Here is a 121,896-nt window from a genome sequence, read left to right as displayed (position 1 = left end):
TGAACTCTGGGCCTGGGCACTGTCCTTCAAGGCTAGTGCTCTACCATTTGAGCCACAGCGCCACTTCCGGCTTTTTCTGCTTATGTGGTGCTGAGGAATAGAACCCACGTCTCATGCATGCAAGGCAAGCATTCTACCACTGAGCCACCTTCCCAGCCCGATAAATATATTTTTAATTTGTTCATTTAGTAAAGCTTAATGTGCAATGGGTTTTAATGTTTTGTTTTGTTTTTTTGCCAGTCCTGGGACTTCAATTCAGGTCCTGGGCACTGTCCCCGTGCTTCTTTTGCTCAAGGCTAGCACTCTACTACTAGAGCCACAGTGCTGCTTCTGGCTTTTTCTGTGTATGTTGTACTAAGGAATCGAATGTAGGGCTTCATGCATAGTAGGCAAGCACTCTACCACTAAGCCACATTTCTAGCCCTTAATGTGGTATTTTGTACATGTTGTTAATATTTTTTTTGCTCATATTCATCACTTTCTTGATTTCACAACAGTATTTTTCCTTATCTTTGTTAGAAATTTCCCTTCCCCTTCTGTAGTACTGTAGATTGAGCTCCAGGTTTCATAAAACCTTTATAATTATTTGGTGTTTCTTTGAGGTCATTCCATACATGCATATTACGTTCTTTGATCATACTATGCCCCTCTATTTCTATTTTTTATCCTGTTTCATAATCTTGTACTGAAGGTTGAACTGGGTTGAACCTGGTGCCTATATTTACAATTTGAATTATTTCATTAAAATTCATTAATTGTATGTGGGATTTTCATTGTGGAATTATGATACTTATATATGATATTCTCTGATCGTATTTACCTTTTCTTTTACTCTTTGTAATTTCCTTCTTTGCTTTTTAATTATTGCATTTTTTCTTTTTGCACTACTGGGAATTGAACTCAGGTCCTCATATATATATATATATATTCATATACACACATGTATATATGTTACTTTTAGTACATATTAATTGCATAGTATGGGGGTTTCATTATAGTATTTCCATATGTGCATATGATATTGTTTGCTCATATTCACCTCTTTTATTCTGTTACTTCTCCTCCCCCTTTTCCGATTATCCTTTTTGTATTTTTTCGGCATTTTTTGGGGATTGGAACTCACTTATTTATTAGTGAATGTTAATTGTATCATGTTGTATTTTCATGTATGCATATACTATACTTAATCATATTTATCCCTCTAATACTCTTTCTTATACCTCCTCTAGCCCCAATTTTCTTCTGGCCCATACTAGTTATTGAAGTTAGGGCTTCACCCTTTGATATATGTACATTTTCATATTTTTTAACACTTACTAATTGTATAATGTGGGGTTTTGATTGTGGTATTTCCATACATATTCTATTCCTTGCTCATGTTAACCTTTTCTGTTAATTTTCGTTATTCTCCTAGATTCTCTTTTTTTAAAATGTTTTTTATTGTAAAAATACTGTACAGAGGGGTTACATGAGCAAGATAATGAGTATATTTCCTAACAAGCATTGTTGCCTCCTCCTTTGTTTTTCCCCTACCATCCCTTCCCTCCCACCTCCACAACTATACTTCCCCCCCCCCAAATTGTAAATTCGTTTTTCAACATAGTGTCTTGTACATCTCATTGTTACAATGGGTCAAACTGTATCCTTATTTAAGTATTTTGTTTTTTCCCTTCCCCTCCCCGAATTAGAGAAGTTCTTTTTTACAATCCGTTTATACTGGGGCTAGAACTCAGGGTGTACACTTGCTTGTCTTTCTTGTTCATGGCTGGTATTGTAACACATGCACACATTTATTAACACATGGTAATTGTACAGTGTGGGAGTTTGTCATATATCTATCAAACTAATGCTCATATTAATTCCTCCATTACTTTCTTATTCCTCTCCCTCCTCTGCCCCCATATACACATACATATTACAATTTTTGGACAGTATTTGGGTTGAACTTACATATATACATACTTTATTATATTTATCGTACAATGTGAGGGTCATTTTATGGTATTTCTGTATATTTATGTAGAATTTTTTGATCATATTCACTTCCTGTATTACTTTTTCTCATTCTTCTTACACTTCTTTAAAAATCTTTATCCAGATTTTTTTGGGCAGTACTGATGTTTATATTCAAACATGTTAAATGTGCAAAAACCCAAGATTTTGATTGACTTATACTTAAATCTGAAAAAGGAATAGATGCCTTTCGTTGGTTGTTTTCTGTATTTTGTGCAAAGATTCGTGGCCCATTTAAAGGCAGTTTTTTTTGCCTCCTCCTTCTTGGTGCCTTGATATGACCAACTCCTACCTTATAGATATTCCCGGAGATTAGATAGAGGGGACTTCAAAGCACAGCCTTTGTAAGGCGGCTGTGCGTCGTCGAGTATGTGAGGAAATGATCGCCGCTCTCTGGGTTTACTTAGTGTCTGTTAACTCTAGCCAAAGTTGCGAGAAATGAAGTAGATCTGCAAGGGGATTGCTAGCAAATACTTATGGCAGGGGAGGGAGGGAAGCAGTTTCAGGGAATATGCTGTAATCCTTCAGGTGGTGATTTTGCTCAAGCTGTCTTCACGGAGCGTTTCCCTTGATGCTCGGGTTTATTGTAGATTCTAAAGCGCCTGGTTTGAGAATCCGTGGTCAGGGTGAATGCTGGCCATGAGTTGAAGGCGGTGGTGCGGACCTCAGGGGGCTTGGGTACTTGTGCTGAGACTGTTTGGGGGTCATTTTGGCGGGGAGGAATGAGGAAAAATTGGTAAGGGCTTTCCCAGCGTGCAGTGTCTCAATATTGTCTATCGCTCAGTCTTTGTAGGAAAGCGAATGTCCCCGATTTGGGCCTCGTAAGAGAGGCAGTCGCGGTCTTTGGGAAGTAAGTGCTTGCAGTAACCGCAGGGCTGGGGGCCGGCGGCTGGGGTTGGGGTAGGAGTGGGAGGAGAAAGTAAAGGGGGGGGGGAGGTTTAACAGGGCATGCGCGGCTCCTCGCGCGCGGCTCCTCAAAAATGGCGGCGGCGGCGTGAAGTCCGGTGCCTGCTGTCGGGACTAGAGTGCTAGAATTTCGTTGCTCTTGCTGACTAGATGCAAGGTGCGTGGTGCCCCTGGGCCCTGTGAGTTGCAGAGAGACGGAGAAGTGCTGCGCGAGCCCTGGCTGGCGGCGGGGAATCTTAAGCGGCGTGTTGCATGTGAGGAACGCCCCCCTCCGCGGGCGTTCCTCCTCCGCTCGGCCCCGCACTCGGGTGCATCACTCCCGGCCGCCCTGCCGCCGTGCGGCTCCAGCTTCCTCTATCCCACGTAGCGCCCTCGGCAGACCACCTTAGCTGCTCTCGAGATGCCCCTCACAACCCATTGGAGCCCTTGCACCGACCACACGCCCGCTGTTGTCCGTGGCGTTCGGGCGCTGCACCGCCCCTGCCGCGGTCCCCTGGCCCGCAGCTGGGACAGCGCCTTCCTTTCAGCCTACACGGGATGGGAGGGGCCGGGCTGGGGCCCGGAGCTTTGCAGGTAGTTGGCGGGGTGGAAGGGCCTGGTGACTTCCAGGGGGACGTGGGAAGTTACTTTTTGGATTGTTTTTGGGGGGAGGGGGGAGGGAAAGTCGGCCTGTGGCCGAGAGTGAACATGGGGCTCAGTTCCAGGTGGGAGCCTTGGGGCTCCTGGTAGGGACGAGGGCGGTGGTGACTGACCCTAGTGGCCAAGCTGGACAGCAAGACAAGGCACGGGACTCCAGGTTTTGCTTTGGACCCCAAGACAGCAGCAGTCGTCTTGTCGCGGGGCTTAGAAACAGGGCGCGATAGTTTCTTTTCTTTTTCTTCTCACTTGGGTAGTGTTTATGCTGTATCTGGATGTGAAGAGCCAGACGGAAACGGAGGCATTGGGGAATTTGAGCAATTTTTGTGCCTTGAGCTGTACGTTCAAGGGCTGAGCGTAATCGTCTTTTTCCAATGTTTACACAGCTCACATGTTTACTTCCAGGTTCCCATTTAAAAGTATTGGTTTTTTTTTTTAAGGGTGTTAACATTTCAAAGTGTGATTGCAATTTGAAGTGCCTGTTTTGGAGAGACTTACCCGAGGCCAATGTAGAACACCTCTAGGATGCAAAGTGTTTTGTACCGGGAAACAGGCAAAGTAACTTGCTTATGACTTACGCTTTTCAAACTTGCTGAAGCTGCTTCTTCTCCACCCCCCCCCCCCGAAATCAGCTTCAATTATGCTGCATTTTAATACCTCCACAGCTATTAGTATTTAAAAGGGAAGATTAGTTTATGGAGTACAACATCCTATGACTATTATAACAATAGTTCTAGAGCCATTTTTATTTTAAGTAATTTCTTGTGGCTGGTGTTCTCTGAAGAACTACTTCCAATGGTAGATATTCTTCCAGGTTGTTTGTGAGTTCATATTTTTAATGAGAGGAATGTGAAAATAAGCTTCTGGGAATGAGTCCAAACAGGATTTTCAGAAAGGGCTGAGTTTGTGAGCACTCACCTGATGCCTGGTATTCATTTTTCTACAGCTTTATAACCTTTATTTTTTCATTTTTCCTCTTTTTTGGTGTGTTTTCTTTTTGAGTTATTTGTAATATGAGGTTGGTTTCATTGTGATATTTTCATACATGTAAATACATCCATAATCTTTAGAAGTCTAAATTTTAAAAAATGAGTTTGTCAAACAGTATTTAAATGGCTCTGAAGTTTTTGGATAAGCTTCATAAACATCAGACATCCTAATATATTTCTTAAGGGTGTATACTTGTTAACCTCAGAGAAGTTGATTTATTTTGGAACTGATAGATGGGGAAAAAAGATCAATGTATGAGTACTGCATTATTTGTAAGGATACCTTAAAACTGATGATGCCCTAAATGTACAAAGAATATTGGAATTGTTCTTAAAGATGTGCCATCAGTATTTCTCATGGGGCAGTTCGTTAGGCCTTTTTTTTTTTTTTTCCCAGTCATGGGGCTTAAACTCTGGGCCCAGGCCCTGTCTTTGAGCCCTTCAGGTGAAGGCGAGTACCACTTGAGCCACAGTGCCACTTCCCGTTTTCTGTTGGTTTATTGGAGATAAGAGTCTTCTGGAGCCTGGCGCTGGTGGCTCATGCTTGTAATCCTAGCTACTCAGGAGGCTGAGATCTGAGGATCATGGTTCAAAGCCAGCCTGAGCAGGAAACTCCGTGAGACTCTTATCTCCAATGAACCACTAGAAAATTGGAAGTGGCGCTATGGCTCAAGTGGTAGAGCTCTGGCCTTGAGATGAAGAGCGCAGGGACAGCGCCCAAGCCCAGAGTTAAAGCTCCATGACCGTCCAAAAAAAAGAAAAAGAAAAAAAGAATCTCACAGACTTTCCTGCCTGGGCTGGCTTTGAACTGCAATCCTCAGATCTCAACCTCCTGAGTAGCTAGGATTACAGGCGTGAGCCACCGTTGCTGGCTTCCTTGGGCCTTTTATGGTTCAATTAACACATCCTTATTAAACCTTGGTGCTGACTTCCATATGGAGTTCATTCAGCTCAAGGTACATTTATTTAGAGTAGCCTACCATGAGTAGTGGTTCCTGGGTATTTACAGCTTTTCACCAGTAGTTTATTCTTGGATATTTCAAGGTTTTAGCTAAGAAAATAAGTAGAGCAAATATTCCTTTTATTTAACAGGCATAATTTTCCAAGCAAAATTCTGATTGTAACTATGAATTATTTTTGATTTGTACCATCTTTGTGCCTTTTTGTTGTAATTTTATAAAGCTGTACATCTTTTTGAGAGATAATTTTCTGAGCTAAATAAATAACATTGGTTAGACTTGAGGGAAAAATTAGTTGCTAGTGTAAATGGAAATCAGTATGTGTGCTAGAGATTGGTATTAATTACGTTTCTATGACTAAGTAGTTGAGGCTATAATTAGTCTTAAACTTACTAATATTTTAAAGCAGTTTCCTTTTTTAAAAGCATTTCAGAAATTTCTGTCTTCAAAAATAAGACTTTTGATATTAGTCGCAAACCAGATGAGGCTCTCATTTTCTTTTGCATTTTGTTCCTTTTTAGCTGTCTGCCTGTTCCTCCCAGATGCTTCCTTTTACCCCTCTTCCTGCCTCTGTTTTCTTCTGTTCATGTTTGTTTTGGAATGGTCAGGCTAATCAATCCCTTTGCTGTCTCATTAAGAAATAATCAGGGAGGTCGGGAGGGAAGGGATGGTAGGGGAAAAACAAAGGAGGACGTAACAGTGCTTTATAGGAAATGTAGTCATTACCTTACTCATGTAACTGTAACCCCTCTGTACAGTATTTTTACAATAAAAAACATAAAAATGAAATAATCAGATGGTGCCTTGAATAGGCTGAATAAATAACCAAGTATTTTGGATGAAAATGATGTATTCCCTTGTTCCATATAAGGAACATCCTAATTCCAATTTCAGATCTCAGTTTTAGTTTCAATTTTTAGGGGGTGGGAGAAGAAACTTTCATTAGAATATTTTTTGCCCTCTTTTTGGGTTTAGTAGAATACTGGTGATGGGTGCAAGGGATTTTTTGTTTTTGTTTTTTGGTCGGTCATGGGGCTTGAACTCTGGGCTTGGGCGCTGTCCCTGCGCTCTTCAGCTCAAGGCGAGTGCTCTACCACTTGAGCTACAAGGCCACTTCCAATTTTCTAGTGGTTTATTGGAGATAAGAGTCTCACCCTGCCCGGGCTGGCTTTGAACCTCAATCCTCAGATCTCACCTCCTGAGTAGCTAGGATTACAGGCGTGAGCCACTGGCACCCAGCTGGATTTTTATTATTTATTTTTATTATTATTTTTATTTTGATCAGGTTACTTCCCTTTTCCCTTTATGCTAGTTCATTTCTCATTAAAGTTGTAAATGGAAATCTGAGCTCATTGTCTCTGTTAGTTCCCCTCTGTGAATTTCACTATCTCCTCAGAGTCATACTTCTGGTTTTTAGGATACATAAAATAAGAACAAAATGAACTCTGACACCTATCAAGAAAAGAGCTGTAGATTGTGTTAAGAATATTGGTCTCACCTTTCCAGATATTTTGTGATTTGAAGTGAGAAAATAAGCCCCCTTAAAAAGTTTGGAACCAGGGGCTGGGAAGGTGGCTCAGTGGTAAAGCGCTTGCCTTGCACGCATGAGGCCCTGGGTTCGATTCCTCAGCACCACATAAGCAAAAAGAAAAAAGCTGGAAGTGATGCTGTGGCTCAAGTGGTAGAGCGCTAGCCTTGAGCTGAAGAGCTGAGGGACAGCGCCCAGGCCCAGAGTTCAGGCCCACGACTGGACCCCCCCCCAAAAAAAAGTTTAGAACCATTATGAATGTCTGAAAATTAGTATACATTATCTTAGAATTGGAAGTGATTGCTAATAGCAGAAACTAAAACCTGGAAATGGTAAGAAAGGCCAGAGTTGAATGATTTTTAAAAGTTTTCCTTCTCTGGTTTGGAGTCTTAATCTCTCAATTCCTTTTATATTGGAGAAATGGATGAAAGAAAGCAATTCTATTTATCTTATTAAAAATGGTATAGGCCAGGCTCACACTCGTAATCATTGCTACTCAGGAGGCTGAGATCTGAGAATTGCAGTTCAAAAGCAACCCAGGCAGGCAAGTTTGTGATACATACATACATACATACATATATATATATATATATATATATATATATATATACACACACATATATATATATGCATATATATATGTGTGTGTGTCTATAGTCTATATAAATCTTTATATATTTATGTATAGAGATATATCTCAAAACTTAAGAAAATGTCAGAAACTAAGATCCACTTGATTTAAAATGAGCTTATATTCTTTAGCTTTCATGGATAAGGCATCTGTGGATAGTTTATGTTTATGTTGTCAAATATATCTCCAAAACCATAGAAATAATTCTGGTGGTTGTTATGTTGTAATTTTTGTTCAACATATCCTAAACCTTTTTCAGGCATGTGATAGAAAAGTTTTAACTTAAGAAATGGGAGCTAGAGACTTGGAACAAATTATTTTAAGTGAAGTAAGCCAGGCCCAAAGAAACATAGGTCCCATGGTTTCCCTAATTTGCAATAACTAGTATATGTCTGGGACAAGCAGAAAAGGTCAAAAGCTATGTACATATGACCAGATAAGATGATAAGTGAAATGAACCACACAAGTGGTTTTTTCTTTCTCGCTATTGTTCCTAACATACTTATAATGTACCATATGATTTTTTTTGTTTCTTTTTATGTTCCTCCCCCATGGTATTTGATGTGGGTGCCCTGCACCTTGTATATACACTTCTCTAGCTTGGGGAGGGGAAGGGAAGCAACAAACTGATTATATAGGGATACAGGTTGACCCATTGTAACAATAGATGAACAAGACACTATGTTGAAAAACGAATTTTACAATTTAGGGGGGGAGTGTAGTTGTGGAAGTGGGAGGGAAGGGAGGGTAGGGGAAAAACAAAGGAGGAGGCAACAATACTTGATAGGAAATGTACTCTTTACCTTGCTCCTGTAACTGTAACCCCTCTGTACAGTATTTTCACAATAAAAATGTATTAAAAAAAAGAAATTAAAAAATTAAAAAAAGTATTAAAAAAGCAACAAAGAAATAATCTTATAAATGCGTTAGAAACAAATGCATGAAAGAAAAAAAATTTAAATACATATCTTAGGGTTCATTTTGCTAACATCACCTTTTGTGGAGGGGAAGGGGAAAAACAAGTCGTTTAAATAAGGATACAGGTGGACCTGTTGCAACAATGAGAAGTACAAGTTGTCATGTCGAAAACGAACTTTACAACTTTGGTGGGGGGGGAGGATTGGGTGGGGGGCTGGAGGATTGGGTGGGGGGCCGGGGGGAGCCTGGGAAGGGATGGGAAGGGGAAACAAAGGAGGAGGCTACAATGCTTGATAAGAAATGTACTCATTATCTTGCCCATGTAATTGTAACCCCTCTGTACAGTATTTTCACAATAAAAAAAAAAAAAAAGAAATGGGAACCAGACACTGGTGGCTCACATATGTAGTCCTAGCTGCTCAGGAAAATCAGATATGAGAATAACAGTTCAAAGCCAGCCTGGGCAGGAAAATCCACGAGAATCTTAATTCCAATTACCCACAAAAAGCTGAAAGTGTATGTGTGGCCCAAATGATAGAGTGCTAGCCTTGAGCAAAAAAAATCCTTAAGGGACAAGCTCAGCTTTTCTTTCAAGCCCAATACTGGCACAGAAAATGAAGGGGAAGAGGAAGGAGGAGACTATCATATTGTATAAAAAGTAAAAAGACTTTCAGCTTGGTGAAATTTATATGTTGATATTCTTCTAATTTTATTATTCTAATTATCTAATTTAGACTAGATTAATTTTTTTTCTGGTCATGGGGCCTGAACTCTGGGCCTGAGCGCTGTCCCTTAGCTCTTAAGCTCAAGGCTAGCACTCTACCACTTGAGCCTCAGTCCCACTTCCGGCTTTTTCTGCTTATGTGGTGCTGAGGAATCAAACCCAGGGCCTCATGCATGCAAGGCAAGCCCTCTACCACTGAGCAACCTTCTCAGACCTAGACTAGATTAATTCTTTAGAGCTAAAATGAATAGAATAAGCTTGTTGAATCTTTTAGTGAGTAAAGAGCTGAGAATCATTTGGAGATGGAGAGTATTTAATTACATTCTACTTGTGACTTGTGTTTATGGCTATGGCTTTGCCTCTTCCTAAGTTTATAGGTTTGGAAAGAGTGTCCACCTTTTATAATGTGCATTGTGAACTTCCCAAAGGACAGCTAGCTATATTGCAATTCCAAGGCATACCTTGAAGATATTTTAGTTTTACTTTGTTTTCAGGGAGCAGTTTGTGAATCTGTTTCTTTTGAGAATTTCTTTTTTTTTAAAATACTTTTTATTGTAAAAATACTGTACAGAGGGGTTACCGTTACATGAGCAAGGTGAAGAGTACATTTCCTATCAAGTATTGTTACCTCCTCTGTTTTTCCTCTACCCTTCCTTCCCTCCCACTTCCACAACTACACTCCCCCGCCTCCTGGCCTAAATTGTAAAGTTCAGTTTTCAACATAGTGTCTTGTTGATCTCATTGTTACAATGGGTCAACATGTATCCCTATTTAATCAGTTTGTGTTTCCCTTCCCATCCCCAAGCTAGAGAAGTGTATATACAAGATTCAGGGCACCCACATCAAATATAGTGAAAACAGCGGTTATACCTAGGGGAGAAACATACAAAGAAACAAAAAAATCATATGGTACATTATAAGTATGTTAGGAACAATAACAAGAAAGAAAAAACCACTTGTGTCCCTATCATGGGGCTCATTTCACTTAACATCATCTTTTTTTTTTGTCGGTCATGGGGCTTGAACTCTGAGCCTGGGTGCTGTCCCTCAGCTCTTCAGCTCAAGGCTAGAGCTCTACCACTTGAGCCATAGCACCACTTCTGGCTTTTTCTGCCTATGTTGTGCTGAGGAATCGAACCCAGGGTCTCAGGCATGAGAGGCAAGCACTCTACCACTGAGCCACCTTCCCAGCCCTTAACATCATTTTACCTGGTCATATGTACGTAGCTTTTGACCTTTTCTGCTTGTCCCAGACATATACTAGTTATTGCAAATTAGGGAAACCATGGGACCTATGTTTCTTTGGGCCTGGCTTACTTCCTTTTTTTTAAAAGTCTGTTTCTCAGACAAGGTTAAATAGTGCAGAATTCCAGACATAAACAGCTCTTTTTTGTTTGGTATATACCTTATAGCCTTGACAAAGTTATTTAAGCACTTGTATTGGCAGAGGTTTGTTTTTTTGTTTTTTTTTTTTAACATTTGGTTACTTTCCCCACCTTTTGTCACTTTCAGCTGGTGTAAGATTTTCATTATATATTTTGAACTTAAACACTGAATCAAATGTGTTTAAGTTCTCTTGCCTCTGAATATAGTTGAAAACATGCTTTTTTGCTATGAAACCATTATTTTTTTCTTTAAAAAGAATTTAAACTTTTTTATTTATTTTTTGCTCAAGGCTAGCATTCTACCACTTGAGTCACAGCTCTAATTCTGGTTGTTTGTGGTTCCTAATTGTAGATAAGAGTCTCACAGGATGCCAGGTGCTGCTGGCTCAGGCCTATAATCCTAGCTACTCAGGACTGAGGATTGCTGGTTGAAGTCAGCACAGGCAGAAACGTCCCCGTGAGACTGTTAGGTCCAACTAACCACTCAAAACCGGCAAGTGGAGCTGTGGTTCAACGTGGTAGAGCACTAGCCTTTGAGCAAAAAGCTCAGGAACAGAGCACAAGCCCTGAGTTCAAGCCCCACAACTGAACAAAAAAAAGCACAATTAAGTCTATAGTGCTTAATTTCTAAGTACCTCGGTGGAGTTTTTTTTGTTGTTGTTGTTGTTTGTGTATGTGTGTGAGTGTGTGTGCACACATACAACACACTAATGTCAATCCAACTCAGGGCCTGTATACTCACTGAGCTTTTATGTGCAAGGCTAGTATTCTACCATTTGAACTACAGTTCCACTTCCAGCTTCTTTGGTAGTAAATCAGACATAAGAATATCACAACTGCTTAGGCTTGCTTCCAACCATGATCCTCAGATTTCAGCCTTCTGAGAAGCTAGGATTACAGATGTGTTGGCAGTACCTATGTTGGCAGAATTTATGCATTTGTGATTTAGGATTTTTAAAATTTAGGATGGGTTTATCAGAACAGAACTCCATTTTAAGTCAAGGAGTCTTTATGTCATATAGTTAATAATCTATTAATAAAAATACAGATATTGCTAGGTGTGGTGTTACACATTTGTATGGTGGAATACTCTCCTATAATCCAAGCCCTGGGGAAGTTGAGGCAGGAAGATTGAAATTACCTGATTCTGTAACTGCTTCCTAAATATTAGTACCTTTCAGAAATGTATCATGTTAAAAAGGGGCTTTTATTTTTCCTTACAGGAAACACCAGAAAAGGATACCATGGGACAAACGGCGAATGAAGGTAAGATGATAATGTTTTTAGTTATTTGGGATGAATAATTTATATGAACTTTTTAATAATTTTAATAATTTAATGAACTTTTAAAACACGACCTTAAAGAAATAGGAGATATTAGCTGGGCACTAGTGTCTCATGCCTATAATCCTAGCTATTCAAGAAGCTGAAATCTGTGGATTATGGTTTGAAGCCTGCCTGGGCAAGAGACTTTTTTTTGTCAGTTGTGGGACTTGAACTCAGGATATGGACACTGTCCCTGAGCTTTTTTGCTCTAGGTTAGCACTCTACCACTTTGAGCCACAGCTCCACTTACGGTTTTCGGATGGTTAATTGGTAATAAGAGTCTCACAGACTTTGCTGAACCGTGATCCTCTGATCTCAGGCTCCTGAGTAGCGAGTAGTACAGGTGTGAGCTACTGGCACCTGGCCTCCCTGAGACTCTTCTCTCCAGCTATGCACCAAATAACCAGAATTGGAGCTGTAACTCAAGTTGGTAGAGAGCTAGCCTTGGGCAAAAAATAAAATAAAATGTTCAGGGACAGTGCCCAGGCCCTGAGTTCAAGCCCCAATACCAGCACAAAAAAATAAGAGCTAGTAGGTGTTTAGAATAGGAAGTTTTTGAATGGAATTGCTGTTATAGGAATCATATCTTTCTCTCCTACTTCTATAAATAAAAAAAGCTTGAAACTCAGGGAAGATAAGTGAACAGGTATTAAAATAATCTATGAAAAGCCAAAGTTAGAATTCACATCGTCTAGGTTTGGGGGTAGTTCAGTACTATTTTCTTGGCATGTGCAAGGCCCTGGGTTTAGCCCCCAGCATTACCAAAACAATAAACACAATCACATACTCACTCTTCCTCTGGCTAAATGTAACTAATTTTGTTTAATTTCTTTGTTTAATTACTTAGTTTAATGTAGTTTTAACACTAGTATTTTTATTTCTCTAGAACAGGAGCCATACTTTTACATTTTCACATTACTCACTTCCTAAATGTAAATGTGTAGGTTTTTCAGCCAAATAATTTAAACAGAAAGCAGCTCACATATCTTTTTCAAGTATTCATTTATCTTGAAGGGTCCTTCAGTCAAAACAAGTAGGTAGATAGATTACCTTGAAATACAACATTTAAAAGGCTTTCAAGAGGGGCTGGGAAGGTGGCTCAGTGGTAGAGTGCTTGCTTTGTATGCATGAGGCCCTGGGTTTGATTTCTCAGCACCACATAAGCAGAAAAAAAAAGCCGGAAGTGGCACTGTGGCTCAAGTGGTAGAGTGCTAGCCTTGAGCTGAGGGACAGCGCCCAGGCCCAGAGTTCAGGCCCACGACTGGACCCCCCCACCCAAAAAAAAAAGAAGCTTATGACTTGACAGAGCATATATAAGTTTAAAACAGTGAGAAATAAATCAAGAATGTTTAAATCCATGAGTTCATGATACTAACAAATCACCTACTAGTGATTTGTGGAGAGTGTTAAGAGGTCCTACAGGCTGGGCACCAATGGCTCACACTTATAATCCTAGCTACTTAAGGAGCTGAGATCTAAGGATCACAATAAACAATTCAAAACCAGCCCAAGCAAGAAAGCCCGTGAACCTTTTACCTCCAATTACTGCCAAAAAAAGGCAGAAGTGGAACTGTGGCCTAAGTGGTAGAGTGCTAGCCTTGAGCAAAAAAGCTCAAGAATAGTGCTCATGCCCTGAGTTCAAGCTCTAGTATCAGTACCAAAAAAAGGTCTCACTTGTCATTTTGAAAATTGGAGAATAAAGGAAATAATGTATTAGTAGTACATAGTTGAAGACAAGTTTCATAGAAGTTGTCTAGATTATTTAGAAAGGACGATAGTCCTTCCATTTTGCTGCCATTAATAAACTAATGGATCTAGGTAGTCAATTCCAGACTGGAAAACTGAAAGAACAATTAACTTTATTGTCAGTGAAAAATTTATAACGACAAAAAAGAAAAAAAAGGAGAAGGAACTACTATAGAGTAAAAGTGAACTAAGAGATATCAACCACTGCTGTATGGGAACCTGGCATCTGAATTGGAGCATATACTTTTAAGATAATGGTACATTGTATGTATATATGGACATATTAAAATCCAACCCCCTTATGTAACTGATAGTAATGAATTTAAAACAGAATGAAGCAATGAGAGAAATAAAAATACTGACTGATTATTTGATGATATTAAGGAATCATGATTAATTGTTTAGTATTATGCTTAAGTTTTAAAAACAAGTCTGGCTGGGTGCTGGTGGCTCATGCCTGTAATCCTAGCTACTCAGGAGGCTGAGATCTGAGGATCACAGTTCAAAGCCAGCCCGGGCAGGAAACTCCATGAGACTCTTATCTCCAATATACCACTAGAAAACCAGAAGTGGTGCTGTGGCTCAAGTGGTAGAGTGCTTGCTTTGAGCTGAAGAGCGCATGGACAGCGCCCAAGCCCAGAGTTCAAGCCCCACGACTGACAAAAAAAAAAAACACCACCACCCAAAAACCAAGTCTGTCCTTTCAGAGATACATACTATGATATATGTGGATGAAATGAAGAGGTGAAGTATCAAGGGTTCAATGTTATTTGAATTCTTTGCCTACTCAGTTGAATTGTGTCATATTCTAGTTTTCACATTATATTTTTTACACTCAAAACCCTTTTAAATTCACTTCTTGAGCATGTTATTTTAAAGATCAACTCATTTTGATTTATTAATGCATTCATGTAACAAACACTTGAGTTTTTTGTGCTAGGTCCTATTCTGGACACTGTGAATACAGCAGTGAGCAAGATGGAAAAAAAAATCAGTTCCTGATGTTATGGATTTTTCATTTGAGTAGAGTGAGACGTATAGTAAGTGAAATTAAGGAGTAAGTTATAAAATACATGGTATATTATAGAAGTGATTAGACCTATGTAGAAAATAAAAATACTAATCATAAAATTAAAATTGGTCCCTAATAGTTTATATTTTGTAGTTGCTCTTTCAGGTTGTTGGTATAGCCTTGTGGTATTGTTATTTTTTTTTTTTTGTTAGAGTCGATGGCTGTCAAGAAGGTTGATGAAGAGAAACCCTCTGATTCAAGCAGATCATCTGTGCAAAGTGGTAAGTTTTAAAGTAGTTTAATACAATGTCAGTTTCTTTCTCCTTCAGTGTTAAAAATGGAACCTTTTATTATTGCTTTTGGTATAGTCTGTATATAGTAAGCTCCTGTAAATACCAAATCTAAGCAATAGCAAAAGTAAAACAATTGATTCAGGTGTTGAATGGCTCATCCTTGTAACCCTAGCTAATTGGGAGGCTGAGATCCAAAGAATCAAAGTTATATCTCTGCCGGCCTATCTTGGGACTTAAACTCAGAGCCTAGGCACTGGCCTTGAGAGATTTTTTGCTCAAGGCTAGCACTCTACCACTTTAGCTATAGATCCACTTCTAGATCTTTTGGTAGTTAATCGGAAATAAGATTCTTACCGGCTTTTTGCCCAAGCTGGCTTCAAACTGCAATCTTCAGATCGCAGACTCCTGAGTAGGTAGGATTACAGGTATGCACCACCAATGCCCAGCAAAGAAACAAAGTTTTAAACCAGTTTGTGAAGAAAGTTGTAGAGACTCCCACCCTAAAATAAAACAACACAAAGCTGGACTGGAGGTATGGCTCAAATGGTAGAGTGCCAACTAACCAATCAAGCAGACTGGGAAAATGTGAAATTATGAGTTTAAACCTCAATACTGACAAAATATTATACTTTAAAATTCTATTGTTTTAGCTGGGCATTGGCAGCTCATGCCTGTGATCCTAACTACTCAAGAAGCTGAGATCTTAGGATCATGGTTCAAAGCCAGCCTGGGCAGGAAAGTCCCTGAGATACTTATGTCCAATAAACTACCCAGTAAAAGCTGGAAGTGGTATTGTGTCTCAAGTGGTAGAGTGCTAGCCTTGAGTAGAAAGAGGCTCAGGGACAGTGCCCAGGCCCTAAGTTCAAGCCCCAGGACTGGCAAAAAAAATTTCGTTGTACTTGAGATAAGTTGATATAGATGAAGTGAAATAAGAGCAGTACAAACACATTTATGCAAACACATTTACTGAATAAATGTGTATTGGAATCAGGTAAATAAACTGCTGTTACTCTATCAAAATTCCTTTATTTGTTTCTAGTGTTCACCTCTTTTTTAAGTGTTGGTCATCAAATCCAGAACCTCATGAATGCTAAGCAAGCACTCTGCTACTGAGTCACATTTTGAGACCGTATTTTGAGAATCACTTCGAATTGTTGTACTTTAGTGCTCAATTCATTGAGAGGATCTGGGTTGAAATTTATACAGAGACATTATTATCAGAAAAGTTTTTTATTTTAAATGTCATGGTGATAATCAAATATAGACCAAGAATTGAATCTTCTCTTTAGAAAGTATTTTTGAAAGAGGCATGGAACAAAAACCCATTTTATTCTGAAAGTTAGTATAGATAATATATACCCCAAACCCATTTCGTGTATATATATATTTTTTCAGATTATTTTAATTGGGATGAATATTTGAAAGAAACTGGATCCATAAGTGCTCCTTCAGAATGCTTCAGACAGGTATGCCAAAATTCTGTAGATGTTGTATGTATTAATGGAAACCATTAACTTGTTGAAGGGTTCTGTGTGATTATGAGGCTCTGGAGTTTGAGGAGAAAGTAGATTGTGGTAGTACCACATAGAAGTCAAATGGTCTCTGCATTCACTCATGAATTTACTCTATGTTAAGTATATATGCTTGCTTATCTGGAGGAATATACAGGTATATACATAATTATAAGAAATGTGATAACTTTATATGGGAGACTTCATAGAAAAGATGCTGTTCGGGATGGTTGGAGTGGAGGGAAAGATTTTTTTTTTTTTGTCGGTCGTGGGGCTTGAACTCTGAGCCTGGGCGCTGTCCCTCAGCTCTTCAGCTCAAGGCGAGCGCTCTACCACTTGAGCTACAGCGCCACTTCCGGTTTTCTGGTGGTTTATTGGAGATAGGAGTCTCACTGTCTTTCCTGCCCGGGCTGGCTTTGAACCGCGATCCTCAGATCTAGCCTCCTGAATAGCTAGGATTACAGGCGTGAGCCACCAGCGCCCGGCGGGAAAGATGTTTTATGAAGAGGAAACACTTGAAGCTAAAGCACAGGAGTGTGAAGGAATCTTGACTGTTGGAACATGCTATAGGATAGCTAGAGCACAGAGTAGATAGAAGTAATAGTGTGGGATTAGGGTTAAAGGTGTGAGGGTGTTTAACTGTGCAGAGATTTTGGACTTTATCATAAGCAGTGATGAACTACTAGTTGGCTTATTTTTAGGCAGAAGAGCCTGGTCAGATTCTTCTTTTGGAAAGGCACTCGAGGTGCATTTTAGAGGTCCTATTTGGGCTACCTGAATGTGGTCAGGTGAGAGAGACTAGTATGGGCAGTGTTTTTATTCTTCATGTCAAGCCAAGAAGGAAGCTGGGAGCAGTTCTTTTTCCATAGCCCTTGGAGTGTTAACCTCATTTACACTTTGCTGATTACTGTGTGATGTTTTTCTTAGAGTTCATGCATTTTAACATACTTATATTTATATATAGTCTGAGATTCCACCAACTAATGACTTCAAAATTGGCATGAAATTGGAAGCCCGTGACCCTCGGAATATGACTTCAATATGTGTCGCCACCGTCATTGAATGTATTGGGGCCAGAGTACATTTACGGCTGGATGGTAGTGATGATAAGAATGACTTTTGGAGACTTGTTGATTCCTCAGACATTCAACCCGTTGGAACATGTGAAAGGAAAGGACAGTTTCTTCAGCCTCCATTAGGTAAGGATTAGCAATATTTCTTTAAAAAATAATTTACTTTATTGTTATTATAGAGATGATATATTAGAGAATTATAATTGCATGTCAGGTAAAATAAGTACATTTCCTTTCAAACAGTGTCTTCTGATCCCTCATTCTCTCCTAGTCCCTTCCTCCTGTCTCTCACTTTCACCAGTGTCCAGTGCCCTCCACTGTTGCACTTTTCCCCCCCTTCCCCCTCAAGTTCTGTGCCCTCCCTGAAGATATACATATGAATCCATCATGCATAAGGTAAAGAAGACAGAATCACCAAATCTAAAAACTAAAGTCTATTGTTTTCATGTCTTGGAGTTTGTTTCAGTATGTATATTATTTTATATAAATATGAAGAGGCACTTAGGCATTGTGCCTCTTGTGATTCTTGCCTATGAGTAGGATAAACAGTTTTTGGCTTTTTTGGTTGGTCATGGGGCTTGAACTCTGGAGCTCTTCAGCTTAAGGTAAATGCTCTGTCAATTGAGTCACAGCACCAGTTTCAGCCTTCTGGTGATTAATTGGAGATAAGAGTCCAAAGGACTTTTGGCTTTGAACCATACTCCTAAGATCTCAACTTCCCAATCCTCAGTTCTCAGCCTCCTGAGTAGGTAGGATTACAGGCGTGAGCCACCAGCGCCCAGCAGGACAGTTTTAAAATAACATTATTATTGTTATTTTTGTTTGTCAGTTGTGGGGCCTGAACTCGGCTTTTTTCTGCTTATGTGGTACTGAGAAATAGAACCTAGGGCCTCATGCATGCAAGGCAAGCACTCTACCACTGAGCCACCTTCCCGGCCCTGTACTTTATCTTTTTGTTATTTTAATTTATGTCTGACTTTAGGCAATTATAGAATTAAGAAAAATGTTATACTTAGAAAAATCTTGAATAATAGCACAGGATAAAATGGGAGTTAAGAGAAGCTGTGTCAAGTAGACTCTGGGTTTCAATTATTTATTTTACTGTGCTTACTGGATTTTTAAAAATCACCTTTCTATTGATTTATCAATTCATCTTTAGTTATTGATGTTATTGACATTAGTAAACTTCTCTTAAATACTTCAGCATGTGTATCAGTAACCAGAATAAATATTTATAGTTTTTTTAAATTGGTGGCCCTAAGGTTTGAACCTCAGGCCTTACAATTGTTGGCAAGCACTTTGCTACTTCAGTCATGCCCCTAACTCTCCTTTTTACATTCATTATTTAAAAAATAGGGTCTTGTTTTTTGCCTGGTCTGGCCTGGCTGCAGTTCTCCTATTTATGTCTCTCATGAAGCTAAGATAATAGGTGCACACCACTGTGCCCAGCTTTTTGGTGGTTGAGATGGTGCTTTCTAGGCTTTTTGCCCAGGTTGGACTCAAATTGTGATCCTCCCATTTTCAGTCTCCTGGGTTGCTAGGATTTATAGGCATGAGCCACCTCACCTGGCTATAGGGTTTTTATTATTTTGCAATAACACATACAATTAAATGCATTGCTATATGTATAGTTTTAAGTTTAACTATATGTATAGTTCTAAGGAGTCATTTGCAACCTTTGCCTGTGCCTTTTTGGTTGTTAATGGTAGAATGGAATCTCTTTCTGGGGTCTGACTTTACTGTTATGACCCATCTCTAAACGTGTACATGTTTGTTGGTGAACTGTAGCCAGTAGCTCTCTGAAATGAAAGTTTCTAAAAGTAACAAAAAGAGAATGGATCTGTTCTTTTTGTCTATGTCCTTAAGTCCATAAAAAAGAAACAAGAGGAAAAAACTGGGAGAGAGCCAGCTAAGGGGAGACAGGGTTAAAAAAGAATTATACTCATTACCTGATTTATGTAACTATAACTCCTATCAACCTTACAATAGCAATACAAATACAAATAAATTTAAAAAGTCATTCTCGTAAGAGGAATGGTGAATGAAATCTATTTTTTTTTAATATTTAACCTGCTAGCATCACTGGGAAGTTTCTTCATGATACCTAATTTATTTTTTGAAATAGGATACCAGATGAGTGTGTCATCTTGGCCTATGTTTCTCCTGAAGACATTAAATGAAGCTGAGATGGCATCTGCTACATTATTCAAGATGGTGAGGAAGGTGTTATAATACTTCTTAAATTATTAGATTAGTAAGGTTATTAGTTTGTTAGGGTCACTATAAAAAGTACCACAGGCTGGGTGGCGTAAAATTTTATTTTCTCACAGTTCTGAAAGTCTTAAGATTAAAGTGCCTTCAAGGTTGTTTCTAGTAAGGCCAATCATTGGCATATAGGTAGCTGTCTTCTTGAGTTTTTGAATGGCATCTTTGTGTGCACATCTTACAGGTTTTATCCTTGTTTTATTATACCTGTCATGCTAGATTAAAGCCCTGTCTCTGAATACTAGTGCTTTGGTTGTTAGTGCTTAAACATAGGAATTTGGTGGTGGGATGCATATGTCATAATTCAGCTCTTAGTATTAGCTTAGATAATTGAAATTTATTTTGTCATAGTTCTGGAGGCTCAGAGTCTGAGTCAAGGTATACGCTAGCTTGGTTACGTTGCAGCCTCTTTGTAGATGCTATGTTCTGTGTATTTGTACATGGGCTATGTGTCTGTGTTCTACTTTCCTTGTATAATCTTGCATATTAAAATCCACCCTAATTAGACCTTATCTTAACATATTTCATTGAAGACCCCATTCCAAAATAAACAGCCCACTCTTTTTGAGGATTTTTTTTCTTTGTGGGCCTGTAGTTTGACATCAGGCTCCTAATATTTTCTTGGCATATGTTCTGCCATTTGAGCCAAGGCTCCAATCCTTTGTGGCTTTAGTTATTTTGGTAGAGCCTCATGTTTTTTGTCCTGGGCCAGCGTCAGGTGTCAGTTCTAGCTGTGAGCCTCCCATTTAACTGGAACCACAGGCATTCAGCATCATACCTGTATTATTGAGATAGGAGTCTTGTCAACTTCTTTGTTTTTTCTAGACTAATCTTGAAAAGTGGTCTTCCCTATTTCTGCTTCCTGAGTAGCTGGGATTACAGGGGAACTTTATTTGTGGATTTATTACAAATGGTATTGACCAAGTGCAGTCAAAAATAATAAGTTAAAAAAATAAAAATTTTGCTGGATGCTGGTGGCTAATCCCTGTAATCCTAGCTACTCAGGAGGCTGAGATCTGAGGATCACGGTTCAAAGCCAGCCTGAGCAGGAAAGTCTGTGAGACTCTTATGTCCAATAAACCACTCAGTAAAAGTCAGAAGTGGAGGTGTGGCTCAAGGGGTAGAGCGCTAGTCTTAAGCACAAAAAGACTCAGGGACAGCACCCATGCACAAATTTCAAGCCACAGTACCAGCAAAAAAATTAAAAAATTTGAAAACAAAAAATTTTAATTCCTGCATGTTCATTACACAGTTCATTTGATGTGGAGAAACTCTCAGTGCTGCATTATTGTCAGTTGTGTTTAATTGTTACATAACCTGCTAAGTGGTTTTTTTTGCCCTTAATTTTGTGCAAGAGTTTTCTGTTGAATTTCTTTTCTTATTAGTTTGTGTGTACCCTTTTCAGCCAAGCTTGAAACTTGACCCTGGCATCTAGATAGCCAATTAATCAGGAAGCTCTACCATGTAGCTTCCTAATTATTTCTTTGTTCTTTCTTTCTTTTTTTTTTTTATTGTGAAAATACCGTACAGAGGGGTTACAATTACATGGGCAAGGTAATGAGTACATTTCTTATCAAGCATTGTTGCCTCTTCCTTTGTTTCACCCCTTACCATCCCTTCCCATCTCTCTCTCCCCTCCTTCCCCCCGCCGCCGCCACCCCCCCTCCTGCACGTCAAAGTTGTAAAGTTCATTTTTGACATAACGTCTTGTACATCTCATTGGTGCCATGGGTCCACCTGTATCCCTATTTAAACAATTTGTTTTTTCCCTTCCCCTCCACAAATTATACCAACATCAAATACAGTGAAAACAGGTTATACCGTAGGGGAGGGACATACAAAGCAACAAAGAAATATCTTATAAATATGTTAGAAACAATAGCAAGAAAAAAACATTTGAGTCCTTAATTTGGGGTTCATTACTTAACATCAACTTATCTGACCATTTATGCTTGTCTCAGATATATACTAGTTATTGCAAATAAGGGAAACCATGGGACCTATGTTTCTTTGGGCCTGGCTTACTTCACTTAATATAATTTTTTCCAAGTCCTTCCATTTCCTAACAAATGGGGCAATGTCATTCTTTCTGATGGAGGCATAGAATTCCATTGTGTATATATACCACATTTTCTTGATCCATTCATCTACTGAGGGGCATCTGGGTTGGTTCCATATCTTAGCTATGGTAAATAATGCTGCAGTAAACATAGTTGTGCTGGTAGCTTTAGTGTGGTCTTGTTTGTGATCATTTGGGTAAATGCCCAAAAGTGGGATTGCTGGGTCATAGGGGAGCTCTATGTGGAGTCTTTTGAGGAACCTCCATACTGCTTTCCATGTTCCTTTTCTAAAAGTACCACCACTGTCTCTCATGCAGACTTCACTTGACTGTTAAATTAACCATTTAACTCTTCCTAATCTTCAACTGTTCCACACAACTGCTGGAAATGTGTTTCTGACACAAAAATTTTAACCATAACATTCATTCCTGTGCTTTGAAACCCAGTGACAACTAAGATCAAATGCAAATTTCTCGGTATACCTTTTACGTCCTGTTTTATCTGGTTTGCAGTTGCCAGGTTTCTTTTTAAAGCTGTCTTACCTCATGATGATTTTTCCTGGCTGACTTCTTAAAACAATTAGATCCCCTTCTTAATTCATTTTTTTTAAAGTATCTTTTTTTTCCTGGTTTTTTATTTATTTATTTATTTATTGTGAAAATACCATACAGAGGGGTTACGATTACATGGGCAAGATAGTGAGTACATTTCTTTCTTTCTTTTTTTTTTTGGGGGGGGGGTCCGGTCATGGGGCCTGAACTCTGGGCCTGGGCGCTGTCCCTCAGCTCTTCAGCTCAAGGCTAGCGCTGTACCACTTGAGCCACAGCACCACTTCCAGCTTTTTTCTTTTTGCTTATATGGTGCTGAGGAATCAAACCCAGGCCTCATGCATGCAAGGCAAGTGCTCTACCACTGAACTACCTTCACAGCCCCATGAGTACATTTCTTATCAAGCATTGTTTCCTCCTCCTTTGTTTCCCCATACCATCCCTTCCCTTTCTCCACTCCCCACTCCCACTCTTTTTTTTTTTTTTTGTCTGTCATGGGGCCTGAACTCTGGGCCTGGGCACTGTCCCTCAGCTCTTCAGCTCAAGGCTAGTGGTCTGCTACTTGAGCCACAGCGCCACTTCCAGCTTTTTCTGCATATGTGGTGCTGAGGAATGGAACCCAGGGCCTCATGCATTCATACATAAGTTGAATGTCTACTATGCAGCAAGCTTACTCTCTGGTTAGGAAGAAAGTCAGTCAAATTAAATAATAAAATAATGAGAATATATAATTAACCTTGAGAACAGTAAAGGTTTGGAATAGTTACTATATGGAATTGAAGGGGAGAAAAATCTAGGGACACATGCCATTATTTTGGATGGCTCAGCTGAAAAAGCATGAAAATACATCGCACTACAGGTAATAAGCATTTGAGACTTTTCTCCAGCAGTGCTTAGCAGCTAAATATAAATAATTGAGTGAAGCAGATGCTGGTAATGAACTAATAAGTTTTTGAGATAATAGGGCAAGAATAAGGAAATACCTTGGTTTAGGGTACTAAGAAGAGAGTAATGACATGATGCTCTGTACTCTTGTTTTGAGGGGAATGATGGAATGTTTGGATCTTTGGTCCTCTTCTGTATCAGTGGTTCTCAGTTGAGAAGAGGAGATAATTCAGTTCCCATTAGGGATATCTTACAGTTTTGCACTGTGAGAGGGTTGGTAGTATTACTGACATCTAGTGAAGAGACCAAGAATGCTGCTAAACTCCTAAGCACATAGAAAGGCTCCCACATCAAAGGACATTCTTTCCCCAAATGTCAGTAGTGCCAAGACTGAGAAACCTTTAATCTGCATTCTTTGGAATATATTATATTTCCTAGATTTAAATATAGATAATACGCAGATGACTTTCAAATTTATATTTCGTATCCAGACCTTTTGCTTCTAACTTAAACTTCTCTATCGAGCTACTTACCTATTGAGAGCATCTCCATTTGGATATCTAATAGAAATTTTAGACTTGTACCTGCAATCTCCCCAGCTCAGGACAGCCATCTTTCCAGGTGATCAGGACATAAGCCTTGGTGAACACTTCTTTCTAACAGTCTAAGGAAATCCTGTTGGCTCTACTTTAAAAATATATCCCAAATATTTTTGGGATTTATATTTGACCATTTCTCCTTGTCTGTGTTCAAGTTTCTTGTTGATTACTTTCCCTTGTCCCCAGTCAGGCCTTACTAGTACTACTAGAATGTACAGTTTACCAGAGGAATGATATTTGCTATTGTTTTTCACCAATGAATCTTAATATTCCTGGTACATACCTAAAAGAATGTATTTCTTGAATGTGAATGGATTAGTCTGATTTTATTTCTTTCCAGGTTCTTAGCTCTGTAGGGAAAAAAGTGAGATGTTGGAGAGCAGAGTTTCTAATCTGAGAAATTCTTTCTTCCTGTATTAATTGATAAATATGGAATTTAGTTTTTGGTTGCTAAGGTTTATAAAAGCACATTTGAGATAATGTTTATTAATATATTTACACAGTAAAAAGCATTTTTTCCCTAAAAATGTCTTGGTAGGAACCACCAAAGCCACCCCTAAATAATTTTAAAGTGGGGATGAAACTGGAGGCGGTTGACAGAAAGAATCCTTTCTTTATCTGCCCGGCAACCATTGGAGATGTTAAAGGAGATAAAGTCTATGTTCAGTTTGATGGTTGGAGTGGAACATTTGATTATTGGTGCAAGTATGACTCCAGAGATCTCTTCCCAGTTGGGTGGTGTTGCCTGACAGGAGATGTATTACAGCCAATTGGAAAAAAGGGTAAGCTAATAAGTAATGATACGGGTTTTTAAATTTTTACTGAAATTAAATCCAATGACATTATGTTAGCATTAGTAGTGTTAGTATTTCATTGCCCAACTAGATTGTAGAAAGGTTAGCAAGATCACTGTCTAGTTTGGAGAACCAGAGATCAAGTGAGGGTATGATTAGAATTCTTGAAGACCTCATCATCATCTAAGTTCCAGTTCCCTACTGGAGATTATGGACAAAAGCTAATGATCACATTTGAACCTATGAAGTCTTTTTGCTATAGTAATTGAATGGAGAGATGGGAGATAAGCTACTCTTGTAATTATTCAATTAAAAATTGCATATGGAGTCTGGGAATAACTAAATGGTAGAGTGTATGAATAGCATTCATAAGACCTAAGTTGTATCTTCAGCACCCAAAAATATTTTTACACCTGTTATTCCATTGTTCTTTTTGTTTTTGGTGGTGGTGGTAGGCCTTGAACTCAAGGCTTAGATGCTGTCCCTGAGCTCTTTTTGCTCAAGGCTGGTACTCTAAGCACTTAGAGCCACAGCTCAACTTTCAGTTTTCTGGTGGTTAATTGGAGAAAAGAGTCTCATGGACTGTCCTTCCTGGGCTGGCTTTGCACTGTAAGCCTTAGGTCTCAGCCTCCTGAGTAGCTACATTACAGGCATGAGCCACCAGCACCTGGCCCATTCTTCATATCTTTTTTTTTCTGTTCATGGGGCTTGAACTCTGGACCTGGGCACTATCCCTCAGCTCTTCAGCTCAAGGCTAGCACTCTACCTACCACATGAGCCACAGTGCCACTTCTGGCTTTTTCTGCTTATGTGGTGCTGAGGAATTGAACCAAGGGTCTCAAGCATGTGAGGCAAGCACTCTACCACTGAGCCACCTTCCCAGCCACTGTTCTTATATCTTAAACATAAATTTTGGGCACTCCTGGGATTAAACTTAGGGCTTCATGCTTGATGGGCAAGTGCTTTAGGACTGAGATATGCCTCCATTTTTTTGCACTGGTTATTTGGAAATAGGGTTTTGTTTTTGCTCAGACTTGTACCTAAAGTTTGATCTTTTTTTTTTCAAATTAAATTTTATGCCAGTCCTGGGGCTTGAACTCAGGGCTTACACTGTCCATGACCTTCTTTTACTCAAGGCTAGCCCTCTACCACTTGAGTCACAGCTTTACTTCTGGCTTTTTTTCCCCTTAGTTGTGGGACTTGACCTCTCACCCTGAGTGCTGTCCCTGAACTCTTTTGCTCAAGGTTAGTGCTTACAACTTTGAGCCACATTGCCACTTTCATTTTTTTTTGGTAGTTTATTTGAGATAAAAGTCCCATGGACTTTCCTGCTTGGGCTCGTTTCAAACCGTGATCCCATTTCAGCGTCCTGAATAGCTAGGATTACAGGTGTGAGCTGCTGGCACATGGCTAGATCCTCTTATTTTATGCTCCTGCTATAGCTTAGATGACAAGTGCACCACACTCTGCTTTTTCTGTTAAGATGGAGTTTCATGAGCTTTTTTGCTTGAGCTGAATTACAGTTGTGATCCTACTGAACTCAGCCCTCCAAAGAAACTAGATTGATAAGCATGTACCCCTATACCAAGTACTTAGTTGAGAAAGAGGTCTCATGAACTTTGCAAAGCTAGCCTTGAACCATGGTCCTTCTGATTTTAGCCTTCCGAGTGGCTAGCATTGTAGGCATGAGCCATGGAGCCTGGCTGTTAATTTTTAAATGTTGAGTTTAACAACTATTGAAAGCGGGGTTTATAAGATTTTTGTCCTACTTTCAATTTACATCAATAAGTAGATAATCTTAAGTAGAATCTACATGTGAGTGAAAATTTTTAATTCTCTAGAAGCCATTTTAGATTTCTATGTTATTTTAGCTTTGGTAATGTTTGTCACTTGTAATGTTAGGTTTCCTAAGTTGAATATTATGATTATATTTTCTTTCAGAGAAAAGTCATCAAAATATTGAAGTTCCTTGGAGCTTCCAAGGGCTGAGACATGTCTAACATGGTCTTCAGTGATAGAATTAACTCCTGACATTTAAATCAGGTCTAAGCATAGAACCAAGTCATTGGCCTAAGTTTAATATAATCAATTTTAGACAAAATTTACCTTGCTAAATTATCAGAAAAAGGTAAATATAGAAAATGAGTAGGTGAGGTATGCAGAAGAGGGTAGACTTTATTATATGCTATTATACTACAGTACTATATATCATGATTTTTTTTTGCCAGTCCTGGAGCTTGAACTCAGGACCTGGACTCTGTCCCTAAACTTCTTTTGCTAAAGGCTAGCACTCTACCACTTGAGCCACCATGCCACTTCTGGCTTTTTCTGTGTATGTGGTACTGAGGAATTGAACCCAGGGATGCTAGGCAAGCACTCTACCACTAAGCCACATTGCCAGGCCATCATGTTTTTTTTTTTTACTCTAAAACTTTTTTTGTGCCAGTACTGGGGCTTGGACTCAGGAATACATGTTCTTGCTTGTATTTTTTGCTCAAGGCAAGAGCTCTACCACTCTAGTTTTTATGATGTTCTTTTTATTAGGAACCTTACCAGTTTCTTGCTGCCAAAACTCTAGGAAGTAGTAACTAGTGGCTGATTTTGTAAAATTTTATATGATACAGATCTAGGTGCATATGATGCTAAGATAAAGCATACTCTCTGTTCTCAAGAAGTTTACATTCCAGTTGAAGAGAGATGGAAGGATACATATGTAAAATACAATGAAGAATTAAAAAATAAAGATGTGCTATTGATACAGAGGCAATCAAAAACTTCTAATCTGAGCTAGAATGAAAAGTAATTGGGTAAAGGAAAAAATGACGGGGCTGGGAAGGTGGCTCAGTGGTGGAGCGCTTGCCTTGCATGCCTGAGGCCCTGGGTTCGATTCCTCAGCACCACATAAGAAAAATGCCGGAAGTGGTGCTGTGGCTCAAGTAGTAGAATGCTAGCCTTGAGCTGAAGAGCTGAGGGACAGCGCCCAGGCCCAGAGTTCAGGCCCCACGACTGGACCCCCCCCCAAAAAAAGAAAGAAAGTAAGAAAAAATGACAGGTGATATGACTATTAAGAGAGATGTTAGTGTTAGACTGAATGGAAATGCAGGTAAGGTGAACCTATCACAAAGGTATAAATTTTCACTTTATCATGAAAACAGGTGAGTTTTTTGGGGGACACAAATGGAATGTGAGATTGAGAATGTTGTTGTCCTCCAGTAAAAGTTCCTACCTTTTTTTCCCTTCATGATACAGTTTATATGCCTCGCGTAATGTCTATATTTCCTGCCCCTAGCAGTATGGTACACCTATGAGTCTTAAGTACACACAGTGTGTTCCACTTCTAGGAAGTATATTATAGAGAATTGAACTGTGTCCTCCTTTATTCCTTTTTCCTGCTTCTATCCTGGTACTAGAAGTGTGGTTTTGGCTGTGAGTTACTTTCCTAGACCATGTGATAGGGACTCATAGGTAATACAGAGTGGAAAGCAGGAAGGAGTTGTAGTTCCTTGTAGGGAAGAACTTCATATTAGTCTATATAGTTCATTTCCAGACTGTTCTTTGAGAGAGATAAACTGAAATAAACTAAGTATTTAGCTATACTATTTTAGCCTTTTCTCTTACTTTTAGGTGAATTTAATTCTAACTGATACAGCGTAACTGGGGCATCCAAGTACATAAGTCCATTGGATAGTAGCATATATGGATGTGAACCCTAGAACAAAGACAGTGGCTAGTTAAGCAGATTTTAGAGTTGTTACATTCACTATAATACTCTGTGATAGGTGGGAATGTAGATGCTGGGAGGTTAGTGGGTATAGCTTACACAGTGTGTTAATAGTAACAAATAGTAAAAGTTTTGAGTCTGTTTTTTTTTGTTTTTTGTTTTTGTTTTTTTGCTGTTGTTGTTGGTCATGGGTCTTGAACTCTGGGCCTGGGTGCTGTCCCTCAGCTCTTCAGCTCAAGGCCAGCACTCGACCACTTGAGCTACATGCCACTTCTGGTTTTCTGGTGGTTCATTGGAGAAAAGAGTCTCATGGACTTTTCTGCCCAGGCTGGCTTTGAACCACGATCCTCATATCTCAGTCTCCTGAATAGCTAGGTTACATGCGTGAGCCGCCAGCACCCAGCTTGAGTCTGTTTTTAATTATGTGTATGTAATAGGAAGAGATAGGACAGACTAAGACAGAACTTTGTGAGCTAAAATTTTGAATATTAATTCTTGGATTTCAATCACCTGGAGGCCTGGATTGGCCTCCATCTGTGAACCTTTCTGTTTCAGCCTCCCAAGTAGCCAGGATTATAGGTATGAGCCACTGGCACCTGGCTAGGTGTTCATATAATTTTTTTTTAAATTAAAGGTGAGTAGCATATTCCCTGCTTATATATCACACACCTTTAGCAAAAAGATGTTTTGTGCCCTGAGCCTTTTTTGCTCAAGGCTAGTACTCTACCACTTGAGCCACAGCTCTACTTCTGGCATTTTTGGTGATTAATTGGAGATAAAAGTCTCAAGGATTTATCTGTCAGGGCTGGCCTGGCTTCCAACTATTTGTAAAACCAATGGTTGCAGTTAAGTGTTCCTTTGCCCTAGCAAGTGAGGGGGTGTGTTACTCTTTTTTCTTGGATTGCTAAGTGTTAGAATGTGGATAAAAAGGTTGCAAAATGTAATGTTTTCTGTCACAGGTGAAATTTACCACATACTAGTCTTTGAATATGTCAGCAACAAAACAATAGACTGTTTGAAATTGTAAAATGAAGATCTTTAAAAAAAGTAGTTGGAGACCAGGTCTAGTGGCTCACACCTCTAATCCTAGTTACACAGACTGAGATCTGAGAATTGTGGTTCGAAGTTGGAAGTCAGCCCAGGTAAGGGAATCCGTGACTCTTATCTCCAACTAACCACCAGAAAACCAGAGGTGGAGCTGTGGCTCAAAGTGGTAGAGCCCTAGCCTTGAGCAAAGAAATTTGCTCATGGATAGTTCCCAGGGTCTTAGTTCAAACCCCATGACTGACCAAAAAAAAAAAAATGTAGTTGGCTTTATTTTTTTCCTGGGTCTTGAACTCTGGGGCCTGGATGCTGTCCCTGGGCTCTTCAGCTCAAGGCTAGCACTCTACCACTTGAGCCACAGTGCCACTTCTGATTTTCTGGTGGTTTATTGGAGATAAGAGTCTCATGGACTTTCCTGCCCGGGCTGGGTTTGAACCTCGATCCTCAGATCTCAGCCTCCTGAGTAGCTAGGATTATAGGCATGAGCCACCAGCGCCCAGCAAGTAGTTGGCTTTTGATCAGGTAAGTAAATAGTTTCATAGCTCTTTCTATAAAGAATTTTTATTTGGCACAAGTATGTAAAATTTAATTTTAAGTGCTAATACAATTGTTGAGAGATATGTGTGTACACACACATACACACACACACACATACACGTTTGCCTTCAAACAAGTATGTAAAATTTAATTTTAAGTGCTAATACAGTTGTTGAGAGATACGTGTGTACACACACACACACACACACACACACACACACACACACACACACACACACACACACACACGTTTGCCTTCAAACATGGACAAAAGTAATCCTGGCAGGTAATCTCTGTTCAAGATAATAAAATTGACTAGATTAGGCTACCAGATAACTAGTAGCTACAGATCATTTGGGCATGATAGTAGCCTTTCCATGATAACATTATGTATTAATTGTAGTATATGAAACATTATTTGATATACATATAGGAATATAATGTATTATAGCTTTAAATATGTATAATTTTTATTTTTCAATTATACCTCAATAAAGCTAAAAAAAAAACACCCAAGAGCAGAGGAGTGACCAGACCTCTGAAAGATGAAGAAGAAGCCATAGGTAGTTGCTTTGCTTTGTTTTTTCTATATTGATTTGAAAGATTATTACTATATATGGCAAAAATTGTTTAGCATCTGAAAGATTTCTGAGTTAAGAAAAAAATGAAAGTTGTCAAAACTGCTAGAAATTTTCAATGTTTCAAAGCTAACTTTTTATAAAAGCTTCTTCCTGCAATCCTAACTACTCAGGAGGCTGAGATTTGAGGATCGCAGTTGGAAACCAGTCTGGGCAGAAAAGTCTGTGAGACTCTTATCTCCAATTAACTACCAAAAAAGCCAGAAGTAGAGCTGTGTCTCAAGTGGTAGAGTGCTAGTCTTGAGCAAAAAAGCTCAGGGACAGCACCCAAGCCCTGAGTTCAAACCCTAGTACTGGCTCACACACAAAAAGGTCTCTTTAAATTTTCAGATAATGTGAAATCTTAATATACATTAAACATTTTAAATAGTACCTTTGTTTTATTTTGATGAATAAGCTTTGGGAATGAAGATTAAGTTAAACACTTAAGTATTCATAACAAGATAATGCCTTAATTATGTTATTTTGTTTTATTGTTATTTTTTGCCGTGTTGTTCTCTCAGTTCCTGATACAAAGGCTGTAGCTGAAGCACAATCTTCTGCTTCTGGAGAGACCCAGCGGCTGGTGCAAACTCCGAAGAAAACCATGGCAACACCAGCAACAGGGTCAACAAGGAAATCTGGTAGAATTAAAAAACCTAAATCTATTCCAGTTCCTAAGAAGGGGAGCTCTGTTAAAACTACCACTTCAAAGAAAACCAAGGTTAGTCATATACCTTGCTAATTTATATTTCTCTGCCATGCTTTATTATTTATTACATAGAGTTTAGAAATTTATTAAGAATATACTGAGGTCTTTTTTGCAATACACTTTTATTGTAAAGGTGTTAAACTAAAGCCACACACATATTTTTTATTAATAATTTTGAGTACTTGGAATCTTTTTTTTTTTTTTTTGTCATTCGTGGGCTTCTGAACTCTGGGCCTGGGCGCTGTCCCTCAGCTCTTCAGCTCAAGGCTAGCGCTCTACCACTTGAGCACAGCACTACTTCTGGCTTTTTCTGCTCATGTGGTGCTGAGGAATCGAACCCAGGGTCTCATACATGCAAGGCAAGCACTCTACCACTGAGCAACCTTCCCAGCCCCAAAAGGTTTAATTCTCATGTAATTGGTGGAAAAGAGAGTAACTGGCAAAAAAGAAAATACTGAAGAAATAATTTATCAAAATTGCCCATATTTCATAAGTGATAGAAATATAATAACAAAATATTCAACTAGGCCTGGGAAGGTGGCTCAGTGGTAGAGCTCTTGCCTTGCATGCCTGAGGCCCTGGATTTGATTCCTCAGCACCACATAAGCAAAAAGAAAAAAGCCGGAAGTGGTGCTGTGGCTGAAGTGGTAGAGCGCTAGCCTTGAGCTGAAGAGCTGAGGGACAGCGCCCAGGCCCAGAGTTCAGGCCCCACGACCGGACCCAAAAAAAAAAGAAAAAAGAAATTTATAGACTTTTCTTTAGCAGTGTGAAAAAAATTTATTGCATGGAAGGAACCTCAGAAAACTAAGTTCTATATAGTGAACTATTTTGACTAAGGCGTAATGAGTTGAACTAGATCAGAGAATCTTGGCTTCTTGATCGCTTCCTGCACATTTGAGGAACTCTGAAAAGTACTGCAGTTCATGATACACAGAAGATTTCCAACCTGAGGACTTCTGATAACTAGTTTTGTGAACCAGTGTTGGCTATAATTTTGAGCATAATGTAAACTCATGTTCTTTGTTTTTAACAGGAAAAATTTATTCCTGTATTATGTTCCACATCTTCAGCTTCTCTGCGTTCTCTGACCAGAGGCCGTGGCAGTTCTAAGGATGCTAGTTCTGGACCATCTAAAATAGTGATGTCTACAGGTAATTTAGTATTTTTACAGGTTGTAAAATTCCCTTATATTCTGTATTGTTTTCAGTATCTGGAAATAATTCTTGGGAATAAGAGGTAAAAAGGTGATAATAGTGAATATTTCCTTAAGCGTTTTCACATTAAAGCATTTTATAAGTCATCATGACTGTTCAATTTGATAATAAGGAAAAATGTATGTTTAAATATGTAAAGTCAGTTGAAAATTCAGTGTCTTAAAATATGTTAAGATCTATAACATTTATGTTGTTAGTGAATTGATTCTCAATTTCTTTTTATTTTGCCACTGTATAGTGTGTATTTTTTGTTGTTGTTTTGCTGGTCCTGAGGCTAGAATTCAGGGCCTGGACTCTGTCCTTGGACATTTTTGCTCAAGGCTAGTGCTCTGCCACTTGAGCCACAGTTTCACTTCTGTATTTTTGATGCTTAATTGGAAATAGGAGTCTCATGAAATTTCATGCCTGGGCTAGTTTTGAGCCACGATCCTTAGATTTCAGCTTCCTGTGTAGCTAGGATTACAGACTATGAGCCACAGGCGCCTGGCTATTGTCTGTATTTCTACAGCTACTTCAAAGTTTTAAAATTTTCATTTGAGCCGGGCACCAGTGGCTCATACCTGTAATCCTGGCTACTCAGGAAGCTGAGATCTGAGGATCGAGGTTCAAAGCCAACCCGGACAGGAAAAGTCCATGAGACTCTCACCTCCAATAAAACACCAGAAAACTGGAAGTGGCACTGTGGTTCAAGTGGTAGAGTGTTAGCCTTAAGCTGAAGAGCTCAGGGACAGTGCCCAGGCCTTGAGATCAAGCCACACAACTGACCCCCACAAAAAATTCATTTGAAAATACTTTCTCTTGACAGATCCTTTCCTTGCCTGTCAGGTGTTGTGACTTTGACTGTTCTTTGCTATGTAAAGAATGTGAAAGAAGACAGACCCAGTCAAGTCAATTCCTCTTATCTCCTATGCATATTTCCTTATTCCTTTCCTGTTTTTAAAGAACATGTTCTAGGGCTTCCTGTCCTAGGTCCTTAATTATTTTCCCTCTACTCTTCTAATTCCTTGGACTTTTCCTTTTTTTGGTCTTTCATGGGATTTGAACTCTGGGCTTGGGCGCTGTCCCTGAGTCTTCAGTTCCAGGCTAGCACTCTACCAATTGAACCACAGCACCAACCACTTCTGGTTTTCAGGTGGTTAATTGAAAATAAGAATCTCATGGACTTTCCTGCCTGGACTGGCTTTGAACTGCGATCCTCAGATCTCAGCCTTCTGAGTAGCTAGGATTACAGGCGTGAGCCACCAGTGCCCACATTTCCTTGGACTTTTTTCTTCAACATTTTTCTTTCTTGACTAAAATATAATTACATTGTTTATTTTTTTTAAAGAGAGATCACCTTAAAAAGTATTACTTTAGCATACCTTAGTTTACAGTTTATTTCTGACTTTCAGTCCATTATTAGGAGAGATTAGTTAAATAAATACAGGCTGACCATATGTAAACTGAAAATCTGAAATCTGAAATGGCTTAAAATTTAAAACTTCTTGAGCGCTTAGTGTGATACCACAAGTGACAAACCCTTGACTTCATGTGGTGGGTTGCAGTCAAAACACAGGTGCCAAAAACATCGTAAAAATAGTGTCTGTACATAATTTATTTCTCACATATGAGATATAAAAGAGTTTTGTGTGTAATTTATTTCCCATATATGAAATATAAGAGTTTGTGTTTAGACCTAACTCTTATCCCCAAGATATTCTCATTGTGTAATCTGAAGCACTTCTAGTCCCAGGCATTTCAGATAAGACATAATCAATCTATATAAGAGAGAAGAGATAAAACATTGGAATTCTTAGCAGGCATTGTGTGGCTCACACCTGTAATCCTAACTACTCTGAAGGCTGGAGTTGTGAGGATCATGGTATGAAGTCAGCCCAGCCCAGGGAGGAAAGTCAAAGAGATTCTTATCTCCAATTCAGCACCAAAACAGGAGAAAGTTGAGCTGTGGCTCAAATGGTAGAATGCTAACCTTGAGTTAAAAAGCTCAGGGGCAGTACCTTGGCAACGAGTTTAAGCCCTAGGATGGGCACAGACAAAACATTGAAATTCTTATTCAGCTTTGCTTGTGTTTGAGAGGATGTATCTGTGACGTCAGTAACTCTGGTTTGAGTTTTAATCACCACTGCATTTCTATTTCCTATATTGCTACAAAGTTGCATTACCATGTGTTTCAATGTAGTAAAACAGATTAATGGGTTTTTACAATAATAAATACAGTCTATGTATGAAAGTTTGCAGTCAAAATTAATGAGGTAAAAATAATGTGCCTCTTGATTTAGTTTTGATAATGGTTGGTATACCTGCATGTTTTTTTGTTTGTTTTTTGGCCACATAGGGCTTGAACTCAGGGCCTTAGCACTGTCCCTGAACTTTTTCAATCAAGGCTAGCACTCTACCAATTTGAGCCACACCACTTCTAGTTTTCTGGTGGTTAATTGGAGATAAGAGCCTCTTGGACTTTCCTGCCCGAGGCTGACTTTGAACTATGATTCTCGGATCTCAGCCTCCTGAGTAGCTAGAATTACAAATGTGAGCCACTAGTGCATAGCTTACCTGCATGTTTTTACAGTGTATATTGATGTATATTTATTGATTCTGATAAATAAAAATGATTAATTTGAGATTATAATTGAATTCTGTATTAGACTTTTATTAAGGAATTTTAGTTTTCCAGTGAACCTTGCCGTATATAGAATGGATATTTTTATAGTCTTTTGTTGTTATTGTTGTTGTTTGTGGTGCCAGAATTCAGGGCCTGAGTGCTGTCCCTGAGGATTTTTGCTCCAGGCTAGTGCTTTGCCACTTTGAGCCACAGCTCCACTTCTGGTTTTCTGGTTGCTAATTGGAGATAAAGAGTCTTATGGACCTTCTTGCCTTGGCTGGCTTTGAACCAGATCTCGGCCCTCTGAGTAGCTAGGATTACAGGTGTGAGCTGCTGGCACCAGGCTTTATTTTTATATTCTTAATAAATATGCATGATTAGAACTTAGTATGGAATATACTTTAAATATTTGGTTATTTTAGAAAATACAACTGAAGTACAATATGGTGATTTAAAAGAAATTGTCTGAAAAAGGAATATATCAAGATGACCAGTTTCACAAGGAAATTAATGTTGTTTACAATTAAATAAGAAATATATTCATCTCTCTTTGTACCATGTTACATAGTATAAAAATATATGAAGAATATTCCTAAACCTTATATGCTACAGTTTTTATATAATTTGAACAAAACTCTAAAATATTGAAGACATATTTTGACTTTTTCATTGAATATTTAATATATGTATTCAAATATGCTGATAAATTTGCCTACATATTTTTAGGTAGCAGAAGAAACACTACTATTAACCATACTTAGTTTTTCCTTAAATGGAGTGACAAATGGGATATAGTAATTGTGTACTATGTTCGCAAAGCTTCTTTTAATTAATCTCATTTATTGTTGTTGTGTCGATGAACACATTTTTCCTCAAGTCTGTGTCTATATAAACAAACATGGAAACACTGGCCCTCACCTGGATCCAAAGAAAATCCAGAATCTTCCTGATCACTTTGGCCCAGGCCCTGTGAATGTGATACTTCGTAGGACTGTGCAGTCCTTCGTGGATTGTGCCTTTGAGGCAAAGACTGTTTTTGGATTTCTCAAGCCAGATAATCGTGGAGGAGAAGTGATAACTGGTATAGTAATCTAATCCTTTACTTAATTTTGTTTCCAAAGTTGATTTTCAAATTAGGCAAGGTAGGATTTTATGACATGTAGACTATAATATTTATATTCTATTAATGTGCTATAATCTTTATTACACTTTTGTAATGAGATATGTACAATAGTTACAGAATGTTTATAGACCTAGCACTGTTTTGGGAACTTTACTTGCCAAATAGACAAATGATGTTAGAGTGATTATTAATATCACTCTAATGAGGTATGGAATTTTCTTTTTATGTATTTGTACCTCAGTAATTGTACATTTTACATTTATATAGCAAACAGATTGCTCTATAAGAAGTTTTAAATATAAATATAACTCAAGAACTCATTGAAAGATAAGATGCAACTTGTGATTTCTGTGATTCTGTTATTAGACACTACAACATTTGTGCCAGTAGAATGTTTGGAATAGAAGAAAATGTTTTTATCAAAGGATTTCTATTCTGTTTACTTTCTAAATATTTTAAAGTAAGACTTTTTTTAACCAGAGCAAGCTCTGGTTAAAAATGTGTTTGAATGAGAGAAACATTTTAGTGTAAGATTATTCCTTTATTAATTATAAAAAACATGAATTATACATTTCCTAATATGAGGCAATTTTTGTTACTATGTTTTATTTCTCTCTCTGTGAGATATTGACATCTCTTCTGCCCCAACAGCCTCCTTTGATGGAGAAAATCATGCCATCCAGCTCCCTCCAGTAAATAGTGCATCATTTGCTCTTCGCTTTCTTGAGACTTTGTGTCACAGCCTGGAGTGTGATAACCTTTTGAGTAGCCAGCCTTTTAGCTCTTTTAAGGGTAATATTCATAGCCCTATAAAGCAAGATAAACCAGGTGAGACAAAAATAAAGATTTTTATGCTATGCTTCTATTTTATATTTTATACGTGAGGATCTTATACAGCAGAGTTTCTCTTTCTATCCTTTTCTAAAGTAAGCATTTTTGCCAAATGTGTAATATGTAGTTAGAAAGTAATTTCTTGATGTGTTAATGGACTTGAGAATTAAAGCATAGGGTTATTTTGGCTTTTTTAAAATGATTATTCACAGTTACACATTTTCTATTATATTGAAGTATGGCTTTAAAGATATTAGCCTTATACCTGTTTTCTCTTACATGTGGAAGCTTGATCTAAAATACAAACATGCATGATAACATATACATGGCTCTCTGCACATACACAAAACTGACTAAAGGATGGTATATTTAGGGGAGGAGTCCAAGGTGTAACTCCTCTGAACACCTAATGTACTGTTTATCAATTTTGACAGAGACACAGAGGGGGAGCACATGAATGAAGGGAAGAAGGATGAGCTAGTACAGTCATTATATTCAATGTACGTTTTGTAGAAAATGAGAGTACGGATTTTTAGGATAAAACACTCAGCTTAGGTGGCTCATACCTGTAATTCTACCTATTGAGGAGGCTGAGATCTGAGGATCACTTTCCTAGCCCAGGCAGGAAAAACTGTGAGACACTTCTCTCCAATTGAACAACCAGAAAACCAGAAGTGGTGCTATGGCTCAAAGTGGTAGAGTGCTAGCCTTGAGGGAAAATGGTCAGGCCCTCAGTTCAAGCCCTATGACCAACAAAACCACCTCAGGAACTTTTGTCAAATGCCTTGTTTGCATATTTTAGCAATTGTCAATTTTAGGACATGTCAGTGAAGTAGAAAATATATAGAGAAAATTCATTGTTTACAAAGTAAGCACAGCTGAACAGTGAAATCTTGGTTGAAAAAATTAGCCATTACTATTACTCTAGAAAAACCCCTAATGTGTCAGTGCCACTTTCTATCTGCTATTCCCCTTAGATCCTTGTGAGGATAACTCCTGTCCTGACTTCTAGTATCATCTTTGTTTTGCCTGTTTATGAGCTTAGTGCAAATGGAATCATCACAGTATTTCTTTGTGGCTAGCCCTCTTCACTTATGTTAAGATTTGTTATGTATTACGTATTAAGATTTGTTATGTAATAGAACATTTCATTTTCACTGTTGTATAATATTCTATTATGTAAATATGCCTTTATTATTGTTTGTATACATTTAGGTACTTTCTGTTTGGTGTGATTATGAATAGCATTATGGTGAACTTTTTAGTACATGTGTCTTGATGAAATATGTATGTCTTTGTATCATGTTTCTATTTAGGAGTAGAATTACTAAGTCCTAGGAAATGCATAGGTTCAGCATTAGTAGTTACCATTAAAGCAGTTTTTCTCAGTGGTTGCTTCAGTTTACTGTCCAGCTGACTGGTTTGCTACCAAGAATAGGTTCTCTGGTGACATTTTTTTATTGTGCAAAATTATAATGCTTGCCTACTGATGCCAGTGTTCTTTGCGTATCTGTTTTTTTTTTCAGTATATTGAATATTATGTATAAAATATCCATAGATGTTCTAGATTTCTACCTGTTTCTTTTCCCTTTTAGACAGAAAGATACAGGGGCTAACTCCAGTCAGAGACTCAGCTTGTTTGGGACTGAAGCTTGTTTGATGGTAGTTTATTGGTAGAGTGATTGGATAGCATATACAAGGCCCAAGCTTGGTTCTTGGCATTGTCAAAAAGAAAGAAAAATAAGGAAAAGGGAAGAAAATAATTCTGTTTGGTTCTTCTCCAGGAAAACCTAGCAATTCTGTAGTTCCTAAGCCCTGAAAGACTATAGGACATTATGCCTTTATTTTTAGAGATTTGCAACTCAGATTGTCAGCCTTCTTCTTCATTCACAAAATTGAGACAGGCATGGTGATATGTACCTATGATCTCAGTACTCAGGAGGCTGAGGCAGGAGGATCATGAGGTCAAGGACAATCTGAGCTATATAATGTGTTCAGGCCAACTCAAGCCACATAGTGGGATAGCGAGACTGTCTCAAAACAACAAAAAAGGGCTAGAGGTTGCACAGTACAGCATCTTCCTAGCAATGCAAAGCCCTGAGTTCAAACTCCAGAAGAACTTAGAAAATAGGGGTGAGGATATGATTCAGGTGGTAGAAAGCTTTCCTAGCAAGCTCAAAGCTCTGAATTTAAACTTCATTACTACCAAAAAAAAGTTCATGTTGAGTCATAAACTATTGAGTATTTGAGTTAGTCCTTTTCCTTGGGTGAGTCTTTATTTCCTGAGCTACAGGAGAGTTTTGGAGATTCCAGTTCTTTTTAAGAGCTTTCAGCCTTACTCATTTTTGCATATAGTCCTAGAACCAGCAAAGGTCCCATAGGGGAAAGCCCCTCAAGATTTTTATTTTCAATTTGTCACTACCTGTGTGACTCAGCTAAATCTATTCTTTTCTTTTTTTGGTTGGTTGTAGGGCTTGAACTCAGGGTCTGGGCACTGTCCCTGAACCACTTTGGGCTCAAGGTTAACACTTTACTACTTGAGCTACAATGCCACTTCGATTTTTTTTTTTGTCAGTTATGGGGTTTGAACTCTGGGCCTGGGCACTGTCCCTCAGCTCTCCAGCTCAAGGCAAGCAGTCTACCACTTGAGCCACAGTGCTACTTCTAGTTTTCTGGTGGTTTATTGGAAATGAGAGTCTCACAGACTTTCCTACCGGGCTGGCTTTGAACAGATCTCAGCCTCCTGAGTAGCTAGGATTACAGGTATGAGCCACTGGCACCTGGCTTCCTTTTTTTTTTTTTTTTTTTTTTTTTTGAGTGGTTAATTGGAGATAAAGAGTTTCATGGGGACTTTTCTGCCCTGTCTGACTTTGAACTGCAATCCTTAGATCTCAACCTCCTGAGTTGTTAGGATTACAGGCATGAGCCACCAGTGCCTGGCTAAATCATTTCCTGATTTATTTTTGCCTCCACAGAACCCTCTGTTTGGGTCAAATCCTATTTTTAGCTCACTAACATGGATCAGGAATATAATTCATGGGAAAAAGTGATGGAAATACTTAAGTTTAGCCTAGAATAGTTCTTCCCTTTCTGGAATTTAATTTTATTAATTTATTTAGAAGTACATTTGATTGATAAGTAAGCAGTAGACTCATTGTAAGAGTAGCCTTAGATGGAATCACCTAGAAAATAGAGTATCTACTTTTCCATATCTCATATTAACTCCTCTTGATCTTGGGAGCAGTTTTTTCAGGTCTTTTTTTTTTCTTTTTTCTTTTTTTTGTCAGTTGTGGGGCTTGAATTTAGGGCCTGGGCGTTGTCCATGAGCCTCTTTGTGCTCAAGGCTAGCTAGCACTCTACCACTTGAGCCACAGCACCACTTCCAGTTTTTGAGTGCTTAATTGGAGATGAGAGTCTTACAGAGACTTTTCTGCCTGGGCTGGCTTTGAGTCATGATCTTCAGATCTCAGCCTCCTGAGTAGCTAGGATTATAGGCTTGAGCCACCGGTGACCAGCTTGTCAGGTCTTTTTATGAGTTACCTCACTATCATCTTCCTTAGGTATTTAGAGAGATCAGATGAACCCAGAATAAATAAAGTGTAGGCATATTCCTCTTGGAAATACATTGAATTATTTCAGTAGAAATATGTAATAGGATGCTGTAAACACATGCTTATGAATAATTGAATTACTGCCATTGTTGATAAAGTTATAGTATGCAAACAGTTGAGAAACATTTCATACTGATACAAAAATGTTTGAATATAGTAATATAGTAATTACCATATATAGAATATAGTAATTAGAACACATTTTTTAAAAACAGTGACCGAGGAACCAAGTGAAACTCAGAGAATGAAACGACCTCAGGAACCAATACATTTTGAAGCTGCCCCTCATAAGCTGCCCAAATTAATGATACATCCCTCTAAAGGTAAATAGCATCTACATGCTCCAGGATTGGGAGAGGAAGTTCTTTTGCTACCACTTATGAATGCTTTGAGATGATGTTCTTGGAGGTAAGGAAGTATATTTTCCCAAGTGAGTTTGGCAGTTAGGCTGTAACTTTTACAGCTCAAGTACTGCCCTACCTTTAGAAGTATATACCATCATTTCTCCCAAGATAAAAAGAAATGTAATAACCTTTTTCCATTCAGCCTTACTTGCTAAAAACTGATAATGGAGTTTTATCATTACTTTTATTCAGTGAAACTGTTCATTGCTCCAGTAGTAAGCAAGTGTTAGGAACCAACATTATGATCATGTTATAATAAGTAGTTTTGAAGAATTAAACTCCTAAGTACCAGTGCTTCTGTACCCCATTTGGTACTGGGGATTAGACTGAGTTTTGTGCATGCTAGGAAAGTGCTTCACCACCTGAACCATGCCCTTAGCCCAGAAAAAATGCTTTTATGGGATATTAACATCGTTGGTGACAAGACTGGCAAGAACTTTGAAATTAACATGAGAAATTCAGGTGATAACATGAATCGATTTGGGTTTCAAAACAGAATCCATTACTATATGATGAAGATGGGATGGTTATGTGCTTTGTGCTAGAAGTTTGTGGTTCAGGAGTTGGAGGCATGGCTTATGTGGTATAGTGCCTGCCTGCCAAGCACAAGGTCAAACCCCAGCCCAACAAAAAAACAATAGTTCATAGTTGATTCCGTATAGCATGGATTAAGTAAATCATTTCTAGAAACGAGATTTTTTTTGTCTGTTTAATAGTATTTGAGCAGTAGTTGTGTTGAAAATAGCCTCCTTTTATCTATTTCTCTATAGAAAAATTGTTGCTTGAAGGACCTGATATGCTCCTAGAGGAAAAAACTCTTGAAGATCCCAAGAATCCACCACTAAGTGTAGGAGATTGTTTGAGTTCTGTCTGTGAAATTCTGCCAGCTACCTCAAGTTTACCTTCAGAGGAGAAGAAATCACCTACCAAGAGCAGTTACTTTGACTCTCCATTTCAAATGCAGAGCAAAAGTGAAGGTATATTCAAATATAGTGATCATCAGGCAATGTATTTTTTCTCGAAGTTTCTACATTCAGTAGCATCTCCTGAGAATGTATTATATTGGAGAAAGTGCCAAAATTATGGAGGCCAAATTCTTCCATTCACAACATTGCCAGAGCTAAGCCATTATGGCTATTGAAATACTCATGTCATCACAGTTATCTCTGGAGATTTGAATCATCAACTATATTTCTGATAGAGATTTCTCAGATTAGTAATTTTCTAGCAATTGCAGTTTGTCATTTGTTTGAGTACTGTTAGATCTTTGAAACCACTAGTGACTCCAAAGCCTAGAAAGACATATTCTCTTTCCTTTTTTTGTTTTCTTGATACCTTTCCTATCTATAGCCTGTATACCTCCTGTGCCAGAACAGAGCTCTGGCATCCTGTTTCTGAAGCTGGATCTTTTTCCCATTCTCCAGATTCTCTGCCATTCACTGTCAGACACCGGTGCCCAGTAGCCTGGGTAAACAAAGCAGCATCTTGTTGACATTTGGAAAAATCTGAAACAACCATCATGTTCAAAGATGATTATTCCTCTTGCCCTTTTAAAGGTTAAGTGTATAGGAAAGAGAGGGTAGAAATAAGTGGGCTTTTTTCTTTCTAGCATCTAAGCTAGATTGAGTAATGAATGAAGTAGAAACCAAGTAACTCTCTTCTTTTTATTATTGATGCTATCTCTGGACAACCTCACTGTGAGCATACTGTGACACATTTATTATTGTCACTTCTGTCTTTCTTATTCCTTTAAAGATTGTCTCTGACTTTAGTTATTCTATATGTGGTGGACCAGTAGTCTTTTTTTCAATTGTTGTTATAGAGTTGAAATACAGAGGGGTTATAGTTACATGAATCAGGTAATGAGAATGCATACAATTTTTTAGTTTTAATATTTTCAAAATATTTGAAGAAAGGCCTTAATAAAAAAATTCTGAAAGATTTTTTTTTGGTCAGTCATGGGGCTTGAAATCTGAGCCAGGGCGCTGTTCCTGAACTCTTCAGCTCAAGGCAAGCCCTCTACCACTTGAGCCACAGCGCCACTTCTGGTTTTCTGGTGTTTATTGGAGATAAGACTTTCCTGCTGGGCTGGCAGATCTCAGCCTCCTGAGTAGCTAGGATTATAGGCATGAGCCACTGGTGCCCAGCTAAAAGATTATTTTTAATGTTGAATATCTTATTTCCAAATGTATGGTTAATTTTATCATGTTAAAGTATCCTATATTTGAGTTTAAAAATGTTGCTTCTGATCTTCTTAGGACTGGAAACTTAATAGTAACAACATTATTAGTAATTCACTTAGTGGTTATAGAATTTATCATCATCTTCATTACTGTATGACATTATATGCCAGTCATATAGTATTTTATATAGCCTCATTTATATAACATTCTAAGAATTCCATGAGATGAAGGTTGCTGATAAACATTTTTAGGTTAAAAAAATCCCAGAAGTCATTTGGGTAAGGTTTCCAAACTAGAAATCAACTGGGCCAATCCTTGAATCCACTCTGGCTCCAAGACCATACTCTTTTATATACATACATTATATACATACATATACACACACACATATATCAATGAGATGTACAAAGTGTTATGTCGAAAAATGAACTTTACAACTTTGGTGGGGTGGGAGGTGGGGGTGGTGGTGGTAGGGGGGTGTGGGGATGGGGGGATGGAGAGGGGAAGGGATGGTATGGAGAAACAAAGGAGGAGCAACAATGCTTGATAAGAAATGTCCTCACTATCTTGCCCATGTAATTGTAACCCCTCTGCACGGTATGTTCACAATTTAAAAAAAAAGTTATTTCCAAAAAAAAATTGTAAAGATACTGTACAGAAGGGTTAGAGTACATGAGTAAGGTAATGAGTACATTTCCTATCAAACATTGTTACCCCCTCCTTTCTTTCAAGGCCATACTCTTAACTACTATGCTACTACATTTCTAGAGAACAAGGGAACATTTCATTTTGAAATTGTCTAGCAATGTCACTATTGTTATTTTCTTTAAGGTACTACAACTGTTATTTAAAACTGAGTTTTCTTCTGGTAACTAGTGATGCTCATACAACTTCCTGTTGTACTTTGCCCCATTATTTGAATGACAAAAATTTCTAACCTTTATTGCAGCTTTCTCTGATTTTTTTTTTTTTTTTTTTTTTTTTTTTGTCGGTTGTGGGGCTTGAATTCTGGGCCTGAGCGCTGTCCCTCAGCTCTTCAGCTCAAGGTGAGCGCTCTACGGCTTGAGCCACAGCACCACTTCCAGTTTTCTGGTGGTTTATTGGAGATAAGAGTTTCATGGACTTTCCTGCCCAGGCTGGCTTTGAACCCGATCCTCAGATCTCAGCCTCCTGAGTAGCTAGGATTACAGGCATGAGCCACTGGTGCCCTGCTTCTCTGATTTTTTTGAAGATACAGACCTACCTAAATTATTTTTCCATATAGGCTAAAACAAGAAATACTTGTTTTATTTTTTAATATAACAGTCTTATTCAAGAAATCAGACCTTTTCATGTATTTTATCTGTAGTAATCTAAAAACTAGTTACATGTTAGTCAAAACATGAGTATACCAGATTCTGCTGACAGAAACTACAAACACCACATAAATAAAAGGTAATCTAGCCAGGCACCAGTGGGTTATACCTGAATTCCTAAGCTACTTTAGGAGGCTGACATCTGAGGACTGGGGCTTAAAGCTTGCATGGGTAGGAACGTCTGTAAAGCTCTTTTCTCCAAGTAAGTAACAAAAATCCATAAGTGGAAGCCGAGTGGTTGTTCACACCTGTAATTCTAGCTACTCAGGAGGCTGAGATCTGAGGATCGTGTTTCAAAGCCAGCCCTGGCAGGAAAGTCTGTGAGACTCTTATCTCCAATAAACCACTAGAAAACCAGAATACTGTAGCTCAAGTGGTAGAGCTTTCACCTTGAGCTGAAGAGCACAGGGACAGTGCCCAAGCCCAGAGTTCAAGCCCCACGACTGACAATAAACAACAACAACAAAACAAAAACAAAAACAATCCATAAGTGGAATTGTAGCTCAAGTGCTAGAGTACTAGCCTTGAGTCTAAAAGCTATGGGGGACTGCATAGGTAACTTAGAAATATGATTAATCTTCCTAATGTCTTTTTTGTTTATACCAGTCCTGGGGCTTGACCTCAGGGCCTGGGCACTGTCCCTGAGCTTCTTTTAAGCTCAAGGCTAGTATTCTACCACTTGAGTCATAGCACCACTTGGATGTTGAATTGAAGGAGATAACTGTTCTGTCTCGACTGCCAAAAGGGCTAGAACATTCATTAAAATAGAGTAATGGATTAGGTTAGTTGACCCTACGTAATTTAATCCATGTAACATCATATGTTATACTTGACTGAGGCCCAAGAGATCTTGTATTCCTGCATCTATTTTATTTATGATCTTAATAGCTTTTTTATTGTCTGTCATGGGGCTTGAATTCTGGGCCTGGGTGCTATCCCTCAGCTCTTCAGCTTAAGTCAAGTGCTCTAACACTTGAGCCACAGCACCACTTCTAGTTTTCTGGTGGTTTATTGGAGACAAGAGTTTCGCAGACTTTCCTGCCCAGGCTGACTTTGAACCATGATCCTCAGATCTCAGCCTCCTGAGTAGCTAGGATTACAGATGTGAGTCACTCGTGCCAGCCTGGCTCTTAAAAGCTTTTTAAGGTGCATTCTGCTGTTTGGGGTAGATCAAATGGGATGTGATGATCATTTTTACCTTAGTTGATACAGTCCAGCAAAATTTGTATGCTATTTTTTTCTCTGATAAGAGGGTAGGATATATTTTAGTATAAAGATTTTATTTCACAATAAGTTGTGATGTTGTAAAGACATGAAATCCAGAGTTACACATAATAAAAATATTTATTTTATCTTCTTTGTTCTTTATATATTCCACAAGTAAATACTCAAAATGCTCCTGAATGTTCATAGCCCAAATTATGGGAAAGAAAATCTAAGTAACACACAAATAGAACAAACTTGTTTTAACTCTTCTTGGTTAGAGAAACTAACCTTTCTCATAAACTATAAAAATCCCTTAAATTATCATCACATATTAACTTTAAGAGTTGAGCACCCTGAGTTTGTTAGAACAAAGAACTTTTAGAACAATTTAGTGAAGAACATAGATAAAACCTTGTGAAGTATGAGCCCCTAAATTGTTTCATGTTTCAGATATTTATTGATTAATGAACTTTTAATCAGAACATCTGTTGGAATTAAACTAAAATAGACATAAAGTGAAATCCCCTTTCTGTAAAAGTAATTTGAGCTAATAAAAACTAAATATTAAATTTACTTCTGATCTAGCTAATAAAAATATAACTTTAAAGTTTAGCTTAAAAAATAAGAAAAATTTAGCCAGACGCCGGTGGCTCACGCCTGTAATCCTAGCTACTCAGGAGGCTGAGATCTGAGGACCATGGTTCAAAGCCAGCCCGGGCAGGAAAGTTCGTGAGACTCTTATCTCCAATAAACCGCTAGAAAACCGGAAGTGGTGCTGTGGCTCAAGCGGTAGAGCGCTCACCTTGAGCTGAAGAGCACAAGGACAGTGCCCAAGCCCAGAGTTCAAGCCCCATGACAAAAAAAATTTAAAAGTTCAGATTAATGTTTAAACCATGAGATATAGTAATCTAAGGAGTAAATATAATGCTAAGAATGTCCATATTGAATACATTGGAGAGATTTGGTAAAAGAAGTAATCAATCCCTTGTTTGCCCAACATGCTCAAGGCTCTGGATTCTATCCCCAGCAAGACCCACAAAAAAGTGATTCAGTTTAGGCAATTATAAACATGTAACTTTGGGAAAATTCCATATATTTAGTAAAATAAAACTAATTTAGATAGAAATTGAGAGTAGGAGAAGCTGGGCACTGGTGGCCCATGCTGTAATCCAAGCTACTCAGGAGGCTGAGATCCGAGGGAGGTTCGAACCCAGTCTGGGCAAGAAAGTCCGTGAGACTCTTTATCTCCAATAAACACTGGAAGTGGCACTGTGGCTCAACTGATAGAGCCTTAGCCTTGAGCTAAAGAGCTGAGAGACAGTGCCCAAGCCCATAGTTCAAGCCCTCGACTGACGAGAGAGAGAGAGAGAGAGAGAGAGAGAGAGACAGAGAGACAGAGAGACAGAGAGACAGAGAGACAGAGAGACAGACAGAGACAGAGAGAGGGGGGGAATTCATTGCAACATTTGGAGTAGGAGATTGCTGAACCAACTTTAATCTAAGTAACAAATCTCTTTCTGTTCTTATCTGTGGCCCAAGAAGCCTTGTGTTGTTGCATCTGTTTTCATGATCTTTAAAGCTTTCAGATGTCCTCTGAAGCTGCTGTTTTGGGAAAGTCCCATGAGGGTATTCTTAGATCGCCAATCATCTTTATTTAAGCTTTCACTAGATTTTATAGTTAGAGTCTTAAATCCTTTCTTGAGTACTTAAGGTTCCAGGAATGAGACCACTACTCACTCCCAACCTTAACATCTCTTCTTTCAGAATAATGATCAGGTTAAGTATGATTTGTTTTTTTTCCCCTCCTCATTGAAGATCCAAGTTATATAGCTGTACCTGACCCCAGTGTCCTGAAACAAGGCTTCTCTAAGGACCCTTCAACCTGGTCTGTGGATGAAGTGATACGGTTTATGAAACATACAGATCCTCACATATCAGGCCCCCTCGCCGACCTCTTCAGGCAACATGTAATGTATCTTTTGATCCAGTTTTCCTGCTGCCTTAATGCCTTTGAATGACCTGTCTTCAAGCCTTTCAGTTGGATACTGACTTGTGTGCTTAGTGAGGTTTTTCCTCAATGGTTTTTCCATTGTCAAGAAAGGTTATTTTGCCAAAGGTCCTTAAATGGTAGGTTAATGGTCTACTCGTTAAATGTATATCCGAGTGCCTGTAATACTAAACAGTGTCAAGTTCTCAAGAGATGTGTTTCAGTCTACCATTGTGAGGCTGCCAGCCCTTTCCTGTTTGCCCCTCCAATATCACCCCTACCTGTTTCCTGCTTGCCCTAGGATCAGTACTTGGAGGAGAAGACCTTGTTGGGCTACCCAGTGAATTTATGTAAGGTTAATTGTAACTTTATTTTAAAACAGGGATTCATAGCCGGGTGCCGGTGGCTCACGCCTGTAATCCTAGCTACTCAGGAGGCTGAGATCTGAGGATCGAGGTTCAAAGCCAGCCCGGGCAGGAAATTCTGTGAAACTCTTATCTCCAATGAATCCCCAGAAAACCAGAAGTGGAGCTGTGGCTCAAGTGGTAGAGCACTTGCCTTGAACTGAAGAGCTCAGGGACAGCGCCCAGGCCCACCAGAGATCAAGCCCCACGACCAACCAAAAAAAAAACCAAAAAACAAAAAACAAAATCCAGGGAATCAAGATTCCAGTAACATAAATTGATTTATAAAAGTAATAGAACTTTAGGAGGATGTCATTAAATAAGTAATATTTCCCTAATGTTTTCTGACATTAGTGATCTATTATATAATATGTCCTTTTTAATATTGTTTGAAAATTAGTAACTAGCTTAGATAACTAATTGTTTCAGCATAAAGATAACCTTGTAGACTATGTTTAGAGTTTGCATTAATGTTGACATATTCTTGGTTGTTCTTAGAAAGTTAATATTATCTGAAATTTACTTCTACCGTTCATAGCATTTGACCCACTGTCATAGATAGTGTAATATTTTATTTAACCCATGGTGTTTAAAATCAGATAATTTGATACATAGGATACTTATTGAAGATAATGGGTTAAACTTCCTTTTTCTTAAGATTTGAAATTTCCAAATTACCAGATGATGCTCCACTATACACGTTATATTTTCATGAAAAAATACATATTCAGAGAATATGTATCTGAAAAGTACAACTTCTCTCTCTTTTACACATTCTTATATATGTAACTTTTGAAGCATAATTAATATGGGAACATTAATTATGATAGTTTTCTTCTCTCTGTAGGAAATTGATGGCGATGCTCTGCTTCTACTGAAGAGTGATATGATGATGAAATATATGGGGTTGAAGCTGGGACCAGCATTAAAACTATGTTACTACATTGAAAAACTTAAAGAAGGAAAATACAACTGAAAAACGCACAAATTTAGTTTAAACATAATTCTCAGGTGTTCTGAAAACATTTTAATTTAGAAACATTTGTCTTCTCTTAGAAGATTTTATTTCATGGAATATTACTATAAAATGTATTATCAGATTTTTAGAACTACATTTTACGTGTTTATAAAATGTTTAAGAGCTTTGGGAGGTTACTCAACCGATACAATGACTTCCTAAGAATTACAAGGCACATAGTTGAAACTCGAATACTTTTAAAAAATAAATACAATAAAAACCATTTAACATGTTAGCACTACAATACTTAAATTGGCAATGCATTTGTCTTTTTACTATTTTTATGGTATAGTTTACAAATATACTTACATGTAGTAAACAGAATAAAAGTCTTTGATTCTAGTTAATCTTTAAAGCCAAAACAGCTAAATCCCAAAGGGGAAAAAAGCTTTTATGAATAATCTGTAAGAGTTTTTATCAGAAGAGAATGTAAAGATGCACCTATTAGCTCTAAAATATTTTTATTTTACAGTGTTCCGCTAGTTTCCTGAAAGAGATAGCCATCTGCATTAGTTTTCTTTCTGTTATTGCGGCCCTTGGGATTTTATTTGCTCATATTTAAAGGAAAAAAACAAGCTTATATGAGCTTTCATAGACTATTCTTAATCAATTTTTGATCATTTTAAAAAATTATACAATAGAATGGTCACTTTGTGAAGAAAAAGTTTACACTACAAGAATGGTTTGAATGGATCTGGATTTAAGTTTTTCAATAAAATACCTACTTAAAACTTCCTATATTTTTGCTAAGCGTGGACATGAGGTATCAGTTTCTCACAGTCTTGGTAACAAGATGCCTGTGTCCAAATATTTTAAAGCTATATATGTTTGATTGTGTTTATTCTTCATATGGATACTTTACCATATCATATTATTCTCTACCTGTATGGATACACACATGAGTGTTTTCTTCTTGAATTTAATATGGCACTTTGCACTGCTACATGATGAACTATCATGTAATTAGAAGCGTTTATTCTGTAAAAAATATATATGTATTACCCATACCTCAGTTTATTCTTCAGGTGATAAGAAACAATCCAATCAGCTTCCTTACAGGGACAGTCTCTTTCCTATGCAATAGTTCTAGTTAATTTGCTTATTTCTGAGCCATTTATTCTTCCATGTTTTGAAAGATACATTAGTTCTGACTTACAGCTCCAGGTTTTATGAATTAGAACTTTTAAGAGGAAATGGTGCTATATGTCTATTGGCATTACTTTATATAACTTTGGTGTAATGTTTATAAGCTATGAGATTTTTCTAAATACCAATAAAATGTTCATTAGGGCAAGAATGTATAGTTTCTTTTCAGAAAACCAAGTAAATTTTAGTCAAGGATGCAATTACTTAAAGCATCACTTCATCTATGTTATTCTTTGTAAGAGTAGATTCTTACTTAAATTTGATCTTCTTTCAAATTGTTTGTATGAAGATGCTGTGCCCAGTTGAACAATCCTCAGGTATTTGTATAAATACTATGTTTTGAAATTTCCATATTTTAAAATATTATAATAAAGTTAACTGCAGCAATTAATGCCAAAGTCTCAGAGTGTGTGTGTGTGTGTGTGTGTGTGTGTGTGTGTGTGTGTGTGTGTGTGTGTGTGTGTGTGTGTGTGTGTGTGTGTGTGTGTGTGTGTGTGTGTGTAGTGGCACTTGGGATTGAAATCAGGGCCTTGAGCTTGCAAGGTAAATACTCTTTTTTACTTGAGCCATACCCTGAGCCACTTTTTGCCTTGGATTATTTTCCAGATGGGGGTCTGGCTTTATTCTCTGACTGGCCTGGGCTGTGATCCTCCTATTTGTGTTTCCCTGAGTCTCTGGGGATGACAGGTATGCTTTTCATGGCCATTGATTAATTGGAGTCTCCTGAATCTTCATGGTTCAAGCTTTTGTGCCTTGAACCATGATTCTCCCAAATCTGGCTCCCATCAGATTTGATTTTTCTTCATTGTGTGAACTTGTTAGACTTGAAAGACTATGACCAATGTACCTAGGAGGAAAAGCACTGGTTTTTCATGCTGTGGAAGAAATTGTACTTTTAGTTGGCTGAATATATGAAGTAAGTTTAATTTTCTGAGACCTTTTCTACAGGCTAATGCTGAGAAATGTTATAAAGTCCCCTGGTACTGATTCAGGCAATGAGGTATTCTTTAGAGTTGGATAGGTTATACGCACAGGAATCCAGCTTTGAAATGCATGCCAGTTTTCTTCTTGAAATGCATGGTATTTCAGTATATCAGGAATAAATCTTTAATTTCGTAGAGGGTTTTTTCTTCATGATGCTGGATCATATCAGGGCTTTGCACATGCTAGCCTATTATCACTAATCAATATTCTCAGCCTTTGTTTTGTTTTACTTTATTTCAGACAGAGTTTTACTATGTAACTCAAAGTGGCCTGAAGCTAGCTGTGTGACACAGGCTAGCCTGGAACTTACTATGTAGCCTAAGATGACCTAACTTGAAATTCTCCTAACTCAAGTCTCCCAAGGGCAGTGATTCAGGCATAGTGATGCCTAGCTTAGAGGTTTCTTAATATTACCAACTGAAGTGTTTAGTATTGACAAATGCCTGTTCTTCCTGATATTTTTTTAAAAAAAGAACATCTATCCATTAGTATGGCTATATTTTTAAATGAAAGTAAACATTGGTGAGGATATAGTGATGTGTAGAACCCTTGTACATTGCTGGTGGGCAAAAAGGACCCAGATACTGTGGAAAACAATGATGTGCCATGTGGTACATCAGTTCCATTGGGTATATGCTTCCAAAAAATTCAAATCAGACTCACCAGTTATTTGTACTGTACACCATTATTCAGTATAATTTTTATCTTGAAAGGTTTGGCAAAAACACAAGGCAAGTGCTTTAAGTAGAAACAGGTCAGTTTGTGTGTTTTGAGCCAGAGTCTTGTTATGCATCCCTGCCTGGCCTTGAACTTACAATCTTCCTGTTGGGATTTATAAGAATGTGCCTTAGTGACTAGCAAAAAAAAAAAAAAAAAACTTAAATTTTTTGGGGGGAGGTAGGTCATGGGGCTTGAACTCAGGGTTTGGGCTCTGAGCCCTTTGTGTTCAAGTCTAGTGTTCTACTACTTTGAGCCACAGTGCCACGTGTGGTTTTCTGGTGGCTAATTGGAGATAAGAGTCACATATTTTTCTGTTTGAGCTGGCTTTGAACTTAGTCCTCAGATCTTAGCTTCCCGAGTAGCTTGGATGATAGGGGTCAGTCACAAGTGCCAAGCTAACCTTAAGTTTTAGTAAAGCTTGATTTTCTGTTATAGCATTATCTAACAGAATTATTTGAGCCATGTAATAGTAAATTTCCCAATAGCCACATTAAAAAGAATGAACAGGTGACATAAATTTAGTAACATTTAAGCTGATATAGCCAGAGTATTTCCTATCCAACATGTAATCAATATAGAATTATTGGGAATATTTTACATTTGTGTGTGTAGGGGGCTTTGAAGCCCAATGTGTAATTTTTGCATTGGGAATTTGCTCATTTTGAGTGCTGCTGTATGCAGCTGGTGACAAATCATGTGAAGGACCAATTCTTTTTTTTTTTTTTTTGCCAGTCCTTGGCTTGAACTCAGCGCCTGGGCACTGTCTCTTGAGTTTTTTTTGCTTAAGACTAGTGCTCTACCACTTGAGCCACAGCACACCTCCCTACCTCTTGGCTAAGTTTCCGCCCAATATCTGTTACCTAGGTAACTGGCACACCTGGAAGCAGTCACCTCCCCCTGGGCTGCCTCTGGTCACATGCCTCCCATCTGGCCATTGGAAGGTTCCAGGCCTGAGGTCACATTCAGATCCAATGTGGCCACACCTTTCCCCACCTGGCCACACCTCTTCCTATCCTTAGCTTAGATAAGTCCTGGCCTGGGGGTAGATCTCGCTTTTTGAACTTGCCTCTCAACTATGCATAGCTGGCTCTGCAGTTTGGTAAATAAACTTCTTTTCCTGTCTGAATAGTGCGTGGTGTTCTCTCCATTGGCTACCTAATGAAATCTACCTACTTCTAATATGCCTTACATGTGGTGCTGTGACTCAGATGAGGTTTTTGAGTTGGAAATGTTAGAATTTCCTAACCACCCCTTTTCTATGAGCCAAACTGCTTTGAGACACCACGTGAGACTTTTCACCAACACCATTGCTGCCCTTCACATCCACATCCACACCACTACTCTGGTGAGTGAAACTACTCTCAATGGTTCTCCGTTGCTCAGTCTCTGTCCAGATGTGGCACCATGACAGAGAGCTCCTACAGCACCTCCGGAGCTGAGGACGCTTGGTTTTGGGGGGTTGGCCATTTCTTTCTAGAGGGCTCTGGGGGAAGTGGGGACGCCTGGTTTTGGGGGGTTGGCCATTTCTTTCTAGAGGGCTCTGGGGGAAGTGGGGACGCCACTTCTGCATGGTCAGCACTCCTTCACTCTCCAGACTGACTCTCCTGCACTTTTAATGGGGTGCAGTGTCACACCTGAGCTGGGAAACCTCTTTGAAATGCCTCCTGCACTCCCTGGAAAGCCAGAGCACCTCATTTTTTTATGCCATTCTCAGATGTAGACAGTTTTTCCCACTGCAATGGTAAATGGTCAGAAGTCTGTTTACTTTCAGGCTCTCTTTGTTCTCTCTCTGCCAATCGTGTCCAACTTTCCCTATCTCTCCCTCTTTCTCTTTTCTCCAACCTTTTGGCTTGTGCCCTAAAGAGTGCGACCCCCCTCTAGGTTCCCTCTCAAAGGCTAGTCAGACTCTAGGTTTAACAATTGTCAGTTTCCATAGGTTCAGGTTTTCTTTGCCTGTCCTCTGGCTCACTAAGCCCTTCACCTCTGCTGCTTCCCAGCCATCTCCTCTAGAAAGGTAATTTTCTTTGTCTTATCATTCATTCAATCTTTGTCTTTCCTTGAGAAGCCCCCACAATCTGTTAGAGGTTACCCTTTCTGCTTCTTTGTTGGCTTGTCGGCTTGTCTGCTTGCCTGCTTACTTATTCAATAAAGCTCCACCAAGTTTTCTCATCATGACATTTTTCAGAAATTCGCCATCTTGGCCACGTGGTGGGTTAAGGGTTTGGCCTCATCTGACCCTTGCCTTTCCATCAAGCTTACTACTCCTCCACCCGTTTATTCAAATGTGCCTTGCTAACAAATTGCTGCCTCTTTTCACAGGCTGTGGAAACTGAGGCCCGACCATCTGATGTGCTTTGCTAGTAAAGATGTCTAAACGTCAAAATTTTGGGGCTTTTGAGTTTTGCCTTTTTTGTTTGGGTTGCCTATTCTAGAACTGACCACCTGGTTCTAAAATATTGGGCAAAATAATGTCATCTTACTGTTGGAATTCCCAGAGTCTACAGCTGTTATTCATGTTTGTGCACTGTAAAACTTAATGTGTACAGTGTGTATATATTTGTGTGTGTGTATGCATGCCTATGTGTGTATATCCATGTCTGTGTAAACTTGTTATCTAGCATTATGATCAAGTTATTTGGCTCACATGGTCTGAGATTGCTGAAGTTTGTTCAGTTTGGATTCGTAGTTCAGAGCCAGCCAGTCTACATGCACTCTAGATCCAGTCCATCTCTTCCAACCTGGAAAACAGGCCTCACTCCTGCCTAGACCATCCTGACTACCTCCACCATGGTAAAAGTAGACTGAACTCCTGTTTGACTCCATCACACACAGCTGATTCCTGGTGAAAGATTGCTTTAGGTTTGCAAAAACTAAGACTGTTGTGTTACATTAGTTTAGTAAATCTTATCCAGCCTGACCTGGAAAAGGCTGGCTATGTGTAGGCCAGGATAGCCTCTTGTGAACTTGAGTTAGCTTAAGCACCGTTAGGGTCACCAGAAATCAATACTATATCTGTGCTAAAACTTTCCTCACATCTACCGAGTTTTATCATCACAGAATATTTGTTGGTCAATTCTTGATAAGGAGCAGATAATCTCTACTTACTTCTATTTGATCTCCTTGTTGCTTTAATTGGGAATAATAAAGGTTTTTTTTGTGGCAAAGGTTGCAGTTTAAAGCCAGCCCGGGCAGAAAAATCCCTAAGACTCCATCTCCCAACTAACCAGCAAAGAGCCAAGCCAGGCTGGAAGCATAAGTCAAGAGACTCTTATCTCTAACCAGCCAAACACTGAAAGTGGTACTATAACTCAAAGTGATAGACCACTAGCCTTGAGCAGAAGTGCTCAGGGACAGTGCCCAGGCTTTGAGTTCAAACCTCCATGAATACCAACTGGGAAGAGCCATCCCAGCAACGAGCACCTAGACTCAGCCAGTCTAGGGAAGAAGGGGGACCATGGAGAGGAGTAAGAGGAGATGTCACATTAGCCACTTTGTGCCTGCCCTTTCAAAATTAACCAGAGCTGGGGAGGTCAATAGAAGTAAGAAGCCTGTCCATACCTGTCTACCTTTCAACTGGACAGGAAATCACATTCTTACCTTTGTTACATAATGCTGTCCCCTACCTAGTCGCCAGATGAAATGCTAGGGACATTTCTACCAAGTCCAGGACAGCCTGGAATGCAAGAGATGAGAACTAGCCATTCTAGCCAAGTCATCTAATTCTTAATTTTCTGCCCCAAACCTTTCTTCCTGCCATTTGTTTGCTCTCTAGTATTTTTTTTTTGCCCAGACCCTCAATGCTTCATGGGATTTATTCCAGACTTCAAGGACTACCACCAAGGGACAGCTGCTGCCTTCTGCCTTCTCATGGAGGGGACCACATCTCAGCCTTTTACCCCTAATGTTGGAGCCCCTTGCCAGCAGGAAGTAGCCAGAGAGAATCTTCATCCTTTTTCATAATTATCAAAAGTCTGGAATGTAAGGTCTGCCCTCGGCCACCCAGGCCCTGTGCGGACACCTTCTTACCTCTTGGCTAATTTCCACCCAGTATCTGTTACCTAGGAAACTGGCACACCTAGAAGCATTCACCTCCCCTTCCTGCTAGGTCACATCCTGGGCCACCTGGTCACGCCTCCCATCTGGCCATAGGAGGGTCCTAGGCTCTGAGGTTTCGTCATACAATGTGGCCAACACCTTTCCCCTACCTGGCCACACCTCTTCCTTCTCAACTACAGAGGGGAGGCAGCAGTTCTGTAAATAAACTTTTCCTACCTGAATAGCATGTGGTGGTCTCTTCATTGGCTACCTAATGAAAACTACCTACTTAATATACCTTTCCCTTCCTTCCTCCCTCCCTCCCTCCCTCCCTCCCTTCCTTCCTTCCTTCCTTCCTTCCTTCCTCTTTTCATGGGGTTTAAACTCTGGGCCTAGGCGCTGTCCCTGAGCTCTTCAGCTCAAGGTGAGCACTCTACCATTTAAGCCATAGTGCCACTTCCAGTTTTCTGGTGGTTCATTGGAGATAAGAGTCACACAGACTTTCCTGTCTGGCCTGGCTTTGAACTATACTCCTCAGATCTCAGCCTCCTGAGTGGCTAGAGATCTAAATGTGAGCCAGAAGCATCAACTATCCTTTAGCATTTTATTAGCATTTCTTTAGATTTCTGGTCTGACCTAGCTGTTTTTTTCTTTTGGGTTACTGGGGTTTGGATTTGGGGCCTAGAACTTACAAGGGAAATGCTTTACCACTTGAACCATATTCTCTGCCCCTTTTTGCCTTATTTTTAAGGCAGGCTCTCACTTTTTTGTCTGTAGCCAGTCTCAGACAGTTAGTACCTTTGTAACTAGGATCACAGGCACACACAGCCATGCCCATGCATGGCTTATTGACTGAGATGTAGTCTGGCTAACTTAAGACTAAGTTCCTCCTCAGCCTTCCAAAGGGCTGGGAGTTCAAACCCTAAGCACCAGCACCTGGCCTTTTCCTTCCAGCACTTAAATGCTAAGTGTGCTTTTGTTAGCAGTATACTGTTTTCTCTTTCTTGTTGGTTGTAGGGCTTGAACACAGGGCCTCACACTGTCCCTGAGCTTTTTTTGCTCAAGGCTAGCACTCTACCACTTTGAGACACAGCTTTACTTCCAGCTTTTTGGTAGTTAGAGATGAGTCTCAGGGGCTTGCCTGCCTGAACTGGCTTTGAACTGCAATCCTCAGATCTCAGCCTCCTGAATAGCTAGGATTACAGGAGTAAGCCACTAGTACCTAGTTTAGCATATTGTTTTTTTTATGTTATAATTCAAAAATATTCTACTTGGGATTTTTTGAGGTTAAATACAATATGTATCCCAAACTGGCCTTGTACTTGTAGTCCTCCTGCCTTAGCATCCTGCATGCGGAGATTGATTACAGGTGTGTGTTGGAAAATGGAGGAGAAAGGGAAACAGGCCAAACTCGATCTTCCACAGGTGAGGACTGTTTTTTGAGATATAGCAATGAGGGGCACAGCCTTCCCACAGGCTTGGAGACTGCAAAAACTGGTACAGGAGTTGCTTTTTTATGGGGTCTGAGCAAGGAGAGAGGGGTTACCTGAGTTTAGTATGGGGCATGACTGCAGATGCAGTCAGAGAATAGGGTAAGTATTCCTTATGCCCAGGTCTCAAGCTTCTTTTTTTTTTTTTTTTAACTTTATTGTCAAGCTGATGTACAGAGAGGTTACAGTTACACATGTAAGATTGTGAATACATTTCTTGTTGAACTTGTTACCCCCTCCCTCATTTCCTCCCATTTTCCCTCCCTGATAATCCCCTCACCCAAATTGTACAGTTCATTTTCAACATATTATCTTGTGAGTATCACTTTACATAGGTTCACCCTTTGTTCTTTGTCTCATTTTGTTGTTCCCCTTCCTTTCCCTAATCCGGATAAACATATATACAATACTGGGCTCTAACAGCTCTGCATCTGTCTTGCCTAGACAGTTTGACCTTCACAAGATACAGTTCTTAGTCTTCCAACCTCTTAACCCTTTCCTGCCCTCACGGCTTGGCCTCTGAGTTTTATAGGCTAGGCCCACAATGGGATGTTTGCACCAGGCTCAGGTTGGATTGCCCTACCTGGGTCAGGCAGTCTGAACATATCTTTGGTGGCTTGCCTGGTATCTGTATGCACCTGGGAAAATAGGGTGGGAGTTAGTCCTTCAGTGTGTACTACCATGCCAGGCTTGCTACTCAGCTTTCTTAATTGTGTGTCTGGGGAATAACTGCTCTTCATGGCCCAGTACATTATTACAGGTTGCAGAACTTCTGGGTGCCATACAATCCTACCTATCTCTCCCTCAAGTTATCTATCTACCTTGCACCTGAGAGTAGGGAGAGGGAATTGTATCCTCATATCTTCCCATTTTTCTTTCTTCTGGGCCATCACTCTTGCATATTGGTTACTATTATTCTACCCTATTTAGTTTAAAGCAGCTTATAAATGGAAAGCTAGCCTTAAGGTAACTGCAAGAAAATTGTTTCCTTCAGTCTATCTCTCTCCTATAGAGAAGACTGGTCAAGCAAATAAATGAATAGGACAGAAATGGAACTGAGGGATTGCTGAGTGTTTAATGACTTCAATTGTACTCCACAAACAAGTTGTATATATTGAGTGCTTGGTGCTAGAAGGAATCCAGGAACAAATGGATTAGTTTGGGCTTTATGGAAAGGAGGAATACAGTAAGTTAAGGAGGAAAGTTTATTTTTTTTATAGTTTTGGAGCCTGGGCACGGTCCCTGAGCCTCTTTTGCTCAAGGTTAGTGCTCAACTCCTTGAGCCACAGCACTACTTCCAGCTTTTTCTGAGTAGTTTATTGAAGGTGAGGGCCTCAGACTTTCCATCTCCAGGCTGACTTCAAACTGCAATCCTCAGATCTCAGTCTCCTGAGTAGCTAGGATTACAGGCATGAGCCACCAGCACTTGACAGGAATGTTTAATATTAAGAGTATTAAGTTGAACAGAAGACTGGAGTTGGGAGAAATTGGCTAGTAAGAAATAAAAAGCCAGGCACTGGGTAGCTATGCCTGTAATCTTAGCTACTCAGTAAGCTGAGATCTGAAGATTGTGGTTTGAAGCCAGCCTAGGCAGGAGATCCCATGAAACTCTTACCTCTAATCACAGAAAAATACAGAAGTAGCACTGTGGCTCAAGTAGTAGAGCATTAGTCCTGAGCAAGAAGGAGCTCAGGGACAGTACGCAGGCCCACAGTTGGAGCCCCAGGACCAGCAAAAAGAGAGAGAGGTGGGGGGAAAGAAAGAAAGGAAGAAAGAAAGATTAGCACAGTGCTGATGGCCCATGCCTGTAATCCTAGCTAATGTGGAGGCCAAGATCTGAGAATCATACTTTGAAGCCAGGACAGGCAGGAAAGTCTGTGAGAATCTTATCCCCAATTAACCATCAAAAAGCTGAAAGTAGGGCTGTGGCTCAAGTGGTAGAGCACTAGCCTTGACCAAAAAAGCTCAGGGACAGTGCCCAGACCCTAGAGTTCAGGTCTGAGCACTGGTGCACACAAGCATATGTGTGTGCACACATACACACACACATGATGATTACAGGAATTATAATTGTAAGGGAAAGGCACTACCCTTAAGTTTAAGATAGAGTTCCAAAAAGAACACAACTATAACACTGAATGATGGTCACTGTGGTGCTGCTGTGGTGGCATTTGCTGTAAACTCTTTCTCAAACTTTATAGGAACATGTTCTTTAGAATTTGCCAGCTATCTATCTGCTTTTTATAGTGCTAGGGAAGCTGCACTCTGCAACAGCCTATCCAGAGAAAGCACATGAGCACCTTGGACCCCAAACCTTTCTCCTACAGTTTCTCTCCAGTACTTGCTTTTAACAAAAGTTTGGATTGTGTCACTTGCAAATGGAAAAGTATTTAACAGACTCATATTCACTCTAACATAATATGTGAAAAAAGGATTAAGCTGGAATTGTAACAACCAGCTACTGTGCCAGCCTAGCTTAGTACTTTATGCAACATCCTACTCATATGAATACAAAAGCAAAACAACTTTGCTTTTTTTCCTATGCTCAGCATCAAACCCAGGACCTTGCATACGCACTGTACCACTGAACTATTTTCTTCTCTCATCTCCTCTGATAACCAGCCTGGGGGCTGGTGATTCTCCTCCTTAATCCTCCCCTGGACCATTGGGTTTGTGGGCATGTGCCACCATACCCACCACAACATCACATTTCTTTTTTTTCCCCCAGGGCTGAGGACCGAACCAAGGGCCTTGGCGCATGCCAGGTGGGCGCCCTTCCACTGGGCTAAATCCCCAGCCCCAACAACATCACATTTCTATCTAGCAAGATATATATTTCTCTTATACCCAGGGATTTTCTTTTTACTCCTCTTGCAAAGGAGGAAACACACAGTCCCACGAGTCATTGCATAACTGACATAATGAGGAAATAGAAGCAACATCCCAGGCATCGTGGTGCTGGGTGTTTATATTTTCTTTCTTTTTTTTTTGTCAGCCATGGGGCATGAACTCTCAGCCTGGGTGCTGTCCCTGAGCTCTTCAGCTCGAGGCAAGCATTCTACCACTTGAGCCACAGCACCCCTTCTGGTTTTCTGGTTGTTTATTGGACATAAGAGTGTCATGGAAGCCGGCACCAGTGGTTCCCGCCTGTAATCCTACATACTCAGGAGGCTGAAATCTTATGGATCACAGTTCAAAGCCAGCCCAGACAGGAAAATCTGTGAGAATCATCTCCAATTAACCACCAGAAAACCAGAAATGGAGCTGTGGCTTAAGTGGTAGAGCGCTAGCCTTGAGCTGAAGAGCTGAGGGACAGCGCCCAGGCCCAGAGTTCAAGCCCCACGGCCAAAAAAAAAAAAAAGAGTGTCATGGACAACTTCCTTCCTGGGCAGGCTTTGAACTATGATCCTCAGATCTCAGCCTCCTCAGTAGCTAGGATTATAGGTGTGAGCCTCCAGTGACCAGCTCTGGGTGTTTATATTTTCTAGTAAATATAAATAAGATGAAATGCTGCTCTTCTGGAACTTCAGAGACAGGCATGTTGGCAAGGATTTCTAGTATCAAAGTAATTCAAATGCTATAAGGATGGCAAAGATAAACTGCTGTGAGATTGTATTGGAATGACTTGTGTGTGTGAGCACTGTGGGTTGAACTCAGAGCCTCAGTACTGTTCCTTGGCTTTCTCACTCAAGACTGGTATTTTGCAACTTGAGCTACAAATGCATTTTTGGCTTTTTGGTGGTTAATTGGAGAGAAGAGTCTCACAGGCTTTCATACTGAGGCTGGCTTTGAACCAAGATCCATAGATCTTAGCCTCCTGAGTAGCTAGGATTACAGGCATGAGCCACTAACACTTGTGTTAGGAGCAATTTATTCTTACCAAGGAAACTACAGGAAAATATCTTGGCAGAGATATGATTAGAAAAGATGAAGGACTTGTAACAGACTTTGAAGGATATGAAGAAATTTCAGATGCAATTGACCTGGAAGTGCTCCCACTAAAGATGAATGGATCAAAACTTGTGGTACCTATATACAATGGAATATTATGCAGCCATTAGAAAGGACAAAATAATGGCATTGACAGGGGAATTGATGGAACTAGAGCAAATCATTTTGAGTGAGATAAGCCAAGAGCAGAGACACAAGTGGCACATGGTCTCCCTGATATGTGGATGTTAAATCCAAAATGCAAGGAGATGTGACAAAGCAAACAGGACTCGAGAAACAAACTTGTATCTTTTCTAAATGACTCCATGTTCTTGATAACGTGTGTGTATGTGTGTGCACGCGAGCACACACACGCACATCTGAGGGAAGCTAGGGGGAGGGCACAGAATCAGAGGAAAACAGAGGAAACATACAGCAGGGGGCCCAACAGCTGCACTGGACATTGATGAAAACTAAGAACTCAAGGGCAGCAATGGAACGGAGGGAATGAGAGGGAAAGAGGGAACAGCTTACACTAAGCAAAAGGAAAGAAATGTACATATCACCCGATGTAGAAGAAATAGTTGTATTGTCAAAGCTCATAGAATTCACAAACATTATAGGCCATGATAATGACAATTTCCCTTGTGAAGGTTAAAGTGTGTTTGTGATTTAACTAAGTATCACTATCTCACAATATTGGGAAATTTGTGAAATTTGCAGAGGGGGGACAAGATGGCGATGGAACAGTAGGGAAACACTACAGCTCTCTGCAGCCAAATAGAGAGTTCAAGTTCCAGTGCTCAGTTTCCCCAAGAGACTGACAACAGCAAAAAGATGAATACCCAGAGAAACACAGGAAGTGAAAAAAGAAAAGGAAAAAAAACTTCAGAGTCTGCACAAAACCGAAAAGTGTAACGACCCTTCCCCCATCCCTTGCTGGCGGTGCAACTCTGCACCAAATGATGGCCCAGCCTGGCCCGGGGCTGCCAGAGACCCCAGAACCCCAGTGGGCCATCCGCAGAACACCAGCGCAGAAGACCTCCAAGGTACTAGTGCCTGACCTGGAGATTGTAAAGAGACAGAAACCTCTGAGCTTAGAACATGCACAAACACCCTTCTCCCACCCCTCACTGGCAGAGCGGCTCCCTGCCATCACCCCAGAGTGGCCTGGCCTGGGGCCACTGGAGTAGGAGGCCAAGGCAAAATATGCCCTTGACATCAACCCAGACAACATAAACAGAGGCAGAGACTGTGTGAAACCCAGACCCGGAGCCCCCACCACTACCCAGCCCAGCCCACGATCATCTCAATGGAACACATAACATGGTGCTGACCAGTGACCTAGAGAACACAGAAACAGCGATCTGCCGCAGCACTGGTGGACAGCTTCCAACCAATTCCAGGATAAGTGATTATGCCATGGGGGATGGCCTCCTCCCACCCCCAGGAGACTAGTACTTATGGTAACCTCCAGAGCTTAACCCAGACTTTTCCCCCTACCACCTGTCCTGCTGGGCCCACTGAAGCTGGGAACTGTGCAAGTGCCCCACCAGCCTGTGGAGCACACCCAGCCCACCCAGCTTGACCAAGAGCACCCCTGGGAGGGAGCATGAACACTCAAGCCAGGAATAGCATCTTCAGGCCACTGCAGCCAGCAGCAGAAGAAATCTGATCGGTGTGCCCTGCGTGGGAGACCCAGCAGCCCAGATTCCACCAGAGCCCCAACCAGTGTGTCCTGGGCTGGGGACCAGGAGCCCAGGCTGGCCTGGGGAGCAGGAGCCCCAACTGCCTAAACCATCTGTCCCAATTGAAGTCAGGAGCTGAGTGAGTGCCTCAGCAGAGAGTGTAGTGTGTGTGCCCACCAGAATCTAGTAAGAGTGAGCAGCTGGAGGTTGGCCCCTCCCCCAGCAGAAACAAGACCAGGTAAAGACTCTCAGCCAACCCAGGGCCAAGAGCGAGCTTCATCAATTGATCCAGGAACCAACCCAGAACCAAGCAGACAACCACCTATTAACCAAAACAGTCAGTCTGAGATTCATCTCTAATAATTCCTCAATCCCTATGCAGAAATCACAGCAAAAAAAATTACAAGATTCAACAGCCAAGACAGCAAACAATCCCCAAAGGCCTGCAGCCACCCAGGGAAGAACTCCAATGAAAGCAAAAAAGAAATGGAAGACAAACACTATATCCAGGAGATGATAGAGCCAATGACTCAAGAATTAAAGCGAGGGCTGGGAAGGTGGCTCAGTGGTAGAGTGCTTGCCTTGCATGCATGAGGCCCTGGGTTTGATTCCTCAGCACCACATAAGCAAAAAGAAAAAAAGCTGGAAGTGGCGCTGTGGCTCAAGTGGTAGAGCGCTAGCCTTGAGCTGAAGAGCTGAGGGACAGTGCCCAGGCCCAGAGTTCAGGCCCCATGACTGGACCCAAAGAAAAAAAGAGCGAGAGGGGGCCAGGAAGGTGGCTCAGTGGTAGAGCACTTGCCATGCATGCATGAGGCCCTGGGTTCAATTCCACATATAGCAGAAGAAGTCAGAAGTGGCAATGGGACTCAAGTGGTAGATTTTTAAACAAGAGATGCATTCAAAAATAGATGCAGTACACACCTAGACAATATTAATACTCTGAGAACTGACATAGAAATCATAAATAGTTCAATTTCCTCCATGCAAACCATAGTTAACTGAGTGAATGAAATAGAAAGTAGAATATAGGTTCTGAAGACAAAATGCAGCAGTTGGAAAAAAAGTTACAGATATGAAAAACCCACCCAAAATACGACAAAGGGAAGTCCAAGAACAAGCAGACTGTGCCAACAAATTTAACCATATAATTGGGGTGGATGAAGCTGAGGAATATCAGAATAAAGGAATGCAACAATTATTCAATAAGATTACCACAGAAAATTTCCCCAATCTTAAAAGAGAAAATCTTACCTAGATAATAAGCATATAGAACATCTAACAAGCAGGATCCCAGGAGGAACACTTCTAGGCACATTAGAGTAAAAATGGTAAATCTGAATAATAATCTCGCACACAGCAAAAGTGAAGAAGGAGCTATACTACAATGGTAAAAAATCAGAATCATGCAGATCTCTCACACAGACACTGAATGCAAGGAAAGCCTGGGAAAGTACCATCTGAGTCCTGAGAACCAATAACTGCCAACCCAGACTGGTATATCCTCTGAAGCTAGCATTCACATTCGACAGAGAAGCTAAACATTTTTTTTATTGTGAAAATACTGTACAGAGGGGTTACAATTACATGGACAAGATAATGAGTACATTTCTTATCAAGCATTGTAGCCTCCTCCTTTGTTTCCCCTTCCCATCCCTTCCCATCCTTCCTCCGTCCCCCCACCCAATCCTCCCTGCCCCCCCCACCAAAGTTGTAAAGTTCGTTTTTGACATAACGACTTGTACATCTCACTCATTGTTGCAATGGGTCCACCTGTATCCCTATTTAAACGATTTGTTTAAAAATTTTAATAGTAAAGAAAAACTAAATTAATTCATAAATAAGCCAGAACTACAAAGAATATTAAGAGGGAGAATATAATCTGAAGAAAACAATCAAGACCAAGGATCCACATCAGATATCACTAAAAGACCAACTTAGTAAGCACAGGAGAGAAGGAAAGAAGAAAAAGTTAAGAAAGCAGGAAAATGACAGGAAACAATGTACCTCTCTACAATAATCATAAATATCAATGGGCTCAATTCACCAATCAAAGGAAAAAGAATTGCAGATTGGATCAGAAAACAAGATCCATCCACTTGTTGTCTTCAAGAGACCCATCTCACTTCCAAAGATTAAAAACAAACTTCGAGTGAAGGGATGAAGATCTACCATGCAAATGCTACCAGCAAGAAGGCAGGAGTACATTAAAATAAAAAGTTTCTGCACAGCTAAAGACATAGCAACCGAACTGGAAGACAGCCAACTAATTAAGAAAATATTTACCAGCAATATCTCACAAAGGCCTAATATTCATTATATACAGGGAACTCAAGAAACCAATCCAGGGCTGGGAAGGTGGCTCAGTGGTAGAGCGCTTGCCTTGCATGCCTGAGGCCCTGGGTTCGATTCCTCAGCACCACATAAGCAAAAAGAAAAAAGCCAGAAGTGGCGCTATGGCTCAAGTGGTAGAGCGCTAGCCTTGAGCTGAAGAGCTGAGGGACAGCGCCCAGGCCCAGAGTTCAGGCCCCATGACCGGACCCAAAAAAAAAACAAAAACAAAAAACCAATCCACCGCAAATCTAACAAACCAATCATTAAATGGGCAAGGGAGCTAAGGAGAGACTTCTCAGAAGAGATAAAATGGCAAAGAAACACATGAGGAAATGTTCACCATCCCTGGCTGTAAAGGAAACGCAAATAAAAAGAACCCTGAGATACCACCTTACCCCAGTCAGAAAGGCCCACATCCAAAATCAGCTAATGATGAATGCTGGAGGGGATGCAGAGAAAAGACCCGTATTACATTGCTGGTGGGAATGTACACTAATACAACTGCTTTGGAAAGCAGTCTGGAGGCACCTCAGAAAGCTACATATAGACCTCCCCTAAGACCCAGCCATACCACTCCTAGCCATCTACCCTGAGCAACAGGAACCAGCATACAAGGACACATTCACCTCCATGTTCACTGCAGCACTGTTCACAATAGTCAAGATATGGAAACAACCCAGCTGCCCCACTACAGATGAATGGATCAAAAAATTGTGGTACCTATATACAATGGAATATTATGCAGCCATTAGAAAGGACAGAATAATGGCATTTGCAGGGAAATGGATGGAACTAAAACAAATCATTTTGAGCAAGGTAAGTCAAGAACAAAGAGACAAATGGCACATGGTCTCCCTTAATATCTGGATGTTAGGTCCAAAATGAAAGGAGATAGGACAACGTAAACAGAACTTGTGAAACAAAGGACCTCCACTCATTTTGTCGTATCATTACTAAATGACTCCATGTTTTTGACCATATATATGGTATATGTGTGTGTGTGTGTGTGTGTGTGTGTGTGTGTGTGCGCACACACATTTGAGGGAAGCTAGGAGGAGGACACAGAATCAGAGGGAAATGGGATCAAATACAACAGAGGGCCCATGAGCTGCACTGGACATTGATGAAAATGAACTAAGCAACTCAAGGGCAGTGATGGGCGGGAGGGAATGAGAGGGAAAGAGGGAACAGCTCACACTAAGAAAATGGAAAGAAATGTACACATCACCAGACATGGAAGAAATAGTTGTATTGTCAAAGCTCATAGAATTCACACACTTTATAGACCATGATAATGTTAATTTGCCTTGTGAGGATTCAAATGTGTCTGTGACTTTAGCTTAACATCACTATCTCACAATATTGTGAAATTTATGTAATCACTTAATCACAACAAAAATAAAAAAATTGGTGAAATTTTTGTAGTCACTTAATCTCAAGAAACAATTATTTATAAAAAGATATGGCGCTGATAAGAGTGTTAGAATTAGAACTCTGCATAAAATGTGGTGATGCATCTGTTGTCCCAGCTACTGAGGAGGTTATAGTAGGAGGATTGCATTAGACTCAAGAGTTCGCTGTCAGCCCAGGCAATATAGTGAGAACCCTTACCCCCCATCTTTATGTGTGCATGAGGACCAGCTATAGTGGAACATAGTGGTTTGTGGTAAGGCACTCAGTAAATCATACTTCATGGAAGAAGGAGGTACAAGGCTACTTGGGCAATGGCAAATAGAACTGGGGAGAGTGGGGATTCAAAAATATCAGTGGTCATTATTTGGTATGTATTTTAAGAGTTGTCATTTTCATTGCTAAAGCTGACCTGAATTTGTGCCCAAAGTCAATGACTGGACATAAATAGGCAAAGGAGCAATATTAGAAAGTTTTATATTGCAGACATGCTATGTTTAGGGCAGTTTGGATGGGTGGCATTGCACAATGGGTATTGTACCTTTCCATATGAATTAAGAGGTACAATTTTTTTTAAAACAACGCCTATCCCTTTAAAAGAAAACGGGAAGTAGCGGGGGTCGGGCACCAAATTTGGCATTGCCCCTTGCCCCCTCGTGCACACAGAGTTCCGTAACTGCGCTGAGCGCTACTGCGCAACCCCAGAAGCCATCTTAGAAGTGGGAGGTTCGTGCCCCTTGGGTCCGGCGCCTCAGTCTCGGGTGCACGGCGTTGGTGGTGCATGTGCAGCCCTGCACGCGTCTCTCAGCCGCTGGCATTGAGACCTGTGCCTTCCCGGGCACTGTTGCCCTAACTTTACTATGTCTGAGCAGCGGGGTAAGCGACCCTCTTTGCCGTCTCATTAGCGTTTGTCCCCGAGGGTGTGAGGGGTCCGACTGCACCCAGTTTTAAATGGCCACACAGGCATGGTTAGGCTTTTCTCCATGCAGACCTCTGGCCTCCAACAGCCCTGCCCCTAGTTCATGGGTGCCCGGGACTATGGGCACCATGGGGTGGGCGAGGTTATCTTGGAGCATTAGTTTCGGGGAGTCCGGGTGCTTGAGGTTGTGAAGGCTCTGGGCGCACCTCAAAAGTTTGCGTCATGGGGTTGGTAGCTCGGCGTCCCGGGGTTGGTGGGGCTGGGACGGTGTTGGGTGCTCCCGGGGTTCTAGGGGTTCAGGTGAAACTCAAGCTGGCAGGGTTTCGGGGGGAGCCTAGGGTTTGCAGCATATAGGGTTTGCAGTTTATCTTGGGTTCATGGCGACTTGGGGTTTCAGGTGGAATGTCGGAGCTGAATCTGGGGTTCGTGGTGCCCTGCGGCACCTCATGGCGCCTCGCGGCTCGCACTGTAGCTAGGACTTATGGTGTCTGGGGACTTGGGAGGCAACTTGGGGGTCGTAGCGCCACCTGGCAGCTCGTGGCGTGAGGTATAGCTAGGGTTATGGCGTCTTGGGACTTGGGGGAAACTTGGGGACTGTGGCGCCTCATGGCGGCTGGCGACACATCACGTGCAGCTGGGGCTTCAGGCATCTCGGGACTTGGGGGAAAGTTGGAGGTCTGGCGCCTCATGGCGGCTCGCGGCACGTGACGTGCAGCTAGGGGCTTAGAGTGTCTTGGGACTTGGGGGTCAGGAAACTTGGGGGTCGGGCTCCTCATGGCTGATCGCAGCGTGTGATGTATAACTAGGGCTTTATGGCGTCTTGGGACTTGAGAAACTTGGTCTGGCGCCTCATGGCGGCTCGCAGCGCATGATGTGTAGTAATGGCTTATGGCGTCTTGGGACTTGGGAGTCTGGCGCCTCATGGCGGCTCGCGGACTGTGGTGTGTCGCTAGGGCTTATAGCAGCTTGGGACCTGGGGGCAACTGGAGGTGGTGGTGCCTCTGTGGGCTCCGGTGAACGGCGTCTCAGAATGTTTGAAGAATCCAGGGTTTACGAAGTAGTCGTAGGGCATGCAGTGAATGTACGTTCTGCAGGGAGCGTCCGTTCTGTGGTGAACCTTGAGTTTGCAGTGTCCTGAGGTGGGAGGTAACTAGGGCTGGTGATTTCCGGATATGGAGGCAGAGCAATACTGCATTACCCAGGAGCCTCTAGGGATGGGTTGGTTCTTCCCGCTTTCATGAGGGCGGGAGGGCGAGAAGCGGGAAGAGCTAGAGAGTGTGAGTGCTGCTGAGAAGACCGGAAGCAGGAAGGCGGGGCTCTGGATTCCATTGCTCCAGCGCTCTAGTCCCTAGCGCTGCTTCGCTCGCGCTCTGGCGGCCGGGCTGTCTGACTACCTTTTTTTTTTTTTCCTTGAGGAGAGAGTCTCATTCACCTCTGGCCACCAACCTTTTTATTCTCCTGCCTCCGCCGTAGTACTGGGATGGCAGGCATTTGTCAACTTTGAACTTTTATTTTTCTGGTTCTGAGGTTTGAATTTTGAGCCTCAGCGCTGTCCCTGAGCTCTTCAGCTCAAGGCTAGCATGCTGCCACTTGAGCCACAAGCCACTTCTGTGCGGCTTTTTCTGTGATTAATTGGAGATAAGTCTAACAAACTTTACTGATGGGCTGGCCTTGAACTACCATCCTTAGATCTCAGTCTCCTGAGTAGCTACGATTACAGGTGTGAGCCACCTGTGCCTAACTGAACAATTCCCCCCCACCTCGTTTTTGAAACAAAAGCTTACCATTTAGCCCAGGTGCCTTAGAAACCCCAATCCTGCCTCAACTGCCCAAAAGTTGAGATTACAGGCTTGTCCAACCCTACAAACTTAATTTTATTTTTCGTGTGTGACTTTTGGGTTTAAAATTAGAGCCTCTGTGTGTGTATATATACATGCACAGATATGTACAAACATGTATATTTGCTAAACTTATTAATTGTATACCACAGTTCCATTTCAGGCTTTTTGGTGGCTAATTGGAGATAATGAAAGATCTGCCTTTCCCCTCTTGGCCCAATCTTTTTTTTTGTCAGTCCTGTGGCCTGAACTCTGGGTCTGGGTGCTGTCCCTCAGCTCTAGGCTAGCACCCTACCACTTAAACCACAGCACAACTTCCGGCTTTTTTCTGCTTATGTAGTGTTGAGGAATCGAACCCAAGGCCTCATGCATGAGAGGCAAGCACTCTACCACTGAGCCACCTTCCCAGTCCATTGGGGCAATCTTTTTATGTATCTAAAGATGGAATAAGAAAAAAAAGATGGAATAGGAAGGATTGATTCCTGCCTTATTCCTCAGGGTCAAGCAAAGCACCAGGTATGTGCTCACATGCTTGCCCACAGGCAGGTCATTCCAACGTTGGCCCCCAGAAGACCATAGCCTCCATCCCAACATTCCACTGTGGGTCTGGCCAAAGACATTGTTCTTGATCCCAAGGAGACCATAACCCATTTTTAAATTCTCTACTTCCTTGTTAAGCCTTATATAAGCCCCCACCCCCCAATCCAGTTCCTTGCATAACCTCCAATCGTACAAGAAGGTCTGTGCCCCTTGCTGTTCCTCAATAAACAGTCCTTGCCTGTTCACCATCTAGTCTGGACCATTCCTTTTCCATTTTCCCTACAGGTAAGTCTCATATACTTTGGTGCCCAGCCTGGGTTTGACTGCAACCCTCCATCCTCAGCCTTCTGAGTAGTTATGAGCCACCAGTGCCTGGGCTCTTTTTTTTTTTTGGTGCATAATTTTTCTTAAATTAGAAGATATTTATTGCTCCAATGAAGAAATTTATTGCTATGTTGGAAATACTAGAAAACAATAGGCTGTGTTTACATGTAATGCATTTATTTTTCAAAGCTTCATCTTAAGTGATTGATTTGTTAGCTGAATTGGAATGCTTATAGATATAAAATTGCTTTGTACAGTTTTTCAGCTAAAATATGTTTTTAAAATAACTCAGAACTTTACAGAAACTGTTTAATGTGGTATCTAATTTAATCATTCTTTTGTCTTATACTTAGATTATATTGTTGTAACTGTTGAGAGTGACAGTGATGATAATAGCAATCATGGCCATAGTGAAGTCATGCTGCTACGGGAGTCTGCATCTGAGGCTTTGTCAGATGGACACACTATGGGCACATCCAATGATGAATCAGCAGTCATACAAGCAGATTTCCAAGACTATAACCATCAGCAACAGTTCCAACTGGCATCTGGTAATTTTGTTAAATTTCCTTCTGTGTGAAATTTTTGTATCTGATCTTCATTTCTAGTAATCAGTTAAATCTTTGTATAACCTTTACAATAGTTTGTTGCAAGAGGATTGAATTTTGTGACAGTATCATAACATTTACTTGTGCTTGAGTTTTCCCTTATTTAAGCTTTGACATATCTCACTTCGCACTTTACTATATGGGGAATAGCCTCAGAAAGCAATGGAGGGAATGTAGTCTTTCTCTGAGAAATCATATTTATATCTGGAAGGTATAGTTATAAAGATTTAGTAGCAAAACGAAAGTGAAAAGTAAAGTTGAACTTTTAGGAAAAACAGGTTGGGTGGAATCCATGGAAGAAGGAGGGAAATGATTACTGATGTAGAAAATCTCAGAGAAGCCACAAAAATATTCTGTATCTAAGAAGTAATTATTTTTTTGTGATATATAAAAATACTTCACTACAAAGGAGCAGTGAACAACTAGAGTTTCAAATTAAAAAAACAGTAGCATTTACAGTAGCAACAAAAAGTATCCACAGGAAGTGAAGTCCCGCAATCTGAACTGCTGTAGCTACTTGACCTTCTAGTTGTTGCTTCTCACCCACAGTAATGAAGGAAATGCATGACCATTTGTGTCCTTTAATTAAGAAGTTGGGTTTTCAGCTGGGCATTCGTGGCTCCTGCCTATGAGATTCTCAGATACTCTGGAGGATGAGACTTGGAGGGATAGCAGTTCTAGGTTAGCCCTAGCAGAGAAGTTTGCTAGACTCCATCTCTATAATAACTAGCAAAAAACAGGGTTGGAGGTATGCCTCAAGTGGTACAGTGTCAGCCTAACAAGCAAGATGCCTTGAGTTCAAAACCTAGTAGTACCAAAATAAAAAAAATAGGTTTCCTGTCTTTAAGTCATTGCTTAGGTGGAGATTTGCAAACTTTTTCTGCAAAGGTTCAGAAAAATTTTAGTCTTAAACTTTTAACTTCCATTACAGTACTAGAAGCTGCTGACATGTAAACACATAGGTGTGACTGTTTCAGTAAACTTTGAATTTCCTGTTTTTCCCATTTTGTGAAACCTCTGCACTCTCTTCTCCCCTTCTCTTTCCTCTCCCCTCTCTTCTTACCACTCCCTTTCCCCTCTTCCTTTTCCCTTCTCCTCTCCTTTCTTTTCTATGTTCTCCCTGTTTGAACTCATGCCTCATGCTCTCTCTGGGCTTGTTTGAACACAATGGTACTCCTGTTTCTCTACCACTTGAGCCATGCCTCTGGCCTGGCGTTAGCTAGTTAATTGGAGATAGAATCTTATAGACTTTCCTTTTTATTATTAATCTTTAAGTTGTTGTACAAAGGGGTTTCAGTTCAACGTGTCAGTTTGAGAGTTCCTTGTATCTTTTTTAAAAAATAAGTTTTTTTGTGTGAAAATACTGTACAGAGGGTTACAGTTACATGAGCAAGGTAATGAATACATTTCTTATCAAGCATTGTTGCCTCCTCCTTTGTTTTTCCCTTACCATCCCTTCCCTCCAACCTCCACAACTACACTACCCCGCCTCAGTACCTTGCATCTTGATTCATGTCAACCCTCTCATGGATTTTTCTGCTTGGGCTAACTTTGAACTGGAATCCCCCAGGTTTAAGTCTTCTGAGTAGCTAGGATGAAAGGAGTGAAACACTAGTGCTTGGCTATGAAAGATTCTTTAAAAAAATTAAAATATGAAGGAAAAGACTCAATATTTTTAGCTTATGGATATATAAAGCAGCAAGATGAATTTGATGTCCAGGCTATGCTTAATGATATCTGATCTAACTAATGCCCAGAAGTCATTTGACACCACTTGTCTATTTTATTTATTTTTATTTTTATTTATTTTTTTATTGTGAAAATACTGTACAGAGAGGTTACAATTACATGAGCAATATAATGAGTACATTTTTTTTTTTGGGTCCGGTCCTGTGGCCTGAACTCTGGGCCTGGGCACTGTCCCTCAGCTCTTCAGCTCAAGGCTAGCACTCTACCGCTTGAGCCACAGCACCATTTCTGGCTTTTTTCTTTTTTGCTTATGTGGTGCTGAGGAATTGAACCCAGGGCCTCAGGCATGCAAGGCAAGCGCTCTACCACTGAGCCACCTTCCCAGCCCCAATGAGTACATTTCTTATCAAGCATTGTAGCCTCCTCCTTTGTTTGTTTTTTTTTTTTTTTTGTCGGTTGTGGAGCCTGAACTCTGGCCTGGGTGCTGTCCCTGAGCTCTTCAGCTCAATTCTAGCACTCTACCACTTGAGCCACAGCGCCACTTCCAGCTTTTTCTTCTTATGTGGTACTGAGGAATCGAACCCAGGGCCTCATGCATGCAAGGCAAGCACTCCACCACTGAGCCATCTTCCCAGCCCGAGCCTCCTCCTTTGTTTCTCTTTCCTATCCTCCCTCCACCCCCCCCACCCAATCCTCCCGCCCCCCCCCCCCCCCCGCACCAAAGTTGTAAAGTTCGTTTTCGACATAACAACTTGTACATCTCATTGTTGCAATGGGTCCACCTGCACTTGTCTAGTTTAGTCTTAAGACTGTGCAGGAGCAGTACGACATTCCCTTTCTGTGTCATAGAACATCTGACTGACTCTAGCAGACCTCTTTATTGGGAAACAGCTGGGGGAGAATCCTTACCTATCAAAATCACCACATTTCAGAAACACATGAAAAATATTCAACTGCATTTATAATGAGAGATATGCAAATTAAATGGGGGCACAAACTGTAAATCTTTATCAGGCTATCATTTTTTCCTATTTTTCAATTAAGATTTTTTATTACCATATAGTAATTGCACAAGGGCAGTTTTATTGTGCCATTTTTACACATTCATATAGTACAGTACATCCGCCTTATCTCCCTCCATCACACTCCCATATACTCTTTTTCCTTCTTAAAACAATTTCAGCAGGTTTCAAGAACTTTCATATATGCACATAATATTAATTTACTTTAATGGTAATAGAATGAGCTAGTACAACTTTTTTGACATTTTAGGAACATTTGTCAGAAGCACCTAAAATATTTCTAGCCTTTGACCTTATGATTCATCTAGATATATATTATAAGGAACTCTTCAGAGATAAACAAGGATGTTTCATCATATGAAGAAATAGTGAAAAATTAGAAGCCATATAAATGCCCATAATAATATAACCTATGGCTATCTGTAAAATGAAATACTTTGCAGACATTAAATATTTTAAAAATTATGTGGCATGCAAAATTGCTTAGAATATATGTAGTATGATTTAAACTATATAAGAAAAGGAGAGGGATGCTCAATGCCAGTGGCTCATACCTGTAATTCCAGCTACTCAGGAAACTGGAATATGAAGATTGTGATACAAAGCCAGTCCAGTCAGAAAAGTTTGTGAAACTCTTGTCTCCAATTAACTACCAAAAAGCCAGAAGTGGAGCTGTGGCTCAAGTGGTAAGAGTGTCAGCCTTGAGCACAAAAGCCAAGAGAGGGCTGGGAAGGTGGCTCAGTGGTAGAGCGCTTGCCTTGCATGCCTGAGGCCCTGGGTTCGATTCCTCAGCACCACATAAGCAAAAAGAAAAAAAGCCGGAAGTGGGGCTGTGGCTCAAGTGGTAGAGCACTAGCCTTGAGCTGAAGAGCTGAGGGACAGCGCCCAGGCCCAGAGTTCAGGCCCCATGACCGGACCAAAAAAAAAAAAAAAAAGCCGAGAGATAGTGCTCAGGGCTTGAGTTCAAGTCCCAGGACTGGCACAAAAAAAAAAGAAGAAATATCTAAAACTTTATATTTATTGGTGGTGACTACTTTCTCAACTTAGGTTTTGAATTTCTTTTTTGTGTCAGTCCTGGAACTTCAACTCAGCCCGGGCACTGTCCTTTAATTTTTTTTCTCCTCAAGGTTGATGCTTTACCACTTCTAGTCCTTAATTAGGGATAAGAATCTGGTGGGTTTTCCTGCCTATGCTGGTCTTAAATCATGATTCTCAGATCTCAGCCTTTTTTTTTTGCCAGTCCTGGGGCTTGAACTCGGCCTGGGCGCTGTCCCTGAGCTTCTTTTGCTCAAAGCTGGCACTCTTATCACTTGAGTCACAGCACCAGTTCTGGTTTTTTCTGTTTATGTGGTACTGAGGAATCTCTACCACTAAGCCATATTCTCAGCCTTAGTCTTCTTAATAGCTAGGATTCAGGCATGAGCCACTGGTGCCTGATTAAGTTTCTGAATTTTAAAAAATAAGTAGCTGAATTGTTTTCTACAGTATTCCAGGGCTTGAATTTAGGATCTTGTATTCTACATCAACTTTTCCAGCTCAAAGCTGGTACTCTTACCACTTGGGCCATACCTTCAGCCAAATAAGGCTATCTTTTGGTGCTGGTCCTGGGGCATAAACTCAGAGCTTGGGCATTGTCCTTGAGTTTTTGTGCTCAAGGCTAGTATTCTACTACTTGAGCTATTGTTCCACTTCTGTCTTTTTGCTGGTTAATTGGAGATAAGAGTCTAATAGATTTTCCTGCCTGGGCTGGCTTCAAACTATGATTCTCAGATCTTAGCCTCCCGAGTAGCTAGAATCACAGGTGTGAGCCCCTGGTGCCCAACCCTGCCTGGCTTTTTGCTGGTTATTGTGAGTTGTAGCTTCTCATTTTCTGACTAGATCTGAGATTCTCAAACACTGAGGAGTATTATAGTTGTGAGCCACCAGTGCTTGGCTAGGAGCAGAATATTTAAAGTTTTTCTAAAAAGTATATTACAAAATTTTATACACAGCACATATATATATATATAATATATCAGGTAATTTTCATATTAATGCATGCGTATGATCAGTACCAATAACAGCAAATAGGAGCCTACGAGCTTTGCAAATTCTGTTCTTGTTCTCTTCTAGTCACTAATCCCATTCTCCTACCATAGATTACTTTTGCCTGTTTTAAAGCTTTCTCTAATCCAAACCATTTACAGTTTTCTCTTTGGTGTCTGAATTCTCTTAGACAAAGTAAAAGTTGTGAGATTCATCATTGCTCAGAGCACAGTTTGGCTGTTTATTATCATTTTTTGAAATTTTCTTTGTATAGATCTGCTGCAGTTTAATTACTCATAGCTCTTATTAGTTTCAACAGAAAAATTCAGAGAACCAAAAAAGGGATGAAAATTTCATACATTGGAAGTGTTTAATCATTTGAAAAATTTATATATTAGTTTGTATTTATCTAAGTTGAGCAATAAGTCTCCCATCTTTTTTTTTTTTTGTCAGTCGTGGGGCTTGAACTCTGGGCCTGGGTGCCTGTCCCTCAGCTCTTCAGCTCAAGGCGAGCGCTCTACCACTTGAGCTACAGCACCACTTCCGGTTTTCTGGCGGTTTATTGGAGATAGGAGTCTCATGGTGTCTCCTGCCCGGGTTGGCTTTGAACCGCGATCCTCAGATCTCAGCCTCCTGAGTAGCTAGGATTACAGGCGTGAGCCACCAGCGCCCGGCAGTCTCCCATCTTTTTAATCTTTTGGTTTCTCTCCTGTGGCTTGTACATTAGTATCTCCACTATAGCAGGAACAGAAAGCTGTGCATGGGATGGTTGGGATGAATTAGCTTTTTCACTAACACATCTCTCACAGTAACTATGGGGCAGGTGTTCAGATCACACCCTGTAGTACAAGGCAGAGGACCATGTGGAATGAATCAATGTCTTGTTCTATCTCATACCATAGTTAAGACTCAGGCATAGTCTAATCTTCAGAACTCGTTGTTTACTCATATGTTTATTTCACATCCATTTATTCAGGCTCATTATAAAAGCTAACTAATAAAGCATCCATAACTTGGGGCAGAAGTGAACTTAAAGATATTTTTAACCATGTTCTGGGAGGTAAGGAGGTGTGTGGTATATCCCAGGTGTTCAGGCTCCTTGCAGTTGTGGGGTCAGGGAGGGGCCACCAGGACTGGACTCCTGGGTAGGCACCCCTATGAGCTCCCTCATACAAAAAGGCGTAAGTAGTAATTTTCTGGTTATGTTTCCAGCATTTGCTGTGTAGACTTGAACTGTAAAGCGCTTGCTTCCCAATTTGGAATTTCATTTAACTGTCAGGTGCTTTGATACTCTTTAGTTCTGAGGGTAGAGCTCAGCAGGGAAAGTGCCCGACTAGCTTGGCATGGACAGCGCTGGGTTTCTTTACATCTCTGCAAAACAACAGTAACAAGGACTTCTAAATTGTTCCTGGGAAAGTTCTTGTTTTGTCAGTTTCTAAAATTCAACCAGTATGTAAATTGCCTTTCTTTAATGGGTTGTTTTTCAGGAGAGGGTACATCCCAAGATGACCAAGCAGTGCCCCAAGTGAACTTGGAAACATTAAAAAGACCTAACACTAACTTTGTGGATGTTCCACAAACCAAAAGAGGACGGCAGTCTACTGAATTAGAGGATAAAATGGTTTGTATACGAAAGTGAAAGTCCTTTTTTGTTTTCATTATGCTTATTAAAAAAATTGAGCTTAATTTCATAAAGTAAAATGTGTGGGTCTTACTGTGTAGTTCAATGAGTTTTCATATGTCATACTCCTTTTAAAATAAGGAACATTTCCAGTCAGCTCATAAATTTCCCTCTTGCCTCTTCACAGTAAGTCCCCATTCTCCCTAATCTTAGGGAGGAGTAGTTTTTCCATCCTATGTTAGTTTTGCCTGTTCTACAACTTCATATAAATAGAATTGTAAAAGTAGAACATGTATAAATAGAATTGTCTGTTTTTGGTTACAGTCTCTTTTTTGGTACTTTCTTTTGTGGTATTAACACTTCATTCTCATTTATTGTTCAGTAGCATTACTATGAATATTCATAATTTATTGTTCTCCCTGTGATGGACATTTGAGTTATTTCCAGTCTTTTAGTAGTATGAGTAAAGTGGCTTATGGAAATTTCTTTGCAAGCATACCATGTTTGTTTGTTTGTTTTTGATTGGTCAAGGGACTTGAACTCTGAGCCTGGGCACTGTCCCTGAGCTCTACTTGAGCCACAGTGCCACTTCTGGTTGTCTGGTGGTTTATTGGAAATGAGAGTCTCATGGACTTTCTTGCCAGGGCTGGCTTTGAACCGCCATCCTCAGATCTCAGCCCCCTGAATAGCTAGGATTACAGGTGTGAGCCACCAGATCCTGGTGGCTTGAGCTTTTTCGTTCAAGCTAGCACTCTACCACTGAGCCACAGCCCCACTTCTGGTTTTCTGGGTGTTAATTGGTGGATAAGAGTCCAAGGTTTTCCTGCTGCAGCTAGCTGTAAATTGTGATTCTCAGACCTCAGCCTCCTGAGTACTTAGGATTACAGGCATTAGCCACTAGCACTCGGCTCTGCAAACATATATTTACATCTAATTTGATTAATTAGGAATTGAAATGGTCACGGAATAGGTGAAAGCATCACTTTTTAAGAATCTGCCAGTTTTCTGAGGTAGTTGTACTGTTGTAGACATCTATCATATTTTGCTGTGTTTCTCTCTAAAGTTGAATAAAATAGATTAAAGTATAGTTTATCTTAAAGGAAACTCTAGTTTCATAAGAATGTGAGTATTGATACTGAAAAAGTACTATAGGGAATTATTAACCTCACAGTGAATATTTTAATCTTCAGTGGTAAAATTACCTACCAGGTAACATAGATTTAGGCATAATTATGGGAAAATATCTTGGAAAGCATGAAGCACTATGTAAGTTGTTAAGATTAGTGTATTATTCCATGTTGTATTGGTTGTGTTACTGGTCTTTAATGCTGGGCTAATTCAGGTAATTTTTAATCATGTACTTTAAAACCAAAATATTGATAACTACTTGCTATTGATAACTATTTGTATTAAAATTGTCCTCATAGTCCACATTTGTTCTTAGAATGGTTAAGTGTACCTATTAGCTTTCCTTCCAATTAACTTTTTTCTGCCCTGTCTCATTCCAAAAAAGGATTTAAAGTGATTTTGAGGTTGGTTTATCAAGAAAAATAAATGCCTAAGTTATACTTACCTTGTCCACTACGTGTCACTGTTGGATTATTTGAAAATTAGAAATAATTTCTTTTTCTTTTCCTTTTTTTTTTTTTTTGTCTGTCGTGGGGCTTGAACTCTGGGCTTGGGCACTGTCCCTCAGCTCTTCAGCTCAAGGCGAGTGCTCTACCGCTTGAACTACAGCTCCACTTCCAGTTTTTGAATGGTTTTTTGGAGATAAGAGTCTCATGGACTTTTCTTGCCCGGGCTGGCTTTGAACTGTGATCCTCAGATCTCAGCCTCCTGAGTAGCTAGGATTACAGGTGTGAGCCACCAGTGCCCGGCAGAAATAATTTCTTTTAAAGCAGTAATAGTCCTTACTTTTTGTCTTCTTTGAAATACAGGAGAGGTTAAGCTTGGTAGAAATGGTGTCTTTAGGGTATTTCAGTTAATGAAAACACAGTACTCCAAATTCATCTTTTCATGTTGCTGTGGAATTTGCAATCAGTTCTTCAGTATAACAAATTGGGCCTTGATGCTTCTTGAAAACGTAATAGATATCCTAGATTCTCCTTTCAGATTGTTCCAAATTTATAGTCCCCTTTGGGTATTTTAAGTTGTTTTTGCTATTACTGGGGCTTGAAGAGAGTCTTGAACTTGCTAAGGTTTCTTGCTTGTAGCTGGTACTCTACCACTTGAGTCACACCTCCAGCCCAGCTTTTTGTTGGACAGTTGGAGCTGGAGTCCAAATGACATTTTCTGCCCAAGTTTGCTTCCAACCATGATTCTCTAGATCTCAGCCTTCTGAGTAGCTAGGATTATAGGCTTCTATCTTCAGTAGCTTTTCTTAAACTGAAATTCTTACATATTTTTTTCCTTGTCCCTTCTTTATTAATAAGTATTTTTTTCTTTCTCAAATTTTCATATGAGTGGGAGTTTTGATTTTATTTTATCTTTGTATTATCTTAACTGAAATTCTTTGCAATTTAGGAGAAAAATAAAAATAATTAAGTATTTAAACTTTTTTCTAGTGCTTGATTTTGCTCCTAGTGATGTTAAGGCTTGATTATTCCTTTTCATAATGCCTGAATGGGCAAAATATGTCTACATTTTTCTGTGATTCAAGCAGGCTTAGAGACATCTCACAGAATTGATAAGTTCTTAAGTTTTGTCCTCCTAATGGAATTTTATAAAACACCGAACAAAAATTTATTATATTTAATATCTATAATACTAGGAGAAGTTTTCTTTTGTTAAATTGTCTATGAGGATTATTGCACTGTTTTAACAATTATAAGGTACAATAGTATTCTAAGGTAAAATAGGTGAAATTTTTTAAATAAAAGATAGTTTTATGGCTATGGGTGTGGCTCTGGTGGTAGAAACTCCTGCTTAGCAAGTTCAGAGCCTTGAGTTTCAATCACAGTACTAAAAAAACAATATAGTTTTTGTAACTTAATAAAGGCACACAGTTGATGAAGTGTAATTAAATACCTCATCTAGATAGTTTGATGTTTACTTTTTGCATGATAATTTATGAAAACTGATGAATTTTTTGGATGAAATTTACTATGCATTTAAATGTATATCAAGATATCTAAACTGAGACAAAAAAGCACCTCATCAGCTGGACACCGGTGGCTCATGCCTATAATCCTAGCTACTCAGGAGGCTGAGATATGAGGATCATGGTTCAAAGCCAGCCCAGGCAGGAAAGTCTATGAGACTCTTATCTCCAATTAACCACTAGAAAACTGGAAGTGGCACTGTGGCTTCAGTCGTAGAGCACTAGCCTTGAGCTGAAGAGCCAAGGGACAGTGCCCAGACCCAGAGTTCAAGCCCCACAACTGCAAAAAAAAAAGGGGGGCATCTCATCAATCTTCTGTAAAGATTCTGTCTTATGTTTTTAAGCAACTTCTGACAGTGTTTCTGACAGATTGAGTATTTGAGTATTTTCATTTTATCTACCAGTAAAAACATAATTTCATGTGATTTTCACATGTGTCATTTCTCTTTTGAAATAATAACTAATAATTTTTAAAATTATGATAGGTTTTACTCCAACTTATTGAAAGATTGAACGGACAAGTTAACCAACTTTTTGGAATGGTTTCAAAAATACATGAGTTTTGGGAGAAGTCACAGGTGCAAAAATGTGTAAGTATTATTAAAACATTTTTACAACTTTGCTAAACTTCTAGCTCCTAAGTATATCAATCAACTAGTATCATCAAGGCTATTCTGTCCCTGCTGTAGTAGCAGATGTGGACTAAAACTTCGTTGGAAGAATGCTGCAGTTAGGTTTAATACCTTATAGCATTGAATATGTAATATTAGTAAGTCATGGATAAAATGGAACTAAAATGTAGTGTTTAAGAGGAAAATTAAGAGCCCTGGTCTTGGACCTAAAAAAATGAAAATAAAATTTACACATAAATGCAGTATTTTAACAATGGAAAATGCTGTAGCACAGAAAGGGGATACAAATGTTTCAACCATTTTTTAAATCCTCATTTTAAATCAAAGTTGACATAACTGAGTTTATGTCATTTAAGAAGGTGGTGTAGTTGGCAGCCATGTATGATGGCGTGGGTCTGTTATTTCAGTACTTGTGAAGTAAAGGCAGAAGGGCTCACAAGTTTGAGGCTAGCTTGCACTAACTACATAGTGAGACCCTGCATCAAAAAACCAAGGGGAAAAAAGAAAATTTTAAAATATTATTTAACATTTTTCTTTTTTCTTTTTTTGGTGCTGGTAGTAGAGCTTTGTGCTCTCACTTGATTTTTCCTCTCAGGATTGTTTCTCTACCATTTGAGCCACAGTTCCACTTCTGGATTTTGGCTACTAAATTGGAGATAAAAGTCTGATGGACTTTTCTGCCCTGGCTGGCTTTGGACTGTGATCTACAGATTTCAGCCTCCTGAGTAGCTAGGATTGCAGGCCTGAGCCACTGGTGCCTGGCAAGTTTTGCTATTTTTTTTTTTTTTTAAAGAGAATGATGTGATCATACCTTTCAGGCAAATTGATGTTCAGGAACTGAACTGATGAGGAAAGGTTAACTCATTTTCTCTTATCTTGGACAGGGACATTGTTGCAGATTACTTCAAGATGAAATAATGGAAACCGATGAGCCAGATAGAACTACAGAAACATCTTTTCAGTCAGTTTCATGCCATGAGCAGCAGCAGGAGCAGCAGGAGCAGCAGTTGGTCCTTAATCAGGACTTACTCCTTCCTAGAATTATTTCTACAAGTTCATTAACATCAGAGGGCTCAGTTACTGATGTTCCTATAGTGTCTGATATTTTGGATGAAGCTGAGAGCAGCAACATTGTAATCTCAGATGCCCAGTCTACAATAGCAGCACCTGCATCATTTCTGCTACCACAGGATCCAAGTTTCGCCAATAACCATAATTTTATAAAGTACTCAGCTATTGTGGAAAATGAGGGTACAGCCTTACTGGATCCTGACTTTCCATGTCTCTTGGTGCCTCCTAATTACGGTAAGTTCAAAGTGTTGTGTGTTGTATATTATATATACCATCCTTTAATGTAGGTTTGAAAACTGTTTCATATGGACTAGTTTTAGTCTTTTTTGTTTTGTTTTTTGGTTGGTTTTGGGGTTTGAACTTTGGGCCCAGGCACTGGCCCTGAGCTCTTCAGCTCAAGGCCAGCGCTCTGCCACTTGATCCACAGCGCCACTTCTGGTTTTCTGATGGTTAATTGGAGATAAGAGTCTCACAGACTTTCCTGCCCAGGCTGGCTTTGAACTGTGATCCTCAGAACTCAGCTTCTTGAGTACTTAGAATTAAGAAGTGTATGCCACTGGAGCCCAGCACACCTGGCTAGGATTTTTTTTTTAAAAATTTAACTGTATTTAGTATTGAGCATGAGCCTTATGCATGGATGCATACATATATATGTGTAAATATATATTTGTTTAATTGCATAATGTTGTTTTTATGGTATTTCCATACACCCATGTAATATTATTTGATCATATTCACCCCATCTATTACTTTTTTATAATCTACATTTAAATTTTTTTTCTTGAAGCTAGGCACTGGTGGCTCATGTCTGTAATCTAGCAGCATGTTAAAAATTCACTTTGTCTTGAGTAAAAAAATGTTTAACTATTCCATGAGTCCGGTAATTCCATGTGATTGCTATTTCTATACATATTATATGATTGCTATTTTATGTATTTCCTGAGGATTCCCAAAGACTTTTGGGAATCTGTCATATAATAATCAGAGCAAACCCATGAGTTTGATTAGCTATTTAAAGTAAGACCCTCCATGTAGCTCAGTTTCTGGTGCATGAAAAACATTCTATACAATCTCTTTGATCTCAGCTCATAAAAAGAGAAATTCTCAGGGAGGGAAGGTAATACAATAATTACCCGTATTATTTGATAGTCTAGGAAGCCAAAAGATAGAGTAGGCACATAGAGCAGGGATGGAGAGAAGGTGTTACTCTAACAGGGGAATAGAAGGACTTAAGAGCACAGGTCAGTCAAGGCAGAAGCAGCCACTGACTGTAATTAGCTTCAATTCAATAATTACTGCAGGGGTATACAGCAGAGAACTGAGACAGACTGGGCTGGAGCCCTGGGAGTTCTCAGGTTTGCTGGTGATAGCCTTCAACAGCCTTTGGAGGGAGGGGAGAAGTAGAGACCACCATCCTCATGTGCAGAAAAAATATCTTTAGTCAGTTTGGGCTATTATAAGAAAATGCCACACACAAGGTAATTTATAAGAACAAAAATTTATTTTTGTCACAGTTCTGGAGGCTGGGAAATTCAAGAGCCAGGAACTGGCAGGTTTGATGGTTTGATGAAGGCTGAATCTTCCAGAGAGAACAAAAGTGGTCGCTTCACCTGTTGAAAGGAAGGAAAAAGTCTCACTAAACATTGTGCAAAAAAACCCTCTTTTACAAGGCCCAAATAAGTAGACCTTATGACATAATCATTGCTCAGATACTCCTTCTTTTAATACTGAATTCAATGCTGAATTTCTAGAGGGGATCATTCAGACCATGGCAAGTGATATATAAAAGTATACACATATTTAATATCCATAGTTGGACAAATTTGGACACATGTATGTGTAGTTATGAGAAACTGCCTATTTTCCAGTGCAGCTTGACCATTTTATATTCCTACTAGTTACACTGTTTCGCTCCATGAGTATTTCTACTCTTTCTTCCTAGTGCTCCAGAATTCCTTCTTCATTATATCCATTATTTTAGGGTGGCTAGGATTTGGGAATGAATTTGGTGCCTTGGATTCCCTGGCAAAGTACTTTGTCTCTTGAAGCACACCTCCATTCTTTTGTCTTGCTTAGGGCTGGCTTCAAACTGCTACTCTTCTACCTGTGCCTCCTCAGTAGCTAATATTACAGGCATGTTGTCAGTCTCATAGCCTCATTTCTCTTTCAGTATTGAGATTTAAAAATCAGAGAATTAGGGCCTTCTTGTACTTTTTTGTGTGTTTATATTGGGGCTTGAACTGAGAGCCTCATGTTTTTGTCTTTTTTACTAATAGCTGGTGCTCTCTACCGCTTGAGACCCACTTCAGCCTTTTGGCCGGTTAAGTGGAGATAAGAGATTCTTGGATTCGTCTCACCAGCAAGAAAATCTTGAAATTAAAAAAAGCATAATTAGCTATTCAGAAGGATGAGTTCTGAGAAAGTTCTAAGCCAGTTTGGACAGACAAATCCTGGAGACTAACTAGCCAAAAGCCAGAAGTGGAGGTGTTGCTTAAGGGGTAGAGCACCAGCTGCTATTGAAACAGCTGAGTGAGAGTTTGGCTTGGGGCTCTTCAGTTCAAGCTCCAGTACTTGTGTGAGTGGTGGGTGTGCACATGCACATGCGTGCGTGTGCGCGCGCGTGTGTGCGCATGCACACACACGCACATTTTAAATTGTAAGTCTGCTTGGGACAAATTATTTTTTCTTTTTTTGTGAATGTTTTTATTTCTTCCTCTTACTTGGAGGTAAGTTTTGTCTGGTGTAGAATTTATGAATGAAAGTGTTTGTTTGTTTTTGTTTGTATTGGTCTTGCCTGGGGATTAAACTCGAATGCTGGATGCTGTCCCTGAGGTTTTGTGCTCATTTTACCACAGCTTTATTTATTTATTTATTTTATTTATTTATTTATTGGTAGTTAATGGAGATAAAAGTCTTACGGGTTTTCCTGCCTGGGCTGACTTTGAAACTGTGGTCCTCAGATCTCAGTTTCCTGAGTAGCTAAGATTACAGGTGGTTCTAATATAGTAGCACTTGATTTTTTAATTCATAGAAATGCCAGAAAATGAAGAAACCAACATTCCAGATGACACTGTGCTAGTAAATGTCCCGACTTTTGAGGAAGATGAAGAACAATCTACTAACCTTCTGAATGTCTTCATAAACGAAGATGGTGAGTTTGAATCAATACATATTTCAAGTAGTATAACCTCACTAATTTTTTTTTGTTTGATTCTTGAGATCAAACCCAGGGCGTGTGCATCCTAGCAAGCACTCTTATCATTGAAGTATATGCTAAGCCCCAGATTAATTTACATTCTTCTTTTTTTTTTTTTTGTTGATCATGGGGCTTGAACTCTGGGCTTGGGTGCTGTCCCTGCGCTCTTCAGCTCAATGTGAGCGCTCTACTGCTAGAGCCATAGCACCACTTTCAGTTTTCTAGTGGTTTATTGGAGATAAGAGTCTCACGGCCTTTCCTGCCTGGGCTGGCTTTAACCGTGATCCTCAGATCTCAGCCTCCTGAGTAGCTAGGATTACAGGCATGAGCCACTGGTGCCCTTCTAACATTCTTTTTTTTTTTTTGCCAGTCGGCTTGAACTCTAGGCCTGGGTGCTACCTCTCCCCTCCTACCCAGATCATTTGTGCTGAAGATTAGAGCTATTACTTGAGCCACAGTTTCATTTACAGCTTTTTGTAGTTAATTAGAGATAAGAATCTCTTAGAAGTCTGGTGCTGTTGGCTTATACCTATATTCCTAGCTACTTAGGAGGCTGATATCTGAGGATTGCAATTCAAAGCCAGTCTGGGCAGGAAAGTCTGTGAGACTCTTATCTACAATAAAATACTCAGAAAAAGCTGGAAGTGGCACTGTGGTTCAAAGTGGTACAGTGCTAACCTTGAGCAAAAAGAAGTTCAGAGTCAGCATCCAGACCCAGAGTTCAAGTCCCTGGACTGGCAAGAAAAGAAAAATAAAACGAAACAGAATCTCACGGGCATTCCTGCGTAGGGTAGCTTCAAACCATGATCTTTAGATCTCAGCCACCTGAGTAGCTAGGATTATAAGACTGAGCCACTGGCTTTCATTACCATTCTTAGTGGATATTAATGGCACTTTTCAGTGTGGCAATTTTTTGTTTGAGATAAAGTTAGATTCACGTACAATTGTAAGAAGTACTATATTTCAGAGATTTTTCTTTGGCTATTTTCTCCAATGATAATGTCTTTCAAACTATAATAAAACTCAGACTACAAATTTTCAATATTGATTTATTCCATAGATCTTTTATTTACTGGGGATTCAACTAGGACCTATGCTTCCTAGATAGGTGCTCTACTGTTTACCCATAGCTCTAGCTTTTTGCCGTGGTTTATTTTGTGCCAATTTTGAGGATTGAACTCAAGGCCTAGGCACTGTCCCTGAGCTTTTTTTTTTTTTTAATGGTCAAGGCTACTACTCTACCACTTGAGCCATACCTCTGCTTCTGGATTTTTGAGGGTTAATCGAAACTTAAGAGTCTCACAGACTTGCCTGCTTCGGCTGGCTTTGAACCACAATCCTCAGATCTCAGCCTTTTGAGTAGCTAGGATTACAGGCATGAGCCTGGCTGCCCTGATTATTTCCTAAGATAGGAAATTGCTTCCTGCCCAGGCACATGTCTAGTCTTTGATCTGTTCGTTTTTCAGTCTTTTTTTTGGGTCCGGTCATGGGGCCTGAACTCTGGGCCTGAGCATTGTTCCTGAGCTCTTCATCTCAAGGCTAGCGCTCTACCACTTGAGCCACAGCGCCACTTCCAGCTTTTTTTCTTTTTTGCTTATATGGTGCTGAGGAATCGAACCCAGGGCCTCATGCATGCAAGGCAAGCGCTCTACCACTGAGCCACCTTCCCAGCCCTGTTTTTCAGTCTTTCTTTGACAGCAGGGATGACATGTGCATACTAGCAAGCTTAGCTATTGGTTGAGAATGGTATCTCTTGAACTTTTCTTTTTGGTCTGGCCTATATCTGTCATTTTTCTAATCATAGCCTTTCAAGTAGCTAGGATTATGGGCATGGGCCAGCTGCACCTAACTCAATCCATTGATCTCACTGAAATGCCAGTTCTACATTTATTAATGTATGTTTTCAGTTTTGTGCATTTTTATCACATGGGAAGCTTTTAGGTCAAGACTAGGGATATAACCTAGCACTTTCAGCAAGCTAGCTAGAGTTGCTCTACCACCAAGGTACATACTCAGTGCTTATATTCTTGAAACATGACATCTGTAGCTCAGGTTGCCTAAAACTGGCTATGTAGCATAAGCTACGGTGAAACTTGTGATTGACCTGACTCTACCTCTGAAGTGCTGAGATCACAAACTGGTGTTACCTCATATGGCAATACACCCAGGCTTGTTTGATGTCTTCTATTACAATAGAGATATAGACCATTTGCATCACTGAAAGAATGCCTCATCTTGCCCTTTTTCTAATCATAGTCTCTTCTGTTACTTCTCCCTCCATCCTCCCATATCTGGATACTTAGCAATTATTGATCTATTTTGTTTATAATTTTGTATTTAAGAATGTTAAGAGATGCTTAATAAGGTAGTGCCTTATTAAGCCTGTAATTCTAGCACTGGAGTGGCTGAGCACTATAAATTGAGACAAGCTTGAGTTATTATATAGTGATACTATCTCAAAAAAAAAGAATGTGAAGAGAATCCAATTCAGGTTGCTCTAGGCATACATGGTCCTTTAAAATTTTTTTTTGGATTGTATTCCATGGTATGGATATGTCAGTCTGTTTAGCAATTCACCCATTAAAGGTAGTCATGATGTTTTTCATGTTTTGAATAGTGGGATTATGCTGTGAGTATTTATAAGAAATTTTTTATAAGGAATTTTTTTTTACATAAGTAAGTTTTTATCCCCTGATAATGAATAGTGCTAAATTGGCTTGCTTTGCTTCCTCACAACTAGGGCTCTAAATCATGAGCCATTATTTCAGCCTAGCTTTTTAAAAAACTTTTTATTATCTTTAACTAGTTGTGCAAAAGTGTTGCCATTTAATAAAACAGTTTATGAAAACAGTGAGTCTTGATCGATGTCCCTTTTAACATTCTTATCTAACCTCAACTACTGTTACCTCATTTTTCTTAATTTTTAGGTTATGTATTGAATTTGTTGCTGTTTAACAAAGCAGTTTATGTGTACAGTGCATCTTGATCTCTGTTAGTCCTTCAGCATCTCTTCACCTACCCCTTATTTTTCCCAATTCTGTAGTATATATAATGTATTCATTATTTTATTTTATTTTATTTTGGTTGTAGAGCTTGAACTCAGGGCCTGAGCCCTGTCCTTGAGCTCTTTTTCCTCCGGGCTAGCCTTCTATCACTTTGAGCCACAGCTACACTTCCGATTTCTGGTGGCTAATTGGAAATAAGAATTTCTTGGACTTTATTGCCTGGGCTTGCCTTGAACCACAATCTTCAGTTTTTAGTCTCCTGAGTAGTTAGGGTTACAGATGTGTGAGCCACCAACGCCTAGCTACAATGAATTCTTGTCTGTAACTTCCCTCTTCCCTTCTTCATTCTTCTCCCCCTCTCCTTGGCCTCACCCTCCCCTTTTGCAAGTATCCATTTACTGGTACTTGTTTTGCTGGGCTTTGATTTTTTTCTTTCTAAAGAATGATACTATTTGAGCTCTCCATACAGCTTATAATATAATACTTCAGTTAATTCATTTGTAACCACTTGCATAGCACTTATAGATTTATAGGCACTTTCTAGTTACCACAAATGAGGGAAACTATGGAACCTATGTTTCTTTGGGTCTGGCATACTTCACTTAATATAATTTTTCCCAAGTCTTTCCCTTTCCTTAAAATACCATTTTTCTAATGGATGAGTAGAATTCATCCATTGAGGGGCATTTGGGCTGATTCCATATCTTGGTTATGGTAAATAATGCTGCAATGAACATGGTTGTGCTGGTAGCTTTAGTGTGGCCTTGTTTGTGCTCTGCTGGATAAATGCTAAGGAGTAAAATTGCTGGGTCTTAGGGTAGTTCTATATTTAGCTTTTTGAGATCCTCTGTACTGTTTTCCAGAGTGGTTGAACAAACTTACATATCTACCAACACATCCTTGCCAGCATTTGTTATTGCTAATTTTTTTTGATATTGGCCATTCTAACTGGGGTGAGGTGGAACTTCAGTGTTGTTTTAATTTGCATTTCCTTTAAAGGCAAAGATGTTGAATATTTCTTCATGTGGCTATTGCCATTTTTACTCTATAGTCTGGCTTTTTTGCTGTGAGATGGAATTTGCAAGATTTTTCTGCTCAAGCTGGCTTTGAACCTAGATCTTACAGGTCTAAACCTCTTGAGTAGCTAAGGATTACAATTATGAGCCATCAGTGTCTTATTGCATTTGTACTTTCATAAGAAACTTCCAGTTTTCTAAAAAGTTTATATATCTTCAATTCCCACCAACAATATATGAGTGATCCATTTTCTTTATCTTCTTATTTCTAATGTGCATTTTCCTAACGAACACATTTTTGTTCTTTATCAATATTTTAAATTTATTTTTAAAAATTGTTTTTCTTCATGAGAAAATATCTTTATTTTCCCTGTATTCATTAAGAATGGTTTTACTCTGTAGAATTTGCAGTTGAGCATTTATTTTCCATTATTATCTTCAAAGGAAGAAGTCAGCATGTATCTAAGACATTCCTAGGATTACAGGCATGAGCCACTGGCACCCTGCTGTTTCCAACTTTAGATTATGAACACTAATATACTGGCATTTATGCAAACAGAAGCTTATATACAATTCTGGGACATATATTCGTATGTGATTACTTTTGTGAGAAATCTCTAAAAATTTTTCCAAGGGCTATATAATTTTATCTTCTCACTAGTAATATGTGAGTGATGCCAGTTCTGTACATGTATCTTTTTACTTGATTCTCCTTTTTACTTGCAGTTTCATGAAGGTGTTCATTTGTACTTTCTTTAAGAGACAAGCAATTGTAGTTTTCCCTAATGTAAGAATGACCTTATTTCCCATACATTATTTCAGGAAAATTTTGCTATGTATAAATTGAGAGTATATATAGATTGAGAGTAATATAAATTGTCTTTTTTCCTATGGTTGAAATTGCATTAGAAAGAGTAAGGGTAAGTGATAGAAGTTGGTGCAATTGATAGGAATATATTCTGTACATGAGTGGAAATGTCAATGCAATTTTCCCTTGTATAGGTAATGTATGATAATATAAATATTGGCTAATAGAGTATAAATCAAAAGAGAAAATATTTTTTCTCTGTATGCCAGGAGTACCAGAAGCTTGCCTGGAAAATAACTCTGAGCCAATGAATTCTTCATTTGTGATGGGAAATAACAGTGACCACCACTCTTCAGATGAATCTTTCCCATCTGTTTCTGGTGAGTTTCAGATGATACACAGTACAAAGAGCACTGCAGAATTTAACTCTATCTACATTATTATAACACTCTTAATGCAGCCCATATATAATTTATTTTTATTTTTTAATAAAATTCATATTCTATCTATCTATCTATCTATCTATCTATCTATCTATCTATCTATCTAACTATCTATCTATCTATCTATCTATCTATCTTGTTGCTTTATTGCTATTACTGTGACTTGAATTCAGGGAATCATGCTTCCTTATCTTGATTGCTGGCCTGGTGTTCTACTGTTGGAGCCACTTATTTGGAATGACATTTTCCTGTTAATTAGTGAAGAAATCTCACAGAATTTTCTGCCTAACCTGGATTCAAATCTTGATCTTCAAAGCTTCAATCTTCAGAGTAGCTAGGATTATAATTGTGAGCAACTGGTGCTGTACCAGAGTTTACATTTTTAACAAAAACAATATATTAACTTTAGAGTCACATGTACTTCTTTTATTACAGTTTTGGGGCTTGAACTCAGCCTGGGCACTATGTCTGAACTTTGTTGTTCAAGGCTAGTGCTCTACCACTTGACCCACAGCTCTACTTCTTGCTTTTTGGTGGTTAATTGGAGATCAGAGTGTCACAGACTTTAGTGTCTGGGCTAGTTTTTACCCACAATCCTTAGCTCAGCCTCCTGAGCAACTGGGCTTACAGATGTGAGCCATGGGTGCTTGACTTCATGCATACTTTGAAGAAATAATATAAAATATTCCCTTTACATTTTACTCTTTTCTGCCATGTACATGTACATATCTTACTGAGATGTCCAATATTTATTTGCAGTAGTTTATATGTATTTATATTTATTTTTATTTTGGTCTAGATGTATTTCATGACTAGATTAAATTTCTATCATCAGTTAAGATTTAGAGCATACTCCTTCACTACCAGCTTTTTAATCTTGCTTTTTTGACTCTATTACTTCTCTCAGGTTACCTTTTTTTTCCCCCAATTCCCATTCTGTAATACCCAACAAACACTGGTCTGTACTTCTGAGAGTTTTAGAGTATTGCGTAATGGGTTCATATGGTATGGGGTATTGTTTCAATTTGTATACTTTTCTGAAAACTCATACAGGATTTTGTGTATCATTAATCATTAAAAGATGCTAACGTTTTCCTTTTTTGAAATGCTTAGGGTTGAATTCAGGGACCCAACTTCTAGCAAGAATTTTTTTGTGGTTAATTGGAGATAAGTTTAAGGGACTTTCTTGCCATGGTTGGCTTCAAACTATAATCCTTAGATCTCAGCCTCCTGAATAGCTAAGATTACAAGCTTGAGTAACTGGCACCCAACATTATTACCTGGTTTTTGAAATTAAGAGTAAAACACTATAAGTATTTTTGTCCTGACTTTTGTATATATGCAAGTTTCACTTTGTTCTTATGTAGGCCAAGAGTGTAATTGCTGGGTCATATGATGAAAGCACATTTAATTTAAAGAAGCTGGAAACACTTCTTTAGAGAGACTGTAAAATTCTATATTCCCAATAGCAATGGATGAAGAATCCAGTGTCTCACCTGTATTTTTCTAGTCTTTCCACAGTCCTTTCTTCCTTTCTGATGTTCCATATAGCCTTTAATTAGGTCTTTCCTATTTGAAAATATTCATTTAAGTGGATGAGTATACTATAGGCATATTCTGTTTTGTTTTTTCCTTTATTAGAGGATGCTTTTTTAAAAAAAAATTTCCCACAAGGATAGTTTTAAATGTAGGATTCATGACGTAGGATATTTTTCAGGTTTTGAAAGGGTTATACTGATAGAAGTGCCAGGACAAATTGAAGTCAATGATCAGACACTCTATTACCCAGCTGTACTACGACATTTCAACCACCCAGATTCTGAAATGACACCTGCCTCTGCAGCTTCAAGTCCCTGTGAGTTTGAAATGATTCATGGTATCAGTAATAGTTTCTGATGTAGATTTATTAACAAGGATTTTTCTGTTTGGGCAGTATTGGGGCTTGAACTCAAGGCCTCAGTCTTGCTAGATAGGCCCTTTAGCCATTGGACCACACCTTTAGCCAGTTTTTCTTTAGTTTTTTTTTCCATGTGAAGTGTCATGCTTTTTATTTGAGAACACTTCAAAACCATGTTTCTATCACCCTTAGAATAAAAAAAAAACCTATGTTCCTTACCTACTTTTCAAATCCAGCTTGGATTATAGGTGTCATTACTGTTCCTAGCTTGTTCTTTTTTTAAAAAATTTTATTTTATTGTAAAGATGAGGGGTAACAATGTTCGACAAGAAATGTACTAATTACCTTACTCATGTAACCGTAACCCCTGAACAGTATCTTTACAGTAGCTTGTTCTTTTAACTGGGTCTTACTCAATTTTTTTGGTGTAAGCTAGTATCAAACTTTGGTCTTTTCTGGCTATACCTCTCAAATGGTTGCAATGACTGATGTGAGCTATCCAGCCTGATCAGTTTTCTTAAACTTAAAAGTTAAAATTTTCATCTTGAGATACTGTATATTAGAACCACATGAAGTTGTAAGAAATGATGCAGATAGCTCTTGTGTTTGTGTGTGTGTGTGTGTGTGTGTGCTTGCGCGCCAGTCTTGGGTTTTTAACTCTGGGACTGGGTGCTGTCCCTGAACTTTTGCTCAAGGCTAACACTCGGCCATTTAAGCCGCTCCACTTCCAGCTTTTTTGTTACTTAATTAGAGATAAGTGTCTCACAAACCTTCTTGCCTGCACTGGCTTCAAACCTCAAACATTATATCATATCCTCTTGTGTAGCTAGGATTACAGGCATGAGCCACCAGTGCTTGGCTGAAAACAGCTCTACTTCAAAAAATACTATTTTTTCAAAAACACAGAAAATTATTACAATTAAGACTTTGACACAGATAATCCATATATTGTTTATTGGGATGTCCTCAATTTTTCTTGAATCTAAGTATGTATTCATATGTATATCTAATTGTGTGGCATTTTATTGCATGAATAGATTTATGTGTCTACCACCACATTCAGAGAGATATCACTTCCTTCTCAAAAGCTTCCCTACCATTGTCTTTTGGTAATCCCTGCCAACTCTGTTTGTTCTTCTAGATATGCCAGCAGTAGCAGAAGCCAGCCAGGCAAACAACATGGAGCCAATGGATTTCCCCGTTGTAAATGAAAATGACCAATACTCTTTTTCAGCTGATACTCTCTCATCTCAATCTGGTTAGTTTCAGATGACATCTTACATAGAGCACTATGGAAGCCAGATGTTGGTGGCTCATGCCTATAATTCTAGCTACTAAGGAGAGTAAAATCTGAGGATAGCGGTTCAAAGCCAGCCTGAGCAGGAAAGTCCCTGAGATTATTATCTACAATTAACAACCAAAAAGCTCAAGGACGAAGTGTGGCACAAGTGATAGAGAGCCAGACTTGAACAAAAAAAAACTAAGCAACATCCCCTAGAGCCCAGTTCAAGTGCCAATACTATCACACACAAAAAAACAGAAGCAACAATGGTATAGAATTAAATCTGTCCACATCACATCATTAATACAAGCCATGTGTAGTTCATTTTTTCACTCAAACTCTTACATACATATGTGTCTGCTTGTCTATCTGTCTATCTTGCTGTTACTGGGAACTGAAGTTGGGGGTTCACAATTGCCTGACTTGCTTGCAGAGCTGATAGACTATTTCTTAAGATGAAATCTCACAGATTTTTCTTTGCAAACTGGAATTGAACCTCTATCTTTGAAGTGTTAGCCTCCAGAGTAGCTAAGATCACAAACATGAGAAACATGAGCAACTGATGCTATATCAGACTTTATATCTTTAATAAGAGTATATTAACAGTTATTTTAGATTCATGTGTACTTTAAAGAAATAACATATCCTTGGCAATGGTAGCTCATGTTTGTAATTATAGCTACTCAGGAGGCTTGATATCTGTGGATTGTAGTTTGAAGATAACCCAGACAAGAAAGTCTGAGACTTTTCAATCAATGAAAGAAAGAAAGAAGGAAGGGAGGGAGGGAGGGAGGGAGGGAGGGAGGGAGGGAGGGAGGGAGGGAAAGGAAAGGAAAGGAAAGAAAAGAAAAAAGAGAAAAGAAAAGAAAAGAAAAGTTGAAAGTATAGCTGTGGCTGAAATGGTAGAACATTAGTTTTGAGCATTAAAAAAAAAAAAGAAAGCTCAGGGACAGTGATCAGGCCCTCAGTTCATGACCAAGGACGGAACAAAAAAAGAAAAAAAGGAAAAAAAAGTAATATTGGCTTTACATTTTATTTCTTCTGTTAATAACATCTTTCAAAATTAAGGCAAATAACACAGTCAGCATATTTACATTGATACATGTACAGATGTTATTGAGCTATCTCAATTTTTACTCATTGTAGTTTATATGTTTATTCTGTGCAGATATATTACATGAGTAGGTTAGATTTTCATGACCAGTCATGATATAGAGCTAATCCCTCACTACTAGCTGTTTCATCTTGTGTTTTTGACTATATTACTTTCTCTCAGGTCATTCTATCCTTTATTTCTCCAATGGGTAAAAGCATGTTTAATTAATATTAATTAATGTTATAGTGAAAGCATATTTAATTTAAAGGAGATATAAACACTTTTTAAATTATCGTTAAGTAGTTATACAAAGGGTTTACAGTTCCCTAAGTCATGTTATGACTACAGTGCTTCTTGGCCAATGTTACACCTTTCATTCTCCTTCATTTTCCCCCTTCTGTTCCTATCCTCAACTTATATAGTTCAGTTTTTTTTATATAATGTATGTTGGCTGCAATGACTACATTTGCTCATCCTTCCTCCGTTATTGTGCCCACCTCGCCCAACTCCCAAAGCATGTAGAAACACATTTTTAGAGAGGCTGAATAATTCTATATTCCCAGTAGCAATGTATAATATATGTCTTGTCTTTCCATAATTCTTTCTTCTTTTCGGAAGCCCTAAATTTCCTTTTGTCATATCTTTTCTCTTTGAAAATATTCATTTAAATAGATGAATATACTAGAGGCAGATGATTTTTAACATATATTTTATCCTATACAATATATTTTAATTAGCTTTCAGTACACAACGACTATTGCTTTGATAATGTCAGATTAAAAATTTTAAATATCCAACAGAAGTCGACTTTGAAAAAGTAAATTCTAATATAATATAAAAATCAATAATATGATAGAAAATAAATTATAATAATAAAAATGGTAATAATTAGATCTAGAATATAATAACAATCCAGAGATATAGCCTTTTTCAGGAGCTGTTTTTGCCCTGGTGTCACTTATAAGTGAGAGCTGAAGTGAGTTTTGTGATGATAAAAGACTTGAGGACCAAGTGGAAGGTGTGAAATGTGGGAACATGGCTTCTTGGTTTTAGTTGGATTCTAGTAAGAAACTTTAGACCTATTTCATATCTGTTGACTGGTTAGAATAATCTCAGTTCCTGAATTTGGATAGATATTGATGTGAGTATGATTCTGAACTATGTATCTTAAATAGTGAGGAATATTCTTTTTGTATGGTCTTTGTTATCGAGTTACTGCTATAAATAATTTTTCAAATATAATATACAATATATAATAGGGAATGTATAAGACTTTATGGTTAAGAACCAGCCAATATAACAGACAATACAAAGGGACCTATAACTTTGCCCCATACTGGAATAATCGAGCACAGACTATTATTGAAGGCGATAAAGAAAACCTTGAAATTTATGTCAAAAACTGAGCTAATAGAAGTGACCTAGGGAAGCTGAAATAAAGCAAAATAAAAACTCAGGAACTGAAAAGTACAATAAAACCATAGAATTCAATAACTAGGCTAATAGCTGAAGAGAGAATTAACCAAGCAGGAAATGTTATTGTGCTCTTTTCAACCTGATGTTTCCATTCAGGAGGACTACAATGAACCTTCCTTGATATCGATAACGTTCTAGGCATTGTGAAGGCAAAAGCTAGGAGTGTAGCTATATAAAAATCACCGAGGATGTAAGACCACAGGGCATATATAGAGTCCATTCTGATTAGTTGGAATCTCAAAAGGAGAGAAGAGCAAGAATAGGATGGAAAAAACATTAAAGGGTATTAGGAATAAGAATTTTCCTAAACAAATGAAAACATCTCTGAAGTAATCCCCCAGGTAAATACAAACAAACAAATTCAGATCTAAATTATGTTCACAAAATCATATAATATCAAATTTCTTGTAAGCAGTGGATGAAAAAAACGGTTTTGCTTTTAAAATGTCTTGGAATGCATATAAATTACCAAAATACAAAACTTAATTTTGTGAAACTTTCCATTTACTCTTTTGGGTCTTCAAGTAATCATAAAATACATGTGCATGTTTTTTTTCTGTCCATGTTAACTTTAAACTATAATCCTCCAGGATTTAGTCTCCTGAGTAGCTAGGATTACAGGCATGAGCCAATAATGATTCCCAGCTATATGTGTACTTTTAAATTAATAGTGGATACAGATATTATTTGAAAGGTTACGTTATATTTTTCATTTCGGAAAGCCTAGAGAAGTTTTCTAGGCTAACCTATATTTATATCAATCTGAATAACTAAAAAATAATCAGGTAACTATCTTTTACATAAATTTAACAAAATCAAAAATGGAACTTGTCCATTGGCTAGACATAAAATAATATTTGTAGCCATTAAAAAAATCTCACCTATCTGTATATCTTTATTTAGTAAATTGGTTGAAAATTAAGCAGTTCTGCTAAGTAGGGAGATTATTTTTTTCCTGTATTAGAGAAGGCTTTTGTTTTACTGTTTTTACGAGGATAGTTTTTCTTCATGCAAGGTTCATAACAAGGTATTTTCTTTCAGACTTTGAAAGGGTTATACTGATAGAAATGCCAGGACAAACTGATGTCAATGACCAGACACTCTATTACCCAGCTTTACTAGGACATTTCAATGGCCCAGATTCTGAAATGGCACCTGCCTCTGCAGCTTTACATTCTGGTGAGTTTGAAGTGACACATGGTATCTTTAGCAGGTTTTAATCTAGATTCTTAACATGTCTTTTTCTGTTTTTGCCATATTGGGGCTTGAACTCAGTGCCTCAAGCTTACTAGACAAGCTCTTTACCACTTGGGACACACCTTTAACCAAATTTACTTTAGTATTTTTTTCAGATAAAGTTTTGCAGCTTTTGTTGAGCAAACTTCAAAACCACATTCTTCATGTACTCCTTTCAAACATCTGTGCTTAGAAGTCATTACCATGCCTAGCTTTTTCTTTTTAGCTGAGTCTTTCTTTTTTTTTTCTTTTTTTAATACTTTTTTATTGTAAAAATACTGTACAGAGGGGTGACAGTTACACGAGTAAGGTAATGAGTACATTTTTTACCTAGCACTGTTGCCTCCTCCTTTGTTTTTCCCTACCATCCCTTTCTTCTCCCCTCCCCAAATTAGAAAAATGTATATACAAGATGCAGGGCACAAGAATCAAATACAGTGAAAACAGGGGTTATACCATGGGGGAAGAACATATAAAAGAAACAAAAAAATCACATAATACATTATAAGAACATTAACAACAACTAGCTGAGTCTTTCTTACTTATTTTTCCAGGCTGGCATTAAACTATAATCTATCTATATCTTCAAAATAACTGGGATGACAGTTGTGAGCCACACAGCCTGATCTTTTTTTTTTCCAGTCCTGGGGCTTGAATTTTGGGGCTGGGCCCTGTCCCAGAGCTCTTCAGGTCAAGGCTAGCACTCTACCACTTGAGCCATCGCGCTATTTCCGGTTTTCTGGTGGTTAATTGGTGGTTAATTGGAGATGAGAGTCTCACGGACTTTCCTGCCTGGGTGGTTTGAACCATGATCCTCAGATCTCAGCCTCCTGAGTGCCTAGGATTATAGGCCTGGCCTGATCGTTTTTCAAAAATATTTTTATTATCTTTTAAGTAGTTGTGCAAAGACATTGCCATTCAACAAAGGAGTTTATGAATATAGTGCATCTTGATCAGTGTTACCCTTTCAACATTCCCAACCCCGCCCTTCCAAATCACCCCTTCCTTTATCTTAATTTTAGGTATGTATTGAATTTTTGCTATTTAACAAAGTTTATGTGTATAGTAGATTTTTTAAAAAAAACTTTTTTTTGCCAGTCCTGGGGCTTGAATTCAGGGCCTGGGCACCGTCCCTGAGCCTCTCGGTGTTCAAGGCTAGTGCTCTATTGCTTGAGCCACAACACCATTTCTGGCTTTTTCTGAGTAGTTTATTGGAGATAAAAGTCTCATCATCGACTTTCCTGCTTGAGCTGGCTTCCCACTGGATCCTCAGATCTCTGCCCTCTGAGTAGATAGGATTATAGGTGTGGGGCTGGGAAAGTGGCTCAGTGGTAGAGCGCTTGCCTTGCATGCATGAGGCCCTGGGTTCAATTCCTTAGCACCACATAAGCAAAAAGAAAAAAAGCTGGAAGTGGTGCTGTGGCTCAAGTGGTAGAGCGCTAGCCTTGAGCTGAAGAGCTGAGGAACAGCACCCAGGCCCAAAGTTCAGGCCCACCACCCAAAAAAAGGATTGCAGGTATGAGCTGTTTCTCAGTTCTGTGGTACATATAATAAATTCTTACCTGTATTCTTCTCCTTCCCCATTTCATTTTCTACCCCTCTCCCCTCAGTCTCACCCTTCCCTCTTGCAAGTACCCATTTCCTGGTACTTTGTTGAGCTTTGATTTAGTCTTTCAGTAAAATTTAAAAGTAAAATAAATACTGCTACCAACCTGCAAAAAAAGAATTTACTATTTGAGCTCTCCATAGTCTATTACATTTCAGTCAATTCATTTGCAACCCCTTGTGTACCACAGTATGTTTTACTTGTAGATTTATAGGTACATTCTAGCTACCACAGTGAGGAAAACCATGCAACCTATGTTTTTCTGGGTCTAGCTTACTTCATTTAATATATTTTTTCTAAGTCTTTCCATTTCCCTATGAATGGAATAATTTTTCTAATGGATGAATAGAATTTCATGGTGCATACATAAACCACATTTCCGTAAATCATTTGTTTACTGAGGGGCATCTGGGCTGATTCTGTATCTTGGCTGTCTATGCTGCATTATCATAGCCAAGATACTGATCAACATTTTTAATACTGATTCTTAGAACTATTTGAGAATTAAGAAATGATACAGTGAGTGCTTGAGTATTCTTTAACTAGTTTAGTTCAAAAATAATATTTTTTGACAGATGTTGGCAGCTCATGCCTGTAATTTTAGCTACTCAGGAGGGTGAGATCTGAGGATTACAAATCAAAACCAGGACAGGCAGGGAAGTTTGTGAAACTTTTATCTCCAATTAAACATAAAAAGACAGAAGAGGAGCTATGGCTCAAGTGGTAGCACGCTAGCCTTGAGAAAAAATAAAAAAGCAGCTCAGAGTGCACTCAGAAGCTTAGTTCAGGCCTCAGGAACTAATGGCACAAAAATGTCACAGTTAGGATTTTAGCATGGAGCCAAATTGAGATGTCCTGAGTTTTTGCTTTTATTTGGTTATATAGGTTTTATGTGTCCCCCATTGCAATCAAGATACAGACCATTTTCATCACTGCAAGAATGCCTCATCTTGCCCTTTTATAATTCCAGTCGCTTCTCTGGGTATCATCCCTTCCTTCCATCCTCCCATATACTGATACATAGTAATTATTGATCTCTTCCATGTATAATTTTGATACTTCAAGAATGTTAAGTTGGGTATAGTAGTTTATGCTTGTTTTCTCAGCACTACAGAGGCTCAGAATTGTGAGTTTAATGCCATCCTGGAAAATATAGTGAGATTCTGCCTCAAAATAACAAAAACAATAGGAACAAATCCTGAAGGATTATTAAGGAAAACCCTGAATATATAATCTGTAGAGATTGGCATTTTTACTCAGAATAATGTTCTGAATTCATACCGAAGTTTCTGCTTGTTACACATGGTTTCTCCTTTTAGGTTTATAGATTGTGTTGCATAAATTCCATATAAACTAAGATTTTTTCCCTAGTGGGTTATCATTTTACTGTTACCTTAGTAATACATGTGATGCATTTTCTCTATATGTGTTACTTCATTGTGCCCTCTTTCTTGCTGCTGCTTGAAGTTGTTTTCTTTCACATGCTTCCTATATGAAGATTTCCCTTTGCCCTTACTTAAATCTGTGAGGTTAGAAATAATTTACTTTTGCTCCTGTGAGAAAGTCTTTATTGTTGGGCATTGGTGGCTCACGCCTGTGATCCTAGCTGATACTCAGGAGGCTGAGATCCGAGGATTGCAGTTCAAAGCCAGCCCGGGCAGGGAAATCTGTGAGACTCTTTATTTCCAATTAACTACCATAAAACTAGAAGTGGCACTGTGGCTCAAGTGGTAGAGCACTAGCCTTGATCTGAAGAGCTGAGGAACAGTGTCCAGGCCCAGAGTTCAAGCCCCACGACTGACCCCCCCCCCCAAAAAAAAAGAAGTGTTTACTTCATGTATATTATTGTAGGATACGTGTGATATGTATAAATTCATAGAAGTTAAGAGTTTTAGAATATATTTTTCTTGTAGGTGTGCAAGGAATAGCAGAAGCCAGCTTGGACTACAATCCTGAGGGGATGAATTTCCCACCTGTGATGGAAAATGATAATGACACTCTTCCATCTGATTCTGGTGAGTTTCAGATGATACACATAACAAATAGCACTATGACAATCTCATATGTCAGCACCCCAAATCTTTAATGCAAGTCAGCTGTAGTTCATTTTAATATTAAACTTCATATTTTTATAACAATACTTGTAATAATTTTAAATTGACATGGATATGTAAGAAACAATATGACAGGATCCTACTTATATTTTGTTCTGTTTTTTCAACAATAACATCTTTCTAAACTAAGGTAAAACCACCCAGTCAGGAGATTGACATAGATACAAGTATATACTGTGAATAGTGCAGTTTCCAGGTCTTATAGTGATAGCAAATTTATTTTTATTATACTTTTTAATTTTTGGTTCCAGTCCTGGTGCTTGAACTCAGGTCCAAGTGCTGCTCAAGGCTAGTTCTCTACTGCTTCATTTCCATCTTTTTTGCTGGATAATTGGAGATAAGAGACTTATAGACTTCCCCTGCTGTCAGTCCTCAGATCTCCTCCTGAGTAGTTAAGAGTAGCTAAGAGTTTACATGTCATTCTTTCTGATGGAAGCATAGAATTCTACTGATTATATATACCACATTTTCTTGATGTACATATGACCATATAAGATGATACTAATAAAAAAGAACTCCAAATTATGGAAACAAGAGGTTTTTCTTTGTTGTTGTGGTTTTTAATGTACAGTATGAAGTTATTTCTTTTTCTTTCATTTTTCCCCTTTGGTTTATCCCCTGTTGTCACTGTTTTTGATTTTGGTATCCTGTGTCTTGTATATGTTTACCTGATTTGGGGAAGGGAAGGGTAACAACAAAATGGTGAGACAAAGGACAAACGAGGAACCAATGCTACAGGGATGCTCAGAAGACACTATGTTGGAAACTTTGATATCCCTAGTTTTGGAATTAGGAGTAAAGTACTACCACGTTCATGTACTGACTTTTGTGTAAATGTAAGCTGTCAGTTTTCTATCTTGAATTCAAACAGTGCAATTTCTGGGTTTTTATGGTAATAGCATGGTTACCTTTTTAAGAATCTGCAAGAAATGTACTCATTATTTTGTCCATGTAATTGTGACCCCTCTATATGGTATTTTCACAATTAAAAAAAAAGAATCTGCAACGTTGTCCAGGGTGGCTGCAGCTTTTTATATTCTCATTAGTAACGTATGGAGGATCTACTTTTCACATTTATATTTATGATACTTCTATTGTTTTTCCTTCGTAATTCTTCATATTCCTTTCAACTATATCTTTTTGTTAGTTTGAAGATGTACTTTTCTGGCTGGAATGCATCCCTTTAGTTAATAAAGATTTTTTTTAGTTCATTTTTTGGCAGAGCTGAGGACTGAACTCAGGACCTTGCACTTGCCAGGCAAGTGTTCTTCCACTGTGCTAAATCCCCAACCCCTGCTGTTGTTAGTATTGTTGTTATTGTTTTCGTTGGTCCTGAGGCTTGAGCTCTGGGTCTGGCCACTGTCCCTAAGCTTCTTTTGTCCAAGGTGAGCGTTCTACCACTTGAGCCACAGCTCTGTTTCTGGCTTTTTTGAGTAGTTTATTGGATTAAGAGTCTCACTGCATTTCCTGCCTGGGCTGGCTTCAGCCCATGATCCTCAGATCTCAGCCTCCTGAGTAGCTAGGATTATAGGCGTGAGCCACCAACACCTGGCCCAATTGTTACTTTTAAGGAGTTATACAAAGGGGTTACAGTTTAGTAAGTCATGTTATGCGTACCATGCTTTTTGGTTAGTGTCACCCTTTCCTTCATTCTCCCCCATTTCCCCTCTCTTATAACCCCCAACTTATATAGTTAATTTTTTACATAGTGTTAATTGAACACAATGAGTAAATTTGTTCACCCTTCTTCCCTCCATTCCTATCCCAGTTCCCAATGCTCCAGAAAGAAAAATATTACAAAACAAAAATGTTTCCATCTCTTAGAATATTTTTAAACCAAATAGTTATTCAGATGATTAGAGAAGTTATACCTTTGGATTCATCCCCTGTGTATACCCTCTTTTAGTCAGTTATAAATTTATGTAAATACATAGGGGTCTGAGTAAGTTATCATGTATAGTTGTATATTAGATCTAGTTTCCAGAGGGAACATGTGGTTTTTGTCTTTCTGAGCTTGGTTCAACTCACTTAACATGATTTATTCTAGGTCCCTCCATTTCCCTGCAAATATTGTAATATTCTTTCTGATGGATGAGAGTAATTCCATTGTGTATATGTAGCACATTTTCTTTCTTTCCTTCCTTTCTCCCTCCCTCTTTCCCTCCCTCCCTCCCTCCCTTCCTCCTTCCTTCCTTCCTTCCTTATCAGTTGTGGGGCCTTTGTGCTATCCCTCAGCTCTTCAGCTCAAGGCTAGCGCTCTACCACTTGAGCCACAGCACCACTTCTGGCTTTTTCAGCATATGTGGTACTGAGGAATCAAACCCAGGGCCTCATGCATGCAAGGCAAGCACTCTACCACTGACCCATCTTCCCAGCCCAGTAGCACATTTTCTTGATCCACTCATCTATCGTAGGGATCTAGACTGTTTCCATGTCTTGGCTATTGTGAATAGTGCAGCATGAATGTGCATGGATGTGCAAGTGTCTATATGCTGTCTTGGCTTGTTATGTTCTGGGCAGATGTCCATGAGTGGTATGGCTGGATCATAGGGTAGTTTTATGTGAAGATAGTCTTTTTCTGGCTAATTAATGACACAAGTTTAAATATATTATAATAGATCATTTTTGTTTCCTTTCAGATACTGAAGATACTATAGTGATAGAAATATCAGAGGATGCAGAAATCAGTGGCCAAGCAATCAATTACCCAGGTGTTTTGGGACATTTTAGTGACTCTGATTCTGAAAATGTTTCTAATTTTGAATCTACAAATTTCCGTGAGTTTGAAATGATATATAATATAGTAGACATTTTAAAATTTTAAAGTTAAAATATTTTAGTTTTTATGGGTTTGGGCCTCTTGGTAGGTAAGTAAGTCCTTTGTACCTAATGTTACATCTTAAGTCCTTTTACTTTCTTTTTCAGATAAGGTCTCATGCATTTTGCTTGCACTGACCTCAAAACTAACATTCCTTACTTACTTCTCCCATGTGGTTGCGATTGTACATGTTATCGAATGCCCAACTTCATTTTCTTTTTGGTTTGGGTCTTACTCATTAATTTGTCTTTGTTGAGTATTACTACTACTATTGTTACTGCTGCTGCTACTTCTTTTTGTTTGTACTAGGGCTTGAATTCAGGGCCTGGATGTTGTCCCTGAGCTATGTTGCTCAAAACTAACACTCTACCATTTGAACCACACTTATAATTTCCATTGTCCCTTGATTACAATAAACAACTCTTAGGTCACTCAGTTTCTGGTCTGGCCTATTACTATCATCCTCTCAGTCTTAATTTCCCAAGCAGTGATGATTACGGGTGTGAACCACAGTGTACGGTTCAATGCTTAGAGGATACTTACTTAAATGTTTCCGGTTCTACTTTTATTGATGAGTATGCATTTAGTTCTACATTATTTTATTACATGAGCAGCTATATCCTATTCAGAACTGGGGCTGTAACCCAAGTCCTTGTTCATGCTAGACTAGACAAGTACTATACGAGTGAGTTAACAAACTTCACCTTAATTTTTTTTTAACTTAGAAAAGATATGGCTCATTTTAATTTATAATACTCCTTCATATGCTTCAGTTAGGGCTCAATTTTCATAAATTATTTAATTTTTTATTGTGAGAATACCATACAGAGGAGTTAAAATTACATGGGCAAGATAATGAGTACATTTCTTAGCAAGCATTGTTGCCTCCTCGTTGTTTCCCCTTCCCATCCCTTCCCATACTCCTCCCCTCCTCCCACCCGATCCTCCCCCCACCCCCACCTTGATTTTTTTTGAGACCAGGTGTCATTATGTGGGCCAAATTGGCCTGGAATATTTCTTGTAGTCTAAATAGTACTTAAACCTATGATTACTTTGGTTTCTGCCACCTGAGTGCAAAGATCACTGGCTAGTGCCACCACATGTGAGTAAATGCACAGGTTTGATGGTCCCCTATGAAAGTGAAGGACTAGTTCCGTCAGTGCAAGAATAGTTCATTTTATTCTTGTACAATCACAGTGCCATTTCTCTTGTCACCCTTTCTTTATGTCCTCTCTTTGCTAATACCTACCAATTACTCTTCTTTCTGTTTGTAGTTGTCATTTCAAGAACGTTAAGAGAAGTTGGTGATGCATGTCTGTAATCCTAGAAATGGAGAGGCTGACAATCCTGAATTTCAGGCCTTCCTAGGCTATATGGTGAAATTCTGCCTCAAAACAATAGCAAAAAAATGTCAAGAGAATCAAATTTTTAATGTAGAGGCATTGGTATTCTCATGCAGCATACTTTTCTGAAAATACTTCCCTAATGCTGCTTATACCCATGATCCCTCCATTTAGGATTTTGGATTGCATTCCATATACTCAATATATGATTGTTTTCCCCTGGTGGGATGCCATTTTAATATCTCCCTAGCAATAGGTAAGAGTAATAGTGATGTATACGCTTTCATTTTTCCTTCTTTTACCCTGCTACTTCAAATTCTATTATTTAACATTCTTGCTGTGTGAAGAATTTTCTTTGTCCTTTAAGGATAAATTTATGAGTGTAAAGTAATTTAGTTTTTCTCATGTGAAAAATTGTTTTATTCCTCTATATTATTTCAGTGTAGTTTTGCTCTGTATAAATTAATAAAGGTTGAGAGTTTTGAAACTATTTTCTTGTAGAAGATCTGACTGCTGTGGGAGCCAGCCTGGTAATCAGTCCTGAGGTGATGCATATCCCACCAGTGATGAGAAATGACCATGGCCAATACTCTTACTCAGCTGACACTCTTGTCTTCAATTCTGGTGAGTGTCTGTTGATACACATAACAAACTGCCCTACAGAATCTTGATCTATCAATATCTCAAGCCCTCAATGCAAGCTAGCTGTAGTTTATTTTTTAAATCAAGCTTCTTTAACAGCGGTAATTTTAGTAAAGTGAGGTTCACATAAATATTTCTTACACAGGAAATATGTTATGATTCTGTTTGTAGTCTGCTTTTTTCTGCCAACAGTAGCATCCTTCAAATCAGGTAAAGCAATACAACCAGGATATCGACATCAATCCAAATACAAATTTTATTGAGATATATTATAATATCTAATTTTTATATAATATTTATTTATTTACTTAGTTATTGGAGCTTGAACTTGGGGCTTGGGCACTGTCCCTGAGCTCCTTTGCTCAAAGCTAATGCTCTACCACTTTGAGCCACAGCACCATTTCTGATTTTCTGGTGGTTAATTAGAGATAAGAGTCTCACAGACTTTCCTGGCCAGGCTGGCTTTGAACCACGATTCTTAGATCTTGGCCTCTTGAGTAGCCAGGATTACAGGTGTGAGCCACTAGCACCTCTAATATAATTTATTGAATGAGTTGTTTTGATTCTAGCATCAGTTAAACACAGAGACAATCCCTCACCATCATCTACCTCATCTTGCTTTTTTGACCATACCCCCTCTCTCATGTTACCCCATCCTTTTCTTCACTTATACCAGTTCCCTAATGCCTGGACAATATTGTTCTCTGTAAAGTTGCCAGTTGAAGAGTATTTTCTACTGGGAAGCATACATTATGGATGTTTTGTGTTCCAACACTATAATTCCCTGAAGTCAGATAAAATTTTTTTGTACCAATAAAAGTTTCTGCCTTTTTGTTCCTTTTTCCATTTTTTACTTTTCCTTTTTGAAATACTGGTGTTTGAATCCAGGGTGTCCCCTAGCAGCTTGTATTCTGTCATTTGAGCCAGTACCCCAGGCCTTCTCTTTGCAGTTTTTTTTCAAAATAGGACCTGCCTAATTTTACATAGGCTGGCTTCAGACTCAAAATCCATTTAACCTTGTCTCCTGAGGAACTGGGATTACTTGTGTGCTCTAAAGTCTCAGTTGTTTGCTCTTCATTGCTGAATTGTTTTCCTTGGATTGGATGCTGACTAGTTATTTTAATCTACTCATACATTGATTACCATATAGATTTTAGACCCCCAGGAATTAGAAGTAAAGCACTATCATATTCATATACTGACTTCTGTAACTCTAAAGTTTTACTATTATTTGTAACTAATTTTTCACTATAATGAATGCCAATAGTGCAATTGCTAGTATTATGGTGATCAGTTTACTTTCCTAAGAAACCGTGAAACAATTTTTTGGAGAAATGGTAGCATTTTATATTCCCATTGGCAATGTATGGAGCATCTAGTTTTCACAGCCATATTTCTGGTTTTTTCATTTTTCTTCTTTCCTTATTGATGCTTTAAATTTCTTCTCACCATATTTTCTGCTTGAAGATATTCTTTACGTGGTTCATTAAATACAGCCGAAAGTTTAAAGAATATCATAAGAGAGCATCAGTGTCTTTACGCTTTGAAGATCTTATACTGTTAGGAATACCAGGACAAAAAGAATTCATAGTTTATTGCCCAGCTTTATTTGGACATTTCAGTGCACCAAATTCTGAAACTTCATCTTCCTCTGTATCCTCAAATTTGGTGAGTTTGAAATGACGTATAGTATAGCTGTTTTTAATAGCTGTTTTTAAATAAAGATTCATTAACATTCATTTTTGTTTTTGGTGATACTGAGGTTTAAACTCAGGGCCTCATGCTTGATAAGCAAGTCTCTTACCTCTTGAGCAACACACTTAAGTTTACTATTGCTGAATACTATCTCATGGTTTGAATATATTTCATATTTTTAAACTGTTACCTCTTGAAGGACAGCTTTGTTTTTCTTCTAGATTTTGTTAACAGGACCCTGATAAATATTCCTGTACCCATGTTTATGTAAATGTAGTTTTCGTTCTTCCTTTGTTGAGGAATAGTTTTACATGGCATACATAAGAATTGGTTTAAAACAAACCCCATTCACTCACCTGATGCTGGTGACTTATGCCTGTAATCCGAACTACTCAGGAGGTTGAGGTTTGAGAATTGCAGTTTGAGGCCAGCCTCTGCAGTAACATCTGTGAGAATCTTATCTCCAATCAGTTACCAAAAAGCTGAAATTGAAGCTATGGCTTAAGTGGTAGAGTTGTAGCCTTCAGCCAAAAATCTCAGGGACTACACCCACCCAGGCTGTGAGTTCAAGCCCCAGGACCTGTACACACACACACACACACACACACACACACACATACACACACACACACACACAAAATTATTCACACTTTTTCTTTCTATTTTTTGTATGTTGCAGATAAGTTGGTTATGAATATTCATACACTGGCTATTGTGTCAATAAATGTCATTTCTTTGTCATAAGTGCAAAGAATGCAATTAGTGAGCCTTATTTAATAGCATGTTCTTTTTTTTTTGTCTTTTTATTGTGAGAATACCTTATAGAGGAGTTACAATTACATGGGCAAGATAACGAGTACATTTCTTATCAAGCATTGTTTCTTTCTCTTTGTTTCCCCTTCTCATCTCTTCCCATACTCCCCCCTCCCCCCACTCGATCCTCCACCCCCCCCCCCACAAAGTTGTAAAGTTCATTTTTCGACATAACGACTTGTACATCTCATTGTTGCAATGGGTCCACCTGTATCCCTAGTTAAACAGTTTGTTTTTTCCCTTCCCCTCCACAAATTATACCAATATCAAATACAGTGAAAGCATGTTCTGTTTTATAAGAAGCTCCCAAACAATTTTTCAGAGAGGCTGTAACTTTTCGTACTGTCAGTAGCAGTGTAGGTATGATCTAGTTTCTACACATTTATATTTCTACTGTATTTTTTTCTTCTTGACACACTAAGAATTGTTCATTTGTAATATCTTTATTGCTTAAAACTTGTCCTCTAACCATTTTTTTGACTATATGTAATTTTTGTGCTGGTACTGGGGTTTGAACTCAGAGCCTCATACTCTCACTTGGCTTTTTCACTCAAGGCTGGTGCTCTCTCCTACTTGAGCCACATTTTCACTTCTAGTTTTTGTTCCCTCTCCCTCTCCCTCTCCCTCTCCCTCTCCCTCACCCTCTCCCTCTCCCTCTCCCTCTTCCTCCCTCCCTCTCTCTCTCTGTCTGTCTGTCTGTCTGTCTGTCTGTCTGTCTCTTTCTGCTTAATTAGAGATTAGACTGCCTTAAACTGCAATAATCAGATCTTTTCCTACTGAGTAGCTAGGATTTCATGTGTGAGATACTGGTGCTGGGCACTTCTTATTCTCCAAATAGTCTTTCTTTTTTCCTTTTTTCCTCTCAAATATCCTTTCATTATATCTTTTGTGTTTGAAGATACTCTTCATATAGTTGATTAAAGACACCTAAAAGTTTAAAGTTGTGTCATAACAGGGTTTCATTTCCTTTTAGGTTTTGAAGAAGTTGTATTAGGAATGCCAGGAGAAATACAAGTCGATGGTCAAACAGTCTATTACCCAACTTTTTTAGGACATAAAGCTGTTACATATTCTGAAACTGCATCTGCCTCTTCAGATATTGGTGAGTTTGAAATGATACATAGCACAAATAGCAGGGTTTTGAAAATACAAATTTCTTCAACACTTATTGTTTTTTTTTTGTTGTTGTTGTACTGAAGCTTTAACTCAGGGCTTCATGCTTGCTAGGCAAGTCCTTAACCACTTGACTCACATCTTCTTCTGTTTATACTTTAGTAATTTTTTAGAATCTCATGCTCTTTGTCTGGGCTGACCTCAAAACAAAGTTTCTCACCTACTTATTTAGCTGGATTTCAAATGTCATCATCATACTCATATTCTTCTTTAAAGTTGGTCTTGTTTCCTATTACTATGTTGAGTAGGCTGGTTTCAAACCAACCAAGTAGCTGAGATTATAGTTGTAAACTATTATGCCTAGCCAGCTGTCTTAATATTAGTTCTTAGTGACAAGATCTTAAAAATTAATCTTTTCATCTTGGAATCACAGTTTGATGGAAGAAATGGTACAGAGAGCCCTTGAGTATCCTTTAATTTGTTTCCCCTAAAAGTATCATTTTTCAAAAATGGTAAAATATCATATGACATGGAGACAATCCATAGATATTATTGGTATGTGTCCAGTTTTGCTTTTGTTCAGTTATATGTGCATCTCACAGTATGGAATTTTTATGAGATGATTTATGTGTCTACCACCACAGTCAGGGGAGAGATTATTTCTGTCATTTCCCCCATTGTTCTTTGATAACTATAGCCAATACTCTAATCATCCCTATCTCTATAACCCATCACTAATACCTAGATCTATCTTTTGTTTCTTAAGACTTATATAAGTAGATTGATATAGTCTGGCTTTATTTTTCACTCAGTTTAATTTTTTGGAGAGTCATCTAGATTGTTGTGTATTAATAGTTAAACTATCTAATTATTTGAATATACTCCCAGTTTTTGCCCCTTTACTTATTGAAAGACATCTTGTTAATTTTTTCCTAGATTTTACTTCCAGGAATAAAGAAACAAAAAAAAATCACATAGTACATTAAAAACAACAGCAACAAAGATAAAACTTCTTGTGTCCCCATCTTGGGGTTCATTTCGCTTAGCATCATCTTATCAGGTCATATGTACATAGCTTTTGACCTTTTCTGCTTGTCCTAGACATATACTAGTTATTGCAGATAAGGGAAACTATGGGACCTATGTTTCTTTGGACCTGGCTTACTTAATATAATTTTTCCAAGTCTTTCCATTTCCTAACAAATGGGGCACTGTCATTCTTTCTGATGGAGGCATAGAATTCCATTGTGTATATATTCCACATTTCTTGATCCATCTATTGACGAGTATCTGGGTTGGTTCTATATCTTAGTTATGGCGAATAATGCCAGTTCTTAGACTTAACTTTGGTAAATTCTGAGTGTTTTTTCCAGTATCTGTGACTTTCTTCTCCATCTCCTCTGTTTTATCTTTATCTGATGATACTCTAGTTTCCATCTCATTTACTCTGTTACCTAGGGCTTCCATTGTGATTTGTATTGTGGAAATTGAACTAATTATGGTTCCTATATTGGTTCTCAAAGTGTTAATTTCATCTTTTGATGAGGTATGCGTGTCTATTTTTGTCTGCGTTTCTTTTTTGAACTCATGGAATTCTTTTGAAATTTTGTCTCTGCTCTTGAAATTGCTTTTCGAACTCTCCATTTATTTCTTTGGAAAATTCTGTCATAATATCTTTAATTGTTCTTTTCTCCTCCATTTCTTCTTTGATGTCCCTGGAGTTCTTTCCTGGATTGCTGCTGGCTTTTTTTGGTCGGTTGTAGGGCTTGACCTCTGGGCTTACGCACTGTCTATGAGCTCTTCAGCTCAAGTCGAGTGCTCTACCCCTTGAGCCACAGTACCACTTCCTGCTGCTGGCTTTTGGAATTGGTTTTCTGTCTTAACTGTTCATGAATCTTGTAATCTTTCATTGTGATTTATGCATTTGGGAGTCAGGAATTATCAGGGCCCTGTCCTGATCTCTGCCTGTTGGGTGGCAGCCTTCATTGGCTCTGGGTTTGTTCTCACTGGTTTGCCAATGGAAGCTGGCTTCCCAGGCCACCTGGTATCTGTGTGGCCACTCAACCTTGTGCTGGCTGACCAGAACTTTTGTCTGCTCTGCAGCTGGGACTGAGCAGGTTAGACTCTGGTTTCCAAAGTAGGCATTGGCTTCAGAAGGGATCAGGTGCACTGGGTATTTTTGTGCCTTGGCCCTAGATTGTCTTTCCCTCTCCACTGGTCGGCACTTGGTCCACAGCTTGGTCTGCTTCATCTTACGTGCATGTGTGCTCTGTGCACTGTTGCACTGTCGGCACACTCACACAGTTTGCAATTCTAGATGGGGCAGGTTTTTTTTTTTTATCGGATCCCTCCAGGGGCCAGTGCCTCTTTACAGGGGCGTGCTGTCAGTAGTAAGCACATTCCCATGAATCATGCTTTATGACAGGGGCTGACATGAAGGAGCACCCGCTTAGCAGGTTTTGGCGGGCAAGGAATGTTCCTCCCACTGGCTGCTGCCAGTGCATACTCTCCCGATAGCCAGTACTGTATGAGACACATGGTCTTAGCACCTGTCAAGTATGAGTCCTGTGGCCTTCCACTGGAAGCCAGCAGAGTGGTGTTCCTTCTTGTGAGGGAGAGGGAATGGTCCAGGTCAAGCTCTGTGAGTCACAGCTAACCCTGTTCTCCCATGGGGGGACCCCCAGCATTGTGGGCTGTCCAGCAGTGCTTTGGGAGCTCTCAAGGTCTGGGTGTCATGGTGTCTTACCTCTGGTCTCAGTCTGTCTGCGCTGTCTTGGTCCTGCACTGTCTAGGTCCTGTCCTTTCCAGGTCCTGTGCTGTTGTAGTATTCTGCATCTGGGTTCTGCAGTCCGCTGGTGGTCCTGAAGCCCCCGGAAGCCCAGGCTCCAGCAAGGGGTGGAGGAGTGGTCTTCACGATTTTTACATCTTTGTGTGTGCAGTTTGAGTTTTTTTTCTTTTTCAGTTCCTGTGATTCTCTGTTCAATTTTTCTTTGTTGTCGATCTCTTGGGGGAATCTGCATGTTGGGACCCCCAACTCTCTATTTGGTTGTAGAGGGCTAGGATGATTCCCTATTGTTTGGGCACCATCTTTACATTTGTTACTGTTTTTCTTTCATTGTTCCTTCTTTCTCCCTGCTACTTAAAATTGAATTCTGTTTACAAGCTTCTTGTGTGAAAGTGTTCCTTTACCCTTTCTTTAAGCATAAATCTATGAAGAGGAAGTACTTTTACTTTTTTTTCAAGTTAGAAATGTTTTTTTTTTCCTATACATTATTTCAGGATGATTTTTCTATGTATAAATTAGTAGAGGTTAAGAGTTTTGAATTTTTTTTTAACAGAAGCACCAATACTGGTAGTAGAAGAAGACAGCCTGGAAAGCAACCCTGAGTTGATAAATTTCCCTGCAGTTGTGAATTACAGTGACCATTCATTCTCTTTGTTTTCACCTGCCAGTCTTCCACCTGATTCTGGTAAGGTTTAGATGGTACACATTGCAAATACACTATAGGATCTGGATCTGTTTGCATCCCAAATGCTCAGTATAGCCAGATCTATTCCATTTTTTAAAATTAAATTTCATATTTCTAGCAACAGAAACAATTTAGCAATAATTTTAGATTCACATGGATGTATAAGAAATAATAAAGCATGAACCTGTTTATAGACTTTGCTTTTTCTCCCAACAATAACTAATCTTTCAAAACTAAGATAATACAATCAGTACATTGAAATTAAATATAGATGTTATTGAGAAGTCTCAATTTAGCTTGTAGTAATTGTGTGTATTTATATTTGTTTCTATGCAGATTTATTACATGAGTAGTTTTGATTTCTCTCACCAGTCAGAAAAATAAGCCTAATCCCTTACCACCAGTGGCCTTACCTTGCCTTTTTCACCATACCCCCTATTTCACATCACTGTATACTTTCCTTCCTTTCTGTCTGGGAAAAAAATCGCTCTCTATAATTTTGCTAACTTGAGTGTTTGCCGCCAGGTGCTGGTGATTCACATTTGTAATCCTAGCTATTATTCAGGAGGCTGAGATCTCAGGATCTTGATCTGAAGCCATTCTGGTCAGGAAAGTCCATGAGACTTTCATGTCCAGTTAATCACCATAAAGCTGAAAGTGGGACTGTGTCTCAACTGGTAGAGCAAAAAAGCTAAGGAATGCTAATGTTCTGAGTTAAAGTCCCAGTGCCCATACAAAAATTGTTTCTTCGCTTTTTTGGTCAGTCGTGGGGCTTAAACTCTGGGCCTGGGCACTGTCCCTCTCAGCTCTTCAGCTCAAGGCTAACGCTCTACCATTTGAGCCACAGTGCTCACTTTTGGCTTTTTCTGTTTATGTGGTGCTGAGGAATCACACCCAGGGCCTCATGCATGCGAGGCAAGCGCTCTACTACTGAGCCACCTTCCCAGCCCCCCACCAAATGTTTTATAATGGGAATTATGTATTATGGATATCAGTCATATTTCTCAGAAGACTTGTACAAATTTTGCTTTTATTCATAAATATTTCTGTTTTGCATTTTTTTTGCATACTGAAGATTGAACCTAGGGTCTTCCACTTGTAACAAGAGTTTTTATTACTTGAACCAGCTTGCCTACTTTGTTTTCAAGGTAGTTTCTCCCTAGCTAGTCTGTTTGCTCACAAATATATTAGTACTCACAAATATATCTACTCAATATATTGAGCTCTTCAAAAATGCAATTTGAAGGAAGCCTGGTCAGAAAAGTATGAGACTTCAAAAAAGAAGTAAAAACATCAAAACACAAGGGTGGTATATTGCCTCAACTGGTAGGATGCAAACCAAGCACGCAAACCAAGTGAATATGCAAAGCCCTGAGTTCAAACTTCAGTACCACAAAAAAAAACCCAACCAAGTTTATACTACTTCTCTGACTTAGCCAAGGTGCTCTTTTCTGACTGTCCTTTTTCTGTTTTAATGCTGGTACTAAGGCTTGAACTCAGGGCCTAGGTGTTGTCTCTTATCTTTTTTGCTCAAGGCTGGCACTCTACCCCTGGAGTGACAGCTCCACTTCTAGCTCTTTGGTGGTTAATTAGAGATAAGTCTCTTAGACTGTCATACCTAGGCTGGCTTTGAACTACAGTCCTGAGATCTCAGCCTCATGAGTATCTAGCAGTGCTCAGCTCTTAGAGAATTTTTACTTTTAGATTTTCCAGAGGATGATTTTAATTAACAATAGTATTCATGACTGGACTTTTTTTTTTCAGATATTGAAAAGGTTATACTGATAAAAATGCCTGAAACAGTAAAAGTCAATGATCAGATTGTCGCTTACCCAGGCATATTAGGACGTATCATTACCTCAGATTCTGAAGCTGCATCTGCATCTGCATCTGCAAATGTTGGTGAGTTTGTAATGATACATAGTACAAGCAGTAGTTTTTTTATATTTTTCTTTTTTCGTTTAATTTTTCTTTTTATAAAAAAATTTTAAGTAGTTGTACAAAGGAATTGCTATTTAACAAAGTAGTTATGAATACCTATATCTCAATCACTGTCACCTCTTTCAACATACTCATCATATATTGGATTCTTTTTTTGTTAGTATCTTTTTTTTAAATTTTTATTTTATTAAGATGTTGTACAGATGTTAAGATGTTGTTACAGTTACATGAGTAAGGCAATGAGTACATTTCTTGTTGATCATTGTTACCCCTTCCCTTCCTTCTTGTCCCACTATCCCTTCCCTCCCCCAGCTCCCACCCTCCTATCTCCCCTCCCCCCTCACTGCGTGAAGTTGTAAAGTTCGTTTCCAATATACTGTCCAGTAGGTATTTTCAATATTTTCTTTGTTAAACTAATTTTTATGGTGATATACAGAACATAGAGATTGAATTCTTGACTGTATTCTCCCCATTCTTTTTTTCATGTGCCAACTTTTCTTTTTTTATTTTTTTAGTATATTAGTATATATACTTATTGTAAAGATACTGTAGAGGGGTTACAGTTACATGAAGAAGGTAATGAGTACATTTCCTATCAAGCACTGTTACCCTATTCCTTTGTTTTACCCCTACCATTCCTTTCTTCCCCACCTCTCCACCTCCTCCCCCTACAAGTTGTAAAGTTTGCTTTCAACATAGTGTCTGTACATCTCATTGTTAATAGTGTCTTGTACATCTCATTGCTACAAAGTAAGTGAAATGAACCCCAAGATAGAGACACAAGAGGTTTTAATCTTCCTTGCTGTAGTTTTTAATGTAGTTATAATGTACTATGTGATTTTTTTTGTTTCTTTTTTATGTTCTACCTCCATTCTATAACCCCTGTTTTCACTATATTTGATTCCAATGCCCTACATCTTGTATATACATTTTTCTTCCTGCTCTTTTTGTCCTCTTTTGTGTACACATTTTCCCGACCATACCTCTTTCAAGTAACCACATTCTGGCATTTATTTTGTTGAACTTTGACTTCGCCTAAGCGATTACAGTATTTGAATTCTTTGAATCTACTGTATTTTGGTTACTACATGTGTATACACTTGCATACTACTCAACATATTTGCTCCACATAGAAGGGAAAACAGGGATCCTTTTGTCTCTCTGTTATTTCACTTAACATATTTTTTCTAAGTCTTTCTATTTCTTTACAAATGGTACAATATCATTCTAATATGTGACTAAAATTCCATTGTGTATATATACCACTAGGAATGCATCCATTTGTGTCAGATTCTCCAATTTATTGGCAGAAAGCTTTGCAAACTATTCCCTTAAAATCTTCTGAATTTTGCTTGTTTTTGTTGTGATGTTCCCTTTTTCATCTCTAAATTTATTTATTTAGGGGATTTCTCTTAGGTCTGCTAAAGGCCTGTCAATTTTATTAATCTTTTCAAAGAACTATTTGTTTTGTTGAATCTTTATATGGATTTTTAAGACTAGTTCATTTTATTTCTGATCTAATTTCTATTATTTCTTTCTACTGGTTTTGGGTTTGGCTTGTTTCTGTTTCTAGGAGCTTGAGGTTCATTATTAGAGTATTGATTTAAGATTTATTTAATTTGTTCATGTGTAGGCACTCTTAGCTATAAACTGCCTTTGCTGTGTCACAGAGGAGCTGGTATTTTGTGTTTTCATTTATATTGAATTTCAGAAATGTTTGAATATCCCATGGGTTTGAATATTTTCTGTGATGGCTTTTGCTGTTGAGCTCTAATTTCATTCCATTATGTTCTGACAAGATACAGGTAGTAATTTCAATTTTCTTGAATTTTCAGAAATTTGCGTTGGGACTTAAGATACTATCTATTTTGGAGAATGTTTACTGGGTTCCAAAAGAAATGTATATTGCAGTGCTGCTGGATGGAATATTCTGTAGATGTATGTTAAGGCTAGCTCGTCAATGCAGTTATTTAGTTCTGAGGTTTCTAAATTTGTGTCTGGGTGATCTTTCCAAAGGTGACAGTGGTGTGTTGAAGTAAGCAGTGATTAATGTGTTTGGATTTATGTGTGTTTTTAAGTCAATTAGTATTTGTTGGATAAAGTTGGGAGTGCCAGCATTCAGTGCATAGATGTTTAGAATTTTATGGCCTCCTGATGGTGAGTTCCCTTTATGTAATGTCCTTCTTTGTCTCATCTTACGAATTTTAATTTGAAGTCTTTCTAATCTGATATTAATATTGCTATTCCAACTTTTTTTATGAGGGACATTTGCTTGAAAGAGTTTGTTCCAACCTTTTACCTTGAGTAGGTATTTGTCTTTGTCAGATGTACTTCCTTCCTTCCTTCCTTCCTTCCTTCCTTCCTTCCTTCCTTCCTTCCTTCCTTCCTTCCTTCTTTCCTTCCTTCCTTCCTTCCTTCTCTCCCTCCCTCCCTCCCTCCCTCCCTCCCTTCCTTCCTTCTTCTTTCTTTGTTGTGGGGCTTGAACTCTGGGCCTGGGCACTCACTATCCCTTAGCTCTTTGGCTCAAGGTGAGCACTCTACCCCTTGAGCCACAGCACCACTGCCAGATGTTGTTTCTTATAGGCAGCAGATGAATGAATGGGTCTTGTGTCTTTTGATCAGAGAATTGAGCCAATTGGTATTAGTGTTAGAACTGAGTAGTATGTGATAGCTCCTGTTATGTTTCCTCCCTTCTTTAGGAGTTATATCTCTTTTGTTCCTATCCCTTCTTTTGTAGGTAGGGACATCACTGAGTATTGTAGTGCTGGCTTGGTGGCAATAAATTGGTTTAGTGTCTAACAAGTAACACTGGTATATTTTTTCACTGACCAATGATCTTAACATCAATTCTTGGTGAAAATTTCAAAAACAAAACTTATTTTGAGGTATTTCAGAATCATGTGCCGGTGTAAGCAAATGCTGCAGAGAGCACTCATACTCTTTACTTAGTTTTCCTCCAAAGTAATACTAAAAAATAAACACAGTAAAATGGCACAGTCAGAATTTTGACATGGGGATAATCCACAGGTCTTTTTGGGATGTCCTCACTTTTTCTTATATCCACATGTGTTGTATGTGTGTATGTATATAATTGTATGAAATTTTATGATATGAGTAGATTTTTATGTCCACCACTACATTCAGTGGAGACACCACTTCCTTTTGTATAAGCTTCCCTCCAGTTGTCCTTTGATAAACCAGAGTCAACTCTGGCTACCCCTGCCCATGACCCATCTCTTAACATGTGGCTCTAGAGCTTTGTAAGTCTTCCAATTGATGTTCCAAACTGGCTTTGATTTTCACTGTTTGTTTTGTCCAGAGTGTCATCCCTGTTGTGTGTATTGATAATTATTTATTATATTGCTGAATAATAAACTATGGTTTGAAAATAGTCCTTGTTTTTTTTGGGGGGGAGGTCCAGTTGTGGGGCCTGAACTCTGGGCCTGGGCGCTGTCCCTTAGCTCTTAAGCTCAAGGCTAGCGCTCTACCACTTGAGCCACAGCATCACTTCCGGCTTTTTTCTTTTTGCTTATGTGGTGTGCTGAGGAATCGAACCCAGGGCCTCAGGCATGCAAGGCAAGCGCTCTACCACTGAGCCAACTTCCCAGCCCCTACTCCTTGTTTTTAACCCTTTTGTTTTTGAGATTTTGCTACCAGGAATAAAGCTTTGTTAATATTCCTATACCCATTTTTATCTAAATATAGTTTTAATTTCTCAATAGTTCATCCTTTTATATGGAGCAATAGTTCTCCATAGTATGTTTATAGACAGGTTTTGACAAATCACTCCCTCCTTTTATTCTCCATTTTTTGAATAAGTTATTTCTCTGTCATGAGTGACAAGAATGCAACTGTTAGGTCTTATATTTATCTTCCCAAGAGTTTTCCAAAAAGGCTTTCTAATTTCTTATAACCACATTTGTATTTCTGATTGATCTTTTTTATTGTTTTGTTTCTGTCCTTAATGCACTAATATTTATTTTGAAATATATATAGTGCATGTACATGTTTATTATATATGTGCATATATATGTATATGTAATCTATGTAATCTTTTTGTGTATGTGTATGTGTGCAGGTCCTAGGGCTTGAACTTAGTGCCTGGGTATACTGTCCTGAGCTTTTGTGCTCTCTCACTTGAACCTCAACCTTCAGCTTTTTAGTGGTTAATTGGAGATGGGAGTCTCATGGACATTCCTTTCCAGACTGGCTGATATATAAATGGAATCCTTCCATCTCAATCTCTGGACTATTTTGGCGTACTAGAACATGCCACTGCATGCAGCTATAGTTAAGATGGAGTCTCTGGAACTTTTTGCTAATATTGGTCTAGAACAGCAAGGAACAAATTCCTTTTCTTTCCTTTTTCTTTGGGGGGGGGCAAGTCCTGGGGCTTGAATTCAGGGCCTGTGTGCTATCCCTGAGATTTTGTGCTCAAAGCCGGTTCCAGCTCCGTTTTCAATTTTTGGTAGTTAATTGGAGACAAGAGTCTCATGAGGCTTTCCTTCAGAGGCTTAGCTTTTGATCCACAAGCGTCAGATTTCAGTCTCCCGAGTAGCTAGGATTACAGGCGTGAGCCACCAGTGCCTGGCAGAATGAATTCTTTTAATTTTGCTCTGTGTGAGAATGCCACTATTTCCCCTTTATTTGAAGAGTAATTTGATAATTTTATCTAGTACATACCTTTTGATCAAGAATTCTTTTCTTCCAGGAGTTGAAAAAATTATACTTGAAGAGATACCATTTGATCCCAAAACTATGGATCAAGACAACTCAGATATAATGGATAACCCACCTGAACTTGGAAATGACAGTGACTATGATAATGATGAAGAAGATAGTGAATCTCCATTTTTCTCTATCCCCCTCTTTTTTGGTGAGTTTGAAGTGATAGTGCTAGCAGCACTAGGTCATCCAGATTTTCATTTTTGAAGGGTAGTTTTGCTTCACAGTTGAGGTTTCTTTCAATGTTTTAAAATATTTTATTTATGGAAACATTGGTACAAGCACAATCCAGCCTGGAAGGAACTATGAGACAAATTCCTTGCTTTTATTGGAAGATGACAGTAGCCAAAATATTTCTACATCATTGAAGTCACACTTTGGGTGAGTTTGGAATGATACTTATTACATAAAGCACTATTTTATCTAAATTCTTTAATGTCCTTAGTACAAGATAATGGTGTCTTTTTCTAACTAAACTTTGTTTTCAGGAAAAATTTAGCTAAATATATAGTTGTAATAATGTAGTGGGATTCTGTATTTCCATTGTCCAGTTCACCCAAATAGTAACATTATGCAAAGCTATAGAAAAATTGTACAACCAGGATATTGATGTGACACTATTAATAGATATTATCTTAAGTTCCTCAGCTTTACTTTTATTCTTTTGTGTACATGTATATGTGCATGTTTTAGTTCAGTTTTCTCACATTTCAGGTTCATGCATCCTCTACTACAGGTCAGCCCCCAAATACTTCTGTCACCACCGTGTTCTCTCATTTACTCTGTTATCACATTTGCTGCTTTCTAGTTTAACATCTCTTCCCAAAGCCCTGCCCTGTTTTTAACTGCTGGAATCCACCAATCTGTTGTTTAAATCTGTGATTTGTCACTTCAACATTATATAAATGGAATCATGTGGTATATAACTTAGCAGTTGGCTTTTTTCCCCTAGTACAGTTCCCTGATCACTCATCCACATTGTTGCATGTACCAACCATTCTTCCTTTTATTGGTGAAGTGTATTCCATGGTCTAGATGCACTATGATTTATCTGTTTACCCCTTCTTTTTGGGTAAGTGACAACTTTTAAGTTTTTCTTAGAGAGTGCTTCCATTTCTCCTTTATTGATAACAATTTGGTGGCAGCATAATAGCTCAAGCCTGTAATACTAGCTACTTGGGAGACAGAGATCCAAGGGATTGTGTCTAGAGATTAGCCTACACAGAAAAGTTCTTAAGACTTCATCTCAAGCAATCATGAGGCATGGTGGCGCTCCCCTATTACCCCAGCTACAGGGTAAACACAATAGCTGGGTATAATGGCCATGTGCCTATCATACCCAACAACATGGGAAACACAAGTAGGAGTATCACAGCCCAGGGTGGCTCAGATCATAAAGCAAGACCCTCCCTTGAAAGTAATCACAAAGAGATATCGGTGACTTGACTCAAGTTGTAGAGCACCTGCCTTGCAAGTACCAGTCCAGGTTTAATCCCTAGTATTGTCAAAAAACAAATGGTGAGTTTTTGTTTGTCTTTCAACACTGACAGATGACCAAGAACTGATACCTGTGAGAGTGAATTGCCCAGTTTCCATGGAAAATGGTACAGGCCAAGATAACATTCCAGAATTTCCCTTAATCACAGGTTTTGGTATGTTTGAAATGAT

General features: G+C 39.0%; 1 protein-coding gene across 3 annotated transcripts; it reads left to right on the top strand.

The window, feature by feature from the left end:
* Positions 1 to 2,997: 2,997 nt before the first annotated feature.
* On the top strand, positions 2,998 to 50,907 carry Scml2 (Scm polycomb group protein like 2). 3 transcript variants are annotated; one of them, XM_042670405.1, is made up of 16 exons: positions 2,998 to 3,076; positions 11,913 to 11,955; positions 14,986 to 15,054; positions 16,462 to 16,532; positions 17,542 to 17,776; positions 19,776 to 19,864; positions 24,546 to 24,789; positions 30,601 to 30,666; positions 31,245 to 31,444; positions 32,466 to 32,583; positions 36,126 to 36,329; positions 37,023 to 37,199; positions 41,029 to 41,136; positions 41,988 to 42,194; positions 47,777 to 47,928; positions 49,200 to 50,907. In XM_042670405.1, the coding sequence occupies exons 2-16, from the start codon at positions 11,934 to 11,936 to the stop codon at positions 49,326 to 49,328; spliced, it is 2,091 nt and encodes a 696-aa protein (XP_042526339.1). In that variant the 5' UTR covers positions 2,998 to 3,076; positions 11,913 to 11,933; the 3' UTR covers positions 49,329 to 50,907. The 3 variants fall into 3 exon arrangements, with proteins under 3 accessions (XP_042526339.1, XP_042526340.1, XP_042526341.1); XM_042670406.1 differs by lacking the exon at positions 30,601 to 30,666; XM_042670407.1 differs by lacking the exon at positions 47,777 to 47,928 and having other exon boundaries at positions 49,200 to 49,214.
* The last annotated feature ends 70,989 nt before the right edge of the window (positions 50,908 to 121,896 follow it).

The sequence above is a fragment of the Dipodomys spectabilis genome, unplaced genomic scaffold (assembly GCF_019054845.1).
Source record: "Dipodomys spectabilis isolate Male_0828 unplaced genomic scaffold, ASM1905484v1 ptg000549l, whole genome shotgun sequence".
Lineage (NCBI taxonomy): Eukaryota > Metazoa > Chordata > Mammalia > Rodentia > Heteromyidae > Dipodomys > Dipodomys spectabilis.
This window is presented reverse-complemented; position numbering and strand designations above follow the sequence as displayed.

Bases quoted from the DNA above. Each gene is read 5' to 3' on its own strand.
- Scml2 (XM_042670405.1), top strand. From the start codon at position 11,934: ATGGGACAAACGGCGAATGAAG. The intron at 30,667-31,244 runs GTAGTTGCTTTG...TTGTTCTCTCAG, and splicing joins AGATGAAGAAGAAGCCATAG to TTCCTGATACAAAGGCTGTA. The intron at 36,330-37,022 runs GTATAGTAATCT...CTGCCCCAACAG, and splicing joins TGGAGGAGAAGTGATAACTG to CCTCCTTTGATGGAGAAAAT.